The 144,179-nt window shown below is 39.7% G+C and overlaps 1 protein-coding gene across 1 annotated transcript; it reads left to right on the plus strand.

Moving 5' to 3' along the window:
- The first annotated feature begins 8,203 nt into the window (after window positions 1–8,203).
- On the plus strand, window positions 8,204–103,296 carry LOC126234489 (uncharacterized). The gene is made up of 7 exons (XM_049943183.1): window positions 8,204–8,319; window positions 15,068–15,178; window positions 15,293–15,445; window positions 78,481–78,564; window positions 78,649–78,932; window positions 101,340–101,382; window positions 102,988–103,296. Exons 1-7 carry the CDS (start codon window positions 8,268–8,270, stop codon window positions 103,014–103,016), a joined length of 756 nt encoding a protein of 251 aa, XP_049799140.1. The 5' UTR covers window positions 8,204–8,267; the 3' UTR covers window positions 103,017–103,296.
- Window positions 103,297–144,179: the final 40,883 nt, after the last annotated feature.

Below are 144,179 nucleotides of genomic sequence, written 5' to 3' on the forward strand. Positions count from 1 at the left end.
ATTAACCGAATATTCTGGAAACAACTCTTGACTTGACAAAAAAAGCATGTATCAAAAGAGGCTGCTTTTACATGGGAGCGAAAATGATTGCGGAATTGGAAAACCGGCAACTATACTCTGTTCACCATGCGAATAAACCCAAGGAACATAATAAACCTGATGTAAAAATTACGCCATGTATTCTTCCGCATTTGCTTCAATCTCATTGGATTTCATTTCACGTGAAATGGAAGCCAAGCTGTGACCAACACAGCCAAATACGATCATTAGGATACGTTTTATACGTTGTTATATGCACATAGACTGAGCGATAATGCGGGACAACAGCTTTACCAGCGCATTAAACTTGGATAGAAATGGCCAGCTAGCGGTCCAACTCACCTGCAATGAAGTGAGCAGTTGCAGTTCAGACATAAAAAGAGAGGAGCAAAGAAACAATACAGATTTTTTAAAGAGAATTAAATAATATTCGACAAAATACCAGCACTACCTCGCGTTTCTTAGGTGACCAGGCGGAAAGCATAAAATGCTCTCGTTCCCACATGACATACTATTCTAGTTACAAACAAGAGTGATGAAATTTTCTGACTTAAACATAGGGTAATTTCTGAGCGAGCCGTGTGTAATGCAAAAGCATACTGCAGGGATTTCACTGTACTGTTGAATATTGAAGCCACTCAAAGTATTAATTAGTCAGTTGTCTGGTAATCTCTTAGTTCCTTCCTTATCCGAATCTGAGAAATACATTTCAATTCTGGAAGTGTCACCTGCTACGTTGATAACGAGCCTATCAACAACAGAATCCACGAACCCAACTAGGTGCTGCATTTTCTCTTCTTCTTTTATAACGAACCGTTCTATATCCCGTCAGCGTTCGGCAGTGACTAGTGAAAAAGCTGCGTGCGTTAGTTCCAGTACATCTATCGGCTTGAAGTCTTTATACTTCTCAGGCCAAATACCGCAACTTGACTCCAGGTCAGTTCTGTTGGGATCATATTGCAATGGTACAGTAGCAAATGTAAAGTTGTAGCATTTGTATGATGTGCTCGATGGCGTGAAAATGGCTATTTTTCATGTGTCTACGATATTTATCTACCTCTGTGGTATAAAACGATGGACATAGTCCAAGCCGGCCGGTGTGGCCGTGCGGTTCTAGGCGCTTCAGTCTGGAACCGCGCGACCGCTACGGTCGCAGGTTCGAATCCTGCCTCGGGCATGGATGTGTGTGATGTCCTTAGGTTGGTTAGGTTTAAGTAGTTCTAAGTTCTATGGGACTGATGACCACAGATGTTAAGTCCCATAGTGCTCAGAGCCATTTTGACATAGTCCAAATAAAGAGGATTTGGTTTTTCACTTATGCCTTAAGAAATTAAATTGTTATGTATTCTTAATTTAAGGAACTTTTATGACAGTCTTTCATAAAACATCGATAACTAAGAATTTGTATTTGAAATGAAAACAGAAATTTCGCATCCAGTAAGTAATTAGAAACAAGAAAACATGCATTACTTATAAAAATGACGACGAGTTTTCTAATTACGTAATGTACGTCTTTCAGATAGAACAAGAAAAAAAAGGACATGAGACTAGGGAGACTTGACCCAACGATAATCCGTAACTGAGTACCTGACATTCCATTACACTACCGACTACTCTACACGCATGGTTGGTGTTGACGTATTAATTGTATTAACACAGTGGCTGGGAAAACTTCAAAGCCGATTATGTCCATACATTTATGAAAAACATAAGAACAACCTATTTCTCGGCACTTTTTTAACCGTATTCGACACACGTGTTTCACTACGGAACACAAAGCAGCCTCAGCCATTTTCATATGCGCATTTACAGCCCGACAATCAGAGCAAAATGCTGCAGTGGCTGTGACTGTACACGATTTTTTAAAGAAAAACTACGCAGATAAAGCGTGATTAAGAAAAACAATGATGGCTATTATTACATTTGAATATCTTAAAGTTTCATTTGGCGTAACCGAGTAATAATACGTCTACTACATAAGTAGGACCTACTTCCAGCCATGAGGGATTAGCCGAGCGGTCTTAGGCACTGCAGTCATGGACTGTGCGGCTGGTCCCGGTGGAGGTTCGAGTCCTCCCTCAGGCATGGGTGTTTGTTTTTGTCCTTAGGATAATTTAGGTTAAGTAGTGTATAAGCTTAGGGACTAATGACCTTAGCAGTTAAGCCCCATTAGATTTCACACACATTTGAACATTTTGAACCTACTTCCAAGAGTGTAAGAACACCAGTGTACGTGTGCTACGGCTTCTGACCAATCATCGCGTTTGTGTTTGCTTAAATCAGGTTCATTCTTAATGTTGTTGTAGTCTTCAGTCCTGAGACTGGTTTGATGCAGCTCTCCATGCTACTCTATCCTGTGCAAGCTTCTTCATCTCCCAGTACCTACTGCAACCTACATCCTTCTGAATCTGCTTAGTGTATTGATCTCTTGGTCTCCCTCTACGATTTTTACCCTCCACGCTGCCCTCCAAAGCTAAATTTGTGATCCCTTGATGCCTCAAAACATGTCCTACCAACCGATCCCTTCTTCTAGTCAAGTTGTGCCACAAACTTCTCTTCTCCCCAATCCTATTCAATACCTCCTCATTAGTTACGTGATCTACCCACCTTATCTTCAGCATTCTTCTGTAGCACCACATTTCGAAAGCTTCTATTCTCTTCTTGTCCAAACTGGTTATCGTCCATGTTTCACTTCCATACATGGCTACACTCCATACAAATACTTTCAGAAACGACTTCCTGACACTTAAATCTATACTCGATGTTAACAAATTTCTCTTCTTCTTAATGATGAAGCGGATTTCCAAAGACAATTCTGAAGTATTTATATGAACAACCAAAAGCGCTATTGGGAAATCGCTTTCCGAAATCTGGTTTTGGGAGCCCCATGTAAACGGGGTGAAAGAGTTTTTTTTATGTTATGTCCATGAACCATGGACCTCCCCCCCATGAACCATGGACCTTGCCATTGGTGGGGATGCTTGCGTGCCTCAGCGATACAGATGGACATACCGTAGGTGCAACCACAACGGAGGGGTATCTGTTGAGAGGCCAGACAAACGTGTGGTTCCTGAAGAGGGGAGCAGCCTTTTCAGTAGTTGCAGGGGCAACAGTCTGGATGATTGACTGACCTGGCCGTGTAACAATAACCAAAATCGACTTTCCGTGCTGGGACTGCGAACAGCTGAAAGCAAGGAGGAAACTACAGCCGTAATTTTTCCCGAGGGCATGCAGCTTTACTGTATGGTCAATGATGATGGTGTCCTCTTGGGTAAAATATTCCGGAGGTAAAATAGTCCCCATTTGGATCTCCGGACAGGGACTACTCAAGAGGACGTCGTTATCAGGAGAAAGAAAACTGGCATTCTACAGATCAGAGCGTGGAATGTCAGATCCCTTAATCGAGCAGGTAGGTTAGAAAATTTAAAAAGGGAAATGGATAGGTTAAAGTTAGATATAGTGGGAATTAGACAAGTTCGGTTGCAGGAGGAACAAGACTTCTGGTCAGATGAATACAGGGTTCTGAACACAAAATCAAATAGGGGTAATGCAGGAGTAGGTTTAATAATGAATAAAAAAATAAGAGAACGAGTAAGCTACTACAAACAGCATAGTGAACATATTATAGTGGCCAAGATAGACACGAAGCCCATGCCTTGTACAGTAGTACAAGTTTATATGCCAACTTGCTCTGCAGATGATGAGAAATTGATGAAATGTATGATGAGATAAAAGAAATTATTCAGGTAGTGAAGGGGGACTAAAATTTAATAGTCATGCGTGACTGGAATTCGAGAGTAGGAAAAGGGAGAGAAGGAAACATAGCAGGTGAATATAGATTGGGGGTAAGAAATGAAAGAGGAAGCCGTCTGGTAGAATTTTGCACAGAGCATAACTTAATCATAGCTAACACTTGGTTCATGAATCATAAAAGAAAGTTGTATACATGGACGAATCCCAGAGATACTAAACGGTATCAGATAGATTATATAATGGTAAGACAGAGATTTAGGAACCAGGTTTTAAGTTGTAAGACATTTCCAGGGGCAGATGTGGACTCTGACCACAATCTATTGGTTATGAACTGTAGATTAAAACTGAAGAAACTGCAAATGGGTGGGAATTTAAGGAGATGGGACCTGGATAAACTGAAAGAACCAGAGGTTGTACAGAGTTTCAGGGAGAGCATAAGAGAACAATTGACAGCAATGGGGGAAAGAAGTACAGTAGAAGAAGAATGGGTAACTCTGAGGGCTGAAGTAGTGAAGGCAGCAGAGGATCAAGTAGGTAAAAATACGAGGGATAGTAGAACTCCTTGGGTAACAGAAGAAATATTGAATTTAATTGATGAAAGGAGAAAATATAAAAATGCAGTAAATGATGCAGGCAAAAAGGAATACAAACGTCTAAAAATGAGATTGGCAGGAAGTGCAAAATGGGTAAGCAGGGATGGCTAGAGGACAAATGTAAGGATGTAGAGGCTTATCTCAGTAGGGCTAAGATTGATACTGCCTACAGGAAAATTAAAGAGACCTTTGGAGAAAAGAGAACCACTTGTATGAATATCAAGAGCTCAGATGGAAACCCAGTTCTAACCAACATTCCATTATAACTACTGACGGCCTTGGGAGAGCCAGTCCTGACAAAACTCTACCATCTAGTGAGCAAGATGTATGAGACTGGTGAAATACCCTCAGACTTCAAGAAGAATATAATAATTCCAATCCCAAAGAAAGCAGGTGTTGACAGATGTGAAAATTACCAGACTATCAGTTTAATAAGTCACAGCTGCAAAATACTAACACGAATTCTTTACAGACGAATGGAAAAACTGGTAGAAGCACCTCAGGGAAGATCAGTTTGGATTCCGTAGAAATATTGGAAAACAAGAGGCAATACTAACCTTACGACTTATCTTAGAAGAAAGATTAAGGAAAGGCAAACCTACGTTTCTAGCATTTGTAGACTTAGAGAAAGCTTTTGACAATGTTGACTGGAATACTCTCTTTCAAATTCTGAAGGTGGCAGGGGTAAAATACAGGGAGCGAAAGGATATCTACAATTTGTACAGAAACCAGATGGCAGTTATAAGAGTCGAGGGGCATGAAAGGGAAGCAGTGGTTGAGAAGGGAGTGAGACAGGGTTGTAGCCTCTCCCCAATGTTATTCAATCTGTATATTGAGCAAGCACTAAAGGAAACAAAAGAAAAGTTTGGAGTAGACATTAAAACCCATGGAGAAGAAATAAAAACTTTGAGGTTCGCCGATGACATTGTAATTCTGTCAGAGACAACAAAGGACTTGGAAGAGCAGTTGAACGGAATAGACAGTGTCTTGAAAGGAGGATATAAGATGAACATCAACAAAAGCAAAACGAGGATAGTGGAATGTAGTCGAATTAAGTCGGGTGATGTGGAGGGAATTAGATTATGGAATGAGACACTTAAAATAAAGGAGTTTTGGTATTTGGGGAGCAAAATAACTGATGATGGTCGAAGTAGAGAGGATATAAAATGCAGACTGGCAATGGCAAGGAAAGCGTTTCTGAAGAAGAGAAATTTGTTATTATAGAGTATAGATTTAAGTGTCGGGAAGTCGTTTCTGAAAGTACTTGTATGGAGTGTAGCCATGTATGGAAGTGAAACATGGACAATAAATAGTTTGGGCAGGAAGAGAATAGAAGCTTTCGAAATGTGGTGCTACAGAAGAATGCTGAAGATTAGGTGGGTAGATCACATAACTAATGAGGAGGTATTGAATAGAATTGGGGTGAAGAGGAGTTTGTGGCACAACTTGACGAGAAGAAGGGACCGGTTGGTAGGACATGTTCTGAGGCATCAAGGGATCACAAATTTAGCATTGGAGGGCAGCGTGGAGGGTAAAAATCGTAGAGGGAGACCAAGAGATGAATACACTGAGCAGATTCAGAAGGATGTAGGTTGCAGTAGGTACTGGGAGATGAAGAAACTTGCACAGGATAGGGTAGCATGGAGAGCTGCATCAAACCAGTCTCAGGACTGCAGGCCACAACAACAACAACATTTCTCATCATCGATGATAAGGCCCATGTAAATGAGGTGAAAGAGTTCTATTTATGTCATTTTCACATCACTGGTGATGAGGCCTCTAAAGACCCTACACAGTACAGACACAGTCTAATATAAGACTGTGTTACGGAACTATACAGCTTCTGCTACTGGAGGCATTTTGCGCTTTCACGAAATGGCAAACTGACAAAATCTCACAATTCCAAGCTCAGCCACCCTGTAACTCTGAACTTTGTGTGAACGACCCGCCTATTCTGTTATCACCAAGATTTGACGAAGACGTCAGATGGCGCTTCGTTATGTTGCGTTGACGCACGGCAGAGGCGGTCGTGGTTGACATATTGTGTGAATCGGACTTAAAATTAGCATATTTTTTTGATGTTCTCGTTTTGTTACTTTGCTACTTTTACTGGTTTTTTATCATTGGTTATTTAGAGATCACCACAGTCTAACATAACAGTCGCGACACTCACTGCTGTAAAAGTTGTTGCAGTTTGACAGATGGAGCGACACTAGCGCTCCAAGCGGCAGGTAAGGTGAACGTCAGACGCGTCGTAAACATAATGTTTGTTTGCATCCATTTCATACGTAATTTCAGAATTATTTGAGTTATTTTCTTGCCTCCTAGAGTTTGTGTAAGCAGAAGGCATATATATTTCTCGAAATGATTCTAAAATAAGCGCAAATATGGACAAAAACCATGAATAGAGAAGCAAGCTACAACACATTCGTGAAGAAACACTTGTGACATTGGACAGAATTGCAGCTTACCACGTTGATATCAAAAGAATATAAACACACAGATTCACATGTAAGAAGCACAGACATGCACCTCTACATGCAAAAGCGATCGACAGTTCGTTTATCGTTCTGTAGGTCTACTGTGTTTGTCATTGTCGCCTGTTGCCACAAGTACGACCTTCATCTTTATATTGGGACAAGCAACTGCCAAATAGTGGGATAAATATGCTGAAACCATTATAATGAGCTGATTACATTACATTTCACGAAAAACCAAATATTTGAATAATTTTCAAACAATCTGTCCGCGAACAGGGCGCTAACAAAATAATGTCATCACACGAAAGAAGCAAGGCAAATTAAGTGACTAACAACAGAAGTGAATGAAATACATACCAAAGAAATCAGTAGCCCAAATGAGCAAACTTCTTCAGTTTCTTGTTTGCTTTCTTGTTGTTAGAAACTAAGTCTTGATTCCAATATTTGAACCGGTAAACGAGTCTCACTTTAACAAATATCTTGATCAACAGCACCTTCGTTTCTTCACAACATCCAGGAGGAAAACTTGGGATAGCCATCAGCAAGTCCACATATAATTCACCACAGTTTTTCTTGTGAGAATGTTCATAAAAAACTGAAGCCATCTGATTTTCACAATCCCTTAGGGTAAACAAACATTTTCACTGCAAATAACCAAGCTTCCAAATTTGTCTTCATTACTTTTGAAATCGCAATAAAATCTGTCGAATCTTTGTGGCAGTTTCCTCTTCGTCAGTTGAGGTGGCTTATTTGGAATGTCAAACAGTGCGGGTGCTGCATTCCACACGAGTTTGTTATTTTCTGCGTTCATGAACTGGTTTTGTTCGAAATGTAGCGAACAAAACCTAATATTATTATACTTGTAAACTGGGTCTTTCTTCATAAGGTCTTCTCGTCTGCTATTAACTAGCCATTTGCTGCTCCTAAAACGAAACATTCATCATTTATACACATATAGTTTGCAACTGAATCCTGACGATACAATTTAGTAACATCATGCTATATCCATCTCAGGATCCTCAGGAAACCTAAAAAAAAAAAAGACAGCTGTGGTCTCTTCTTCCTGTTATTGCTGCAATTTATTGCGCTATAAACGCTCCCGATGGTAAAAACCATTGTGTAAATCAAAATAAACAATCACTATTCGCTTTCATGATCGCGCCGAACTCATATTTTAACCTACCGGCCGCTTGGGGCGCTGCTGGCGCTGTAGGCAACAAAATCGAGGCGAAGAGTCGCGACTGTTATGTTAGACTATGGTCGAAGCTGTGAAATCACTGAACTAGTCTAAATTTTCATCGCTGACATAATCGAGTATTTCGGAGGATCATTGGTCGAGCTGAAATGGCGCCATATATGACTGACTGTTGTACATTGCATTAGTCTAGTGACTTGTGTAACGATGAAGAGAACTCCACGCCGACGGAGTGCGTGTAGATCGTGTATTTCTGAAGGTTAAGTTGCATATTTATTATGCTGTAATAACTGTAATCACTTAATCGCCTTCCTGGCACCTCACTGTCGGCGAATACACAATGCATTGCAGTGCTATAGGTTTAGACTGTCGCAGAGGGTATTAAATGTGTGAGCTGCAGTTTAACTTGTTCTTACACAATAAAAGTGGATGCCTGTGTCCCACCAATACTGTAGTGTTGATGAAACGATTCTATAATCAAAATAGATGTTTTTCACGAAATTTGACAATCCAGAAGCAACGATATGTTACATAGGTCTTCTGATCATTCATTTTCTTAAAGATGCAACTTTGCTTTACCTTGTGTTCCTTATAAACTACAAAAATTCAATTACAACATCGTGAATGAAAAATAAATAACGTCTGTATCGGTTAATTTCAAGTATAGGTGTGTGAAATGTTACAGGCCATAAGTTAAGAGTAGCCGTAGAGATAATGTGGAGAAAGGAGGATTTGTCAGAAACTGTTTTATTTCAAGAATATTGATATTAGTAAATTTGGCTCAGAGTATCACTCACAAGCTTTGGACTGAAGTAGTATTTCGTAAAGCACCTTTGGAAATTTTAGCCTCCTCTTAAAATATCTCGACGCTCTGTTGTTGCCCCATCTCACAGTAAAAAGCAAAGAAATAATGGTTGCTGGTGATTTTAATGTGGATTTATTGAAAAGCTTTGTCAGTGAACAATTATTGCAACCATGAGTTATATTACAAAACCAACAGTGCATGAGCTGTCTGATCTTGACATAGCAGCATGTTATGTTAAATGCTGAAACTTGTCAAGATTTAAAATCTATTAACACTGAGTTGAGGGGGGTAACAAACCAGTCAAAAATGGATAATTTTAGGAGATTGCTGAAAGACATCAGCTGGATAGATGTCAACAATACTTCTGACTCAAATGGAAAATACATTATATATTGTATACATTAATATATTAATACATTAATACACTTACTTCCTGATTTGAAAATTACATTCCCTTTAAGCTAACTCATATCAAACAGAAGTTAAAAAATAAACTGTGGATTACACAATGAATAAAGGTATCATGTGGGACAAAAAGAAAACTATCTACTACTCAGGAACAGCTCTGATGTCAGCACTGGAATACATTACAAAGAATACTGCAAAATAATGAGGTGATCCAGAAATCCAAGCAGCTTTTATGAGAAAACGATAAGTACATCAGGCAACAAAATAAAAACTTTGTGGGATATAGTTAAGACAGAGACAGGTGTGGCCAGAAAGGAAGAGGAACAGATAGCTCTAAAAATAAACAGGTGCATGTAGTGTTGCAAACCTCTTAAATAAGCACTTTAATTATGTTAGTGATAGCTTGGGGGTTATCAGATTAAGTAAACAGTGCAATGGAATATCTAAGACCAGTCTGTACAAATAACTTAAGTAAAATGGAAATCTACATCTATACTCTGGATGACAGAGGGCAAGTTCTGTTGTACCAGTTATTAGGATTTCTTCCATTCACATATGGAATGTGGGAAGAATACTTGTTTGAATGCCTCTGTGCATGCAATACTTACTCTAATCTTATCTGCATGATCCCTATGTGAGCAATACACAGGGGGTGTGGTATATCCCTAGAGTAATCATTTAAAGCTGTTCTTGAAACTTTGTTAATAAACTTTCTCGAGATAGCTTATATCTGTCTTCAAGAGTCTTCCAATTCATTTCTTTCAGTACCTCTGTGACAGTCTACCTCTGATTAAACAAACCTGTGACCATTTGTGCTTTTCTGTGTATGTTCAATATCACCTGTTAGTGCTATGTGATACGAGTCCCACACACATGAGCAATATTCTAGTTCTAACCAACTGGTTAGGTAAGACTTGAACGAAAAAAAATGGTTCAAATGGCTGAGCACTATGGGACTTAACTTCTGAGGTCATCAGTTCCCTAGAACTTAGAACTACTTAAACATAACTAACCTAATGACATCACACACATCCATGCCCGAGGCAGGATTCGAACCTGCGACCGTAGCGAGTGACACAATAACATTCCAATTTACTTCAGAGAATGCTGTGATTCACACAATTAAACGTTTGTGACATGCCACAGAAAATGCCACTAGCCTCTAATTTGTTTTGTAGTGAATTAAGTACATTGTCACTGTATGTTTAAAGAGCCTTCTCCATATCGGAACCCTCTTAAGAAACCCAAAGTATGTCTTGGACAATATATTATTTGCTGTCAGATTCTTGAGAAAACACTTGAACACGACCTTTTCAAAAACTTGAAAAAGCTGACAAAAGTGAAATTGGTCAATAGTTTGATGGTTTCTCTTTATCCCCCTTCCTGTAAACAAACTTAACTTCAGCATATTTCAGACAGGCTGGAAATGTTCCACTGATAAGAGATTGATTACCCAAATAACCTAAGATACAACTTGGCTAACATGAACATTCTTTGACTAACTTCATTGTTATGTTATCATAACCACTAGAATACTTTGGCTGCAAAGATTTTATGACAGATGATACTTTGGGAGAAGTGAGTGTCATGATGTTGAGAAACAGCTGATATCATTAAAATTGAACAAAACTCCAGCCTTGATGGAATCCATGTCAGAATAGAAGAATAGCTGACCACACACTGGACAGGTATGAATACAGTAGAACAGTTCATAATGGGAGGGAACCTCCATGGTATACAGTCACTATAAAGAAATAGAGATTACTACATAATAGGTATGAAACAAAGCATAGGGCTATAGACAGGGAGATGCTGAATGAAACACGTTTGGCTGTCAAGAGAGCAATGCGTGATGGCTTCAGTGACTACCGTAGCAGAATATTGTCTAATAAAATTTCACAAAATTCAAAGAAATTCTGGTTGTTTGTAAAGGCTGTTAGTGACACCAAAGTTAAAAGAAATTCTGGCTGTATGTAAAGGCTGTTTGTGGCCCCAAAGTTAATGTCGAGTCCCTAGTGAATGAGACAGGGACTGAAATTGAGGGAAACAGAGCAAAAGATGAAATTCTTAAGTCCATTTTCAAATATTCATTTACAAAGGGAAACCCAGGGGAATTTCCCCAATTTCATCCTTGTACTACAGAAAAGACGAATGAAACAAATATTAGTGTCAGTGGTGCTGAGAAACAGCTGAGATCGTTAAAACTGAAATACTGAATTTGAGGTTGAGTAACCCCTCATCTAAGTATAATCTATTGTAGATCCCTTGAACAAAAAACCGTGCCCATGTCTTGGAAAAAGGCACAAGTCACACCTGCCTACAAGAAGGGTACTAAAAGTGATCCACAAAACTACCTTCCAATATTCTTGACACTGATTTGTTGTAGAATCTTAGGACATATTCGGATCTCAAATATAATGAAGTATTTTGAACAAAATGACCTCCTCGATGCCAGCATGCATGGATTCCAGAAACATCAGTCATGTGTAACCCAACTCACACTTTTCTCACGACATACTGAAAACTTTGGCTCAAGGTAGTCAGGTAGATGCAGTGTTTCTTGATTTCCAAAAAGCATTTGACTCTGTACCACACCTACACTTTTTGTCAGAAGTATGATCATATAGGGTATCAAGTGAAATTTGTAACTGGACTGAGGACTTTTCGTAATGAGGATGCAATAAGTTACCTTGGATGGAGAGTCATTGTCAGATGTAGAATTAAATTCGTGTGCTGCCCTAAGGAAGAGTGTTGGGATCTTTGCTGTTCAAGGTGTATTTAATGGCACTGCAAACAATATTAATAGTAACCTCAGACTTTTTACAGATGAAGCAGTTATCTATAATGAAGTAGTATCCGAGAGAAGCTGCATAAATATTCAAGTAGTATCTTATGACCGTAAATCCAATAAGTCACTGCTGGAATTGGCCAAATCATACAAGTACCTGGGTGTACACTTTGTAGGGGTATGAAATGGAATGGTTACATAGGTCTGATCATGAGTAAAGCAGGCAGTAGTCTTCAGTTTATTGCTAGAATACTGGGGAAGTGCAATCAGCCAACAAAAGAGTGCTTACAAATCACTTGCATGACTGATTTGACAGGGAACTAAGGATATCATCACGAAGTACCTGTTGAGTAAGCAGTCAGTCTTTATCTGATTGGGAATTAACTACAAGTTGTGTTCCTCAAGATTTCATCTCATGTCCATTGCTTTTTGTTGTGTACGTTAATGACCTCATGTATGTTTCATTGTCAAATGCTTAGGGTTTTTTTAATAGCATATGATATAAACATTGCAGTAAATACCAAGTAAAATAAAGATTTAGAAATTTTCACTGATATTAATAAAGGGTTTAAAGCTAATTCACTGTTATTGTAAAAAGCCACTATATGTAGTTGAGAACTTTTAAGAGATTTCATTCTAGCATGTGTATAGCATAAGATGATATGCAGTTAGAAGAGGTTGACAGTGTTAAATTTCTGAAGTAACAACTCGATGATAAAATCAGGTGGGAGGGACATACCACAGAACTGCTGAAGTGCCTGAACAAGTCTGCATTTGTAATGCGAAAGATGTCACACGTAGGAAATAAATATTCAAAATAACTTCATACTTTTCTTACTTTCTTTCTATTATGTCATATGGAATAATATTCTGGGGTAACTCATCAAACTGAGAAAAAGTTTTTAAAGTGCAAAAGCATGTAATAAGACTCATTTGTGGTATAAATTCGAGAACATCATGTATAAATATTTTCAAGGACCTGGATGTTCTGATCACTGCGTCTCAGTATATTCATTCCTTAATGAAATTTGTTGCAAATAATATCTCTATTTCCAATCAGTAGCTCAGTACATAGTTTCAATACTAGGAATAAGAACAATTTACATAAAGATCTAAAAATATCTTACATTGGTCCAAGAAGGCGTCCAATATTCAGAAACAAGCCTTTTCAATAAATGAACAGCAACCATTAAAAACTTGGTTTCAGGTAAAGGATGGTTTAAACAGAGCTTGAAAGACTTTTTGGTAGGCAACTCCTCCTACCCTATAGATGAATATCTTAACAGCGACTGTCAGACCAGCTTAAATAAAAATATCTGTTACATTTGGTCACCACGTCAAAATTAGGTATTTTCTGTATGATAATTTATTAAAAGTGCATAACTATGTTCCATACCGACAGTCTATTCGTTATGTAAATAATAGCAGTTCCAGTTCACTGTAATGTATTCATATATTTTGACCATCTCCTGACAGATGTTTGGGGAATTGTGTATTATATTCAAATGTTCTATGTTTTTTTATGTTATACTTTCTGACATGTTCCACACTCATGAGAATGATCAAATTTTTAGGTCTGTGTAAGGAAAACTGAATATAACCTAATGTAATCTAAATCTGCTCGAGCCACTTTCACCATTTAGACGATGTTGTGTATTAGTAGATGAACAGAAAGAATGTGCAACATCGCTATTCTGACAACACTTTATGCCCAGTGGGTTGTGAAATGAAGGGGAAAGAAACTGGTACTGTGCTATTCTTGAGCCTCTTAAATGCCACAATGTGATACTAGGAAATCTTGACTGGAGTGCTAGTAATGAAAGGTATGAAGTAGCCCACCGTGCAGCTTTTTATGTGGCTATCAACTGCTCAACACCTCAACTTTATGGTAGCTGTTTATCTTTACTCTTTCCATTAATTAAATTCAGACATAGTACTGTAAACCAGATTAAATTTATTTCTTCCACAACTCTTTGTCAGTTTCAGCCATGTAAGTGCTCCATGTCACTTAGCTTAGGGTTAATCAATATGAAAATTTTCATAACATTTGTATTTTTAGTCATTGAAAGACTTAGTCTACATATAGGCCTACTTATCACCTTCAGCTGCTTTGTCAAGTTGATTTGTTCCAACTCCTTAGTTTGAGTCATTTATAGAACTTATTCAACCTTTCTGTTTAGTCAACATACCAGTATCAGCTTCATTTATTTCATTTCATTATTTGGTCCATTTTGATTCATTACATACTTAAGTAGTATATTGAGTATAGCACAGTCAAATTTGAGAAAGAAGGAGACAGAGAGAGAAAGAGAACAAGAAAGAAATCAGGTTACAAAAAGCAGACATAAGGTGCGAATAACAAAAACAGTGCAGTTTAAATTTAGTCATTATTACATAGTCCATTAGTTTATTATTCTGTTAGTTTATTCTAATGTTACATGTATTTCAGAGGAGTACAGACACAGATTGTTTATCTTTTTTTAGATCCACAAAGGGATATTTATTTAAAGAGGAGATATTATGTGTTCGTCCTTAGTGCTGTTAGGCTACCTGATGATGTCTTCATATAGAAACATGTGCTCAGACATAGAAACATGTGCTCAGGCATGTTAAAGAATGTGTACATATGTCCTTTTGCTTTGTAATCAGAGCAGCATTTGATCTCACTCAGAAATTTGTTGCCATAAATATATGATAAACTTTTTATTTTATTCTTTTTATCTGCAAAAGGTAGATGTTGGAATTTGTACATTAAGTTGCTGCTAATTTTGTATTGGCTGTGAATGTCATATGGAGTAATCTACACTGCACTGCCCATGTTTAACTTACTTGTGTCATTTTTCTTTTCTTCATTTTATCCCATTGAGTAAAACATTTTTTAAATGTTTAACCTGAGAATAATTAATCGTAAATTCACATGTGCTAGTTCTTCAAATATCATACATTTTTCTGTGACATTATAAAGCATAATCTTAGCTAATTTATCAATTAAGTCATTTTTTGCAGGTACACTTTCTGACATATCATTTGCGTCTACAAAGTCTACGCCATTATCCACAAATGAAAGTCTGTTTAAAAAGCCAGAACTATCCAGCACGCAGGTTACTGCAGCTCTAGGTATGTAGGCCCCCTGTTATGAATATTTTATTATAACACATCATATGTAATGACTGTAATCAATGAGTCTGAATATGAATTTATTGTGTGTAAATATTCTGTATTTACTTCCAGGTGGGATGCAAATACAGCATCTAAATCATGATAAAAAATTTATGTTAGTTGATGCTGATGACACTATAGTCTATAGCTATAAAGAAGCATGTTTTGCTGAGAAGACACAGAGGAAAGAAAAAGTAACAGCGCAAGCAATAACTGGAATTAACGGTAGTTGCAAATTTTCTTTGTAGTTGGAGTAAATGAAAAAAATACTGCCAAAGATCTTGTCAGACATGAGGCATTATCTTAGACCATTAATGGTGCACAGCACTTCATTACTGTAATTCTTTATTATAATGAATGAAATAATTACTTTTCATTGTAATGTTTTGATCAGGAAAGGAAGTAAAAGAAGATTACAGCAGATCTGAATAGGGAGTTGAATAAAGCTGCACATATGTTCAGTCAGATACTGATAAGGTTTCATAAGTGGTGTAAATATTGTTAATTGCATTGAATGTTCAGAAGCATAAAATCGTGTGTTTCGCAAGACAGTAAAACATACTATTCTATGAATAAAATGTCAGTGAGTCATAGCTGAAATCAGTCAACCAATAAAGGGGATCTGAAATGGAATGGTCACATGGTCTCAGACACTAATTGGATTTTGGTTTGTTGGTAGGCTACTAGGAAAATGCAGTCAGTCTTTAAAACATTCATGTGACCCATCCTACAGTAATGCTCAAGTGTGTGGGACTCTCACCAAAGAGGACTAACAGGGGATACGGAATAAGAAGGGCAGTTCAAATGTTCACAGGTATTTTGAACCATGGAGGAACATCACAGAGATACTGAAAAACTAAACTGGCAGATGCCTGAAGCCTCACAGAGAGTGCAAAGACAAGATTAATTGCATTATGCACCAATGCAAACACACTGAATGGTACAAGATGAACCCCTAAGCCGGCCGCGGTGGTCTAGCGGTTCTAGGCGCTCAGCCCGGAACCGCGCGACTGCTACGGTCGCAGGTTCGAATCCTGCCTCGGGTATGGATGTGTGTGATGTCCTTAGGTTAGTTAGGTTTAAGTAGTTCTAAGTTCTAGGGGACTGATGACCAGAGAAGTTAAGTCCCATAGTGCTCAGAGCCATTTGAACCATTTTTTTGAACCCCTAACATGTGATACAGGTGCAATGAGAAGTACCCTTCACCATGCACTTCAGTTTACATTGTGTAGGTCTATATGTAAAAAAGCAATGCTAAAATTTATTGTTAGTAACTAGGCTGATGTTCATTCCAAAATGAAAGTGGAACTAAAGGCAGTTTGGAACCATCATTGTATGTTGCCTTGTTTTTATTGAAATATATATGATTCCATTCCAAGATTATTAAAATATCTCAGAAAGAGAACTAGTTGTACTAACATATTAATGAAAGTGCGGCCTAAGCAGATTGTTTTTTTATCAGATTTGTTTCTTATATTTGTGTCTCTATTACCTGCTATTTTTGCCACATAAGAATTTCTCAGGTTTTAGGGAATATAAATAAGACAACTAATAATAATGATTGAAGTAAAAAGTAGAATTTTAGACATGTTAAAGGCAAAGAATCATAAATAAAATAGTTAGTAAGAAACATTCTGAGAAACTTTGAGAGCACTCCCTTGAAAATGTAATTATCAGCATGCAAGACAGTCAGATAAGAATTGGGGGGGATACTTTACCCAGATATCAAAGAAAAGTTAGATTTGGAAGGAAGTGATGTGATATGCATTTGAAAAGTGAAGTTTTTGATTTTGTCCCCATCTCATCGGGCTCACATTTCATCAGTGACCTGCCTTAACACGAAATATAATGTCCTTCCAGCATATTACGTGTTGAAGTTTACTGTACACCTGTATCTGTTTAACAAATTGACTGCCATGTGGGTGCTGGCAGCCACAGAACATCATGCCTAACACCATGTGACTGGCATGGCCTGTTGCTGAAATGTCTACCGTTAAGCTTGTGGCAGTCAACATGTTAAGGATACAAGGTACTCATAAATGGTGGAAAAATCGAAATTTTTTTATGACTTTATTAAATTCTATAGTCTTTCCAAATTACATTGATATACAGGGTGAAGCGAAATTCGCGTACTCGGGCTTCACAGCGATAAAAGAATGTCCGTCACAAAATTTCATCCGGCGGGTACATCCGCCAGAAAAAGGACGTTAGAAAGAGTAGCAATCTAGCAACACTGTAACCACATGTATGGTAACTACCTGTGTCAGAACATACTAGCTCTGCTGTACAGTTGGGGCAGTGGATAGTGTTTTGAGTTAGCATGCAGGAGGTCAAGGGTTCAATCCGGGGTTGGGGTGCACTTTTTTTTTTTTCTAGTTTCATTCTGAGATTTCATACTGTAATACACACCGTTTCTTAGGTCACATGTATCCTAAATTTACATTTTGTAACACTTACCATAACAAATACTTGCTTAGACAAATAAGAAATAGACAGTTGAAACAAATGACCTGTCATAGGACAGAATAACTACTAAAACAATATCAGTTTTGAGACGCTAAAGATAATAGCTCAGTACAATAACACAACATGTTTTTTATTTAGTAAATGTAGTCCAGGAGGTACAGTATCTGGCATCTTAATCATCAACAGCAATTGCAGTGGATCCTGTGTAACACATTTGCACCTACCTGCTACAATTGTAGAAATGGAAGATTGGTCAGCTTTGAAAGTAGCCATTTCCACATCTTGGGTGTGAATTTATTTGCACCACTTCATCTACTAGATGCGAAACCTGTTTTCTTTGTACCATCCTTCAGTGGTCCCATAGATTAGTTTCAACTATTATTCTTGCTTTATTCAGGTCCGTTACATTTCATTAGGAGCTTATGTTACCAGTAGGACTAAGCAATGTGCTTTGCGAATAATGTCCATACTCGGTTACTTTTTGTATGTGTTATCACCATGGTCCCACTAATTATACCTTTCAACACTGTGTCTGGTAACTGCATGCTGTTTAGTAAGTATCTCAATGCATTGTTATTATTATTGTTATTATTATATCAATGGGATTGTGGAAACATCATGTCTATTACGGTTAGCGAAACTGTGTAATTCAAAATCTAACCTTTCACAATTAGCGGCGTCGGGATGAATCATGCAGAACAATATCTGTCAGAGGGGTAATGCGCGTTAGGTGGAACAGCGCTCAGGACTGACGGCATGTTTATACTGTAAGCAATGTCCACCAGACAGGAACTAGTAGCGAGCGGCATAACGCGCTCGTGACAGAGTCCAATGTACACGCATACACGTATCGAATTTTCTGATTGTAAACCTCTAAACCAGTGTGGCAGACATATGGTGTACACAAACGATGAATACGTGGATGTGCTTCTGGTCCTTGGTGTGTCTGATAACCAGGCTGGTGTTGCCGCTCGTGAATATGCTGCTAGATATCCTTGTCAACGCATTCCAAATAAAAAAGTGTTTTTTTGTCTAGATCTGCACCTTTGGGAGTCAGGTTTTCTTCTTCCACAGTCGCTTGACAGAGGTCGTCCACGGACTCTCCGTACTCCAGCTACTGAGGAAGGTATTCTGGAGGTCATACACCAAGAATCTCAGCGAAGTTCACATAGCGTAGCAAGGCAACTGCGTGTCTCCTGCACATCACGATCAGTGGATGCAATTCTGTGAGTGGTTCCAACAACAACAGGAAGCCAACGATGACTTCATGAACACCATAATATGGTCGGATGAAGCAGCATTCTCTCATGAGGGTGTCTTCAATATGCACAATGTCCACCATTGGTGTGAGGTTAACCCACATGTCACCCACGACCATGGGTGTCAAGTGTGCTTTGGTTTCAATGTCTGGGAAAATTGGGCGACAGGTGTTTGGGCCCCTACATGTTGCCTGACTGATTGACTGCATGAAGGGATCATGCATTCTTCTCAAACTATCTGCTTGATGCCCTGGAACATGTTCCACTACATGTTCAGCAGAGGATATGGTTCCAGCATGATGGTGCACCTCCATATTCTGGAATGAATGTGCGACAGTATTTGGGCAGATCATTTTCAGGGGAATGGCTCAGACATGCAGGTTCAGTTGTATGGCTACCCTGTTCACATGACCTAAATCCCCAGGATTTTTTTCCTGTGGAGACACCTGAAGGAGCATGTGTACTCTATTCTGCCGACGAATGTGGAAGAATTGGTAGCATATGTGCATTCTGCTCCCGTTACTGTGGACATAGCTTTGCTGTGAAGGGTCCAGAGCTGTATGATCCGATGGGTTGCGCAATGTTTGGACCAGCAGAGATGTCGCTTTGAGCATTTGTTGTTCTGAGGACAACATATTCTGTTGTGAAGGTCGTGCAGTTATTAATATGGACATTAATGTTGTCACTGGTTGCTAACATGCGACATCTGAGTGCTCACATTACATGTAGTATAAATGACTAGTAGATGATGTGTTATTGTACTGTGCTATCATCTTTAGCATTTTTTAATTGATATTGTTTTTGTAGTTATTCTGTCCTATGACAAGTCATTTGTCAATCAATGTATTCATTGTTACAAAATGCTGTAAATTTAGGATACAGGTGACCTAAGAAACTGTATATTACAGTATGAAATGTCAGAATGAAATAAGCAAATATATAAAAAAAAAGTGCCCCACCCCTCATCGAACCCTCGACCTCCTGCATGCTAACCCAGAACTCTATCCCTTGCACCAACTGTACAGCATAGTTAGCATATGCTAACAGAGGTAGTTACCATACATGTAGTTCCCGTGTTGCCAGATTGCTACTCTTTAACATCCTTTTTATGCTGGATGTACTTGCCGGATGAAATTTTGTGATAGACATTTTTTTTATCGATGGCACGTGAGGAGTTGTGCTGTGAAGCCCGAGTGCGGGAATTCCGCTTCACCCTGTATACATTATAGGGTTTCAGATGAAAAATGACCTATATATACCAAATTTTAAAGTTACGGTCATGTATGCCACCATGCCCCCTTTATTTCTGTTACAGTATTATTTTGAAAAGAACTCTGAACTTTCTGTTTCCAGTGATTATACGTATGATACATTGTATATGTTGGTAACAATGCAGGTGTCTAGTGTCTGTAAATGATTATCGTTACTAATATTTACTTTTGTTTTGCTGAAGCAGTTTGTTCACATGTTACTGAATGTTTATTACCAAAGTGCTACATATATTTATGGAAGTACATATCCTTTAGTGTGCAATAAATGCGAACTATGCCACACATTAAGAAATTCCAAGGTAACCAGTTCACAAACAAAGCAAACCACACTGTTGAAAGTAACCTATGTATCAGTTCTTCAGGGAAGAAATTCCCACATGGCACCCCTCTTGGTGATTCAAATTTGTGTTAACAATGACATTGTTCAAACAAATTTCGGGCTTGCAGCCGATCGTCGTTCAATACTTCAAACGATATTTCAACTGGGCACCTGCCAATCATCTTCAGGTGAGCCGTCGCAGACTGGCGAAAACGTCGTCCGTTTTCGCCAGTCTGCGACGGCTCATCTGAAGATGACTGGCAGGTGCCCAGTTGAAATATCGTGCGAAGTATTGAACGACGACCAGCTGCAAGCCCGAAATTTGTTTGAACAGTCAATTCGCCGGGAAAATTTTAAAATTCACAACAATGATATTGTTTGTAGTGGATTTATTGTTGTTGATGTGGGCATCTTATCTTCTTTGATAAAGGAAGTGGCGAAATGTAAGCAATGTGATGGTGTAGGCTGTCTGGAAATAACTGAACTACAAAGTAGCAGAAAGGTTTAGCGTTAAAATTAGTTGTTCTGTGTAGACCATGTAATAAATCTACCTTAAAAATGACTTCGAACATTATACATAATTCATATGACATGAATTTGAAGTTAGTGTATGCAATGTGTGCAATAGGAAAAGGAAAAAAGGCTGTTAAATGGGTTTGTGGTTTGATGGATCTTCCTCCTCCTGCCAGTAGGTTCAGCAAATATGCCAAAAATACTTTTAGGTGCCTTGATGGTTGTGTCTAAAGCATCTGTGAAATGTGCAGTAGAAGAAACTGGAAATGTTAGTGGAACCGGGGACGTCGCTGTTGCACTTGATGGGACATGGCAATGGCAAGTCAAGGACATTGTTCCTTGAATGGTGTTGTAAGTGCTACTTCTCTGGAGAATGGAAAAGTTGTTGATGTTGAGTGCGTATCTAAGTACTGCCACATGTGCCATGGTAACACTGAAGGAGATATTGAACATCAGTGTTCTACGAATTATGATGGTTTCAGTGGAGGTATGGAGTGTGATGGAGCTCTAAAAATATTTCAGAGGTTGGTGCTTGTTTATAGCATTAGATATAAGAAGTACCTAGATGATGGTGACTCTAAAGCTTTCAATAAAATTAAGGTTATGGTGATACCTGGTAACAAAACTGAAGTGTTGCGGACATGTGCAAAGAGGATGGGTGCTACATTGAGGAAGCTACGAAGAGAAATGAAAGGAAAGCTGCTGTCTGATGGAAAATATCTGTCTGGCTGAGGCAAATTGACAGAAACTGAAATCGACTTTCTTCAGAGTTATTAAAGACTGGCCGTTAGATGAACTGCACCTCTGAATGATGTTACAGCAATGATAAAAGCTGTATGGGCCACTTACTTTCATAAGTTGTCCACAGATGACCACCCTGTTCATGGGCTTTGCCCTAAAGGAGCAGATTCTAGGTGTGGTTGCCAAAAAGCAAAAGAAAGTGGTCAAATATACCATCATAAGTACTCTCTTCCTGAGCTTGTTATGAATGAAATAAAACCAATTTTTAGAGACCTGAGTGACCTTGTTTTGCTTAGTAAATGTCTTCATGGGGGCACTCAGAATACAAATGAAAGTTTCAACCATTACCCAAGAATGTTTTTGTAGTACTAAATACATTAAAATTTGGTGTATTAGATGCAGTGATATGTTTCAGTGATGGAGTGATAGGAAGGTTGGAAGTCCTGAGAAATTTAGGCATAAAATGTGGCTCGAATATGGAAGTCAATTGCTTGCGTGTGACAGACAACGGGTGCACGAAGCTGAAAGATTCGCTCTTCAAGTTACCTAAGAAGCAAGAAGTGCTAAAAGGAATGCCAAGAGGAAGCTTGAAGATGAAGAAATTCTGCAGGATGAAGACTATGCTTCAGGAATGTTCTGAGGCACAGTTTAATTTGACTCATATCTTCATTCGCAATTTCCCGCAAGTTGCATTTTTCAGAATTCAGGTTCAAACATTTCCTAAAGTTTATAAAGCATTACTGTAATTTTTTTGTGCAACTTGCAATAGTCCATACTTATGTAGAGACCTAAGCTTTATTGCAGACTTGACTATATTATAGAAAAGATAACATTTTATTAGGAAAAAATTAAAATGTAAGATGTGATGTTTTTTTATCCTTGTAATATACATAATAGGTGGAATTAAATAGGTTTAGTGCCTCAGCCATCATGTCATGCATATCTGGTAAAAATTTGGTCTCCTTCAAATGTATAACATTGGATTAAATGGTACCTCAACTTGGGAAAAAAATTGTATCAATTTCTGTGTAATTTTTTTAATAACCCTAAGCAGTTTCAAAAATATTCAAAATACTTCTAATTTGTTTAGAAAGTGTGCTGCATTACCTGATATCAGCAAAAAAATCTGTAAAACATATACATTATAAACAGTTCCTGAAAGAAATAGGTGTTGATTTTTACATAATATTGAGCCAGAAAAATTCACATATCATGCTCTCATTTAGATGCAGCACTACACTTGTCTTTGCTGTGAGTTACAAATTGTTCCACACAACTGTGAATCATCTTATACATTTGCTTATCAATTTGCTGTTTCAGTTCTTTAACCATATCACCGGGAGTGCTGTGCTCTTCACTTTTGCAATGATCCAAAACAGAAAAATTCAGAAATTTGAGGTCAAGGGATTGTGGTGGCCAATGTACACATCCTGCCCTCCCTAACCGTTTTGGACCATATTGGCAAGTTATCTGCAGCAAAATTTGCTGGTGCTCCATCATGTACCTACCACATTCTCCAAATGATGGCCAAGGATGAAGTTTAAGCCCAATTAGATGGTGAATTAATGAAAAATCTTACATTTCAAATGAATGTGTTATTTCAAGGACAATATTTTACTCTGAAGTCTTAATCAAAATCCGTATGTTTCAAGTGCATTTGTTCTTTCTAGAACAATATTTTATACTGCCCCCCCCCCCTCCCCCCCACATTAACCCTGGACCGTGCTGTAGGTGGGGAAGCTTAGTGCCTCAATGACACAGAAAGCCATAACGTATGTGCAACCACATCGGAGGAGTATCTGTTGAGAGGCCAGACAACTGTGTGGTTGCTGAAGATGGGCAGCAGTCTTTTCAGTAGCTGTAGGGGCAATAGCCTGGATGATTGATTGATCTGGCCTTGTAACATCAATCAAAATGGCCTTGTTGTGCTGGTACCGCAAATGGCTGAAATTGAGGGGAGGATACAGCTGTAATTTTTCTCGAGGGCATACAGCTCCACAGTGGTTAAATGAAGATGGAATCCTCTTGGGTAAAACATTCCGGATGTAAAATAGTCCCCCATTCTGATTTTCGGGCAGGGATTACTCAGGAGGACATTGTTATCAGGAGAAACAAAAGGCATTCTACAGATCGGAGCATGGAATGTCAGATCCCTCAGTTGGGCAGGTAGATTAGAAAATTTATAAAGGGAAATGGATGTGTTGATGTTAGATAAGATGGGAGTAAGTAAATTTCGGTGGCAGGTGCAACAGGACTTCTGGTCAGGTGAATAGAGGGTTATAAATACAAAGTCAAATAAGGCTAATGCAGGAGGGGGTTTCATAATGACTAAGAAAATAGGAATATGGATAAGCTACTATGAGCAGTATATTGAACGCATTATTGTAACCAAGATAGACATGAAGCCCACACCAACCACTTTAGTACAAATTTATATGCCAATTAGCTCAGGAGACGGTGAAGAGATTGAAGAAATGTGTGATGAGATAAAAGGAGTTAATCAGATAGCTAAGGGAGATGAAAATTTAATAGTCATGTAGGACTGGAATTCGATAGTAGGAAAAGGAAGAGAAGGAAAAGTAGTGGGTGAATATGAACTGGGGGAAAGAAATGAAAGAGGAAGCTGACTGGTAGAATTCTGCACAGAGCATAATTTAATCATAGCTAACGCTTGGTTTAAGAATCATGAAAGAAGGCTGTATACGTGGAAGAGACATGGAGACACAGGACTGTTTCAGACTGTTTATAAAGGTAAGACAGAGATGTCAGAACCAAGTTCTAAATTGTAAGACAATTTATTGGTTGTGAATTGTAGTTTACAACTGGAGAAATTGCAAGAAGGTAGGAAATTAAGGAGATAGGACCTGGATAAACTGAAATAACCAGAGGTTGTTGAGAGTTTAAGGGGGGCATTAGGAAACAGTTGACAAGAACAAGGGAAAGGAATACATTAGAAGAATGGGTAGCTCTGAGAGGTGAAGTAGTGAAGGCAGCAGAGGATCAAGTGGTTAAAAAGACGGGGGCTAACAGAAATCCTTGGGTAACACCAGAGATGTTGAATTTAACTGATGAAAGGAGAAAATATAAAAATGCAAAGTGGATGAAAGGGAACACACATGTTTAAAAAGTAAGTTTGATAGGAAGTACAAAATGGCTGAGCAAGGATGGTTGGAGGACAAATGTAGGGATTTAGAAGCATATTTTACTATGGGAAAGGTAGATATTGTATACAGGAAAATTAGAGAGGACTTTGGAGAAAAGAGAAGCAAATGCATGAATATCAAGAGCTCAGATGGAAAACTGTTCCTAAGCAATGAAGGGAAACTTTGAAGGTGGAAGGTGTGTATAGATGGTCTGTACAAGGGAGATGTATTTTAGGGCAATATTATAGAAATAGAAGAGGACATAGATGAAGATGAGAGGGGAGATACGATACTGCAAGAAGAATTTGACAGAGCTCTGAAAGATCTAAGTCGAAACAAGGTCCTGGGATAGACAATATTTCGTCAGAACTACTGGTAGCCTTGGGAGAACCAGCCATGACAAAACTGTTCCATCCAGTGTGCAAGATGTATGAGACAGGTGAAATATCCCCAGAGTTTCAGAAGAATGTAGTAATTCCAATTCCAAAGAAAGCTATTGCTGACAGGAGTGAATATTACCAAACTTCCAGTTTAATGAGTAATGGTTGCAAAATACTAATACGAATTCTTCACAGAAGAATGGGTTAACTGATAGAAGCCAACCTCAGGTAAGATCAGTTTGGATTCTGGAGAAATATAGAAACACGCAAAGTAATACTGACCCAATGGCTTATCTTAGAAGGTAGGTTAAGGAAAGGCAAACCTATGTTTATAGCATTTGTATACATAGAGAAAGCTGTTGACAGCAGCACACACTATGGAATTCTGAAGGCAGCAGAGGTAAAATACAGGGAGTGAAAGGCTATTTACAACTTGTACAGAAATCAGACAGCAGTTGCAACAGTTGATGGATATGAAAGGGAAGAAGTAGTTGAAAAGGGAGTGAGACAGGGTTGTAGCCTATTCCTGATTTTATTCGATCTCTACACTGAGCAAGCATTAATGGAAACTAAAGAAAAATTTGAAGTAGGAATTAAAGTTCAAGGGGAAGAAATAAAAACTTTGAGGTTTGCTGATTACATTGCGTCTCCAAAGGAGTACATTAGATGAACATTAATAAAAGCATAACAAGGATAATGGAATGTAGTCGAATTAAAACAGGTGATGCTGAGAGAATTAGATTAGGAAGCAAGACACTTAAAGTAGTAGATGAGTTTTGCTATTTGGGCAGCAAAATAACTGATAACGGCCTAAGTAGAGAGGATATAAAATGTAGACTAGCAATGACAAGAAAAGTATTTCTGATGAAGAGAAATTTAATATCAAATATAGATTTATGTGTCAGGAAGTCTTATCTGAAAGTATTTGTCTGGAGTGTAATAATGTATGGACGTGAAACATGGTCGACAAACAGTTTAGACAAGATGAGAATAGAAGCTTTTGAATTGTAGTGCTATAGAAGAATGTTGAAGATCAGATACATAGATCATGTAACTAATGAGGAGGTACTGAATAGAACTGGGGAGCAAAGAAATTTGTGGCACAACCTGACTAGAAGAAGGGATCAGTTGGTATGACATATCCTGAGACACCAAGGGATCACCAGTTTAGTATTGGAGGGAAGGAAGTGTGATAAAAATCATAGAGGGAGCCCTTGAGGTGACTACAGTAAGAAGATTCAGAAGGATGTAGGTTGAAGTAGTTACTCGGAGATGAAGAGGCTTGCACAGGATAAAGCAGCATGGAGAGCGGCATCAAACCAGTCTTCGGACTGAAGACCACAATAACACGAACAATATTTTATACAGTGGTGAGTTTTAATCACACGTCTCCAGTTCTCTTGCAAACAGCTTGTTTCGAGACCCATTTTTACTGGAACTTCTGTGATAGGCTTTCAACCACATCATCTATCACTATTAGTTATGATACACCCTGTAAAGTAAGTGTGCATTTACTGCTCCTGAGCAAACAGGTAATTGAGCATTTCTTATTTACAAGAAACACAGGCAGATATCCACTCACTATCAATATCATTTAATAAAACTACTGTACATAGTTTCTGTGATGGTTTTTGGCAAGCACAGTGGACAAAAAATCACTCACACCCAGGGGTCTTGACATTAATGGCTTACAACACTGTCTCTAGCCTTGATAATGACTTCAGTTTGGTGAGGAAGAGTTTCCACAAGTCCTGCAGTTGTGCAATATCCAGCTGTAGCTCATCATTGATGATAAATTGTATGATCAGTGCATTCACGGTCATGCATTATTTAAAAAGACGTAAAATCGTGACTCCTTGGACCACGCTGCACATCTCCAGTCAGCTACTGTCCAGTGTCTGTTTTATTTGGCCCACTTAAAATGTATAACTTTTTCTGCAACTGTAAGCTGTGACCATTTGCAAGGTGCCAGATTCCAGATGTCCATTTCATATACTGCGAACTATGGATGAAAGGCAACAGGCAGATAGCGTATTCCTAGATTTCCAGAAGGACATGGCACCCCGCCGCAGGCTGTCAAAGAAGAAACGAGCATATGGAATAAGCTCACAGATATGTGAGTAGCTTGAAGACTTAAGAAAGTAATAGAACCCAGTTTGTTGTCCTCAACAGTGCGTGTTCATCAGAGACAAGGCATTGTAAGCAGTGCCCCAGGGAAGTATGATAAGACTGGTGTTGTTCTCTATATACATAAATGATTTGGCAAATGTGGTGGGCAGCAATCTGCAGTTGTTTGTTGCTTATGATTCTGTGGTGTACAGTAAGGTGTTGAAATTGAGTGACTGTAGGAGAATACAAGATGAATTTGACAGATTTCTGATTGATATGATGAATGGTAGATAGCACGGAATGTTGAAAAATGTAAGTTAATGCAGATGAGCAGGAAAAGCAAGCCTGTAGTGTCCAGATACAGCATTAGTAGTGTCCTACTTGACACAATCACATCGTTTAAATATCTGGGCGTAATGTTGCAGAGCGATATGAAATGGAAGGAGCATGTGAGGAGTGTGGTAGGAAAGGCGAATGGTCGTCTTTGGTTTATTATTAGAAGTCTAGGAAAGTTTGGTTCACGTGTAAAAGAGACCACATATAGGATGCTAGTGCAACATAGTCTTGAGTACTGCTTAAGTGTTTGGTTCCATACTACACTGGATTAAAGGAAGACATAGAAGCAATTCAGAGGTGAGCTGCTAGATTTGTTGCTGGTAGGTACGAACATCACACAAGTGTAGATTCATTTTTGTGTCCAATTATGCATGAATCATGATTAGTGTAAAGAATCTCTCTTCCTACTATTGTAATGACGCATGTTTATACTGTTCTTTTCAAATTGAAATTGACTGATGAAAACAAACATCGTATGGTAGTAAATGTACTGTGAGGTGGTTCTCATTATGCCTAACTGTTTGATGAACTGTCTTCAATAGGTTCTAGTGTGCACATCACCTATAATCCTTATTATACATTTGTATGCAATGAACTCTTTCTCCCCCTATGAAGACTTATCAAAGAATATGTTGACATAACAAATTAGTGAACGAAAATAGAAAATGTTTGCCAGCTTTTTGACAGTTTCACCTGTAAAGTCTGCTATTAAGAGTAACAGAAACATTGCAGGGCGTGAATGGTTAAGATCTGTAAAATGTGAATTCCATATCAGGTTCTTATCAACAGGTGACTGTGTATTACATTTTCACTAATAATACAGTCCAAATTGAACCAGAGTGACAAACATTGTAACAGGTTTTGATGGCGTTGTCATTGGACAATTGTACTTGATGCAGAGATTGCAAGGGTGATGAAAGCCTACACTCCACAATTGTACTTGACGCATTAAAAAATCTGCATCTGATATGATACATTCTAAGACTATGAAGCAACTGATGCAAGAATCATCAACAAACGAAGTAAGATTTTCCCCGTGCAAGGAACTGATCAAAATTGGTTTTAAAATGTATTGTTTTCCTCATTGATCTGAAAGTATAATACGATGTAATGTCGGCAAACGAACCTCATTGTTGTTCGAAACAACAGGATTTGACAATGTGGAATTTGTTTGTCCACTTTCTGCCATCACACTTATGCAAACCTCATCTGCTCCACAATTCCCTGTCGCTCAGTCTCTATGCATGGATGTGCCTTCCTATATGATGGTGACTATAGTGATAGCAGAAGAGTGCATAAGAAAGACAGAAGAGCTGAGCTGAAATGAGGTGCTCTAATGCGAGAGTGGCACCCAACACTTGCATGTGTGGGTGCAGCCATTCACAGTTAGCTGGTTCACATGGCAGCACTGAGTGGATGGTGTTGCAAAGCTCACTTGTAGGATTGGCATGAAGACATCAGTTGAATTCAGCGTTGAGTATTCCAATGGGAAAAAGCTTCAAATATTATCAGTTGTTGTTGTTGTTGTTGTTGTTGTGGTCTTCAGTCCTGAGACTGGTTTGATGCAACTCTCCATGCTAATCTATCCTGTGCAAGCTCCTTCATCTCCCAGTACCTACTGCAACCTACATCCTTCTGAATCTGCTCAGTGTATTCATCTCTTGGTCTCCCTCTACGATTTTTATCCTCCACACTGCCCTCCAATGCTAAATTTGTGATCCCTTGATGCCTCAGGACATGCCCTACCAACCGATCCCTTCTTCTAGTCAAGTTGTGCCACAGACTTCTCTTCTCCCCAATCCTATTCAATACCTCCTCATTACTTACGTGATCTACCCACCTAATCTTCAATATTCTTCTGTAGCACCACATTTCGAAAGCTTCTATTCTCTTCTTGTGTGAACTATTTATTGTCCATGTTTCACTTCCATACATGGCTACACTCCATACAAATACTTTCAGAAACGACTTCCTGACACTTAAATCAATACTCAATGTTAACAAATTTCTCTTCTTCAGAAACGCTTTCCTTGCCATTGCAAGTCTACATTTTATATCCTCTCTACTTCGACCATCATCAGTTATTTTGCTCCCCAAATAGCAAAACTCCTTTACTACTTTAAGTGTCTCATTTCCTAATGTAATTCCTTCAGCATCACTCGACTTCATTCAACTACATTCCATTATCGTCGTTTTGCTTTTGTTGATGTTCATCTTATATTCTCCTTTCAAGACACTGTCCATTCCGTTCAGCTGCTCTTCCAAATCCTTTGCTGTCTCTGACAGAATTACAATGTCATCGGCGAACCTCAAAGTTTTTATTTCTTCTCCATGGATTTTAATGTCTACTCCGAACTTTTCTTTTGTTTCCTTTACTGCTTGCTCAATATACAGATTGAATAACATCGGAGAGAGGCTACAACCCTGTCTCTCTCCCTTCCCAACCACTGCTTCCCTTTCATGTCCCTCGACTCTTATAACTGCCATCTGGTTTCTGTACAAATTGTAAATACCCTTTCGCTCCCTGTATTTTACCCCTGCCACCTTTAGAATTTGAAAAAGAGTATTCAAGTCAACATTGTCAAAAGCTTTCTCTAAGTCTACAAATGCTAGAAACGTAGGTTTGCCTTTTCTTAATCTTTCTTCTAAGATAAGTTGTAAGGTCAGTATTGCCTCACGTGTTCCAATATTTCTACGGAATCCAAACCAATCTTCCCCGAGGTCAGCTTCTACAAGTTTTTACATTCGTCTGTAAATAATTCGTGTTAGTATTTTGCAGCTGTGACTTATTAAACTGATAGTCCGGTAATTTTCACATCTGTCAACACCTGCTTTCTTTGGGATTGGAATTATTATATTCTTCTTGAAGTCTGAGGGTATTTCGGCTGTCTCGTACATCTTGCTCACCAGATGGTGAAGTTTTGTCAGGACTGGCTCTCCCAAGGCCGTCAGTAGTTCTAATGGAATGTTGTCTAATCCCGGGGCCTTGTTTCGACTCAGGTCTTTCAGCGCTATATTATCAGTAATTTCTGCTATTTGATGCACTGGTTTTGCGGTCTTCAATGGGAAATGCGGGAATATGCTGTAATACAAATATCAGTAGTAGGGGAACCTTAGTGACATTATTGTATGGCCGGAAGGTTCTATATCAGTGGTAGTCAGTCTGGTTACTACCACCCAGTAGTCGGCATTCCAGTATTCATGGTGGATGGTAGTGGGTTTATAAACATTTCATAAGGTTTTTGTAAAATTTTGACATAAAGTACTTGCTAAATAATTATTATTAAATGGTTTAACTTGCTGTAACTCTGCTTTATATATTTTGTAAAAGTAATGCTGCATCCTACTTTATAGCTTACATTTAGTGTGGAACTGCTGGGCTATTAGAAAATTTTACTACTAACAGAGGTACAAAAGTGGGAGGTGGGGTAAAGAAGCTTGATTACCTCTGTTCCACATGATAATGGTTTGATTAGCCCAACTGTAGCAGATGTGATCAACAGAATATAAATATAGAAACATGGGTTTTGATTTAAAAATTAACATATTTTGGAAATGGGAATAGATACATTGTACTAGGAATGCTATTAAGATATGGAAGGTATCCAATGTGTATGTGGAATTTTAATGGGCTATTAAGACAGTGTCGTTGGCCAATTGTGATGTTTTTCCTTTCATTGAGGACACGAGATCACACTGCAAGTGAGCATCTTTTTACTGTCATGCCTGGTAGGTGTTCAGTAATTAGAATAAAACTGATATGTAGGTGCCAGTTGTAGATTATACCAGTATATAACATTATGCTGCCGACTAGGGTGCTGTTTCTGAATGTGTGGTTGGCCTTTACAGGTCTGGAGTGCTGTGTTGGCTGACTTCTGTCGATAACTGTCATGTTGTTCCTGGTAAAGTTACAGCCAGTCAAAGTGCACCACTACTACTCAACCTAGCAGCTGTAATTCTGTGTTTACTGGTGGGGTTAAGTGAGTTTACCAGAGAGATGTGAACATTTCTAGCCTCTTTTTACAGCTGGATTTGTGAGCAGCACCTACTCCCCAGGCTGATAATCAGGAAGTCTTGCATTCGTTTGAATTTATTTAACTTGCCTAGTGACAGCAGCAGCATCGCTTTTCAGTAACTGTTGATAGACAGTTCTCAAGTGTCTGGACAGCTGTTTTACTGCTGTTGCATCAACATCTAGGGGAAACTTATCTAATTTGAATGACGACATATTTTGCATCTGTGTTCAACCTAAAATGGACTGCAGTCGATAGATTAATGCTCTCACACATTGTGTAAGTGCACAGTGAATGGAAGCAGTCTGTCCCAGTCTGTATGGCTTTGATTCACATAATACAATAGCATTTTAAGTATAGACTTATGTACATGCTCTACACAGCCTTTATTTACTTTTAGGATGCAAGAGGGTAGTTCACCACTTCTTGATATTTAATTACTTGCAAACGTGCGTGAAAAGAGGTAATAAGAAGTTACTTCATTGGTCTGTTATGATGGCTCAGGCCTTCCATGTAGCAAAATAAGATGTGTCTTGAAAGCTTTAACAACTGTTTCTCAGTCATATTTGCTAGAGGCATCATAAACAAATAAATAAATAAAATGGGGAAAAAATATTTTGAGCCGAAATGAGGAATGGTCCCAAAATGTTTAGGGCAACTAGTTCACAAAGTTTAATGACTTAAGAATCTGAAGGGGAACTTTATTCTGCCCTTCATGCAGTTGATATGCAAGACCATAAATAACATTTGACATCCTTCTTCTGAGTAGGTCACCGGAACTGCAAGGGTATTCTTGCATTAGTTGCCTTGTTATCACAGAGACATGCCTGTGTACTATCAAGTGACTGCAGCAAAATTCTTTATTTAAGGAATTTCGGAACTACCAACCAATTGTCCTGTGCCTTTTTATGATAAAGGATTTCATCAGTGACCATGAGTTCTGGGGATGCTGCAGATTGCTTGCTTCCTTTGGTTCTTTCTGTAGTTCAACAAGCAGGACTTGGTCAGCCAGTATATACCGAACTTTTTGACTCAAGGTGTCAGCATTTTGATGAATCTTTCCTGGCTTGTGCCTTAATAAGTAATCATATGTGCTCAACTGAAGGATCTTCGCAGGATCCTTGAGGCTCACCAACCACAGTAAGGAAGTCACAACAGTAAATTTTCCCCCATATAAGTAACATTTAAAATAGTTCACTCTCTACAATAGAACTAATAGTGCCTTTTCTGTCATGCTATAGTTGAGTTCAGCTTGATTTAATTACCTAGATGCGTACCCAATACAGCGTTCAGATTCCCCAAGCACTTGACGAAGAACACACCCAATTGCAAAATCACTTGTTTCACAGGATAGTATAAATGGTTTCTCAAAATCATAGTTTGCCAAAAGAGGTGACTGTTGTAAAATTTCTTTTAATGTGAGCATTACTGTTCCTTACTCAGCAATCCATGTAAACATTACTCCCTTCTTTAGCAATTTGGTAAGAGGTTTAGCGATAGTGACATATTCCAGCACCAAACAAAGAGAATAATTCACCAAACCGAGAAAGGACTGAAATTCTTTGGCATTACAAGGGGAAAAAAGTCTTTTATGCCTCAGTTAACTGTGGATTGGGCTGCACCTATTGGCTGAAGTTATGTGGCCCAAATAGTTATCTTGCAGTTCTGCAAATTGGCATTTCCGCAATATCAGGCTGAGATTTTCATTTTGTATGCACAAAAATACAGCTCTTAGTCATTACACATTGTAATGCAGTCAATCCAATGAAACAAGAAGAATCCTGAGATACCAGTATCAGTATCTTTGTTAACCTATAAATGACTTTGTTTAAACACATATTCCTAAAAACCAGTTATTTCATACTTTTAAACTTTTTGGTTCATATGTTATATCTCTGTTCTTCATTGAACACAGCCTTTGTGGGAGAGTAGTTGTAAATGGTCAGTCTTGATGGAAAGTTGTTACAAGTGGAGCTGGTGTGCCTTTATAGAAATGCTGAAGGCAGATGTATTTTGTGTTACTAGTTCAGAGTGTGAAATATTGCTGAATACAAATGTTTCAAGGTACAGAACTTTATTTCATTCAATAGTCTTTGGAACCCACCTGAATATCGCAATATTTTCATTGGTTAATTTTCTTCATTCTAGAACATAATCTGTGACCAATATCTCATTGTTACAGAAGGCAATGAGACCACGAATGAGATAATCATCTAAGTAATAACTTACATCCCACAATGTTCTCAGCCTCATGTCTAAAGCACTCTCCCCTCCTGAATTATCTTTATTATCCAAGGGCCCCACTTCCTACGCTAAACCTGCATTTAATCATGTTGCTTTGGTGAAGGATCTACTTTACTTCACATGTAATGTCAACTGGAAATATCACTTTGCAACCAAATCCCAAAACCTTTCTAACAGCAAACCTGACATTGAACCCTGCCTTAACCAGTTCCGACCACAATCCCAACTTGATCCACTATCACTACCTCAAAATTGTCCCTTACAAGCCTTCCAAGAATTCCTCACATTCAGCATTGCTTTCACAACCATCCTCAGGTCCCTACAACAAGATGTTAACCTGTCCTCTGCACAAATCCAGGCTCTTCATTCCCCAAAAGCTGATGACCCCATGGTTATCCTCCCAGCAGCCAAGGGATCTACCACTGCGGTACTTGACCGACAGGATTATATAAGTGGAGGTCTACACCAGGTGTCTGACACCTCTGTATACAGCATGTGTGTCCCTTCTTAAAACCTCAGTTGCCTCACAAGGACTAACACCTCAATCCATGGAACTTCTTACCCCACCTAAACCACTGACCCCCATCTTTTACCTTCTTCCTGAGATTCAAAAACCCAATCACCCTGTCTGTCTCTTACTTACTGGCTTCAAATCACCCACAAAATGCGTATCTGCCTTAGTTGTTCAACACCTGCAACCCCCCTCCTGTATTAAAGACACCAACCATTTCTTAATTTGTCTGAAACCCATGCCCATCCCACTACCACCACACACCTTGCTTGTCATCATTGATGCCACCTCCCTTTGTACCAACATCCCCCACGTACATGGTCTGCTGCTGAACATTTCCACAGTCAGTGCCCACTTGACTCCAAACCTATGACATCCTTCCTCCTCACATTAGTCAACTTTATACATTCCAACAACTAATTTGTCTTTGAGATGCAGACATACAAACAGAGCAGGGGTACAGCCATGGGAACCAGGATGACTCCTTCCTATGCCAACCTTTTTATGGGTCGCTTGGAAGGGGCTTTTCTGGGATCCACTGGTTTGGTTTAGATACATTGATGACATCTTTGCCATATGGACTCATGATGAAGATGACCTGTTAAAATTACTGGAATTGCTAAATACATTCCCCCAATTAAATTGCACATTGTCCTATTCTGAATCCCTTGTTACTTTCCTTGATGTTGATCTCATTCTCACTGAAGGCCAGCTACTCACTTTTCTTCACACTAAGCTTACTAACAAACAATGGTACTTACATTTTGACAGTTGCCATCCTTTCCGTGCCAAACATTCCCTCACATACAGCCTTGGCATTCAAGCAAATGTATTTGTTCAGACACAGACTCTTTACAGCAATACATTATCATTCTAACCTTGGCCTTCATTGGACGTAATCACCCCTCCAGCCTAGTTCAAACGCATATTTCCCGTGCCATCACATCCAATCCTGGTATGGCTGATCCCTCCTAAAAACAACCTAGTAGTACACCACTTGTTGCTCAGTATTATCCTGAACTTGAATGTCTTAATCAGCTACTTTGACAAGGCTATGACTTCCTAAAATCATGCCTTGAAATGAGGTCTTTTCTGTCTGAGATTTTGCCCACCACACCTGGAGTAGCCTTTCATAACCCTCGCATTCTCTACAATATCCTTGTCGGACAGTATGTTCCTAATGCACTCATCTCCCTATGCTGTGGCTCCTGCCCCTGTGACTGTCCCCACTGCAAGACTTGCCCTATGGATCCTCCTATCACCACCTATACCAGGTAACTTGCAAAATATACTATCAAAGGTAGAGAAACCTGTGAAATGACATGTCATGTGCCATATGCCATACATAAACACTGTTTGGCCTTTTACACCTGCTTGACGACTACTGTCAAGTTATCAGTTAGGATGAATGGGCATAGGGAGAGGGCGTATACTGTCAGGGCGTACACTGGCAGCACACAGTATACTGTTGCAGAACCTGCAGTACAACATGACTGTCTTGACCTTGGTTCCTGTTTCACCACACGTGCCATCTGCATTCTTCCCCCAGACCCAGTTCCTCAGAAATCCAAGGGTGGGAACTGGTGCTACAACATGTCCTTGGTTCTCACCACCCACCCGGCATTAATTTACCATAATTTGTTCAATCTCAGCCTTTCTCCACAGTAACTACACCTTTCTTCACTCCATTTTAGTTTTTAACTCATGCATGATGTTTTAGCAGTAATCTCTGTCTTGCATATTACCGTACCTGCCACTATTAAGCCCCCAGGTTTTCAAATCTTGTCTGGTGGAGCCCTAAAAAATCAGTCTTTCCTTCTCATCCTGTCCAGTAAGTTTTCCCTGACCTGGGGTACTATGTGACTTTTCTGAACTCTACCCCTTTTCCTAAACCTCACCAATCCTTTTCTTTCACCCCTCTTCCTTCCCCTTCAGCCCTTCTGCCAGAAGAAGGAGCCACTGACTCCAAAAGCTTGGATATGTAATACCTTTTGTATGTGTGTTCTCCAGCTGCTGATTGGTGAGTAGATTTTTTATCTATTGAATTACATTATATTTCCAAAAACTGATTATTTTCTTTTGTAGAAGTAATAACTTATAATTTATATGTGGATGCATGATTCGATGTGGGTTACTTCAAAACAATGATCAGCATCTGGTTTGGAGATAGATCATTGAATATTAAGCACTGAAAAGGTTGCATTACAACATGTTCCTGTAGGGAATTTTAAAACAGAACAAAGTCATCTTAATCACTAGGCACATGGAAGATTTCAGTTCCCCCAGCAATACATCTTCAAAGTGTTGGAATGTTGTGGGTGCATTTGGTAATTCAGAAGGCATTCTCAGATACTTCTAGTGCTCTGATGGTACAACAAATACAGTTTTCTTATGATCTGCTGAGATGATGGTGACAACCACATTGCATTAGAGCATTGTCAAATAAGATAATTGCCTAAATGGTCCCTTGTCATTTATTCTTGGGTGGGCATAAGTATCTGGAGTGGTTAACTTGTTCAGAGCTGTAATGTCTGCACGTATCTGGTATATTTTTCATGTATGCATTGGGACATTGACAATAGACGAAGCCCAGGGACCACATGACAGTTGTGTTATCCTATCGTCCAATTGTTCTTGAATGCTTTGTTGAACCATAGATTGCAAATGATATGGTATTCTATGAGGATTTTGACTGATTGTTATAGAATCTCTGGTGGGAATCTAATGACACATCAAATTTGTAGCAGGCAAATCCTGAATTCCGCAAATTTCTATCCTTCTCAGGCAGATGCACCAAATTTTCTTGTAACTTCCTTTTCATAGGAGTTGTATTGTCTACATTATTTACACATGCTCTTCTACAACTTAACTTCCTCCTGTTCCTTCTTTTTTTCTTTGTGTTCCCATTGCACAATTTCATTTGCCAGCAGCTCTAGCACACTCACTAAAGCTGTTGTCATGGATGTCATTACATCTGTTCTGCCAAAATTATCGGTACTCACTGGCGAAAATATTTCTTCATTCAGTACAGTGGGTTGGCATATATTTATTTTCATGAGCACTTGCATCTTATATAGCAACACATTCATGGGTATGGATCCACCAGAATAACTGAATATGTGGGGAATTTACATTTGACCTTCACCCAGAGAAGCATTTCCATTCCACCATGTATAGTTCTGCAATTAGTTGACTTAAGCACCGAAGTATGCCAATCTTCTGACAATGATAAGATGGATCCTGTCCTGCTCTTCTCAGACACTTGTAGAGTACTGTCGCTGCTTTATAGGAATTCTTGGGTGCCTATTCTAACAGTACTTGATCCAAAGTCAGCTACACTGTGAACACTGTGCAGGAAATCACTCCCTAGCAGCACATCAAAATCTGGATTTTTCCTGTGACAGTAAACCTGCTTAAAATGCAAATACTTGCCTACCAATCCCCAAATTAATCTTCTGTGAACCTAGATGGTGTATTATTTCACTTACTAGTTCACTCAGATGACAGCAAGGTTGCCACAAGGCATGCCTGTTGCTAAATGGGGCAAATATTAAACTCAGCTGCACTCCAGTATCAAAAAAGTATCTACAAATTTTTTCTTATCTAATTCTCGGATCAATGTTACATTTTCCTCCTTTTTTAATCCTTGGCTTCTCACCAGAGTAATCTCAGTCAATGGCAGCTGTGGTTGGTGACTACTCTGGCTCCTGATGCGTTTCCCAAATTTCAGCCTCTATTATTTCCTCTGTGGCTGTCTTTAACCATTGGCAAGCTCCTATTCTGCTAGTTCCATAGCCTAGGGCATGCCTGTTGGATATAGCCTATTTCTCTACAATGCGTGCAGCATGGTGCTCGGCAGTCATGCACACAGTGTCCCAGTAATTGGCAATGTCTGCACCAGGTTCCAGTTGCAAAGACATGGTGCACGTAAATCACATGGCTCACAGCTGTCACAAATTGGTTTACCTACTTCCTTATTAGAGTGGGTTGTACCACTTCTTGTAAGGTGCCAGAAGATGCAAACTTGACCTTTCCTTCTGTTCTAGGATCAGTCCCTTTAACAAAGACGTCTATAGCATGAGTGTCCACCTAGTGAAGCAAGACATTAGGCATTAAGTCAACACATATGTCCGACAAGAGGCTGGAGAGAGCCCAAATTCTGTCTGCAAATGATTCAAAGTCCTTGAGTAGCTTTTTCTTAACATAAACAACTTACCCTGATAAAAACTAACACTTTTTTGTCTGTAAAATGTTCCACAAAATCACATGCAAGTGTTTCAAAAGAGAAAGTCTTCAAAGTGAATCTGCTGACTCATTGTAGTTCCTAGCATAACCAGACAATTAGAGCTGAATAATATTCAATTGAAACTCGCTCAACAATGTGCACATATGATCCACATGTCTAGTATTTTGTATAAAATGCTATATAAAATTACTCAAGAAAACATCTATGGCCAGATCAACTGGTATTGCCACAGGTGGTGAAGCCACCTGCAGTTACTGCAGGGGGATTGGTTTGCATCTTTTCACCCCCTTGGCTACAGCTGCAGCTGCAATTGCCTGGTATAAACTTTCATTCAGTTGGATTTCTACCATTAGCACAGCAATTTGCTGCCGCAACTGATCTAATTGATCCATATTTACCTGATTCATCACATGACTACTATTAATAATTCCTTCTACAGTTTAAGATCTTTGGCTACATGTGTCTTCTTCCTGGGGTCTAGTCCTAACCATTCTTTGTGTCAACTGCATTTCCAAAAATTGTCTCGACTTCCACTACAGTCCTGAGGTGCAGATTGGTGATGGGGGCTTCTCATCCAAGGAAACTGAAGACTTGCTTGAAGAGCATGAAACTTCACGGTACTTTCAGTGCGCTTTATACTGAAGAGGATGTGACAGCATAAACAGAACATGATCCACCAATGTTTCCATCCAGTGGATCATTGATAAGATCTAGATCCATGGTGTTGCAGTTGTCTCCAATTAGAACTACTGAAGCAGTGGGTCACTGTTTCTCCAGGCGCAGTAGCAATGCCATGAGCTGAGCAGCATGCAGTGTGACGTAGTGGTTAGTGTCACTGACTGGTGTGCTGTGGGTTGCCAGTTCAATCCTGATAACTAGCAATTACTTGTATTCAGTATTTATCATTTCCAGAAGGTTCTCAAAATTTCTGACGTTTCTAATGTTTGTATGGTCTGGAATATTCAATGTTTGTATAAGTAGCTGTACTTTCCACCCAGGTATTCAGTTTTGTTGTATTCTGTCCAGGCTGTATGTTGGTGTTTATAATAAACATGCTTTCAGAGCTGAATGTTGTGCTTCGCTGATGACCCTGATTTTGAATTTGAACTTGATTCTGATTAAAACATGACAATATGTCACTTTTGTTGATGAACATGTAGATACAGTTATTTAGCTTTTTGCCCAAGAACTTTTTTTAAATCTGTATTATTGTAAGCAATTATTCCATAACTACGCTTTCCCAGCTCTTCATTGAAATGTGAGACTTTTAGCAAGGCAGCTATTGAATTGCACATGAAATTATCAAACCAAGACAGCAAAATGCAGATAAAATAGTTATATCTAGCTGTTAGTCACAACGTTCACTCCAGGAAGTAGCTGGAAGGTTCACCAACACTGAATAAGCTGCTGAGGAGTGAACTGGGTTGTAACTTAAAATAAGAACTGGAAACATTTATTTCCACAGGGTGTATACACTCCGGGACAACCAGGAAAAATCCAGGAATTTTTTCATCCAGGAGAAAACCGGGAAAAAAAACCAGGGATTTTTAAGAATTATGGGAATTGTTTTAGCTTTCAGTTAAATTTTAGTAGTTTTGACTGGTAAGAACTGATCTCTAACAAAGAATTTCACTTTAGCCCATTACTGCAATGTACTATTTCAGCAATAAAACATAAATGAGGGAAAAAAAATGAAACGGAAGATGCAAAGGAAATGCGCCATTTACAGCAACAAAACACAGCACAAACACAAGTGTCTGCCAACAGCAAAATGTGTCAAAGGCTTTAGGGCGAAGACTATGCAATACTTCATAACAACAAACTGCTCACAATGGGCGTGACGTCACAACGGTTAACATTAGGTTCATTTGAGTAGTTGCCAGCGGGCTTAAGCGCATTCACAGTTGAGTCGCGTATGAGCAATACCTTCTTCCGCTTCTGACTACTTGAAGTGTGGCTGTTATCTGTATCCTAGGTAACTAGGCACGAGCTGTATCAGCAGTAGCAACAAGCAGCCAGATGTTACATGGAAACATTTTTCTGGTGCACCCAAGTTGTCAGATTCGCGCATGTGCAGAGTAGTCTGAGTTCTTGTGGGATGACGGGTAGTCTCCATGTGAACAGTTATTTTCAGGTTTTTGGCAGTCGGGTATTAATTGCCTTGTTGAACAATGAAGTTATTTTTGTCGATTTGCTAAAAAAAAATTGGCTTTAATTAACCTTTTCCGCAGAGGTTGTCAATTTATTTGAAACATTATTGGCTAGTGTCAGCTATTTGCAGTATTTCAAGTGCACGTTGTTATCTTTTGCAATGGATGGCTGTATGCCATAGGACTAAACATGAGATAATACAGTACTGGTACTTAAAGAAAATTTGCATTCCAAAAACAACACTGTAAAAGTTTAATATCAGCTTGGGGCCTACTTCTTTGTGAATCTGGACATACAAATGTGCTCTTTCGAATTATGGATTTTAATATGGCTTACAAAATTCCGATGCTCTTGGAGTATCCTCTGATGTCCTGTTTCGTTTCTGATGTAATGTAAGATCTCTTAATTCCATATATGTGTGAACATACAGGCTATCTATTTTGTCGTGGCTGCACAGGCACAGTAATGCCATTTTCTGGCACTTTCTGACAACTGCGGAAACGAGTTCTAACAGTTCACAGGAAAATATTGCAATTGGTCATTTTCAAAGCATTACCTTCAAGGTACATTTCATTTTACACAATATGAGTTAAGTGTGCGAACGAGCTTTGAATTTCTTAAATTGCAGTGCATTTGATTTTCATTTTAAGCTTAACACTTTGAGGGCCAGCCACTTAGAAGAATTAAGAGCCCAGAAGACCAGACATTTACGTCATTACTTATAATTTTACCAGCACATTTGTGTGATGTATTGAAGTGTAACACACGAAAAAAGGCAAGTATTATATGTGAAACCTTAACACTTCTTGTAGCTACGCTATGTACATTAATTTTACTATTTGTGTTCGTGCTACTTAACAGTGATGTTACTATAGGCTGACTACATCACATGTTCTGTGCTCTGAGTCACTACTTTTACATTTGACACATCTTCCGAAAGACGAAAACTGAATTTTGGAAACCGTTTTTCGCTGTCTTGTTTACATGTGAAGGTCTGAAGTGGATTTGCTAGCCAAGTGAACTACGGCACCTGGAAAACAGCTGATGCAATTTATGCTTTAGTCAGCACAATCACTATTTCTCTTCAGTTAGACAAGGTGCAAACAGCTTCAGTCTAATATTTCTATTTATCCCTCACTGTACAAAAAGCCAGTCCATCAATACTAACCAAACTTTTTAAAAACAAGAGGAAACATGACAGCCCAAGCACGTTTCAATACCGGCTGCATTTAGATGCAGCAAGAATAGATTGCGGAAATGGAAAACCGGCAACCGGAAGCATATTTCCAGAATCGATTTTGAAGTGTTTGCATGACCACGCAGGAGCTGTATTGGGAGATCAGCTTACGGAATCCGGTTTTGGGAGCCCCATGTAAACGCGATGAATATCTGCAATCATTGGCTCACGATATCATATGACATGAGCTCTATGACTGGCTTACAAAAGCGCATCGCGATCTCGATTTCAATGCTTCAGAAACTAACGTTCTGTGTTTGGTGGTTTAACTATATACTTTTGTAATATGAAAATATGCAGCATACATGTTGCTGCATGTCAAAGATCCTTTCAAAACACATTTTTTTTTCTTCTGGGGTTCGTTCCCTAAAGTGGCGGGAGGCTCTAAGGCGGTGTACAAAATCTTAACCATTCAAAGGATTGATAAGTTTTACGATCCCAAGGAAAAGTGTACTGTAGCTTAACAAGGAAAAAGCATATTTTCACCTGGGAGAAAGTGTATTTTTTTTTAACCAGGAAATCCAGGAAAAACCCAGGATTTTTTTTCCTTGTCCGCGTATACACCCTGTTCCAGAATGGAAGACATTCAGAATCTGTCACTTTGGTTATTTTGAATGGTCAGTGCAGCTTAAAAAACACTTGTAACCAGCACAACAATTAAATATGATAAGGGTGGTGACTAATAAACAAACTACCACTGTCAGTTGCAACTGCAGTTGACACAATTGAATGAAGAGTATGGAGACTTTATATACCACTGCAAAGTACTTCGTTTAAATCTAGTGGCATGCCTGGAATGATTTTTCAATCTAAAACTTGTTATTGTAGAATTCATGAAGGAAAATGGAGCGCAGGTACGAAAATTAGAATGTCGAATGGATTGCAGACCTCACATTTTAACTGGTCTTGACAAAACACTGCGCACAGTAAGATCCTGCAAGGTGAGAAATAGGTTCTTTCTGATTTGATGAGGATGCATTTAAAAAGAAAATCGCATTATAGAAGTGACACATTCTGACACACAGTGCTGCTTTCTAAGCTCAATGCCGTTAAAGAAAAATGTAGGTTTGAAGAATTCACTGTGTCCTTGAAAGAACTACAAGGATAGTTTTCTAAATGTTTTAATGGCACTGCCAGTCTTGCATCTGTTTTTGAGCTGTCTTCAAGACAATTATCCATTTCAGATGAAAGTACCCTGTGCATGTGCATATGTAACTGACTGACTTACAAAGTAATTCCCACTTTAACGACAAATCCTTTATGTTAAAACTGTTCAGGATGTCTATATTGCTTTCCTAAGATAGAATTTTCACTTCTCCATAATGAGCTTGCAAAAGTCCTATAATACGAGGGTAAGTCAATTATTATTAGCAAAGTAGTTATAAAATTTTATTGTAATCAAATAGGAAACTTACAAGAACATCATTTTTTGACATAGCCTCCTCGCATATCAACGCACTTGATCTATTGTTGTACGAGCTTCCTGATGCCTCGGTTGAGCTGCAAACCAGGAAGGCACCACTTTTTTCACTGCTTCATCTGAGGCAAATTGATGGCCTCTTAATGCTTGTTTGAATGGACCAAACAAGTGATAGTCAGAAGGGGGCAAGATCGGGACTATATGGAGGATTTATTTATTTAATTGTATGGCTAGGGCCCCCCGTCTGGCAGGCCATTCGCCGGGTGCCGGTCTTTCAATTTGATGCCACTTTGGCGACTTGCAGTCGATGAGGATGAACGGATGATGATGAGGAGGACAGCACAACACCCAGTCCCTGGGCAGAGAAAATTCCCCAACGCAGCCAGGAATCGAACCCGGGCCCAAAGGATTGACGATCTGTCACGCTGACCATTCAGCTATCAGGGGCGGACATATGGAGGATGATCCAGTACTTCAAATTTGAGTTTCTGGAGCGTTTCAACAGTGTGGGCAGCCGTATGCGGACAGGCATTGTTGTGCAACAGCACAATACCTTTTGACAGCAATCCTCGGCATTTGCTTCGAATTGCAGGCTTTAGCCTGGCAGCAAGCATCGCACTGTAACATATACCATTTATTGTTGTGCCCCTTTCCCCATAACGTTCAATTTCTGGACCTTGTGCGTCCCAAAAAACCGTAAACACCAGTTTTGCTGTGGACAGTTGGGGTCTTGAACTTTCTCTTGCATGGCGAATTTGGATGTTTCCATTCCATACTCTGCCGTTTACTCTCCGGCTCGTAATGGTGGATCCATGTTTTGTCACCAGTAATGATCCTGTCTAAGAAGTTGTTCCCTTCGTTACCATAGTGATCCAAATGTTTTTTGCAGATGTCCAAGCACGTTCGTTTATGCAACTGAGTGAGTTGTTTTGGGACCCATCTTGCACAATCTGTATGAAACCCAAGTCTGTTGTGGATGATTTCATAGGCAGAACCATGAGTAATTTGCAGATGATGTGCCACTTTGTCAATAGTTAATCATCTGTCTAAGAGAATCATTTCATGTGAATGCTCAATGGTTTCTTCATTTGTGGCGGTAAATGGTTGTCTGGCACCTTCATCGTTTGTAACAGTTGTGTGACCATTTCGGAATTATTCAATCCATTTGTAGACACTTTGTTGTGGCAAAACACTGTTCCTGTACTGTACCAAAAGTCTTCGATGAATTTCAGCCCCTGATATCCCTTCAGACCACAAAAAATGGACCACTGAACATTGCTCTTCTTTGGTGCAAATAGACAGTGGAGCAGCCATGATGAACAACACAGCAGTAATAACGAAACTAATCTAGCAGCTTGAAAATTGCAAAGATATAGCATGTGTAATCAATGTAAAACGAGAGGACTACCAAAATAAACAAAAATATAACTAAATTGCGGATAATAATTGACTTACCCTCATATTTTGATCAATGCATTTGTGCGAAAGACCTTTTGTTGAGAAATATGAAAAATAAAACAAAGTCATATGCAGTGCCACTTCATTGCATTTTAAGTGTGCTGTGTTCAGTTTCCCCCTTTCCCCCCTCCAAGTGCTGTGATGGTGGGGGAAACATGCAGTGAGGCTGAGCACTATGGCACTCTTGCCAGGGCACAGCCCATGATCTGAAATCTTGGCTGGCCCTGATTTAAGGTTTTTAAGCAGGTTATCCATCACATGTCTGAAGGTGGCTGGATCATTACATGCAAGAGTGGTTTGATAAGTTTGGTTAAAAAGTAAGAAAAAATGTTTGTTTTTTAAACAACTCACCTTAATACTTGACAAAGTTTCCTTAGAGGGATCTATATTTCATCCATTTATCCTCGATTTTTTTCATCCTATTGGCAAAATAGGTGCTATTAAACTCTGTGAAGTACTCATTGACTGCAACTATCACTTCCTCATTTTATGAAACTTTCTTACCAGCAAGCCAAAATTTCAAGTTCGGGAACAGGTAGATGTCACTTGAAGCTAAGTCTGGTGAATAGGCTGGACAAGCAACCAATTTAAAGCCAAATTCATGGACTTTCTGTGTGGGACATTTATTATCTTGGTGAAAGATACTTTTTCTGCGTTCCAACCTTAGTCTTTTTTCAATTTATGCAAGTTTCATATGATCCAACAATGAAGCATGGTAAGTTCCAGTTATGCTCCTGCCTTTTTCCAAGTAATCTATTAGAATTATTCCTGACAAATCCTAAAAAACTGTGGCCACCACTGCACTGGCTGACAAAATAGTCTTTGCCTTTTCCGTTGCATTTCACCAGCTTTTTCCCATTGTTTTTACTGCTGTTTTGATTCTGGTATGTGATGATGGATCCAGGTTTCATCAGTTGTCACAATTCGGTGCAAAATATCTTGCAGAATGCGACTAATCATTGCCAGAAATTGTGTTGAAATGCTGCGATGGATGCACTTTTGGTCGACTGTGAACAATTGTGGTAGCCACCTGGCACACAGGTTCTTCGTAGCCAATTCACTGTGCAGGATATCATGCATTCACTAAGTTGAGATGCCTGCAGTCTGAGCAGTCTCATAAATTTTTATTCAGTGGTCTTGCATTACCATGCCATGGGTTTTGTCAGTGGTTTCCTGTTTGGTGACAGCTGGAACACACTTCATCTCTGGTGCTTGTACGACCATATTTAAATTCATTAATCCAAAAGTAAATGGTCTTCAATGACTGTACAGAGTCTGCATGAACCCCATCCAATTTTGTTTTGACGTGTGTGGCAGTCCAACCCTTAAAATGAAAATATTTAATAACAGTATAAAACCTGGTTTCCTCCATTTTCAATTGCAGTTGACACACTGACCAAATATGATGGCTGTCAAAAATGAACTGTTTGCTGTACATTGTTAAAATTCTTTTGTATGATCCTTGAGATAATCATGTTTACCAACCATGAAGGAGCAACAAAAATATTCCATCCTTTCATGGAAATTTACCAGACTTGTCAAACTATCCTCTGAGTCCAAAGGTCTTAACTTTGAACCTATAAGAGGCCACCAGAAGTTATGAAGGCAGTCCCTCCAGTCAGACTTGTCAAGTTCGATTTGCCAGCCTGTCTTCACATTCATACTTTAAGAAATGCTTTGCTTCTTTCAAGCAATCTTTGGTGTCATCAATGCACAGCAATGGATAGCTTCATGATTTTATTCAGTCATTGGTAGTTGATGCAGCAGCATCCATACTTGAAAAATGCTTTGTTCCTTTCTGGCAGTCTTTGGTGGCATTAATACATGGTAATGGATAGATGTCATACTCATGATTTTATTCAGTTGACAATTAATGCCATGTTACCATCTTTTTCTTCACAAGGATCACTGGAGAGGACAAAGGACTGTCTGAAAATTATGTGATGTCATCTTGCAACATCTTCTCCACTTCATCATGGATTATCCGTCATTCAGCAGGCAACACTCTATATGAATACTGACTAATTGGTAAATGATCCACAATGTTGATATGGTGTTTTACCATGAGCTACTTGGTCTGCTGTATTTACACTAAGGATTTGAAAGTGTCCGTAAATTGGCACAAAACTGCTAACAATTGCCTACTTTGTTCCTATCAGGCTGGATACTATTGGCATTTCAATAGTAGCTTCCTCACTTGCACTGTCTGTAATTATAGTGAAGCACAGTTCTTCCTCAGTGGCATTAAGGTGTCCTTCCTAGAATGGTTTGACTGTCCCTACAAAGATCCCTTTAGGGGCAAGTTGTGGCTGCTCATCATAATTAGTGGTAATGGGATATAAGGAGGAGACACAATTCTGACAGCAATTACAATCGGGTTTCAGTGATGGCTGGGAACGAGTGGCAGTTCTCTGCTGAGGATGGATGCAGATGCCAAAGATAAGACAGTTTGTAAATACATGTACTTCTTTATTACTGTTTGTTTACAATAATTGGATTTTGAAGCTGTTAGCGATGATGTTGAGGCTAATATATGTCACGGTGTCTTCGGTTTGGTGTCAGTGGGTGATAGTGCTGAGCATGTACCTCCTCTGCGGCGCCTGCATCTAGGGAAGCCTCGTGTTTCCCATCCCATGACTTACTGGCCTGATGTTTTGTCCTTCACAGTGATTACACAACATCTTATATTGTTCACACCTCTTATATTCTTTACCAGGCCTGGTAACAACACTGAATACAAAGGACAGCAAAGAACTGTCACAGAGAATTGCAGATATAATCATTTACAAACTTGCTGATGGTGTGTATGTGTACAAAGTTACATTGACATCTGGTTTTGTCTTCACTTTTTTTTGTCAGGCACTGTATTTCTTACCTTTATCACAGACTCTTTTATACAAATGTGAGTATGTAAAAACATTTGTTTGTCCTTCGAATGTTGTATTTTGTGATAGCCAGGAATACAACTTGGAGAAATATCTCTTCAGAAAAGTTTAACCGCAAACCTATTGCCCAGGAAGCTGAAACCATTAACCTGCAACAGTTTACAGATGGCAACATCAACTCTTTCATTTCACCAACTTACTAAATTCACCTAAAAAATCACAAGGCACTTTATACGCAAAAAAAAAAATTCATCCCTAACTCCAATTTGTACTGTATTCCATGATAATACCTATTTATTTCAACTGATAAGTTCATTCAAATTTTGTGTAAGTGGAACAGATGAAGTGTACAGCCAGTTTGTGCAAGTGATAAGCACTAGTAGCAATGATTTGAATTTAGTTCACGCATGTAACATTGTTAACCATTATCATTGGGCTATATTGACTGCCATTACATTACCTTTAAGCTTTCTCTTGTTTTATGAACAACTTTCCTAATTGTTTTGTTATATTTGTTCACATTCGATTTCTTAGAGCTAAAATGCCCAAAGTCCTCTAAGCCTCCCAAGTATAAATCCATTACAGTTAGTGACTGATTTGTCGTACTGTAATGTAGCAAATTATTTCGAGTTGTCATCTTACATTGAAAGCATAGTTTGCCATGGAGCCAGGAGGAGAGTGGATTTTGGTTCTAAAGCTCGCACAGCTGACACCGGCTGTGACGACATTCACTGCTTTATTTCTTTGTTGATTGTTCTCAGTGTTGACGTACTGGCTGAAAAAATAGGAGGTGGAAGTGCAGCTGACAGGTGCACATTTGTGTTTCTCAATTATTTACTTTTATTTTTCACAACCCCCAATATACACATTTATATGGCCAGTGCACTATTTTTTAACTTCCGATAATCCTCATTAATAGGTTGCAAGCGAACATCCACATACTGCTACCATAGTTTACTATTGAACATCTATGAGCAGTAGAAACCTAACCACACAGGTCTTGAAGAATAAAAAGGTACGTATGGGAACAGACAGTGTTGATCTAACCATTACAGCTGTGGACTGACTGTCTCTGGACCAAAAATTGAGTCCTTATACATCCTCACAGTAATAGGTACTGAAACTTCATGTTGTTCGATGTTTAATATACAGAAATTACAATTAGATCTTAACTCATTAAATTAACTGAATACATCGAAAAACTGGTTCTTTTTAACAGTTTCTTTTACTACAAGGATTAAGCCGAATTATTTGTTTAAATGATGAAATTAAAATATATAGTTACATAATCAATACTTTTGACAAAACTGTCTATTACTTTCGAATTAATGAAGGGCTGGCTTTGCTAACATATTTTCGAATAGAGCCAAATAGATCCTTTAAGAATACTATTAGCTGTTCCTCCAAAAGTTTATAATTAGTACAGAATTTGTATTTGTTTATACGTCAACAATAGAATTTAAGTTACAAAACAATTACTGATTTCACCCTATAACAATAGCATTAGCTAGGATTAGTTGAAATAAATTAGAAAATGAATTACATACATAAAACTAAGCACAAAATTAGATCTTATGTTATATTCTTTAAAACTGAGGGCCAACCTTCCTCTTTTATGAAAATGCAGATTATACTCACATTTTAATGGTAATTAGTTAAGAACAAAATAAATTTAAAGAGGCAGATGGCAAAACAAGAGGGGAAGTAAACTTATCCCCCTTGCTTCGTCACATGGCTACTGGCCTGAGCAAGTCATTTTTGCTTAACGCTGCGTGCAGTATGTTACACGTACACTTTATGTATCTGAAGAAGTACTGTTAAATATTAAGTGATCTTCTTCGTACTTAGTGTACCAAATTCTATGGATAGCAGAACCATATTGCTAAAATTTGAAACCTATAACTTCAATACTTTTGGAGGTGAGGAGGAGGTTCGGGTCGGTTACGTCAAACAACACTCCCATTTTACAGTAGTTCATTTATTCACCTCTTTACACAAGCAAGGCTTACACAGAACTAACATGGTGGTTTCGCCCAAAGATAATCTTAGTTTAGTTCGAAGACGATACTTAGATCAATGTTGGTGTCAATCTCATCGCCCCCCCCCCCTCCCACCCCGCAGTACAGAGTACTCTTGTACTCTCGAGAGTCGGGGGGGAGGGGGGCTGACGATGGCGTCACGGGAGCCGGATCACAGTGTCAGCTCAACAGCGTTGTCGGGGAGCTGTGTCGGTGTAGATGTCGTGAAGGAAGGTTCGGCCACCGAACCTGGAAGTCGTTGAAGCGCGCCGGGCATTGTACTGGGCGTGCTGGTCCTGCAGCAACAGGGAGGCCGGCGGGTTGCGGGTGGAATGGAGCGATGACGACGATGTCTCCGGTGGGTGTGGCGAACACACGAAGCATGTCCAGGTCGACGTCGGACAAGAGGGGAACGCATTTCACCAGGTGGAGGGGAGTGACGGAAGTTGTGTCATGAGCACCGGATGAAGGGAAACACACGACGAACAGTGTGTCATCGCGTAGTATTATAGAGATGTCGTGGATTATGTCTGGGGGGGACAGGCACAAACACCTTGACCGAGGGCACATTCAAGAAGGGGGGGGGGGGCGTGAGAAACCTCGACAGGGCGAGTCTGACTGGAGAAGGGCCCGGCGGTGAGGGCGTGTTATAGGTAAGCTCTATGTGGGGAGCATGTGATCACTCGACTGAGTGTGTGAGATCAGAGTAGAGGGCGAGGTCGGAGAAGAGCTCGACGATTGGAGCTGGAAGTCACTCGACCGAGTGTGTAAGTCCGACGTGGAGGGAGTGGTCGGAGCGTCATGAGCCACGACAGTGAGTGGCGTGATCGTGGCCTGAATGGGGTTAGAAGCGGGCTCGACATGAGCAGGCTTAAGTCTGTTGAGAGAGACTGTAACAGCTGAATCTTTTATCTGGATGTCATAGGTGTTGGCTGAGCGCTGGAGAACTCGGTACGGGCCGGTATATGGAGGTTGGAGGGGACCACGGACAGTGTCATCTCGGAGCATGACGTACTCGCAATTGTCCAGAGATTTCGGAACATGAATCTTAGGGTGGGAATGGCTGGCGGGCGGAGGGATGTGGAGGTTGATGAAGTGACGTCTGACGTGGTCCACGAAGGAAGGTAAGTCAGATTGAGGGAGAGAAGCGGAAGGGCTCACAAGTTCGTCAGGGAGAACAATCTTCCGGCCGTATACGAACTCGACTATTGTTCCTTTGAGGTCTTCCTTATAGATCACATGAATGCCGAGTAGCACAAGGGGAAGGGCCTCCGTCCATAGAGAGTCGTGGCATCGAAAAGCCGCCTTGAAAGTGCGGTGCCAGTGCTCAACTAGCCCGTTACTTTGCGGGTGATGTGCTGTGGTATGGATGCGCCAGATGCTGCAAATGTTACAAATCTTGTTGAACAGGGCTGACTCAAATTGTATGCCCTGGTCAGTCGTGATGATAGCTGGACATCTGAAACGCAATACTCATGACTCGACGAAAGCTCGAGTGACAGTTACTGCAGTGATATTGGGGAGGCGGACAGCCTCGACCCAGCGAGTTGTTCGGTCGATAGACGAGAGAACATAACGAAAGCCGTTAGAGGGGGGGAGAGGGCTGACAATAGCAATATGAATATGCTGGAAGCGCACAGGAGGGATTGAAAAGGCGCCGGGGGAGGGGGGGTGAAGTGTGCTTGTGTAATTTGTAGCGTTGGTACGCAACACAGGAGCGTGCCCATTGCTGGCAGTCCTTGTTGACATTTCTCCACACAAAGTGCTCCGCTACGAGGTGGGCGGACGCACCAACTCCGGGGTGGGCTAAATAATGCAGTGCGTTGAAGACAGCTCAACGGAGCATGTTTGGGATGAGGGGGCGTAACGTGCCCGTACTGTTGTTGCACCAGATCTCACCAGAAATGCCAGGGAAGGTGGTTCGGACGAAGTGTAGTGAAGAGGAAGAGTCTGAAATAAGGTTTTGCATGTCCTCGTCAGCGGGTTGGAGGTTAGGCAGTTCAGAGAGGTCTAACAGCAAATGAACAGCATCGACTCGTGAAAGGAAATCAGCAACTATATTGTCAGCACCCTTTATGTGTCTGACATCAGTGGTGAACCGAGATATAAAGTCCATATATCTGAAGTGGCGAGGAGGCGGGTCAGGTGGCAGGTTTGTAATGGCCGCAGCCAGGGGTGTGTGGTCTGTTAAAATGTAGAAGGGCATCCCTCAACGTCAGTCTTAAAATGCTTGATTGCTTCATAGACCACGAGCAACTCCGATTGCTTCGTAGACGGCGAGCAACTCCCTGTCAAACGCGGAATATTTCCGCTGTGCATTGGTGAGCTTGTGTGAGAATAACTGCAGAGGCGAAATTTGGCCGTCGACTGTCTGGCTAAGGACAGCGCCGATGGCAGTATCGCTCGTGTCTGTGGTGATGAAAAGCTGCGCATTGGGAAGAGGATACGCGATGGTGCCGGCCTCGGCGAGAAGATTTTTGAGGACAGTGAAAGAGGCAGTCATAGCAGGGGTCCATGGAACGGGCCGAGATCCATAAGTCTTGGTGCCTGCCAAGGCGTCCGTCAGTGGAGCCTGAATCTCCGCAGCCCGAGGTAGATGTTGGCTATAATAATTAACCGTCCCCAAAAAGCGCCGGAGCTCTTTGAATGACGAAGGTCTGGGTAGGTTTAGTATTGTTTGTACTTTCTCAGGGGGTGGTGAAATGTCATCGCCAGAGACCCGAAGACCAAGAAAAGTGACAGCGGGTTGATGTTGCTGCAATTTGTCCTGGTTGGTCTCGATGCCTGCTGCCGCGATAGTGTCCATAACATTTGCACATGTCGAATGTTGTCCTCGATGGAGGAGCTGAACACAAGAATGTCAGCAATCTATGCAAAGCAGAATTTTAGTTCGAATAGCACTTCATTGATGAAGTATTGCCAGGTCTGGGTTGCGTTTTTCAGACCGAAGGGCATAAATCGAAACTGAAATAACCCGATTTGGGTGGTGATTCCTGTCTTCTCGATGTCTTCAGGAGCCATGGGGATTTGGTGGTAGGCCCGTTTGCAATCAATGACAGAGAACGTGGTCGCACTTGCGAGGCAACTGGTAAAATCGGCAATGTTGGGTATGGGGTAGGTGTCCATAATTTTTCGTGCGTTTAGTCGACGGTAGTCTCCGCACGTGTGCCAGGACCCGTCTTTCGTGGGTGTCATGTGAATGGGTGTAGACCAGCTGCTGGCCGAGGGTTCAACGATGCCAGAGCTTAGAAGTTCAGAAATCTGCTTTTTAAGGTCGGAGAGGCACTCGGGACAAAGTCGATGTGGTTTACTGGATATCGGGGGGGCCTGGCGTGAGGCAAAGCTTGTGACCCGGCCGTTGGTGATGTCGGAAACGTTGCTGGCGGCGCGGGAGGTGGATTGTTTACAATGCGTGGCGGGCGGGGCAGCGAGGTGTGGTCGTGGTGTTCGGAGCCACTTGGTGGATCCGACGGGAGCCGAGGCAGCGAAGTGTCCCAGGAGTCAACGTGACAAGATGGCCGCTGGCCCGAAGCAGTGGCAGCATGGTCAGGTGAGCTCCATAGAGCCCGTGTAACGTTAGTGAGTCTATTGTCCGAGGGCGCGGCCTGTGGCAGCATGGTTGTGGGCGAAATGCTTGGCGTGAGTGCACTGTTTGTGTTGTCAGTGGCGGTCGCACGGCGGCGTGCAGGAGCCGAAGTTGCATTGTTTGAGGTGCTGTCCGTGAGGCGTGGGGTAGGAGCTGTCAGTTTGGGAACACGTGACACTCGTTGCGCATGCACATTTGTGTCCGGCCGAGTGTCGAACGCTGCCGTGTTAGGAGGGTGTGGCCCTGCGGAACTGTCAGTACACGTTTTTGCAGTCTTGATAGCACAGTTGCGAGGAGTAGTGGGAGCTAAACACATGGAAGCACGATTGCTGGGATTGCAAGCAGATTTGGCACACTTACTGACCTTGCTTTGTCCTTGCTGTAGTGTCTGTAATTCCTTTGCTGCATCAGAGAGCTGGAGCTGTGTTTCATGGAGCCGGAGGGAGAGCTTGAAGTTTTTCTTGCATAGGCAAGCGACGTGTTCAAACTTGACAAGGCACTCATGCATGATTTCTTGTAATGGCATTGACAGAGACGAGCATGTACGGATGAGATGAGCCCGGACCGATGTGTCATGGGGTGGGTTGCTCGACGGAGCACAGGGGAAGTGAGTCTTGGATGGATGGTGAAACACAGTGTTTCACACTAGGTCTGGTGAAAGTTTGTGGTGTCACAAGAAGTCAATGCCTAGTATAGGTTCGTCAATTTCACACACTAATAAAGTCCACTTGGGTTTGCAGTTTGCAGAGAGTGAGACGACGTGTGAGGTTGAACCTGAGCATTATAGTTTAGTGGAATTCACAGCTTGCAGTGAAGTATGATGAGGGTGGATGTTCGACGACGCTAAGGACATGGGCAGCAGTGAAACATTGGCGCCTGTGTCCACTAGGAAAAGGTATCCCGACGAAATGTCTTTAATGTAAAGTTGTCCACAATTATCCGGTCATTCCCAGACGGAATGGAGCACTGGGGGGTGCCTGTCATGTTGTGCGCAGGAGGAGGCACCCGAACCTACCTGCGATTGGCGTTTGGGAAGTAGCAGGGTGGTCTACAGTTCGGTGCTGCCTCACCAAACCGTGTGTGGAGGTAACAGTACGGGTAGTGCGGTTGCATTTCCTGCGGAAAGTTCGTTGCCAGTGGCGGTACAGGATCAGGAGGCCTTTGAGCCAGAGCAAAGCGGATGTGAGGAGATAATTTATCTGACCAGATGGCGAGGAGAGCTGTGTCAGAGAATAGATCGGCACTGACCAGGGCACGTAGCCGTCTCCAGAGCTGGGAAGGTTTGTCGTTGCCTAGTTGCTCAATGTGGAGCACTTGCCGTATTGCTGCCTCCGTTGAGCGTGCAAGCCGACGTAGAACTGTCTCTTTGGGTAGAGTGTACCGGGTAGATGACTCCCGGGTGTCGACCAGGTCAGCAATCAAGTCCTCCTGGTCGTGCAGGTGGGTGATGAGGCACAGAAACCTGGTTGACTCGTCGAGTATGTAATGGTCGAACACTTCGTCCACAATTTTGAACCAGGTTGTTGCTCTGTCGGGATTAAACGGTGGCAGCCTCGGTAAGTGTTGTAGAATGTTCGGAAGAACAGGTTGAGTTGAGTTCGTCGGGGCACTGCCTGAATTGAGCTGTTGTTGCAGTTGTATTCCAGGAGAGTGTGCCTCTAGGGGATGTGGCAACGACAGCTGTTCAGGTGGCAGAGTGAAGGTGACACGTTGTGGTTGAGTGTGATCCGTAGCGACGTGGATGGCCGACACGGGTGAGACACCGTATTGTGTCGATTGTGGTTTTGGAAGCTCAACACGTTGCGGGTGTGCTCGAATTGACGTGTCGCGGAAGACCGACGTGGATGAGGCACCGAGATGTGCCGAGAACGGTAGCAGAAGCTCGACTGGAGCCGGCGCATGGGAGACAGGTGAGAAAAAGTTCAAAGTTTTAGTCCATGAAAAACTCGACATTTGATCAGAGCCAAGGCCACCTGTGTTGCAGGGAGGCTGCGGAGGTGCGGGCTGTCCAGAAGCACAATGTGGGAAATGATGTCGAACGTAGGATGGAATGCGCGAATGTTCACTGTTCATAGTTGGGGTTGTTTGGTGAAGGAGACCAGACAGCGAGGTCATCGGTCTCATCGGATTAGGGAAGGATGGGAAAGGAAGTCGGCCGTGCCATTTCAAAGGAACCATCCCAGCATTTGCCTGGAGCGATTTAGGGAAATCACGGAAAACCTAAATCAGGATGGCCGGACGCAGGATTGAACCGTCGTCCTCCCGAATGCTGTTCATAGTCACTCCACTCAAAACGGTGTGCAGATAAGGTGAATGTCGTGGCACAAAACACTGAGGCATAGCCATGGGACGGAGGTGGAGGTCAGGCACAGATAACAAGCTATTGTTCATGTTGCAGTCCGAGGTATCAAAGTAGGAAGGTATGTGCTGATGCTGAACCGAGGCAGGCTTGTGTGTGGTTGGATGCTGAGAGGTTGACCTGTGAACGAAGCAGTTCCGGCCACATGGCAGGTATCCGCGTGGTATGGCACAGATTGCGGCATAGCAAATTGTTGTCCTGGCGGTGGTAGGTTGTCCAACGAAGCATTTGCAGAAATTGGCATTTGTCCCGCACTGCACAGAGATCCGTAAGAGGTAACTGCACAGTCGATGAGGGAGGGCACATGTGGAGGGAACAAAGGCCTTTGATAGCCGGTGTCATGCACACTCCTAACCTCACTTATTGTTGCATGCTCTAAAACGTCCGGCGAAATCGGCGTAATCGTCGAGTCAGAGGCATCATATTGCGGTCCTGGTGGTGTACATCGCCCGCAACACGATGCATGTCGATCACAAAATCCAGCGTTAGGCGTTGGGCCGAAGTCATTGTTTGAATGTTGTGTTGTTGTAATACACGCGAAAATAACCGACGCAGAGGCCGCGGACACAGTAAAATGGAAGACGTTACAACTCGGGGCCACCAGTGAGGAGGAGGTTCGGGTCGGTTACGCCAAACAACACTCCCATTTTACAGTAGTTCATTTATTCACCTCTTTACACAAGCAAGGCTTACACAGAACTAACATGGTGGTTTCGCCCAAAGATAATCTTAGTTTAGTTCGAAGATGATACTCAGATCGATGCTGGTGTCGACCTCATTGGCGCCACAGAGGTATAAATAGGGACTGTAATGTATTAATCTGTACAAAGGGCATTCAAAAAGCTTTGCACAGTCGTCTCTTATTTTTTTTTTATTTTTGGCAGGAGGAGAATGAAATTTTTGTGAACATACTTGGAAAATTTAGCTATAAGTTAGTGTATAAAGGTATTTTCTTTTATTTACAGGTGAGCCATAATGGACCGTGAAGTAGATGTCAGGTTGTGACAACAGTCGGTGATGGAGTTCCTCTTCAAGACCGGCGATGACTGTGCCACATCGTTTCACAGGAAGTTGCTCCCTGTTTATGGGGAGGACACAGTGGATGACACTACAACTAAGAGGATGGGTTCATATAATCTAATTTTCTGAATTTTTTTTTTTTAATTTCATTGCCACTGATTTCAGATGTCATCAATAGTACATAGAAAAAGTCTATTTCATTGTGTTTTGGTTGTGTGAGTGTTTTGGAGAGACTGAGAGAGTGAATGTAGGACATACATTAAGTGAGAATGTGATATTTTATTAAACCTATATAAATGTAAGCATGAGATAGTTGTCATGCAATAGGGGAATATGTGACACATGTCCGAGGGAGCTTGTTTTTGTAAAGGGCAGCCAGAAGGGCAGTAATTTATTAGTAATTTATTATGTGTGAAGGTATCATGTTTTGTTTTCATTAAATTTTGTTTAGTTTCAGAATTATGAGATTTCTAGTCTAAATTACTTGTGGTAATCTGATTGGGTGACATTAGAAATACCGCAAGTGTAGAAGTGCTTGAGATGATCTGATTGGCTGCTTAACATACTAGCCAATAGGAATTTACCATTTCCTGTGCCATTGAGTAGGGCTCTGTGCCTCAACTCTGAGTTGAGATTGTCGCTTGGGAGCTGTCTTCCGGAAAACATCTTTGTTAAGTCACACTGATCAAATTTGTCCCAAAATGAAGAAATTCAGTGTTTGATCATTTCTCGAACTGTTAAAGAAGAGCAACAGTGGTACTGACTATTTTGCGAAAGTTTGAGCCTTGTGAGTCATTTATTTAATGAGATACTCACGTTGAACCTTTCATGTTGTATATAAATTCTGTGTGGTGTGTTTTGTGCAGATTACAAGACATTATGGCTAGGACTTCTGTACCAGAAGCATACTGAATGTGTTAACTCACAAGTAGCCATGGGTTAGTGACTTTCCAGGGTGTTTAAAATATCAGGTGGGACTAAAGAACTTCTGGCTCCTTTTGGGTGTGGACTAAAGAACTTCTGACTGCTTTTGGATGTGAATTTGTTACAGAGACAGTCAGTAACATTGCATAATTAGTGTTGGGATATTAAATAAGGACTTGATAGCTGTTTTCTGTGTTTTAAAGGCAATAAACCAGCTTATGGGAAATTTTAGACATTTTTCAAACGAGTCGTGCAAGAATCTCGAACGCCTGATAGGTTAACTAACTTTCAGATGCTGCCCATGGATTGTAGTTATATGGCCTTGCATGGTAAGTATTTATCTGACTTCTCATCAATGCTGCTTTTATCAGCTAAACCAGTATCTACCATTGCAGAATGAAGGGGTATACAACCTGAAACCTATCCAGTAGGGTGGACTGATTGTTTAAAGGATAGAGAGAGAGCAACCTGCCCTGTCGTAATCTATTATGAATGAAGTGTAACTAGTCAGTTGATTTCACTACAGTATTAGCATTAATGCACTAGAGTTATTGTCTTAAAAGAGACATTCCACCTGCTCATCTTTATGGGGGAAGTTGGATGTAAGTGCCCCTCCATCTGTAGAAGTAGGGTAGGGAATCTTTCATTTGCAGTGGCACTGTATGCGTATTCCAGAATCAGCTAACTCCATGTGAGGGTGCAGGCAGTGAAGAAAGGGCTGTCCGTGTGTGTGTGTGTGTGTGTGTGTGTGTGTGTGTGTGTGTGTGTGTGTGTTTCGTGCTTTTATCAGTACTGCCCCATCAATGGTGTCCATGCCAATCCAGTTAAGTCAGTAGGCAAGCCAAGGTGGTGATCATGCATTTGTATAATCATGGCAATATATTAAATCATACAGGATTAATTTGATTTTATATATTGGTGTTGATCACCTGCTTGCCTCTTCATGCCCCCTTACCCCACAACTGCTCTTCAGGAGTGAAGTCCCTTACAGCAGTAACTTTTGCAAGTAACTTGATATATTCTGTTGCTGATTGCATCTTTAAGATACAAAAGTGTAGAAATGATAGTTTGGAACCATTTACATCTATTTTATTGTCAGAATGGAAGAAAAACAGCATCAAGCCACTTGTTATGTAGTGTCTTAGGCTTTCACCACAGCCAACCTTCATTGTCTAGCAATTAGTGCTGCTGGCTTTGGACACTTAAAAAAAATCTTGATGGTCATCCCTTATTTCAGATTTTTCTGATGTGAGGTCAAGAATGGGACCCACTTAGCCTTGCTGGGGCTGATGAGAACTTTCTTCAATAAATAATCAACAAAATTAACATGCGAGTGGTGAAAGGGGTGTAAGGCTTGCATCAGACTGAGAGACTCATGACATTTCTTTATTTAACTGGATTGCAGACTATGTGAACAGTTTTCTTTGCTTAGCATGTCCATAATACCAAACCAAATTGGGTTTTTCAAGAGAGCTGGTGACTTTCTCTATGGTTATTGCTTTGGTCTGGACTACAGGGATAGCTGAGTACTATAATGTCTACATCTACATCTATACCTACATACATACTCTGCAAGCCACCATACGGTGTTTGGTGGAGGGTACCCTGTACCACTTCTGATAGTTTCCTTTCTTGTTCCAGCAGTAGAGAGAGTGAGGAAAAAATGACTGTCTATGTGGCTATATATGAGCATTTCTGCAGAATCAATTCTGTCTGCCAGATTGCATCTCCAAACACTATAGTAGATGGATGCTTGGTGTGATAATCTGTGGATAGGTGGGCAATTCTAGTTACTTTGAATTACTACTGTCTCAACTATGGTTGTTAGGTCAGGGAAGATGGAGACCCTTAATGTTACTTTTCTTTCAGCACCTGGATGGAGCTGTGCTCAAACCATACAGTTCTCAAGTGCATTTTGCAATACAGTTTCAAGCCTTCATCATGGCCTGCAAAATCATCTGACATTTTGCTCATTGAACAGAGTTATTACCTGTCAGTAATTCACTTGTTTTTCTTGCCTTTATTAATCTTGAATGTTTGCTTTCAGAAGAAACTGTGAAACTGAATTACTAAATGACATGTTGACGACATGTTTGACTTCATATTTTCTGCATATGTTGCAGAACCGTGACTGTGAAAGTTGATATGGCATCAGCGACAGCTTCATTTCTTTTCATTTGTACAATAGATTTGGATCCATTTGGCATAAATTTCACTGCAAGTACATGATTTCCTTTGTGACTACATTTGGTTTGGTGCTGATAGGTCTTATGACTAGGTTAATATAAGCTAGAAAAAATACAATTCTTTGTAATGTAGCACATAAAGAAGAAGAATATAGATTCATAATTAACTGTGTTAATGAAATAAGAAACAATTATATTAATTTTCATCTTCATGAAACACTGTGTTATTCATATAATTGCGAGAAAGTGAGAGAGAGAGAGAGACTCTGCTTTATATACACAAGGGCTGTTTAAAAAAGTAAGGTGACTTTTCAAATTACGCGGGCAACATACATTCGATTATCGAACTTTTTTTGTTGTTTTGGTACACATGTCCCCAACTTATGTTCACAGTTTCAAGTGTACAGCATACTTCGTTTGTTTTTGACTGATAGAAAGGTTCGATGTGTTTTAGTGTACTTGGAAATTTTCGATTATTATAAAAAAGGGACCAAAGAATTTGCATCAAATTTTGTGTGAAAAATGGAATCAAGTGCTTTGGAACACTTGAAATGTTGATGTGGCATAAACTGAGTCTGCTCTAAGTAAAAAAAAAAAATGTTTACATGTGGTACAAGCTCTTCCAAGATGGCCAAGAAGATGCCAATGGGGAACCTCCCTCCGGATGCCTCAACATGTCAGCAGTGGATTATAACATCGAAGCTGGAAAGAAAATTGTTTTGGAAAATCATCAAATTACTGTAAGAGAAGCTGCTGAGGATGATGGCATATTGGTTAGTTTGTGTCATACAATTTTTTCGAATGTTTTGCGCATGAGACATGTGTCAGCGAAGTTTGTTCCAAAACTTGTCAATTTTGATCAGAAGAACCATCGCATGAGCATCACTTAGGAGCCCTTGAATGATGTCAGTGATGATCCTGATTTCCTCAAAAGGGTCATAACTGGTTACGAAATGTGCTCATGGTTATGATGTTGAAACCAAAGACCAGTCGTCCCAGTGGAAGCATCCCGGAGAGCCAAGACCGAAAAAAGCACGCCAAGTTTGATCAAATGTCAAAGTTTTGCTCACTGTTTATTTCAATTACTGTGGCGTAGTGCATCATGAATTTTTGCCTCCAGGTCGTACATTCAATAAGGAGTATTACCTTGATGTTATGCACCGTTTGCAAGAAGCAGTATGCAAAAAGCTCCGGAATTGTGGATAAACAATTCATGGATTTTGCATCGTGACAATGCACCTGCTCATTCTTTGTTGCTTGTGAGAAATTTTTTGGTCAAAGCAACATCAAAATTATGCCTCAGCCACCATATTCATCGGATTTGGCCCCCCTGTGACTTTTTACTGTTCCCAAAGCTGAAGAGACCTATGAAAGGACGAAGATTTTCAACGATTGAGGAAATATAAGCTTCATCGCTGGAAGTACTCAAGGCTGTACCAAAAAGTGCTTATGAGAAGTACTTCGAGGATTGGAAGAAGCATTGGCACAGGTGTATTGTACCTGAGGGGGATTACTTTGAAGGGGACAACAAGAATATTGATGAATAAATAAATATTTATTTATAAAAATATAAAGTCACCGTACTTTTTGAACACACCTCGTATTAAACTAAAGTCTTAGTGACCTCTAAGTCTGTATCTTCTCAAGCCATGTAATTATCAATTTTCTTTCTTGTAATATGGGTCCACAATTAGTATGAATTTTTAAAACAATGTCATCTTGCTTTCAGCTGTTAGTGTTTTATTGTACGATTTCAGTATCAGCATTAAGCCACTTTCAAGCATTTACGAAAGATAATACAAAGTAACGACAACAATGTCGAGTGGGATTAACATCATGTACAACCAATTGTGTAGTTTGTTGACATTCATACACATACAAGATTTTGACCTATAGATTTACATTAGGTGTTGAGATAACATAATATTCACATCAAAGGACAGCAGTAGTAATTAGTATTCCATTTTATGTACTGCAATGGATTGAATGTATCGTGACAGACTGGCACTAAAAGTGTTAACTTATAGTACATTAGAGTAAAGTCTCAAGCAATTGAGCAACTTTTTATTTCTGAGGTCTCTTCGCTCATCAAGTGTGTATGGTGATTGTTCTTTGAAACACTATAAATTTCAGTTTTTTGTAGAGTGTCCATTAATCTGCCTTTCTCTACCCTGTGTAGCACCTTTAAAGAACTCTTGGTGCTGCTGCTGTTATGATTGCAGTTTCACAGTTGCAGTTTGGTTGAATTTAGTGAAACTAAACTTCTAATTGTTGTTGTTTGTAGGTCCCCTAACTCCGACTTAAGAGCATTCTGCTCAAGCTAGAGAGGGTTCTTGATTCATTTTGTAGGAAGTACCAGAAACTAGTTATATGTGGTGACTTCAATATTAATTTTGTATATGATTGTGCAACCTAGAGGATGTTGGTCGATCTCCTAGATTCATATGATCTGATGCAAACTGTGTTTCCTCCAGCTAGGGTGCAGGGGAACAGTAGCACAGTCATAGATAATATTTTTATTCATTCTTCATTACTAGATGGGCATTCTGTTAGTAAAAGTGTGAATGGCCTTTCAGACCATGATGCACAAATTTTAACGCTAAAAGGCGTTTGTACTCAAACCAATGTCATATTTAATTACAAACTATGTAGGAAAGTTAATCCAACAGCAATAGAGAGTTTTTTAAAACTTGTCAAGGAACAAGAGTGGCAGGATGTTTATAGTGTCGATAACATAGATGATAAATACAATGCTTTCCTTAACACATTTCTCATGCTCTTTGAGAGATGTTTTCCATTAGAACATTCTAAATAGGGTATTAGCAGTAATGGGCAGCCTGGGTGGCTGACTAGTGGGGTAAGGATATCATGTAGAACAAAACGGAAATTATATCAAAATGTTAGAAGAAGTCACAATCAAGCTACAGTAGCCCATTACAAACAGTATTGTAAGGTGCTTAAAAATGTTATTAGGAAGGAAAAGCGTATGTGGTATGCAAATAGAATAGCTAATTCACAGGATAAAATTAAAGCCATATGGTCAGTTGCGAAGGAAGTGTCTTGTCAGCAGCACAAGGTCGACGATATAAAGTCAGTTCGCAGTAAAAATATTTCTGTTACTGATAAATCAGATATATGCACAGTATTTAACAATAATTTTCTGAGCATTGCTGGTGAATTAAATAAAAATTTAGTTTCTACAGGAAATCATATAACTCTCTTGGCAAATGCCTTCTCAAGACTGATGTCTGAAATACTCCTCTGTGATACAGACAAGAGGGAGAGCGAGTCAATAATTAAACCGCTGAAGACTAAGGACTCTCATGGTTATGATGGGGTGTCTAGAAGAATATTAAAGTACTCTGCTGCACATGTTAGCCCTGTATTTAGCCATATTTGTAATTTTTCCTTTAGGAATGGTCAGTTTCCTGAGCGATTAAAGTACTAAGTAGTAAAGCCGCTTTATAAAAAGGGAGAAAGGGATAACATAGATAATTTTAGACCTATTTCTATGCCATCAGTGTTTGCAAAAGTTATTGAAAAGGCCGTGTACATAAGGATAATTGATCATTTTATATCATACGATTTACTATCAAATGTACAGTTTGTCTTTAGAAGTCATTTAAGAACTGAGAATGCTGTATTCTCTTTTCTCTTTTAGGTACTGGATGAGCTAAACAAAAAGTTTCGAATGCTTGGCGTATTTTTTTGATTTAACTAAGGCATTTGATTGTGTTGATCACAAAATATTGCTCCAGAAGTTGGACTACTATGGAATATGGGGAGTAGCTCACAATTGGTTCACCTCTTACTTTAGCAACAGGCAGCAAAAGGTCATTATTCACAATGTTGATAATGGCTGTGATGTGGGATCTGAGTGGGGTACTGTCAAGTGGGGAGTGCCCCAGGGATCAGTGTTGGGGCCACTACTGTTCCTTATTTATATAAATGATATGCCCTCTAGTATTATGGGTAACTCTAAAATATTTCTGCTTGCTGATGACACTAGCTTGGTAGTAACGGATGTTGTGTGCAACATTGGCTCGGTTTCAAATAGTGCAGTACATGACCTCAGTTCATGGCTTGTAGAAAATAAACTAGCGTTAAATCACAGTGAGACTCAATTCTTACAGTTTCTGACACACAATTCAACAAAACCTGACATTTTAATTTCACAGAACAGACATATGATTAGTGAAACTGAACAGTTCAAATTTCTAGGTGTTCAGATAGATAGTAAGCTGTTGTGGAAAGCCCATGTTCAGCATCTTGTTCAAAGACTTAATACTGCCGTTTTCACTATTCGAATGGTATCAGAAGTGGGTGATACTTCGACACGAAAATTAGCCTACTTTGCTTATTTTCATACGCTTATGTTGTATGGTATTATATTTTGGGGTAACTTTCCATTCTACAAGGCTATTTTCGGCTCAGAAACAGGCAGTTCAGGCAATAAGTGGTGTGAGTTCACGAACCTCTTGTCGATCTCTGTTCACGAGTCTGTGTATTTTGACATTGGCCTCTCAATATGTGTATTCCTTATTGTCATTACTTGTTACCAATATTAGTTTATTCCCAAGAATAAGCAGCTTTCAGTCGGTTAATACTTGGCAGAAATCAAACCTGCAATTGGATCGGACTTCCTTAACTCTTGTGCAAAAAGGTGTGCAGTATAGTGCTGCATCCATTTTCAATAAGCTGCCATTTGAATTCAAAAATCTTAGCAGTAATCAACGCACTTTCAAATTGAAACTGAAGAGTGTCCTCATGGGTCACTCCTTGAAAAATTAAGCTGATTCTTATTGTATTCCTGATAGCGTTTACTTAAACTTATGGACTGACTTTTTTCAGGTTCACGAACATTATTTTTATCTGTTATTACTTTTATGTTGTAATTTCTTGTACTGACACGTTCCATGACCTTGGGGTTTTGCTCCTCAATTTGGTCCTACGGAACTTGGCGTGTAAATAAAAATAAATAAACAGATGTGCAGTAAATGAAGATTTACAGTTCTCACTTATGTCCGTGTGCTCTCTGTATTCATAACACAAAAAATATACGCTACCTAACCAAAAAAGTGAAATGCCCAGAACGGAAGGAGGAAAACAAAATGAAACTTCACATGTTGAGAAAGTGTGTGATGTTATTGCAGCCATTACAAACTAAAGTCAAATTGACAAAGATCTTGGTAGTTCAAGCCTACTTATAAGTATTATATTACAGCCCCTCTGGCCTGGATGCAGGCACTGATTTGCCTTGTCTCCTGAGGCAAGCTGTCCACAACTATTGTAACTGCTCATTGGTATCCTGTATACTGGCACTGTGATGAAGATGGTGTTCGAGCTGGACCCACCCATGGTCTATTGGAGACAGATCTGGGGATCTTGCTGGCTGCAGGAATACGTCAACATCATGCAGGTTGTTCGCAGAAACATGCGCTATGTGCGAATGAGCCTAGACCTGTTGAAAAATGGTACTATGTACTGTTCAGGGAGAAGTAACACATGAGGATGCAGGATGTTTGTGATGTACTGTCAAGAGTTCACTCAATCACTTCCAACCATTATCAGAAGTCATACCAGATGAGTATTCACACCATCAGTAACGCCATAGTGTCGCTCCAAAACACTGGAAGAATGAGACCTATCTCTAGATCATCACTATACTGCTGACAATGATAGTTTGGGGTAGTGCAGATCTGTGATTTATCACTGACCTCAGCACCCCATGCTTCCCTGTCATGGCACCATCCCAAATGCAGACATTTGTGTTGTGGCCTTAATGGTAGCTAGTATCTGACCATGACAATGAGTATGCCTGCACCCATGTTCCCATGCAGTCTATTATTGGGTCACTGTCTCATCCAAATGCCACAAAAATCTGGATATTGTGTGATTCGACCAGCTGGGCAAATGGAGACCCACAGTGAGACCCCTTTCAAACTCTGTCAGGTGCTGGAAACAATGTCTCACGCAAGTATGTAGCATGTCAGTGTCCTTCACTGTGACCACTCAACACTTGATGCTTTTTACATCCCTTATATACCATACTAGGCCTGGTAATAACACTAAACATGAACTAAATTTATGCTCTCTGGTGGCTGTTGTACCTATAACAGAGAATTCAACTCTACTATTATGTCAGATTTAGATCCTGATACCACACTAAATGCAAACTGTATAGTTTTCACAACATAACTCCTCCAGATCATATAGCACATATTCATTAATTCAGTCATTCATGTTTTGTATGTCTCATCGTGAAGGGAAACTCTTAAGGATGTGGAATGAGGCAAGGTATTACTGACAAAGAAAAGCAGCAGTTAGAAATTAACTCTGTTCACTGTATTAACAGTAAACCATTGCTACTCTGCTATGCACATTTAATTTTAGACAGGCTTAATTTGACATATTAAATTTAATAAGGTTTGGTAGGGATTAATAAAGATAAGTAATAAATAAAAAAAGCTGCTCCTTCGTCACTTATATTAAATAGCCACTGTTTATCTCCTACTGATTGCTTAAGATTTATGTGTCCACACCGATATTTATCAGAGAGTAACAGTGACGAATGTCTGAAAGAGCAAAGACCTATTTCAAATGAACATTCTCATATATCACAAACCTAATATAATTCATCAGTCATTGAATAATCAAGATAATAAGATAGTTTATACAAAGTGTGACTCACGAGATGTAACAGTTCAGCTTTGTTTTCAAAAATGGTTACTGTTAGTATCATTAGCACTTCAAGTAAGTTACTATTTATTTACTCAAATGAAATTTCTGTTCAGCCCTGTGTTATGAACTTCTGTGGATACGTAGAATGCTTCTTTGCATTGAGAATAGTGAATGCCACATTTAAAAAGTGTTATATTGTTCACTGGGCTAATTCAGGGTTTCTCTGTAAACTATAGGAATGTTAAATAATAATTGAAAGGGCAATCAACTGAGTGTTAGATTCAACAAGTGCTTCACGTTTGTCAATGCTTATGTCGATTATATGTATGAATATGAAGAATTCACTGTCACAGATCATATCTGCATACCAGAATCTTGTTAGTGCAGTAGTGTATGGCCATTTATATTCTTAAGCACAACAGCTTGATGGGTGAAACTGAATATTTCACTCTGCAATGGATTCTACACTATAATAAAGACAAAGTTGTGTGTCAGGTCAAGTACTGAAGTAACTTTTGCAGGTAATATTCTTATAACTTGAATTAGTCAGGTGCTTTATTGATGTTCCTTGATGCCTCTCCTGCACTGTTATCAAAATTAAAACTAATGTAGAAGAAGTTTCCACATGTGACTTTGTTGTTGTTGTGGCCTTTAGTCCAGAGACTGGTTTGATGCAGCTCTCCATGCTACTCTATCCTGTGCAAGCTTCTTCATCTCCCAGTACCTACTGCAACCTACATCCTTCTGAATCTGCTTAGTGTATTCATCTCTTGGTCTCCCTCTGCGATTTTTACCCTCCACGCTGCCCTCCAATACTAAACTGGTGATCCCTTGATGCCTCAGAATATGCCCTACCAACCGATCCCTTCTTCTAGTCAAGTTGTGCCACAAATTTCTCTTCTCCCCAATTCTATTCAATACCTCCTCATTAGTTATATGAACTACCCGTCTAATCTTCAGCATTCTTCTGTAGCACCACATTTTAAAAGCTTCTATTCTCTTCTTGTGTAAACTATTTATTGTCCACATTTCACTTCCATACAAGGCTACACTCCATACAAACACTTTCAGAAACGACTTCCTGGCACTTAAATCAATACTCGATGTTAGAAAATTTCTCTTCTTCAGAAACGCTTCCCTTGCCATTGCCAGTCTTCATTTTATATCCTCTCTACTTCGACCGTCATCGGTTATTTTGCTCCCCAAATAGCAAAACTCCTTTACTACTTTAAGTGTATCATTTCCTAATCTAATTCCTGCAGCATCACCAGATTTAATTTGACTACATTCCATTATCCTCGTTTTGCTTTTGTTGATGTTCATCTTATACCCTCCTTTCAAGACACTGTCCATTCCGTGCAGCTGCTCTTCCAGGTCCTTTGCTGTCTCTGACAGAATTACAATGTCTTCGGCGAACCTCAAAGTTTTTATTTCTTCTCCATGAATTTTAATTCCTACTCCAAATTTTTCTTTTATTTCCTTTACTGCTTGCTCAGTATACAGATTGAATAACAGAGGGGATAGGCTACAACCCTGTCACACTCCCTTCCCAACCACTGCTTCCCTTTCATGCCCCTCGACTCTTATAACTGCCATCTGGTTTCTGTAAAAATTGTAAATAGCCTTTTGCTCCCTGTATTTTACCCCTGCCACCTTTAGAATTTGAAAGAGAGTATTCGAGTCAACATTGTCAAAAGCTTTCTCTAAGTCTACAAATGCTAGAAACGTAGGTTTGCCTTTCCTTAATCTATTTTCTAAGATAAGTCGTAGGGTCAGTATTGCCTCAAGTGTTCCAACATTTCTACGGAATCCAAACTGATCTTCCCCGAGGTCGACTTCTACCAGTTTTTCCATTCGTCTGTAACTTATGTGACTTATTAATGTGTAATGCTTGTTCAATTTTGTAGCACTGTAGCCATAAACTGTTTCCTATGAAATTAAGCTCGTAATTTTAAATACACTGATATAAAACAATGGTATGTCAAACTATATGAGTAATTTTAGCCTGAGATAGGTGAAATAGGTATATTTAGGATGGGACATTGAAGAAGGGAGACAGTATATCTAAGGAATTGTGAGATTGTGGGAACCTGACTGAAAAGAAGGGGAGAAGTCAAAATATTGGTTGATGTCTAAATATGCCAGGAGTGCATTGAGAAGGGAAAAAGAAGTCACAAGGTTGGAATTAAATCGTAGCAAACAGGCTGATGTGGGTTGGAGGCTACAAGTAGTTAGTTACAGACAATACAAGACGTGATAATTTAATAGATATTTCTGTGATGAAGCCTGGAGATACATGTTTGTAAATGGACATAACTGAGGAGATAAGTAACCAGAAGGCTGCAGTAGTTGAAGTGTACTTGGAGCATACAACACTATCAGAAAAACAAAAATAACAGATGCAAAATACCACAAAGCAAATGTGAGGGAAATAGAAAAGTACTTAGCTGAGATGTTCAATAGATGGATAAATACAGGAAAAAGTGTTAACATACTACGGGCAGAACTGAGATTGATTATACAGAATGTGAAGCAAAGCTCGCTCCACAAAGAGTCATAAAGCAATCATCAGATACAGTTCATTACACTAGAGCAGTTAGAATAATATTTTGTTCTCCAAATGCTTTACTTGGCATGGTTAAATAAAAGTAAAGGAGTCAGTCATGGCTTAACAAAAGAAGCACTGTGGAAGTATGTTGGTCAGATGCTGACTGAGTGCCTGTACACCAGGGACTATATGCTGATATTGCAAGTACTGCTGCCTGAGGCTCCATGGCCGTTACCACATATTCTGGTCCCAATGGTGAAATGAGAACTGTAATATCATTATCACAGCAGGGAGGCAGAAGTCACTGTGATGTTGGTGACCTGACTGCTGCACGACTAAGCTGTGGCTCTGTTGTGACTTACATGCTGCAAAAGAAGCCTTAACAAAACAGAGACATGCCAAGCCCATATAAACAGTACTCATTTTAGACAGGCAGTACACTGTTTGCCAGCTATAAGGGGAAGTCTATGCCAGTCTACAAGCTGAAATGGATCAAACGCCTGTCACCACCAGGTACTGTCTTCACTAGCTACAAGCCTGTTGTTCACACTAAGTTTGAATGCTGTTGACTTCTTCCAGCTGGCTGGCCACCCACTGGATATCCTTCAGTCACAGCTGTCCGCCAGCTCAAGTGGTCCAGAGTTCAAGCCCAGACCATCTAACTGCCTAATGGTTACTGCCTGTATGGGGAAACACTGTCACTGATGATTGCCCTGTGTGGGCAAATGCTGTTGCTGTCCACCATTGCATGTTCATGCATACATCACTGCTGTGAGCCACTGTCACCGTACTGGGGTCCACAATTCGATTCTGCATGTCTGGTGCATCTTGGACTGAGCTGTGCACTGTCACTTACTGATGTGCTTCCCTTCTGTGGCTGCCACCCGCTGCCTGGTCCCAGGTCTGAGAAAGTGTGGCATTGCAAGCATGCTGTCCAAGCAGCTTTGCCTACCATCCGCTGGCCATTGCTGAGCCAACCATGCTTTGCCGATCGACTCCAGGCTGTAAGTTGGGGAGCTGACCATCAATAAATAGTACCAAGACTATCATATGTGATGTGGAATAAAAAAGAGTATTTAACATTGCTGTTTCTATATTGTATGTGGTTTATGTGTGAGTATAGTTTTATGGACGACTTTCCTGGGAGACAAAGTTACAAGAGCTCTACTGAAACAGTGAATTAAGAACCCAGTGGATATACACAAAAAAAAAAAAAAAAAAGAAAACTGGAGAACATGAGGGATCAGTTGAGTAGGACCATTTGTTTTTAAAAGATGATTTGATAAGTGAATTTTTTGTGAAGAAAGAGTTCTGCAGTATTATTATATTAACTTGTTCTGTGTATCTGTCATGCAATGGTTCAGTCTAGTGATATGTATGGGAGAAAAGAGGGAAGTTCAGGGTGATAACAGCAACACAGAAGAACACATTACTGCTCAGCATATGCTCCAGTACATGCAACAGTACCATGATGGTCAACACCAGCAAGTCGTAATGATGAGTGTGTCAACTTTTGATACCTTCATGGCTCTGACTTGACTTCATCCAGCCTGAATCTGTTTTATCGAGAAATCTGCCCATACACGTGAACTTGCAATATATCAGTTACCAGTAGACTTGGTTAATCTTAAGAAGTAAGAATTACTTCTTGTAGTTCAAGTTGAATTAGTATAAGAAAAGCCTGACTGTATTGCACACATTTGTCAAACCAGCAGGTAAGTGCCAACAAAAAATTTACCTGTTTCAAAGAGTGGATAAATATTTGTTTGAAGCCTTATTAAGAGAGAGTCTCCATTCCTTCCAAACTGTGTAAGCATAGACCAAATGTGACTTGAATTCAAGTGAATAGTGTCAACAGAAATTGAGAAATTTATACCAAATAAATTAAAAAGAGACAGATCTGATCCCCGATGGTACACAAAACAGATCAGAATACTGTTGTAGAAGTAGTGAAAAAAGCATGCCAAATTTAAAAGAAAATAAAATCACCGAGATTGGCTAAGTTTTACAAAAGCTCGAAATTTACCGCTGACTTTGCTCTGATATGCGTTTAGTAATTTACACTACAAAGCTCTGTTTCAAAATCTGGTAGAAAATTCTAAAGAATTTCTGGTCATATGTCAAGTATACCAGTGGCAAGACACAATTAATACTTTCACTGCACGATAGTGATGGTAATGTCACCAAAGACAGTGTCACAAATGTGGAGGTACTAAAAATGGTTTTCTGAAATTCCTTCAACAAAGAAGACAAAGTAAATATTTCAGAATTCAAATCAAGAATTGCTGTCAACATGAGTAACTTAGAAGTAGATATCCTCTGAAATAAAACAGGGTGAAACAATTAATTAGCAAATATTATCTTCGTTTCTTGGCAATGTTCAAAGCTTCAGTAGCTGTCAATGAATTTTCTTGTATCTTCTTCACCAAAATTTGCTGCAACTTACTGTGTGGACAGAGTAGCTAATGATTTGGTAGTGCAAAAAGAAATTTCAAAAAATTCATGTTGATTACCTCTTCTCTCTTTTTTTTTTTAGAATTACATGTTTGTGGCATAAAACTGTAACAAAACAGGCTCACAAAAACTGTTGGAAAACTGAGGGTCTGATGGCTGATTCTCCACTGCTTTCATATATTTGTAACAATCACTGCTTATGCCATCTATTATTAGAAACAGAAAATTTGTGGATTACAATCAAAAAGTTGTTGATGTATATTGACTGGTCTCATCCAATTTCATATTAATTTATTCCTCTCACATTGCAGCATAATTTTACAAGGCTTTTAGTATTGAGGCACATAAAGTGTGACTGACAACAGTGCTTCTTACTAAGGTGCTTATATCTTGAAGATTATTAGTTGGAAAATGTTCCTAACAGTTGCATGAGTTTCTTCTATAAATACTAATGAAAAGATAGTTTCACTGCTTCTAAAAGGTTTTATGGAATTCCAGTATGAGAATTGCCCATGTTTTATGTTCAGTTATTGATTAGTAACAGTCCAACCAGTGCAGAGAGATAAACGAAATAATATAATCCCATAAATGTGGCAGCCTGAGACCTAAGGTCAATGTTTCATGTCATTCTAATGATCATACATTTGTATGTTTCACCTCGGTGTAATGAGGAAACTCAAATCACTTAATTACTACAATTCATCCAGCACAGAATATATAACAGTTAGGTTCCTTTCAGAGTACACTGACGTAATAGCTCCATATTTAACAATCGTATACAACTGGGAAAGGAAATAGGAGTATTGCACTGAACTATAGACTGATCTCAGTGATGTCAATTTGCAGTGGGTATTTGGAATGCACTCTGTGTACAAATGTTATGAACTACCTTGAAGAAAATTATCTATTGACACATAGTCAGCACAGATTCAGAAAATACCACTTATATGCAACAAAGTAGCTCTTTATTCTTGTGAAGTAATGAGTGCTTCAGACAGAGGATCTCAAATTGATCCCACGATTCTAGATGTCCAGAAAGCCTTTGAAACCATTCTTCAGAAGTGGCGTCTAATCAAATGGCATGCTTATGCAGTATTGTCTCATTTGTGCAACTGGATTCGTGATTTTTCTGTCAAAAAGTCACAATTTGTAGTAACTAACAGAAATTCATCGAGAAAAGCAGAAGTTACATCTACTGTTCTTCAAGTAAGTGTTATAAGCCCTCTGCTGTTCTCCATCTATATAAATTATTTAGGAGACAATTTGGGCAGTCATCAGAAGATCAAATCCGATAGCAAAATAATTTAGACAGGCTATCTGTGTGGTGTAAAAAGTGGCAGTTGACCCTAAGTAATGAAAACTTTGAGGTCATCCATACGAGTACTGAAAGGAATCCTTTAAATTTTGGTTACATGATAGATTGGACATATCTAAAGGCTGTCAATCCATCTAAATACCTAAGAATTACAGCTACGAACAACTTAAGTTGGAAAGATCACATAGATTATGTTATGGGTGAGCCTAACCAAGTACCATATTTCATTGGCAGAACATTTAGAACATGTAACAGATCCAGTAAAGAAACAGCCTACGCTACGCTTCCCAGTTCTCTGTCAGAGTATATTACTTTGCAGTATGTGATCCTTACTAGATAGGACTGATGGACATAAAAAACGTTCAGTGAAGGCCATGATATGCAAGTTGGGATGGCAATCATTGTAACAAAGGCGTTTTTTGCTACAGTGAGATCTTTTCACGAAACTTCAGTTACATTATCTTAAGCCCCAGATTTTCACCTTTTCCAGTTTCTATTGAACAGCCATCAAGGAACTTCCTTTCCATATGAAAATGTACTCTCAACATGGTTCAATGAGTTCTTCACCTCAAAACCATGTGATTTCTATAGTCACTGAATCGAAAATTTACCCTAGCATTGGCAGTCTATTATAAATAGTGAAGGAGAATATTTTATTGACAACTAAATTCTTTGTCATGTCTACTGTTGTTTTATTAAACTTATGGTAAAATGCTACCAACTTATGCACTGCTCAGAGACAGGCAGTGTGCTGTTCACCAACTGCCAGCTACGAGATGAGGTCTATGCAACGTGCTAACTGAAGTGGGTCAGCAAGTTGTCACTGCCAGACGTGGTCTTCACTAGCTACAGGCCTGCTATCTCCATTAAGTCTGAATGCTGCTGACTTTGCAACTTCCAGCTGGTGGGCCACCTCGTAACTTATCTCCAGCCACTGCTGGCATCCTACTGTGGTGGTCCATGATTATAGTCCGGGTCATCTATGCCTAATTGTCACTGCCTGTGCAGGCAAACACACGCACTGATCATTGCCCTGTGTGAGCAAACGCTGTCGCTATCCGCCAACACGTGTGCGAGTGCACATCTCCGTCGTGAGTTGTCACTGTCCACTGTAGGAACCACAGTGTGATTCTTCATGCCAGGTGCATCTTGCAATTGAGCTGTGCATCAGTGCCTACTGGCATGGCTGCCTTCACTGATTGCCACCAGCACCCAACCAGGGGCCTGAGTCAGTATGGCACTGCCGGTGTGTTGCTGTCCACAGAGCCTTGACTGCCACCCTCTGGCAGTCTCTGAGCATGCTTCACCGTCCTCCAGCCTGTACTTTGTTGTGTTGACTGCCAACAAGAAGTACCATGACTATTAAATTTTGTCATAGAATAAAAAAAGTATTTAGCATTGCTGTTTCTATCACTAGATAGTGGACAACCGCCCAAAATCCAGCCACGACACCACTGTAACCACACCTAGGGTGTTGAACTGCAGTTTGTCCTGACCTCTAGCAGACCAGCTCCAACACCTACCATAGATGTCATCGAACACTGTCCTCTAGAAATAAAAAGAAAGTTGAGAATGCAGAGGAATAAGATGAGGAAGGGAAAGAGTGGCAATACATTTCCGAAAACGTTATAATAGGAAGAGTTAAATAAAGTTAAAAGAGAAGCAAAACATGTTTTTTTTAAGTAGCTGATTGTAGGGGAAGAATTACCAAGAGAAATGGAGAAGCCATAAAAGAATACAAAGAACCCTTCCAAACTTACAAGTAGCGAACAAAGTAATGACAAGGAGTACAGAGAAAGCAAAGCAGTTTTGCAGACACTTCCTCAAGTAGGAGGAGTGCTGTAAGACATGAGTCCAAGCTGGGATCTGCCTTCACAGCCAGACAATGCCTATATCAGAGTGTGAGATTGAGTGCTGTGAAACTATGCTGGGGATTTTAGTTGAAGTACAAGGTTATCTCAAAAAATTCCAGAACTTTGTCTACAGAATTTTTCTACACTTACCTTTTACTTATTGTGCAATTTCTCCTTTGAAATACTCTCCTCCACAACTGATACACCGCTCCCAAAGCAGTTTCGACTTCTGGAAGCAATCTTAGCACGCCTCTTGCTGGATTGCGCAAAGCAGGACAAGTCTGGAGAGTACAGATTATGGGACAGCACAGTGATTTAGTTTTTTGTGCAATAGTCAAGCACCAATGGGGGTGAATGTGTGGGTGCATTGTTGTGATGCAATAGGCATGAATTGTCTCACCACATTTCAGGCCATTCCATCTCACGTTTTCTCGCAGATGTTGCAACATGTCCTGATAGTACCACTGGTTAACAGTTTCTCCCTGTGGCACAAATTGTGATAAACTAATCCTTCAAAACCAAAGAAAGCTGTCAGCATAGTATTGACATTTGACCTGATGACCTTCCTTTGGTCTTGGAGGACCTTTCCAGATGCATTGTGAAGATTGAACCTCAGTCTCAACATCATAACCATAGACCCACATCTCATTACCAGTTATGAGTCCCATTCTTGTTCTCATTTGTGTGATCCAAAAGCTCTTCACAGATTGCAAGGCAGAGGTCTTCATGGTCTTGACCCATGAACTGTGGGACGAACTTGGCAGCAGCATAATGCATTCCAAGTTGCTGCGACAGGATTTCATGACATGATCCAAATGAAATGTTACATTCTTCTGCAATCTCTTGGACAGTCAGTCTTCGATTGGCACACACAATTTCATTGACATTCCTGACATGAGGCCAGTAGAAGTCGAAGGGCGTCCTGAACAAGGGTCATCTTTAACTTCCGTCCGACCATTTTTAAACCATGTGAACCATTCTAAAGCATTCATCATCATAGGCTTCCTGCAGTATTTTGTGAGTCTCTGTAAAGGTTTTTTGGAGTTTCATGCAAAATTTAATGCAGATGCTTTACTCCTCTAACTCCGCCATCTCGAAATTCACAAACTGTGCAACACAATGTTCTACTCAATACAGCACTTAATAATAACTAACAGACATACAACAATTAAACTTCTGATAATTACACATTAGACACAGGTGCGTGTAGGGATGCCAACCGCATTTCGCTTGAACACACCATTGGCACAAAATTATGAATGTTCCGGAATTTTTTGAACAGACCTTGTATTAAACATGGCATATGAGTCTCTTCACATGTTAATGATTGTTTAAATAGTGCATGCAAGCATAGGAAGGTAAAAGCCAATGTTTCCCTTGTAAGATCCCAGCTGGAGTATGCTGCAGGAACATGGGATCGCCAGCAAAGATACAAGTCACAGCAGATATGCGTAGTTCAACAGAGTGCAGTCGGGTATATAACATAAGGCTACAAAAGAACAAAAAGTGTTGCACAAATGATTAAAAAAAAAAAAAAAGGCTGGTCACTCAAGGAGTGTATAAGGGAAGGAAATCAGTACAAAATCAGTGTGAAATTGTGACACAAACATGCAGGAAAATACTCTTATGCTGGCAGAGGAGTGGAACAATTTAGCAGGTGATATCCTCTGTTCATTCCTAGAATGTGTCACTAAATTTACCTGGTCTAACAGTGACAAATGCAAAAATTTAAGGAAAATAGGTAAAGGGAAAATTTTGTTTTAAGGCAAATTATTGTATACTGTGGATGTAATGTAATTACATGATTTGAAAATGTCATGTTCAGAGCCTTGGCAACCATCATTTATGAGCAGATAAATATATCCAGTTGACTATTTTATGCATAATGACCAGGTAATTACCTACTCTGCATATGTTCTAAGTAATGCTGTATCTTGTCAATGATCTTTTATAATTTTTTTTCTGGAGCTTTTGTTATGCTTTATTGAAAAGGCTTTCAAGTACATTTAACTATCCCAAAAATTAGGATTTTTGTATGACTGTAAAGTAATGAGGCAAGTACCTGTAAGTTGTTCCACATATACATTAACGGGAAAAAAAGTCGTAACGTCAAGAAGGAGCTGTGCAACATACACAAAAGTTGGAAGATGTATTTCTATATCTGAAAGACAATGTCTATTCAAATTTTGCATCTGTCATGTAAGAGAGGTGCTAGTACCGCCACTATGAGGATGCAAATCAGGTTTGCTATAAATACACACAGTATCAGTTGTGAGCATTAGTTGCCTTCGAGATTGGAAGAGATGAGTTGATGTTAGTTAAGAATGCCTTTAAGGTGAGAAAGACGCCATTTTCAACACTGCACTGAATTCGAATAGGGTCATGTAATAGGGCTACGTGAAGCTGGCTATTTCTTCTGTGATACTGAAGAAAGTCTTGGCAAGAATATAACCACTGTACATGATTGGTGGCAGCGGTGGTCACAAGAATATATGGTCGCAAGAAGGGCAGGCTCCAGACTGCCACATGGCACTACCGAGAGGGAAGACTATCATGTTTGGTGTATTGCTCTGGCACATTGTACTGCATCTGCATCAGCAATTTGAGCAGTAGTTGGCACTGCAGTGACTCAACGAACTATTACAAATAGGTTACTTCAAGGACAGCTCTGAGCCAGATGCCCTGAAGCTTGCATTTCACTGACCACAAATCACTGTCATTTGTGACTTCAGTGGTGTCAAATGAGAACTCATTGGAGGGCGGGATGGGGATCTGTTGTGTTTTCTGGCAGTAGCTGGTTCTTCCTTGATGCCAGTGATGGTTGTTTGTGGATTAGGAGGCCAGATGAGTGCCCACAACTGACGTGTGCATTCTAGGCACTGTGGACCTACACATGGATTTATGGTCTGGGGTGTGATTTTATGTGGCAGCAGGAGCACTCTTGTGGTTATCCCAGCCACCCCAACTGTAAATTTGTATGTTATGCTATCATTCATGAACAGCTTTTGAGGGAGTGTTTCCCGACGGGGTTACACTCGCCCATAAACTGCTGTTGTAACCCAACATGCTCTACAGAGTGTCGACAAGTTGCCTTGGTTTGCTCAATCAACAGATTTGTCTCCAATGAAGCACGTAATGGGACATCATAGGACAACAACTTCTGAATTGTCTACAAACAGCATTAACCATCCCTGTGTTGACTGACCATGTGCAACAGGCTTGAAAATCTGTCGCACAAACTGACAGGTCAAGCACCTGTACAACACAACATAAGTACATTTGTGTGCTTGCACTCAACACTCTGGTAATTACACCGGTTATTAATGTACCAGCATTCCACATTTGCGACAGCTTATCTCACACGTACATTAACCTGTGATCTTGCAATGTCAATCACTTAAACATGTTACCTAGACAAATATATTCCCAAAATTTCATTGTCATTATTTTTCAGTGTTACATTTTTTTTCACCAGTGTATTTACATTCCATAAAAAAGGACTACGAAGCTTTTCAAGAGTTATTTACTGAGAAAAACTGAAATGGATCTCATTTAGTTCCATCCCTGCTTTAGTGTCTGACTTAATGTCCTGATAAGACATATTTTTGTTCCAGGTGTGAAAGGAAGGTTTAGAGACACTGTGAAATGCAAACTAGCAACCAGCTGCATCAGTTCACTTTTCTTGTTGTTGATTATAAGTATGTTTTATATCCATTTAGTTGCTGTAGAATGTTATACTATTATGTTCGAATTATTGTGTCTAATTAACTTTATTATTCCAGTGTTTCTTTACTATGGTATCTCAAATTTTGGGAAGAACGTATCAGAAATTCGGCCTTTAACAGAATATTTTAGAAAAACGTTTGCACAGGAGAGCGCTGTTCCTGTTGATGGCACAGATAAAGTCATAGCTGAGAACCACCTTGACAATGTTATGAAATCTGCTATTAAAAGTATTCTTGTTGTCAATGAAAGACTGTATAAAGAAGTGGAATTTTGGAGGAGACAACAGTTAGCATTTAAAACAGATTTATCAAAGCTGAAGCTATTATTCAATTTAATGAAGGTAAGATAAATAAACATATTTATAACCAAACTGGAAATAACATTATGGACCAGATACATATAAGCAGATTAGGCAGTATTACATTAAAATGCCCAAACTTTTGTTGTTAAATATAGACAAAGGATATTTATACTTACCAAGTGGGAGTACATACAGGCCATCCAAAAACAGTTAAAAATCATTCTCATTTCGAGCAAGAGGGTCTTTCACCAAGGATAAGAAGCAAAAGTGTTGAAGGGAAGGAAACTATTTAGGAACTAATTATAAAGTTAACAATGATTCTGTGCCAAAACAGACAGTGAATGACAAAAGGAAATCAACAGTAATATGTTAGTAACAAATGATTTGAAGTAATGTGAGAGGTCTGAGACGGACTGGGAACAGAAGCATAGAGGAAGAAATTGGTGTTAGTGAAGGCAAAGGAAACAAGCAGAAAGTAGGGGATTAGAAGTAACTGGAGAACGAAGAAGAAAAAAATACATACCAAGATACATTCACATGTAAATAAATACCAAAATTGAGGATTGTATACAAAAAGAATATATCGATCTTCAATATAAGGAAAAGATAGATTGCTATTTACTGTAATGATGACACATTAAGTTGCAGACACGCACAATTAAAAAATACACATTAGCTTTTGGCAAAGTCTTCATCGGAAAAGGAAACACACACACACACATTCATTCACACATATGACTACCATCTCCAGCAACTTGAACCAGAATGCAGTTGTCACATAGACTGGAAGGGTTTGGCCAAAAGCTAATGTGTAAGTGTCTTTTTGTCGAGTCTGTCCACAACTTAATATCTTATCTTTACAGCAAGTAGCACTCTATCTTTTCCTTATATTGTTGATAGTCCAATCTGGAGTTTCCATTGTTTGATACATCGATCTTTTACATCCAGAGTGATTCTTTGTCAGTTACATACTATTTATAAAATATTTTCTGAATAAATTATACAAACAAGAATAGTGACAATAATTCTAAATTACATTTCAAAATAAATTAGAAATAAGTCTTTTAGTCAATTTTATATATTTACTCTGTCTATGAAAAAATATAAAAATGAATTACATTTTTAGATTTATGATTTTGATTCCTCTAGATGATGTCATCAATTTAATGTGATTATTGTATTCTACGATGTGAGAGGGAGATAGGAGCACTGATCAGTTCTACGGCAGCTGTCCTGGCCACTGTATACTCGATGGGCCAGCTACGTTTTTCATTTTCCGTTCAACAATGCCGTGGCTCTTGCATTCACTTGGCGCTCGACTTCTCCACTTTTTTTGATTCCTTTTTAAACAAGCTTTCCTCTGACTGGCGTTTTCTATAATTCCAAGCATATTTATGAGTCATGTGGGACAACATGTTTCATTGTTTTATATTTTTCAATTAAATACTGGTTTTCAATTACATTCCTGTAAATATTTTTACTATCTCACTTTGAATCCTAATAGTGCTCTGCCAGTTCTGAACAATGACACCCAAATCAATGTCCTAGCTAAATACATATCCATGCTACACCAATTTATAGCTTTACATAAAGCTAATTCATACTAGTCACATGCATGCTCCTACACTAGTATACTGGTATGATGAGGTGATATACTGTCTGAAGAGCCACATCATGAGACTCCATATAAATCTCATGACCATTGCATACGGTGCTCAGTGTAGCTGCTGTCATGCCTGTAGCTGCAGCAGTTGACTTATACATAATAGTTACATTTAGTATCAGTTTTCACGTACTTCCATATCTTTGTGAGGCAATCCACTGTCTGAAGAGCCACGTTACATGACCCCATTTAACACATTGTCTGCCGGATCTGAATCACCCAAGGTTATGTACCTGGCCTGTGAAGTATATTTCTTCAGTATCATCCCTGCTGAGCCATGTGCATAGGAATTAGATACAACCTTTAATAACAAATCAAGACTCCTTTCAACATTTTAGATGAATGACTTTTGTTTTGTGGAAGAATTTACAGATTCACAGCAGATGTAACAACATCTTTGAATTAATTAATAGGTTATGCACTTTACTTTACAAGTGTGGATAATGAAAAAACTTTTCGAGCACATGAACTTTTCATTCGGACAACCCTAAGAGTCCGTTTCATTTGATTTTTTTATTAACTTCAGCTCGACCAACAATTTTGAGAGTATCTTTGGTATCATGATGTGGGCCTGTTTCTCTTGCTGCTTGTTTCTTGCAAGATTTGTTTCCATGAACTTTGTGATCCTGGTGATCTTGGTACATCTTTCGGGTTTCCAGTGCGTATCAATGCAAGCACAACTTTTCTCAAAATTCAGTTATGTGCACATTGTCGTCAATTATTTGCTTGTAGATAGCATGCGTGCTGCCAACTGCCATATTTGTGAAGGGCTCGAATACGATCTAGTGGCACCACTTCACTCCTTTTCGTGAAGTTGAGGCATAATATGCCGTTTGATCTGAAATGTCTATGAAGGATTTTGTGGTATTATATTCCAAAATTGTGGATGGCTTTTTGGTTGCTCCTTTTCTTGAGGTGATTGCTACCATTTCTTTAACTTCTTTAGTGGCCAAAAACAAGACATCTCCCTTGTCCTTCCATTTTCTTGCAATAACATTTTTGTTACTCTGCATGTTAATATTTCACCTTCCTTGACCTTGCCTTTCACCCCAGTCATTAGATTGTACTTGTTATTCATCAGTGGATCAATGTGGTAGGTTGAATATTCATTCAAATTATGGGATAAGGCAACGCTTGTGTAATGATTGTGAACATACAGAGTTGTCTGGCATTCAACAATGGACCCATCAACTCTGTCATCACACAGGAACACACTTCATGATCTGTGGGGCAATCTCCTTTCCTGCAGACACTTTCAAATGCCAGGTATAGCTTCCCCGAACACACAGCTTGAGACCATATTTATGATGTTTCCCTGAAATATAACAGTGAAACCCTGGCCTTCCTTTAAATGGCACCATAGTTTCCTCAGTGCACACTTTCTCACCAGGACAATGCACTTTGTGAAGTTGTTTATTAGATCAACTAACAGTGTCATTTTGTACAGTTTGCCTTCTTTTGCTAGAACTGTCCACAAAATGCAACATACTCAAAAGAGCCTCGAAACTGTTGTGAGGCAAAGCCTTAATTATTTAATTTTTGTATAGTACATTCCTTGACCAATCGTTTTGGAGTGTAGGTTTTTGATCGAAATCAGTGCACAAAATGAATCCATAAAAACATAACATGTCTTATTATTTGTGTCCACTGCTGTATTTTGTACATATTTTATTGGCAGTACTGTCAATATCTTGCTGCTTGGCATAATGATTTGTCTCAGTGATAATCATTTCCAAAACTAGATCATCAAAAAACAAGTAAAAATCCATTTCATCACACCTTCCAATTATTTTCATAGTCACGTGATCAGCAGTTTGCTCATTCCAGGTTGTGGTAAAATCATTCGTATTTCTAGTTACATCATGCTAAGTAACTTCAGAGATGTCTCTGGGAGGCACATTTGCTGATTCTCCAACAGTTGGTCATTTTCTTTTTCTTGGTCCTACTGCGTCAGAATCATTGAAATCACAATCAGAACTCTCAGGAGAATATTCAGAATCATTGGCATCAGGCACTTTGCCAAACAGGCTGGCCTCAATCTCACTGAATTCACTTTCCTTGTCCAACCAACTCACAGTTGCCTCTATGTCAGACAATGCCACAAACTCACAAGAAAACAAACTCAAATCTTCACAGAAACTGTTCAAACCACACATAACTTGTAGTAACATTCCTGTGTGAGTTACCATGAGCGTAACAGAGGTTGTAAATGCAAGGAAATAGTTGACTGCAGGGCAGACTGCAAGAGTCAGTTGTCATACTATCCATCAACGAATTTCAGAACCAAAAGTGCATAGCCTCTCCATGAGGCCAGGGCAACTATATATCCATTGGAATACAGTGTAGTTGTGTATCTGAATTTGACACCTGTCTTGGAATATGGTTATGAATGTGATACATGTGGGCTGCCAGGGAAGTCACCTTGTGTATCAATTTGATTCAAATAGCAGCCAATGCGTTAAATCCTGTAACTATTGCATACAATGCTGCTGTCATGGAACGGAAAGCCATACCAGGTGCATGATACAGTAATCTAGTTTAGTTTCTGTTTCCCATGTATTTCTGTGAGGAAGTGAATTCTACTTGTTTATTTCACTGTTTTAGACTTCTGGTTAGTATGTTACTATTAAGTTTTTTTTTTTTTTAAATCTTAGTGAAAGAATCTTAATGAATATCTGTCTGAGGCAATCCACCTTCTGAAGAGCCATGTCACCTGACTCTGTTTAAATCTCGCATTAGTATGCAGCATATTGTTATGTCAGTGCTTTAAAGTTAGTGCAATAGGTTTCATGTTAGCAAAATTTCTATTAAAAAGTACTGTTGATACACTAAGTTTCAATAGAGTTCCAGCAGATCTTTTAATCTTAGGCTGTAGTGAAAAGTTCAAACAGTAGATTTTAGTGTTTGTGTATTCTCTTATTTATATTTTGTCTGCATTTCAACCTCAGTAGCGCCACAGCTGTTTAATTTTTTTCTTTTGCAGGTATCTGTTTGTACTTCCCCCAGTTGCTCCTCACTGCTTTGTTTGTATTTTTGAGATCCTATTCAGTTTTCACACACACACACACACACACACACACACACACACACACACACACACACACACACACACACACAGAGTAAGATATGAATAGGGATAAATAAGGACTGTGCTTGTGGACACAAGGATAATTGCTTGCTGTCTATAAACAGCTGGAGGCCGCATTGGCCACATTTAAGTGGCTTCTGGCTATTGCTTGAGGCAGTGGCAGCATCAGTGTCCTGGTGATGAGACCTTTGACACCCCTGGTGTCCAAGTTGTTGCTGTGTCTTCTGATGCACAACTCCTGACCACTCCATCCTCACTCAAGAGTGAGTGGCAGACAGCGGTGGGTTCACGTGTCACTGGGTAAAAGGCAAAAGAGGGAACAGAGCAAGTGGCTGTCTCCTTACACCTTAGCAACAGGTACAAGGTACTATCTGGTGCTGACAGTACTACTGAACAAGCACATGGTCTCTCTCCTTCTGGGTCAGCAACTGATTCTCTTGCTCAGTCCATACAATTGCAGAGGGCAGGTTTGCTAGTCATTGGGAGCTCCATCATTAGACGAGTAATGGAGTGTCTCAGAGAAATAGCATGCATGGCAGGAAAGAATGCCAGTGTGCACTCAGTATGTTTGCCAGGGGTCTCATCCGTGATGTAGAAGAGGTCCTGCAGGCAGCTATCAAGTACACCGGATGCAACTGACTGCAAATAGTGGGGCATCTCAGCATGAATTATGCCTGCTGCTTGGGTTCTTAGGCCGCCCTCAGTTTGCTTTCGGCAAATGGATTATTTGGTGAAGAGAACTAGCATCACACATTGGGTGCAGGTTAAGCTGACTATTTGTAGTGTAGTACCCAGAGTCGACTGTGGCCCTGTGGTTTGGAGTGGAATGGTAGATCTAAACCAGAGGCTCAGACAACTTTGCAATGGTATTGGATGCGAATTTCTTGACCTCCACTATCAGGTGCAGAATTGTAAGGTTCCACTTAATAGGTCAGTGTGCAATACATGCAAGAAGTAGCCACAATGGTAGCGGGGCATAAGTGGCCCGTACATGGGAGTTTTTTAGGTTAAAGAAAGTACTCCCCTGGGATCAGAGATGAATTGCCTCCAGAATCAAAGTTACATCAGCCACAGTGTTATCAGAGACTGTTTGTCATTGCAAATTGGATATAGAGCAGGTTAATATGGTGTTAGTAAACTGCAGGAGTTTCCACGGAAAGATCTCAGAATTAGTATCACTTGTTGAAGGTTATAATGCCCAGATTGCATTAGGACCTTAAAGTTGGTTGCAACCAGAAGTGAACAGCAATGAAATCCTAAGTTCAGATTAGAATATTGATTGGAAGGATAGGTTAGTCGTATTTGATGTATTTATTGCAGTGAAGAATTTGATGATATCTAACAAGATTATTATGGATTCCAAATGTTAATTAATATGGGTGAATATAAGCATCAAAGATCGATCAAAAATTATAATCAGATGCTTTTATAAACCGCCTGGCTCAGGAGCTGTAGTAGAGTGCTTCATAGAGAACATGCAGAATATTGTTAATAATTTTCATGATCGTGCCATTGTAATAGGGAATGACTTCAGCTTGACAGGTATAGATTGGGAGAGTCATGCTGTCAAAACCCATGCCAGAGACAGGGATTTGTGTGACATTATAATGAGTGTTTTGTTCGAAAATTACTTTGAGCAGATAGTTAGTGAAGAACAAACAGACATGAACTTATTGAATCAAAGTAGAAGAAGATATCGGTGATCATAAGGCTGTGACAGCAACTATGACTACAGGTTTTACAAGAAATGTTAAGAAAAGTAGGAGAGTTTTTTTCGCTTAGCAAGAGCAACAGGATACAAATTGCAGACTATCTGAGTAGTCAGCATCAAACATTCAGTGTTGGAGATGATGATGCAGAGCAGAAATTGAAAAATTCGAAAGCATAGTTCACTATGCTTTAGACAGTATGTTCTGAGTAAGGTCTTGGGGGATGGGTAAGACCCACCGTGGTTTAATAACTGTGTTGGAAAACTGCTACATAAACAAAGAGAGCTTCATCACAGTTTCAAGATAAGTCAAACCTAGCTGACACATAAAAGCTGAATGAAGCAAAAATGGGCATAAAGAGAGCAATGAGAGAAATGTTCAATGACTGAAAGTGAAATTCTGTCAACCAATCTGAGTAAAAACCCTAAGAGGTATTGGTTTTACGTAAAATCAGTAAGCAGTTCGATATCCTCTGTTCATTCAGTCAGTGACCATACTGGCACCAAACTGAAAGATAACAAAAAGAAGGCTGAAATATTGAATTCAGTCCTCCAAAATTGTTTCACCTTGGAAGATGGTGATGCAGTCCCTCCTTTCAGTTATTGTACAAATTCTGAAATGGCAGATATTGAGGTAACCAATCACAGAATAGAAAAGCAATTACAGTTGCCCAGTAGTGGAAAGGCATCAGGACCAGATGAGACACCTACAAGATTCTATAAAGAATATACAAAAGAACTTTCTTCCTTTCCAGCAGCAGTTTATAGTGGGCCACTGGAATGATGAAAGGCACCTAGCGCCTGGAAAAAAGTGCAGGTCATTCCCATTTTCCAGAAGGATCATAGGACGGATGCACATAATTATAGGCTTATATAGTTGATGTCAGTCTGTTGTAAAATTATTGAACATGGTTTAAGTTCAAGAATTATTACTTTTTGGAGAACAAAAATCTTTTCTATAAAAGTCAACAAGTATTCCATAAACAGAGATCTTGTGAAACTCAGCTTGCTCTGTTCCTCTATGGGATCCATAATGCTGTAGATAATGGCACTCAGGTTGGTGCCATACTCCTTGACTTCAAGAAGGCATTTGACACTGTCCCGCATTGCTGTTTAGTGTGTGTGTGTGTGGGGGGGGGGGAAGAGCTTACCAAGTATCGGACCAAATTTGTAACTGGTTTCAAGACTTACTCGCAGACAGAATGCAACACCTTGCTCTTAACAAAACAAAATTTTCAGTTGTAAATGTAATTTACAGAGTACCTCAAGGAAGTGTAATAGAACTGTTATTGTTTACAATGTATATAAATGATCTAGTAGAAAGTATCGGAAGCTGTTTAAGAGTGTTCGCAGATGATATGGTTGCCTGTAAGAAAGTAGTAATGCCAGAAGACAGTACTGATCTTCATAAGCAGAATATTTTGTTTTGGCGCTACTGCAACAGAAATTCTGTTACTGAAAAAACTTGTTGAAGATTTTAGAATATTTGCACAAACTTTGACAATTTTTTGAAATCGATTAGTCATGCATAAGCCTCTTAGAAAAATGGACACATTTGTGACCACAAATTGGGACAATAAGTAAAATTTTATTTGCTGTAATGAATGTATGAATGTGAATTATATCAGCTCTGAGGAACAAGTGGATGATATATTGTCAAAACCAATTGTAGATGATACAAATATAGTAAGGAATGTTCTGGTGGAATGTCAATAATTTAGAAGTAAAGTTGTCCATTCACCAAACTGCAGAAGCATAGGGTAGTCAAAGGCACACACAAGATAGAACGAAAACTTGCTAGCTTTCAGAAGAAATCCTTCAACCAGCTGGAGTATGGATACACATGCAGAAACAGCCCCCCCCCCCCCCCCCCCACACACACACACATATTCCCCTGCACTGTGCTTGCTAGATATACAGTGCCAGGATTTCAGTTTGACAGGTAGATTAGGGTAGGTTGGAGATTGTATCGTGTGTGGTGGATAGCAGGAGGGAGAGCTGGAAGAGGGATTGGGGATTGTTAGCTAGTGACTTGGAGGGAGTAATGGCAGCTCAGCTGCATGGGCTATGCATGTGATGCATGGATAATGGAGTTGGTGAGGTGCGGCTCATGATGAAGACAACAAGGAGCTGTGGATTGGGAGGAGTTGATAGAACAGAGGGAATGGGCTGCTGGGTAGAGGGTGTGGCAACAGTGGGTTAATGGAGACCGAGGTCAGGATTGTGGGATCGAAGGATGTGTTGCAAGGATAAGGGTTGGGAATGGGAGTGGCATAGAGATGAACCAGTCAGTTGTGTTGGTTGGGTGGGCAAAAGAGAACCACTTAGGAGGATGTCCCTCATCTACCCGAAAGTTCCATCTTCCTCTGTCCTGTCTTCTGCTTCTAGTCCACACCTCCACATCATCTTCATCATGCACCCCACTCCTGGTATCCAATATATCACATGCCTAGCCCATGTAGCTGCCACCATTTCCTCTTGCACTCTTTGCCCGCACACCTGCCGCCTCCCTCCAAGCCGCTAGCTACACATACGTAGGCCCTCCTTCCTGCCTCTCCCTCTTCCTAACCCTCTCCCTCCCCCCCCACCTGACACAACACAACCCCCACCCCATCCTAGTCACCTGCTGAGCGCAATCCCTGCATTGTGTGTCTAACTGGCACAATGTAGGGGCATGTGTGTGTGTGTGTGTGTGTGTGTGTGTGTGTGTGTGTGTGTGTGTGTGTGTGTGTGTGTGTGTGGGTGGGTGTGGGTGTGTGGGTGGGTGGGTGGGGGTGTATCAATGTGTGCGCGGATGCTCATCAAAGCATTTCTTCCTAATGCTAGCAAGTATTCATTCTCTTTTGTGTGTGCCACAGCTCAATACAATTGTATATGAACAGTTCAGAAAATATAATTAAATCTGCAGGTGATTTGAGGGTATACGGGGTGTTAAATTTAGAACACAGAACTACCATCTCAGGCATCAACAACTGCTCTGACTGAGAAGAGCATAGGGTTGAACTGAATTGGATGATAGTATAGTCCATCATTTCCTGCTGCTTCAGCTCTATCTAGAATTTATCAATCATATTAGCTAGTGAATCATGTTGAGCCAGTCTCTTGGCAACACATGATCTAATGTTTTCAATGGGTGAAAGCTCTGGACAGTGCACTGGCCAAGGCAACAGTTGACCATACTCTGTATTGAAGTAGGTCAGGATAGTGCTGCTAGCAAGTGGTTATCTTTCTGGAAGAGAGTGTCATGGTGACCTCAAAGAGAGTGTTCAGCCATCATCCTTAACATATAATAACTATATGGGCATTGTTGAAATTACATCTACATCTATACTCTGTGAAGTGAATGGCAGAATGAATGTCCCATTGTTCCATTTACAAGGGCTTTTTCCCATTACATTCATGTATGGAATGTGGAAAGAATGACTGTTTAAATGCCTCATGTGTGGTGTAATTAATGTAATATTGTCCTCATGATCCGCGTGGGAACAATGTGTAGGGGTTTGTGGCATATTCCTAGAGTCATCATTTAAAGCCTGTTCTTGAAACTTTGAAAGTAGTCTTTGTTGAGACAGTTTACAACTGTCTTCGATTGTCTGCCAGTTTAGTACTTCCAACATCTCTGTGACTCTCCTGTGAGTCAAAAAGACCTGTGATCATTTGTGCTGCTGTTCTCTGTATACATTGAATATCCCTGGTTAGCCATATTTGGTAGAGATCCCACCCACTTGAGCAATATTCCACGGTGGCTCCCAAAAATGATTTGCAGGCAATTTCCTTTGTAAACTGACTACATTGCCCTAGTATTCTACCAATAAACTGAAGTCTGCCCTCTGCTTTACCCATGACTGAGCCTATGTGATTGTTCTATTTCATGTCCCAGCAGTGTTACACCCAAGTATTTGAACAAGTTTACCAGTTCAGATCATATTGTGATCATGTTGTGAACCAAATGGCATACATCATATCAGGTACTGGGCTTGTATGGTGATGAATGCAACTTGGCAGTGTTCACACTCTTTGCTGCCTCCACACATCAGTATGTCCACCATGCTACCGAACACAGAACAGAGACTCATCTGAAAAGATGACATGTTGCCACTCCTGAGCCCAGTGTTGGCGTCAGGTGCACTACTGTCAGTACACTTCATTCTGCTGCTGTGTCAAGGGAAGTTATAGAAATGGCTGCTGTACTGACAGTCAGTGGTGCATTAGATGTCATCACACAGTCTGTATATATACTTGTCATGCTTCAAACAAGCTGATTTCAGTATTGAGAGCACATAACATGACTGTAAGCTCCTGCTCAGTCAAGTGAAGAGTATATCTGTCCACTTGGCCACTAATTACGTGGAATACTGTGATCCTAAATGGCATTGAGTATGGCCATTATGAACCCTTCGATTCCATATTTGCATGACTGCAAAGAATGCAAAGAGTAATATCACAGAACAGTATACTGCTGTCTTTATAGGCTACAATGATGCCATTTCCGAATTCTGACTTGACTTACTGGTAGACATTTCTTCTTGTTGCACCAAGTCCAATGATTTTCAAACAGTGAACATTCAAATACATTGTCTGGATGGGAAACCCACTCCATAATCTATTCTTATATACAGAATGTACTTGGCATTAATCATAATTATTTTGTCCAATTGTGCTGAAGTGCTAGTTATTTGCGTAACTAAGCATATAGTACACTTTATACCAGTTTGACATATGTTGCACACTGTCTTCCTGGTGTTGTAGATTTAATGGTCACTATTACAGGGAAAACCTCAAGCATAAGATGTGCAAAGCAATGCTTAGTGTGCATGGCTCATGAGGTGAATAGTGGGCAACCTCTGCAGCATCTTCTATAACCCAGTTATACTAAGCTTGCCTAGTCATGTGGGATTCTGCTTGGATGCACTCTATAGTTTCTAACTTTTCATAGGATCTAATGAATCTTTCAGACTGAAACTTTTAGTGGACGGGATGGACCATTGGTAAAAGCTTAGACCCAAACCAGCAAGAGTGCGTGGGTTAGAAGTTCACCCAAAGAGGTTACTTCCAAACAAAACAAAACAAAATTAAAGTGTCTGCTATGCTGACCATTATGCTGAACCATAAAATTCCCTTAATTTTAGTAAGGGTGTTGTGTCTTGAAGTGACCTTATGTGCCAAGAACTGGCACAATTCTAGAAAGAAAGATTGAACGAAGGGTTTCTTGACTTCAATTAATCTCATGTGCTTACACATATTGAGGTAGGCTTTGTTTATCTCTCAGAACAGGCATCACACACACAGACATTTTAATACACTCCTGGAAATTGAAATAAGAACACCGTGAATTCATTGTCCCAGGAAGGGGAAACTTTATTGACACATTCCTGGGGTCAGATACATCACATGATCACACTGACAGAACCACAGGCACATAGACACAGGCAACAGAGCATGCACAATGTCGGCACTAGTACAGTGTATATCCACCTTTCGCAGCAATGCAGGCTGCTATTCTCCCATGGAGACGATCGTAGAGATGCTGGATGTAGTCCTGTGGAACGGCTTGCCATGCCATTTCCACCTGGCGCCTCAGTTGGACCAGCGTTCGTGCTGGACGTGCAGACCGCATGAGACGACGCTTCATCCAGTCCCAAACATGCTCAATGGGGGACAGATCCGGAGATCTTGCTGGCCAGGGTAGTTGACTTACACCTTCTAGAGCACGTTGGGTGGCACGGGATACATGCGGACGTGCATTGTCCTGTTGGAACAGCAAGTTCCCTTGCCGGTCTAGGAATGGTAGAACGGTGGGTTCGATGACGGTTTGGATGTACCGTGCACTATTCAGTGTCCCCTCGACGATCACCAGTGGTGTACGGCCAGTGTAGGAGATCGCTCCCCACACCATGATGCCGGGTGTTGGCCCTGTGTGCCTCGGTCGTATGCAGTCCTGATTGTGGCGCTCACCTGCACGGCGCCAAACACGCATACGACCATCATTGGCACCAAGGCAGAAGCGACTCTCATCGCTGAAGACGACACGTCTCCATTCGTCCCTCCATTCACGCCTGTCGCGACACCACTGGAGGCGGGCTGCACAATGTTGGGGCGTGAGCGGAAGACGGCCTAACGGTGTGCGGGACCGTAGCCCAGCTTCATGGAGACGGTTGCGAATGGTCCTCGCCGATACCCCAGGAGCAACAGTGTCCCTAATTTGCTGGGAAGTGGCGGTGCGGTCCCCTACGGCACTGCATAGGATCCTACGGTCTTGGCGTGCATCCGTGCGTCGCTGCGGTCCGGTCCCAGGTCGACGGGCACGTGCACCTTCCGCCGACCACTGGCAACAACATCGATGTACTGTGGAGACCTCACGCCCCACGTGTTGAGCAATTCGGCGGTACGTCCACCCGGCCTCCCGCATGCCCACTATACGCCCTCGCTCAAAGTCCGTCAACTGCACATACGGTTCACGTCCACGCTGTCGCGGCATGCTACCAGTGTTAAAGACTGCGATGGAGCTCCGTATGCCACGGCAAACTGGCTGACACTGACGGCGGCGGTGCACAAATGCTGCGCAGCTAGCGCCATTCAACGGCCAACACCGCGGTTCCTGGTGTGTCCGCTGTGCCGTGCGTGTGATCATTGCTTGTACAGCCCTCTCGCAGTGTCCGGAGCAAGTATGGTGGGTCTGACACACCGGTGTCAATGTGTTCTTTTTTCCATTTCCAGGAGTGTAGTTATCAGGAGATCTTACACCTGCCTCAAGTGGTGTCAAGTATTTTACGGTAGTATACTAGGATACAGTTAATGTTGAGCACCATGTGGAAAATTTAGCTCATGTGCATGAACCAGACACTGAATGTTTGGGACCATTCGTAGGCAGTCATGCCATGTGGAGTTAGTGTGTCCATGTTTTCAAAGACACAAAATTAATTTAAAGGATGATGGCAACCATACCTGTTTCCTCTGCTGAATTCAAGGAAGTGTATAAAGTATACCATTTCTATCACTTATATTATTTGCCACAGCCCTTATGAAACTTTTCCAAAGGTCATCATGGTAATCCAGACATAACAGGAGAATCCACTGAGTGTGCAGTACAAGAATGTGCAGTACAAGAATGTGGATAATGTTAACTCTTCTGTTGCCCCTCCTCCCTCCTAGAATGGTGAAGATGAGTTCAAACATTACAAAATAAATAGTGATTGCTTCAAATGAACTGCCAAATCTAACTTCACTCACATTAGCAGTACCCAGATGACAATGACAATGAAAGAGTGGGAAAGTATGAACAACAGCAAAAGAAAGAAAACTCAGTTGAGGCTGTCAGATCTTGCAACTCCAAAAATCAGTAACTTCAGATAGTAACATTTTCAGTACAGAGAGTCAATAAGCCTCCAACATTCAGTCTAAAAGATCCTCTAAATTTGATGGGAAAAGGAAAGTTGGAACGTGAGTTATAAATGGTATCCTCACTGCAAATAAATAGAAGGGAATTGAAGCTTCTGGAACTATAAAATTTTCTACATGTTTATGTACAAGGGCTCTCCAATGCCAAAAGACTACAATTTCTACAGAAAGATCCTGCGTTTTCATAATGTGCTGTCAGATTGTATTGTTGTTGGAGATCATAGTAAATAGTATGATGATTGTAAATCAGGAAACACTCTTAATGTCACCCCAAAGCCTATAACATGAACAAAACCAAAAACTGAGAAATTGCAAGTGCATCAGAAATATTTAGCACACAGTCTGCAACAAGTAGTGCAAGAATGTGAAATCCAAGGAATGGTCACCATGCCTCATATAGGGCAGTCAAACTGCTAATAAACATATTATACACATCTATTCATCAAGTGACAGCAGATGACTGGTGTAAAATCATTTGCATAAGGATACAGGAAAAGTTGCCTAGATCAAGGGAGACTTACCTCTTATTGGTGAGGATAATACAATGACATGAAATGAGCATAGCAGCAGTTTGAGAGCGAATAGCTAATAGTAATTGTTTCAAGAAGATAGGGATAGTTTTGATAGGTGATAGTAAAGACCCAGTTAAAGGGAAAACATTATGTAAATGTTCTTTGCAGGTCTGCTCACATTATTTCCAGGATGCAGACATTTGGACCTATCAGGAATGATCATGGTAGGAGTGACTGTAAATTAGCAAATTAGTACTTATTTTGTTTTATCATCAGTTTCCTGTTACAACTCATATTTCTAAAGTCCAAAAACTTCAACGTGTTTCACAAGCTGGATCTGACTCTACAACTATTAATAAGATAAGATGAAAACCAAGGTTTAAAACATAATTTCTCCTGGGCTGTATTTTTTGTTTGTAGAGTTTAGTCTTTAATACACCATACAAGCTATAATCAAATGAGAAAGATTGCCTATGCAACAGTACTACTCTGACACAGCCCATATCCAGATAGATTTGATTGAGTTAATGTATCACCGGTTGGAACTAACATGAAGCAGTTGCATTTTATTGCAAGTGGATTTGTAGCCTTGTCAACAGACAAATGTGTAAGTACTCTAACAACAGACTACTGAAATTGCACAGACCCTACTTGATTGAGATAGTTGCCTTCAACAGCTCGATGACGAGGTCAGTTATCAGTGGTACTGTTAACTGGGAGATGATACTGACAACAACTATTGACTGTAGTGTTATTATTTTCATTCGCCCACCTCTGGGAATTGCAGTTTTTGATTCTGTCATGGGGAGAAAAAGAGCTATCAGTAAACATATACTTCAGCATCTTTTGGTAATGCAGCCAAAAAGTTATTGCTAATATTTGTATTATGGTCCAAGGCATAATTCTTTGCCTAACATTTCATCTTCCAGTGCTGGAGACATTATCAGAGGCTTTAACGACTCGGGAATCACTTACAGACTCAAGCAAGTTCAGCAATGCAATCTGTTTTTATGTATCCTTGCAGTGGTCGATCATGACATCATCAGACTGCTGACTGAGATCGTGAATCATGCCAATGTATGCTAAGGAGATTTTTGTGAGGAAGAGTTGGTGCTGTTTGTTTTACTTAGCACTAATGCACACAACTTGTCTAACTTCAATCCTTCTTCTTTTCTGTTGAAACTGTTTTTGTGCGTTTGTATCTTTATGGCCTCTCTGTACATTCTAGCAAAGTTATTATTAGATCTTGCTAAAACCACAGTGTCAGAGAACCGAATTTGATGGTTTCCTGGTCTTAATGCATGATCTACTACTGTTTATTTATGTGTCTTGCCCAGGTGTGTTCCTTGAGGTGGGTGTTAATGCTTCTTTTTGTAGTTCTTATGTACACTTGGCCCCAAGTGCAAGGGATTTTATAAACTCCTGCTGTGGTATGTGGTGAGCATGGTCCTCTGCAGCGTTAAAATATTTGCATACTTTTCTTGTTGATTTAAACACTATATCAATATAGTGTTTCTGAGTACTTTGGTGGTGTGACCCCTGACAGGTTTTACAAATGGAAGGAAAACTTTCCCATTAGTTGGCTCTTTTTCATTAGAAGCTCTACACTTATTAGGATGTAGTGCCCTATTTATCTCTTTATCAAGAGAAACATTTCTTCTGAAGCATTCTTAATTGATCGAGCTCTCCTTCCAGGTACTGTGGTTCACACATTCTTTTAGTCTGGTCTACCAGTGTTTTGATCACTCCTCTTTTCTGCTTGGGATGACAATTGGAATTTCTGTGAAGGTATCTATCTGTGTGAGTGGTCTTTCTGTAGACTTTATGCTCCAAAGTTCCATCAGATTTTCTAAGTACCTGTACATCAAAAAACGAAATTTGATCTTATGTCTCTCTCTCTCTCTCTCCCCCTCTCTCTCTCTCCATCCCTCCCTCCCTCCCTCCCTCCCTCCCACCCTCCTCTCTCTCTCTCTCTCTCTCTCTCTCTCTCTCTCTCTCTCTCTCTCCCCCCCCCCCCCCCTCTCTCTCTCTTCTCTCTTTCTTTCTTTTCTGTAATTGAACTTTATATTAGAATTAATAATGAATAATATTAATTCTAATATAAGGTTCCATCAGAGCAGTTGTGCACAGTTACTGTCATACATTTTAAAAAAGGAAAAGTAATTCAGCAGCCTGAACCTCAGAATCTGGCCATGTATGAATATATAGTAACATGAATTCTAGAAGGCTTGATGAGTCTAAATGATGTGATTTAAATGCAGTGAAGATAGCTATTCAGAAGCTGAAATTTAGACCTGCAATAAATACACATTGGATTCGTGACTAATTGCTGAAATCTGTTGGTCCATATAAAAATTGGCTACGACTGTGCTGAGTGAGTTTCCCATAGCCACACCATCAGTTTGTTCGTAGAATTCGTAATCCCACTGAAAGTAAGTTGATGTGAGACAATATTTAAAGAGATCTAACATATACTCAGCGAAAATACCTTCCCACTGTGACATCACCTCATTAAGAGGAAGTATAGTAAACAGAGATACAACATCAAAACTGACCATCATATCACTTGAGCTCAGCCTGAAGGTGGAATATCAGTGGATGCCCCAGGATAAAGTAACAACTAAACAGGCGTAGGAAAGGTGCAGACCATTTATCACAAGTCATTTGTTACCTCACAGGAGTCCAGCAATCTTTTATTGCACATGTACCAAAAACACTAAGAAAATACTAATGACAATAGCTGCTTGCAATGAATGTAATTAAGAAGTCACAACTAACGAGTGACAATAATTAGTGCCAACAACAGATTTAAAATGTTAATAGCAGCTCAAACTTCGGCAGAAAATTAGATAAAATAATTAGGGAAAGACATTTGAGCAATTACTCGAAAATTTCTTCAGTTATGCTAATTGATGATTAATTAGGTAATTTAAATGAGTAAAGTGCTCCAATTTAGGAAGGACTAACAAGCAAGTAGTACAATTAAATACAACTCAAACACACACTTAGTGCTGAGCAAAGAGCGACAGCAATGATGCTACAGTACAAGTCCACCATTTTGCCGATCAAAGGAGGTGCTTGACATTAATGAATATAATTTACAGGAAGTGTAGTAGCACAAAATTTTACAAGTCCAGTGTCTGATGAGCTGACGCCCTTTAAGTACTAATATTTTATGCAATGAGCACAGGAACAATTCTCAACGCAAATATTCAATTCCATGGTCATAATCAAGATACTGACATGGAAAAATAATAAAATACCATTTAACAAATTGAGCATTACATCAATATTAAGACTATTATGTTAAAACCAAACTTCAAACAAGGAAAACATGGAAGGGGCAGGTATGGCTGGCCAGGCCTGACTAAGAGGGTTTAGAATATAATGGGCACTTCAGGTTAAGTTAATGCCTGATCACTATGAGATAGAAATTCAACTTATGACAGATGCCTTAGAAAACCAGAAGGCCACATCTCAGAGGCTATGGTGAGATGGTAAGCGGCGCCGCCTGCGTGAACGTACACAATCCACATGGACAGTCTATTTCCAATGAACTAGTTGGTAACAGATATCACACCCTAGTGCAGTGCCTTCAAATGCTGTGAACAGCTCAGAAAGCTGAGAGCAAACAACCAGACATATAATTTATGCATAACAATCATAGAACATATGAAAATGCTCAAACCAAGATAAGAAACCCAATGTGAGCATGGCCTCAAGCCCCAACCAAACCTTATGTAATACAACAAGAATATTACAATAAAAATTACTAATGGGATTGACTGATTAATCTTACAACAAAATATAACAACAACTTAATGTAATAACCAAGAAATCACAGGGCTGGTCAAACACATTAACTTAATTTACTAAAAGGTAACAGGCAAGTCTTGAGGGCTAACACTCAAACAACTACAATAGTAATTGTATTGAGAACAATTAATATTAATTTTTTTGAAAGGAGCAAAATATCACCAGAGTTATGGAACTTAATTACCTAAATGAGCCAAGATTCACTGGGCTGTTAGCGTTTGCTGTAGGCAATTTTATAGTCATAACCCCAGTCAGGGAAGCAACAACTTCCAATGTAAATAAGACTTGATTTCAATCTCAGTAATCACTAATAAATGTGGCGCCCTAGAACATATGACACAGTTAATTTCAGGCCCAGATGATAAGATAAGCAGACACTGAACATGTCGAAATTAAAAGAAATTTTAAAATACATCAGATATGGCACTCAGATGATTTTGAACAGAGGCACAAGAAAGTAAATTTAATACTTGAGTGACAGAGAACCACAAGATCCCAAAGTTTGGACAATCAACTTCAATAACCACAGAACCTTGGAGGCAATACTTCTGATTTGATGAGAACCTTCTTTTCAATAGGAGAAATGAAAGAGGCCTTATTAGCTTAGTAATTGTCCTGAGAAAAGAAGTTGTGGGATCTCCCATAAGTTTTCTATATCTTATTTGTTCTTATAAGTCCTGAATTTTACTATGGTAGACATCATTCCTCATTACAAGTGTAGCATTGCCTTTATCTGCTGTAAGAATTAGAGTGTCTTTATCAGAATTTTAATCTCAGAGAGCTTTCCTCTCACCTTTCATGAAGTTAGTACTAGGTGGTTTGTTCCTAAGCAATATCCTGTCTGTTCCTATGCACATTTCTCCTGCTACTAGTCTAGGTAAAAAATGTATTACTGTTTTGATATTAGCAATAATGTCTTGGTATTCTAGAAGTTGCAAGCACATAGTTTCCACCTTCGGCAAACACGTCTGTTTCATCCTAAAAAGTCTAGTGCTTCTAATGAAAAAAGAACTAACTAAAGAGAAAGTTTTCCATCATTTGTAAAAATTGTCATGGATCGCATCAGCAAAGTATTCGGAAACCATGATATTGATACAGCGTTTAAACCAACAAGAAAGGTACCCTAGTATTTGAACACTGCAATGACCCTATGCCCACCACTTTCCACAGCAGAAGTGTATAAAATCTCTTGCACATGCAACAAATGTACACAGGAACTGCAAAAAGAAACAATAACACCCACCTTAAGGAAGATGAGCAATCGTCTTCTGGGTAAGATGAATAAATTAGCAGTAGCAGATCATGCATAAGGGCCAGAAAACCACCAAATTCATTTCTCTGGCATTGCAGTTTTAGCAAGATCTAATAATTACTTTGCTAAGATGTGCAGAGAGGCCACAGAAATACAAAAGCACAAAAACAGTATTAGGAAAGGATAGTTGCAACTCACCATATAGTGGAGATGCTGAGTCGCAGATAGGCACAACCAAATGACTGTTGGTAAATAAGGTTTCTGCCAACAAGACCTTCTTCAAAAATATACAGCGTACGCGCGCGCGCGCAACACAAGCACGCGCACCCGCGTGCGCGCGCCCACACACACACACACACACACACACACACACACACACACACACACACACACACACATGCAAACGCAGCTCACACACACACATGACAAGTCTTTGGCAGCTGAAGCCAGAGACTATTGTCATATGTGTGTGAGTTGCATTTGTGTGTGTGTGTGTGTGTGTGTGTGTGTGTGTGTGTGTACATTGTCTGTTGTCTATTTTGGTAAAGGTCTTGTTGGCTGGAAGCTCACTTTCCAACACTCTTTATGTTGTGCCTATGTGCAACTCCGAATCTCTGCTGTATGGTGAGTAGCAACTATTCTTTCCTAATATTGTTATATTCTGCCCTGGATTTTCCATTGTTTAAAGTACAAAAACAGTTTCAACAAAATAGAAGAAGGATTGGAGTTCGACAATTTGTGGGCCTTAGTGCTAAATAGAACCAACTCTTCTGAACAAGCTCCTTAACATACATAGACTTAACTCCACGATCCTAGCGGGCCTTAGTGCTAAATAGAACAATTGTCACCAACTCTTCTCAACAAGCTCCTTAACATACATTGACTTAACTCCACGATCCTAGGCAGTAGTCTGATGATGTCATGAACCAACTGTTGTTTGGATACATTCGAACAGTTCAGTGTGCTGAGCTGCTTTCTGAATCATTAAAGCCTCAGATGGTATATGCAGCATTTGAATCGAATTGTTAGGCAGGGAATTATGCCTTGGACCATGGCCTAATGCCCATAGTACAAATATTAGCAATGTCACAAGCACTGGCCATGAAAGCTCGCATTCTGTAACAAAAAATTATTATTTCTTCTGCTGGTATTTCTTTCACTGACCACATTGTTTATTCGTCTAGGAAGAATTTAAGATGTTCTACACACACACACACACACACACATACACACACACACACACACACACACACACACACACACACACACACACACACACACAGAGTTAGTTACTTAATGTACGAAAATAATGCTTATAATACCAGTCTGTTTTCTTTACTTGAACAGTGGTTTAAAAAAGGCAGTGGATATGTGACTAGCAGATGACATAATCAATTGGAAAGAGGGTTGCAGTTTAACCAATATGCCATTTCCAAACATATCTCTTATAAGCTCCCATAAGAATTTTCTTTATGAGTCTTTACCACCTCACAATTTGAATGACCAACTATCTGACACATAATAATTATGGATTTGCATCTTCCTGGTAGTAATTTGGTTTATGAATGACACTTACTGCATGTTGTATGTAACTTTGTAGATTAGATGATGTCAGATGGAATAAATATGTCCAATGATACATTCAAAAGTCAGTCAAAATGCAGGAAGAAAAAGTAATAATGTCCCAGATGTACTCCCATAAGATTTTGAAACAATGTGTTTGATGGGAAAGCTCCAACAAACAAGCCAATTCTGTGAAGTCAGTTCTTCAGTAGAAACTACCCATTAAAAAGAATTGCTCCCATCTAGCATGATGTCTTTCCTCGGTAAACTGTATTTGCTTGTGGTGATAGAGATACAAGACCTGTTCATTAGTATTGGTCATTTCAATATCAGCATGAAAATGTTGTGAACTGGGAAGTGTGAAGTATCAAATGCTGGGCTAAAATGTTCATATTAACATTAAATACATGCTGCTATGGCGAAAATGGAAATTACTGCCACTTTAGTTTACACATATTATTGTTTAAATGAATACATAGTTATATCAACTGTTAATTTTACAAAGGTGGTTTGAAAAGTTCTCGGAATGGAATAGAAAAAAGTATGTACATCACTGAAACTTTTTTTATTTTTCAATGTAGTCTGTAGGTTAATGCACTTGGTACAACGATGTTCAAGTGCCTTGATCCCATCTCCGAAATGAGTTTTCTCCAGGCCTGCAAAAATAGTTGTCAACTCTGGCTATCAATTCTTCGTTTGAAGTGAATCTTCGTCCACCAAGAAAAATGTTCCATTTTGCGAAGAGATGGAAGTCTGACAGAGCCATATCAGGTGAATAAGGCAGCTGTGGCAACAATTCATGCCTTAGTTCTTGTAATTTTGCCATGGCAATGGCACATGTGTGTGGCTGCGCGTCAGAAGTCACAGCACCCATCTTGCAGGTGATTTTTTCATTTCTAATTCTTCAGTTAAAATGTGATATACCCTTTCAAGTGACATCTGGCAAGCATGAGCAATTTCACGCAGTTTCAATCAGTGATCCTCCATGACCATTTTGCAATGATTTCTGGAATAGTGACACATCTCCACTGACCACTGCATGCATCATCATCTAAGCTCTCCCGAGCAAATTTAAATTCATTTGTCCACTTGGCCATAGTTGAATATGAAGGAGCAGAATCCCCCAGTGTATTCTGGAAATTGGCATGAATGTCCTTTGCTTTCGTACCTTCCTTTATGAAGTACTTATCACTGTTCGAATCTCGACTTTTTCCATCTTCACAAATCACTACGCAGGAACAACAACAGAGCCACGTCACCACCACAGCACTCTTCCAAGAGCACTGATGTGGCATGTGTTTACAGGCAACAGTCCAATGAATATCAAGTGAACAACTCATTGCACTACTGCTGACCTCTTGTGGTGATTGCGAGAACTTTTCAAATCACCCTCGTAATAATATCCCCTATTATTGGTTCTGTAAAATTTTGTTTCCCTCTTTTCAGCAGCCGAAGGATGATGTTACTGTGGCAATGGCTAAGAAGAAAGGTAAGTATTCTGTTTGCTTCTGGTTGAATAATGTCCAAATTTAACTTAAGCTGCAGATGAATTAGTTACTTCAGTAACAAATAGCTTCCTCTCTCAATTTTTCTACAACTTAAACTAACTAGTATATACAAATATACAGGCCGTTTTACAATTTCTGTTACAGGCTTTTACGGGTAGTAGAGGGGAATTAGTAGATGAAATTTTGTTTGGGAACCCCTGTCAGGAAACATACCATTTGGATGTAATATAATTTTGAAGTACGTGAATAAATGGTGTGTGTTATTCTTTGGTCGATGAAGACTGTGGCCTAAAGAATACATATTGTCTTGTAATTGTGCCTATCTGCAACTTAGCTTGTTATCTTTACGGTAAGTGGCAATCTATCATCTCCCGCATTGTTAATCGACATTCTCGTAAGCCATGAGTGCAGTCTGTCTGTGGAGCACCACAGCCAACCCTCCCGGTTGTGAATGTTCCTTGCAACTGTTGTCGTAGTTGGATCGAAATGGTAAATAAATAACTTAAAAAATACTATATGGACTGACAATGGCACCCACCTCTCGGTTTGCGTGTATGCCATGAAGTGGAGAGTTGGAAGTGACCCAGTCATCAAATTTATTTTAAATCCAAACAGTAAATTTCTAGGCATGAGTTCCTTATCAAAACTTTATCTACTAAGTCCCCTCTACAAATTCCATGAGCCTGTACTAGAAATTATGGAACGCACATACACTGATCAGCCAGAACATTATGACCATGTGCCCAACAGCCCGTCTGTCCACCTTTGGCACAGATGACAGCAGCGACCTGTCATGGCATGGAAGCAGTTGACCTTGGTAGGTAGCTGGAGGGAGTTAGCATCACATCTGCACACACAAGTCACCTAATTCCCCTAAATTCTGGGAGGGGGAGGGGGGTGATCAGCTCTGCCACCACGTTCAATCAACTCCCAGATGTGTTCGATCGGGTTCAGGTCTGACGAGTTGCAGTGGGGTGGGGTTGTATGGGGTAGGGCAGTGCATCAATTGGAACTTGCCACTGTGTTCCTCAAACCACTCACCACTCCATTACACTCCTGGACTTGCGACATGGTGCATTTATCTTATTAAAAAATACCACTGCCATAGGGAATCATGTTCGTCATGAAAGGGTGTACCTGGTCTGCAATCTGTGTACTAGACTCCATGGCCATAATTGTGCCTTGCATGCTGCACTGGACCCATGGAGGCCCCACGTGAATGTTTCGCAGAGCGTAATGGAGCTGCCACCAGCTTGTCTCTGTCCCGCTGTACAGGTGTTGAGGAGCTGTTCCCTTGGAAGATAATGGAGAGTCATGCCCTCCCATTGGCATGATGAAGAAATTATCAGAATCCATCAGACCATGCGATGCTCTGCCACTGCACTAATGTCCAGTGCCAATAGTCACATGCCCATTTCATTCATAGTTGCCAGTGTTGTGGTATTAACATTGGCACATTGTAGTCTTTTGAGTATACCTGCATAAATTCTAGAACCACTCAGCCTACTACCATCTCGAACAAACAACATTTTAAATATAAGTGTGAGAGACCCTATTTACTGCACGTCACCTGTCTGTGTGTGCAGGTTTGAAGTTTATCGTGAGACAACTGTAGACACGGCGGTCAAATGGCACCATCAAGTGTTTGCCAGTCGCACCATGGAAGCTATAGTGAAAGAACAAGGAATGTTTCTGTATCCAGTGCTGTTCTGTAACTTTGACGATGGTAGTGACAAAAGAACAATGGAATTGGAAAAAGACTTTTAATTAATGTTCGTTTTGGACATGGAGAGGATAAGACGTGTGTTCAGATTCAGAATGGGAATGGACTTGGGTTTTAAGCCAACCATTTCTTATTTGTAAATGAAATCTGTTTCTAACTTTTGGACATTCGAAGAGACTTACTTGATAGTGTTTGTTTGTGTGAAGAATGTGTTTTGTAAAAGTTTGATGTTCAAATATATAGTGTGAAATGAAGCAAAGAAACTGCGTACGTGTGCTTATTTTTTTTATAAGTAGGAAGAGTCTTGAGAAATTCCTGTTCCTAGCAGGTATACTTTGGAGAAGAAGAGAAAAGGAGGTTACAGCAGCAAGCTAACCAGCAAGGAAAGTCGACTGACCATCTCAAGTAAGTCGTATCATTAAAGAAGTGGGAGTTTACACACATACTTCTCCACTTTAAGTTGTCCAAAGCATTAGAACGTGTTGACCTGTGTGAAAGGACAGAAGAAAACTGACAGAAACGAGATAAGAAGTTATTATGTGTTGCCATAGCAACCGAGCATAACAAGACCAAAGAACCAGTTCACAGAATTGGATTCTGCCTAAAAATTCAAATGGTAAAAAATAGTAAATGCAAAAAAAAGGGAAGACGTAAGAAAGTAATAATGTTAAAGGAACGGGGAGATGACCTCGACTTATTAGTCTAAGAAGAGATACTCCGAGAACTATTCAACTAAGAAGATCCGGTGGGGGGGAGTAGACAGCTCTCACACGCATTGCAAGGACGCAGATGCGGAAAACAACATCCGATGCCTCCGGCACCAGTTGCTGTCCACCAGTGCTGACCTGCTTCCACATCCACTCACCAACACCTACATAGAAACCAACAATCGATGCTAACATAGCCTAAACTCTACACCGGCTGAGTGTGAAACAGAACTTTATTGTTTTAGTACAAACTAGTGAGAACTGTTAAGTGAACAATATTACTGTAGTTATTATACTCAGCGTTGAATTTTTTTTAATGATTACTAGGTATAAAGATAATAAGAATATGGATAACTTAGGGCAAATGGAAAAAACTCAAGAAGCAGCTATGGCTATGAGAGTCAGTAGAGAAATGGCAGACTGGTCTGAGTTAGTAAACCTAATCAAAGCTCAAAATGCTAAATTAGATGCACAGGGTGCAGATTCAGTGGCATTAAGAAAGGAACTAAATGATAAACTAGAAGCCCTTCTAATGTTCAGAATGAAACTCTAAAGAAAGAACTAGGTTCAGTAAATTCTCAATTATATTTGCTAAATGCCAAAGTAGAATCGCAAAACAAAGAATTTGGTAATTTATGTGAAAGCATGGGGGCTTTAAAGACTGAATTTGATGATTTAAATAATAAAGTAAAGGATTTGGAATTAGAATTAAAGATGAAGTATTTAACTCTTTTAACCTCCATGTAAATCAACTGTTCACTGACTTTATTCAGAAAAAGAATCCAGGGTTTGACAAAGAAATTAGAATTTGATGTTGAGGAAAAATGTGATGTGGTCAAATCTTAAATTAATGAAAAATTAGGCTCATTTGAAAATAAGTTTGATGTTGTAAAGCAAGGGTTGCACACTTTAAAAGAGTGCGTCGATAAACAAGATAGGTTAATGCCAATAATCCAATCGCAAATTACAGGCGTTAATACACAAGTAGATAATGTAAAAAGAGACTTTAAAGAGAAACTAGCGAATTCAGACATTATAAATGTAAGTAGTTTGGAGGAACAAGTGGAGGAAAATGATATATCGAAAAGTTGCCGCGAGAGTAACCTACGGGAACGTATCGCCTACTGTTTCTTCCGAACTTTCAGATACCTGAAAGGTTATAGATGACTTCTGGAAAGAATTCAAACTTACCCAGGACAATGTGGAAAAATGGACAACTTCACCGAATGTTGTGTTAACTAGTGAAGTAGTTACTGATTTGCAATGGGGAGTGAATTCAGGGTTATCGAGACAATTCCCTAAGTTTAAGTCGGACGGGGATGTACATGCAACTTATTTTTTGAAAAGATTCAATCAAGCTTTGTTAAAGAACTGGGAAGATTCTAAGAAAATTGAATTTGCTGTGGGGTACCTTTTAGGGGAAGCCTCAGAATGGAGTATTGTAAATATTGAGAACTTTTCTTCTTGGGGAGACTTCCAGAAGAAATTTAAAGAGAAATCTGGTTGCCTAGTGCACAAAAGAAGTTAATATCAGATTTGTGGGCCCCAAAATATTACAATAATACATGGGGTACTATGAGAAAATATTTCGAATGGCATTTAACACGGGCGAAGTATTTAGATAAACCGATGGAGGAGGAGGGATTGGCTAGAATTTTAATTAGACTTTTACCCATCTATGCAAGGAATGACATCTTGTGTAGTGGCTGGGTAATGGTTGGAGAATTGTTATCTTTCGTTGGTGCTCTAGATGCCATAAATAAAGACCATAATGAAACTCCACAGCAAGGGGAAAATCCGAACTACAAAAGGAATAGTGGTAATAATTTAAAAAAAAACATGAGGCTAACCTAGCTAGAGTACACCAATGCAACAGAAAAAAATGGTAATGACAATTATCAAAAGAAACATCCGCCTTCGAATTTAGGTCCAGTAACTTTTCAGGAATTTGTACCGAGTAGCAGTAGAACACAAAGTGGTAAGGTAGTATCTAGATTCGGCAACCAACCTGTGATTACTGATAATGAGGAAAACGTAGTGTGATCTGGATCCAGGGCCGGGGCCCAGGTCGTAGAGATACACTAGGAGTCCTAGTTAATGATAAGTATGTTAATTTCACGCACAAAATACTGACAAAAGAATGGTTACTGCTGGAAGAACAAAACATAATTATCAACAGTACACAACCTATAATAGCAGGGACCGTGGAGACTTCTGAAGTTAACATATTTAGAGACTCAGGGAGTGAAGTATCACTCACATCTAGCACATTCTTTAACTCATTAAAGACTAAACAATACTAACCGCTGTTACCAGTAACTGGAGTTTACATAGTCGGTATAACGGGGACGAAAATTAAGGATGTGAAACACAAAACACAAGTGAATTGCAGCATTGGAAATGTATTATTTCATCAAACGCTGTTGATAGTAGAAAATATAAATAGAGATTTTTATTTGGTTTAGATTGGTTATTAGAATTTAAAGTCATCTTAAACTTTGAGGAAAATCTTATATGTTTGGGGAGAGGGGACAGTAGATACAGTATACCATTTGTGACAGACAGCTACATTGGTAAGCAAACAACTGAGTGTCTGCAAGCAACAGCTACCATACAATTGTCAGCAGAGATCATTAGTGTAGGTCATGTATCACACCGAGCTGACATACAAGACAAAGTAAACGAGTCTATAATATTAACCAGTGAAGAAAAACAAGATTTATATAAAATTCTACTGGAATAAGAAGTAGTATTTTCCGATCGTCCAGGTAATATCAGCGACTACATATGTAAGTTTAAAATCAAAGATGGCACTTCATTTTTCTATAAGCTGTATCTGATCCCTGTGAGTTTGAAAGAAGCAGTTAGGGAGGAAATCAACAAGATGATTGATAACAATATAATAGAACGTAGTTCTAGTGTAAGTACATAAGAGAGCAAGAACTGAATGACCCAAAATTTTTACGTTTATTAAGGAAGGGAGTACAGTGGGTTTGGGATCAAGAGGCAAATGATGCATTTGAAAACATCAAAATAGCACTTGTTGAATCACGCATATTAATCATCTGGTTATAGGCGAACCATTTGAAATTTCAACAGATGCACCTGATTATGGCATTGCAGCAGAACTTATCCAAGGAGAGTGGGATCTAAATAATGTAGAACACCGAACCATAGCTTTTGCTATGCGTAGTCCGAATAAACATGAGTTAAGTTACATGGATACTGAAAAAGAACTGTTAGCAATTGTATGTAGTATCCAAAAATTTCAAACACTAATATGGGGTTCAGAGATCCACATTTATACAGACCACCAAGCTTTATCTTTTCTAACGAATTGTCGTTTATTACATAGTAGGTTAATGCACTGGATGCTTTTCCTATATATGATATTAGGATACAGTATGTAAAAGGTTCCAACAACATTGTACCAGATGCTTTGTCTAGGCCACCCACAGGCATGGAAGAATTAAAACATACAGAAGGACCTGGCGCTATTTTTGCAATTAATTTTATGTCAGTAGAATATCTGAACATCAGTATACAAGAGATGGCTAAAAGAATAACAGAGAATATCCATCATGATCCCTATTTTACAGAAATGTTTTCTATGTGTATCAGAAATTCGCTACCTCCTAATCAAATGGGAAAATGGAAAATTATGAGTCATAATTTGTTTTGGAGAGACAGTGTGACATTGCAACATTGGCATTTATGCATTCCTAAGGCAATGGAAGATGCCCTTGTGTGCTATGTTCATACAAGGTATGGACACTTTGGGATGTAAAAGTGTATAGCTCATTTGAACAAGTTGTATTATTTTAGGAAGCTAGGGTATAAAGTAGCATCTTTAATTAGAACCTGTGAAATCTGTCAGAAGATGAAAGAGAATAATACTCATGTTAAGTACAAAACATATCTGATTATTCCTAAGTCGTTACATGATCTCACAACAGCAGATTTTTTTGGACCAATTCCAAAAGAGAAGGGAGGAATGTCATACATCTTGGTTATCATAGAATGATGGTCAAAGAATGTTAAGCTATATCCCATCAAAAAACCAAATACGCAGACAGTTGTACACTGTTTACAACAATACTTTCTGGAGGTAGGTAAACGAAAATGGTTTCTCACTGATAATGGTTTACAGTTTGTGAGTAGCGGATTTAAAGAGTTTCTAGCTTGGGAAGGTATTCATCAAGTACTAATATCCAACTATAACCTGTCCTTGAATCCATGTGAAAGAGTTATGAAAGAAACTGGAAAACTATGGTGTACATACTGCCATGAAAAACATACTTTATGGGCAACGAAAATTAAAGACTGTGAACTTATTATAAATGAAGTATCATATTTGTCAACAGGGTTAACACCTTTAGAAGTAATAGGCAAACCTTTTGTAGTAGTACCTCTAATTAAATGTTTTAATTGCTTGAACAACCAAGTGTCAATTACGAATTGAACCAGGAAATCGTTTCTAAGAATTTAGTTGACAAGGCCTAACAGAGGGTGAGTAAGCATAATGAGAAAGCTGTAGAACTTCAGTACAAGGTTGATGACCTTGTTCTTATAAAACAGTATCTTCAAAGCTCTGCCATGAAGAAAGAAACACAGAAGTTTTTCCAAAAATATAAAGAACCATATCGAGTACAAACGGTACTCCATCCCAAGACATTATTTGTAGTGGATCCTACAACTGGATCAGAAAAGGGGAATTACAATGTGAAAGACGTAAAGTTGAATATCCCCCATGGATGTTAACATTCTGAATTAACGGGTGGAGTGACGATTGTTGGATCCCAAGTTGTTTTCAGTGTTTCTTCCAAAATAGTTTTCCTGCACTGAATTCCCTTCAAATCTTAAACTATTCTGTCATCTGTTTCTGAATTCTTAAACTATCCTATAAAATGATTACCTAGGAAACGGAATATGACTATAACCCAAGGACTGCCTTAAGAGAATCACGGATAAAAGGTGATCTGTAGACAAAATAAACTGAATGGGATATTATGGTTCTGGAAAAAAATAATATCAGGTCAAAATTTGAACAACAGTTATACCATAGTGTATAAATTTTCTACTTTGTACAAAATATTTTATACCTTTTATGAGATGTGATGTAGATGGGAGGGTTTGTATCAGTTTTGGAAAGGGGTGGGTATTGTGGATAACAACATCGTTTCGAAAACACATAAATCATGACTAACACAAAACACACACCACACCTTTCAAACAACCCTCGCAAACAAGTGTGCCTGATTGTCTGATTCTTCACCATTTGCCATTTCCATAGCATTGCTAAGATTTCCTTCAGGGACCTCAAGGGTGAAGGTAGGAATGTCCGTTCTGTAGGAGCCGATTTAACACCAAACCTCCTCAGACTTCTCACTCAAGTACTGACGAGGTAAGGATCCAGGGGAAGGAGGGTGGGGATGAGTTTTCTGTCTTTTGGGCTATCTTCTTTCTCCTCTTCGATCTTAGCAACAATTTCTATTTATTTCCATTCTTACTTCTCATTTGAGGACCTAATAGAGAGAGAGAGAGAAAAGAACTATGAACTATGATGATTCTGCAATGAGTGTACATAAGAAGGGGGCATGAGTAATGAAAGAGAACGTAAGCCAAAGAATGGTAGGATAGAGGGACTTGTATAGCCTAAGTAAACATATTATCTACTGAATAGTACATCCAGACATGGTATCTGTTACAGGTATAGAAGTTGATGAGTAGAGGAGGACTCTAGGGAGTTGATGAGTAATTAAGAAATGAATGCGAAGTGTAGGATAGATTTGTAGTTTTACCAGAAAATATGTAATTATAGTATACATAGGAATGTATACTGGGGGTAATGAACTGTGAGGCCTACTCAGAAAGGATAGGGGGGGGGGGGGGGGGGGTGACCTACAAAATAGGAATACTGAATAAAGGGGCATACCTACCAGAATGGAAAGAGGAAGTCCACTCCTATGGTCAACCCACAAGTAAGGTTTAGGTACTGATCCTAGCAGGAGGGGACAGTATCATGACAGAAGTCACTGTTTTATAGGATTATTCTGCTAAGTTTGAATTCTGTGAATTCTGTGTAACACTAACATTATCACGTTTTAGGTAACTTTACGAATGTCAAAAGGAACACTTTTATTTTGCCCAGAGTTCCTCCAAACTACAGTCTATAAATAATGAAACTATTGAGACTATTATGAATTAAATAAGTAGTACAAAGAATTAGAATAAAGAATAAAGTATGCAGGTATCAAGAACACCTGAAGTTTGGCTTGGAGTTAAAGAAATAGTCCTCACAATTCCTAAGTAATAATAATGCAGACTGAAATCATAAATAAATGCTTATGTTCTAATTAAAAAAATATTTATAGGTGAAGAAAAGAAAAGAAAAAAATATATGTGTATAAACCTATGTAATATATGAATACTACTATAGACATGGTGGTTGAATGGCACCAACAAGTGTTTGCTGGTTGCGCCATGGAAGCCGTGGTGAATGAACAAGGAATGTTTATGTATTCAGTGCTGTTCTGTAACTTTGATGATGGTAGTGACAAAAGAACAATGGAGTTGGAAAAAGACTTTTAATTAATGTTCGTTTTGGACATGGAGAGGATAAGACATGTGTTCAGATTCAGAATGGGAATGGACTTGGGTTTTAAGCCAACCTCTCCTTATGATGTAAATGAACTCTGTTTCTAACCTTTGGACATGCGAAGAGACTTACTTGATAGTGTTTGTTTGTGTGAAGAATGAGTTTTGTATAAGTTTGATGTTCAAATATACGTTGTGAAGTGAAGCAAAGAAACTGCGTACGTGTGCTTATTTTTATAAGTAGAAAGAGTCTTGAGAAATTCCTGTTCCTAGAAGAAGAGAAAAGGGGGTTGCAGCAGCAAGCTAACCAGCAAGGAAAGTCAGCTGACCCTCTCAAGTAAGTCGTATCGTTAAAGAAGTGGGAGTTTACACACATACTTAAACACTTTAACTTGTCCAAAGCGTTAGAACATGCTTGGGTCATCAGCTGTGGAGGCCCATGGGTTAGCACTGTTCAGTGCCCTGTGTGTTCAGACACACTTGTACTCTGCCCAGCATTAAAGTCTGATGTTAGTTCTGCCACAGTTCACCACCTGTCCTGTTTTACCAGTCTGCCCAGCCTATGGCGTCCAACATCTGTAATGAGGAGGGCCACCCAACCCCATGATGTCTGGACATACTTTCACCTTCATTTCACCATGTGTTGAAGACACAACAATCCTCAAATACCTGACAAGCCTTGCAATTTCCGAGATGAGATGCTCATGGGGTGAGCCTCTGGGCCATCATAATCTGCCCTCAGTCAAAGTTGGATTGATCGCACACCTGTCCCATTCTACACACAGACAGCACGCTCACTGATACTACACGCACCATGCATGTGTCTGACTGGCAGTCGTTCATCACCAGGTAACACTGCTATCACCTGGACTGGTGTATATCAACAACAGGTCAGTGGTCATAATGTGACTGATCGATGTATGTATGCAGTGTATCTTGAAGAAATAAGAGGCTGACTCAAAGCAAGGTGCAGAGTTTACAGATCTATAAAATTTCAGTCATACTGGCAAAGATAAAAAACCAATAACACTGCAATTTATTTTAAGCAGAAAACGTGTATTGTAACTCTTAGCAGTTCAGATGCAACTATTATGACCATACCAGTAACAGCTCATTCCAACTGAAAGGGAAACTTAAGGCAAATCAAATTACAGCTTATGCTAGCTCACAGTGGAGTTTATGTATGTGATAGTGATGCCCATTTATAAACGTAGAGATATGCACATGACTTATAATTATAGGCCCATCTTCCTTGATCCCATGATCTCAAAACTATTTTAGAGTAATTTACAGTAGAACATGGAACCATATTTCTGTAACCATTTATTGAACGAAGTGGCACAGTGGTGAAATATTGTATTTGTATTGCGATCCATCCAGATTTAGATTTTCTCTGATTTCCTTAAACTGCCTAAGGAAATGCTGAGGCAGTTACTTTGAAATGGTGTGGTCCAGTTTGAATTGTTCTTTATCTCTTATGACTTCATTGTTGATGGCATATTAAAACTATTCCTTTCTGAGAATAACATTTTACAAACAGGTCAGGTTGGCTTTTGTAAATAGTTCTCTAGACAGGAAACAGATATAATCTCACAGACTCTGTTGTGGTGGAACTAAACAAGAAAATTTTATCCTTTAGCTTCTTCTGTCATGTTGTTAGTCCACTGATGGTATCAACTTTAACATTCTACTGCTACGGTTGTAAGATTATTTTATTTAGGACATGACCAGTTTTGGGCTCTTATACGCTCATCGTCAATTGTCATACTGAAAATAGCAAGAGGTATGAGATAACTTTTACATGCAACAATACACATGAAAAACAAAAAGAAGATTTCATAATAAATTTAAATAACTACCAGTCGGACTAGATGCTGTAAAACTTTAGTCGATGCCAAAGTGACTCCAGACAGTACTACAGATGACTGCCTGCCTAGAGGAATATGCCAAGAATACCAGGAAACTTACTGTTGGTGCTGTGACTTCACAAGCCGTGGTGGACGAGTGCAAGATGCAGTTTGCTACCAGCGAGCACAGAGCATAGAGTAGTGTATGCGAAACAGGAAGCAAACTGGTACACCAGAGTGACAAGCGTACTGCCATCTGTTGATGAGAAGAAGAATGTGGGGCCACTAGCCCGGCCGTAAACAATTTGATATAATAGCAATTTTGAACAGAATGATTGCCTCCATACCAACTAACAAGGATTCTATATGGAGGGGGGCGGGGGTTTGGCGAAAGTCTTGCAAAACCAACTAATGCTTTTCTCACACGATGTTCTGAATGGCAAGGTTCAAGATAACCAGATGGATGTAGTATTTCATCACTCCCAAAAAGCATTTAATTCATTACCGCACCAACATTTATTAATGATAGTAACATTCATATGGGTATTTCTTGGTAGGGAAGACACATATGTTATTTTAGTTAGTGTCTACAGACCTAAGAATATGTACGAAGGCTGTTCAGAAAGTAGGAACCATTTTGGCATTTAAAAAAAACTAAATACAAGAAATACATTTTATTATATACATCTGAAAGAGCGACTGACATACTACTTTTCCATATAGTCACCAAATACATTGAGGCACTTATCATACTGGTGGACAAGCTTTCAGACCTTTGTCGTAAAATTCTTCCGCATGAGTCTTCAGCCAGCGAGTTACACCAGCTTGGAGTTCCGCGTCAACATCAAAGTGCTGCGGTGCAAGCCAGTTCTTCATCTTGGTGATATACTCTTTCTACGGGGTCAATCAATAAACTATTCTCCCTAACTATTTCAATAACAAGCAACAAACAATCAGTTATCTTTAATGGTAATGATAAGGGAAATTATTAATGCGTCCCAACACTCCACTTTAGATTTTGCATTTATTGCCACACCCTTCAGTGTAAACCACAGAACAAGCAAGTGTGACAATGAGAGAATATTTACTCTAGTAATATTTGCTATCTAACTTAAGAATTACTTAATAAACAAAAGGAATCTAAAATTATTCTATATAATTTTTAAGACCATAAACAATAAAGATCAATGGTTAATAAGGTCCCATAAACTTCTGAATGAAGTCAGTAGGTGACATAGGGGATAATCAGACGTACATTAAATGTTACACCATTAAGGACGACCACTCATTAAGAATTATAACCACAAATTAAAGAAGATTCATTTAAAGCACTTAACATCAATAGCAAATAATTAAGTCATGTCTCTGCAAATGTATCAAAACCAAATCTTTCAGTTCTATAACAATATTGTATTGTGGAATACGCCAGATTACCAACACAGAAGGCTAAATTTTACCGAACAGCAATTTCTCCAAACCTAGAACTATCTTAATAGTGGTCAATACTTACGTTATCCAGAACTACTCTAACTCGCCTTTCTTGGGCATAACGAGGGAGTAGATAATGAACCTCTTATTTCATTCTCCTGGAACATTGAGCGGAAATAGACACTTGGCAACTATTACCCCAACGTAGCTCGGGAAAGAGGATGGCTCCACCAGGAGGAGAAAACATTTACCCGAACTAGAAAGGGAACTCATCTAACATGAGCCACTAGGTTGGACGAAGACCAGTTGGTGATTTTTAATCATTAACCAAAGCTTACTGGCCAGTGGTCGAAAATTACAGAGGCAAAGGTAGCTTTATTTGTGCTCACAAGAATTGATAACTTCTGCAAATAAGATTCTGGTAGAACTATGGCCGTAGTATCAATACGGGACTTCGGAGCTGAGAAGAGCAATTCAGCAACAGTCTCTACCCAATAGGCCCAACATTTCAGACAGACCGAGCAACCAACATCAGTGGTGGCAAGGTGGATTACCGAATAGAAACTCTAGCACTACCTTAAATGTAGTGAAATAGTGCACTTAAATGCCACGGGGACTAAACTCCTTAACATAGAATATATACACAATAACAATGACTAAAGTTAAATATGCCTACGTACTAAAACAGATACTGGCGAACATTAACATGAAATTAATTGGCTCTATCTCTCCGCCAGACAGTACAAGGTTATTAAACATTTTACAACGTGCTTATCCAAACAGTGACCTACGCAGGCCATGGGAAAACAATGGCTTGCAGAAGGACCACAGCCAAAAAATTTTCTTTTGCTGACTAATCTTCTCCAGAGTCTTAGTCACCCCCAAGTGCCCCTCATAACAGGGTTATGAAAATACTGGAAAATGGGGTTCACCAACAGCTGAGGAAGACAAATTTTGGACTGACCGGTCTTAAGCCAATTCGCTTACATAAGATACCTTTACTTAAACTGTATCACAGAATGTGCTTACCAGAAAGGAGGGCCTCCCTAACGGGAGCCCACCTAGGGTCTTCGTGTTGTTTACTAGCAATGTCAACAAACAATGCTGGGATTTCACCAAGAACACTTCCTATAAGTAATTGATTGTGACTCTATAGCTCTTCTTGCTCATGATTAAACACACGGCAGAGAACGTTCGCGACCTGGTTATCAACTCCACATATGTGCCTGACCTGGAACCGAAATGCTGAAATTCGCACCGCCCAACGTGCGATACGTCCAGTCTTTCTAGGATGAGCCAGCACCCAACTCAAGGCCAGATTATCTGTTTCCAAACAAAGTTCTTGATGCTCCAGGTAAAATTTAAACCTCCCCAGAGCAAAGAGGACGGCCAAGGCTTCCAATTCATAGATGGAATATTTGTTCTCGGTCTCAGAAAGGCAACGCAAAGCATAGGTGACAGGACGTCTATCCCCATCAGCTTCCTGTGTGAGTATGACAGCCATGATTTGATCCAGTAATGAATCACCATGTTTGCATTAGGCCTCCAGAAATGTCAACGTTGACCCATTTCACTGTTCTTTATGATGCTCTGTAAGCATTTCGGGCACCCATTGTGCACAAAATTTGTGGTAGCCCAGCTTTTGAGTGACAATTTCAATCAACAAAGTCCGTGAAACTTGTGGAAAAGAAAGTGAAAGCTCCATTGTTGTGAAATGATGGTTTTCACGAATTGTTTCATCAACTTTAGCGACAAGATAGTCAGTCAGAATGCTTGGGCGTCCTCTCTTCTCTTCATCACGAATGTTGGTTCAGCCAGTTTTATACCGAATGCACCATTTCCGGATGGAACATTCACTCATTACATTGTTTCTGTACACTTTGCACAGTTCACAATAAATTTCTATAGGTTTTAGGTTTTTTGCCAACAAAAACTGTGCCACAGACCGCATTTCACAACTGGTGGGATCTTAGATTGCAGTGCACCTTTCAAATTCGAATATTGAAAAAAACCAGATGTGCAGAGATGTTCCTGCTGTCACAGATGGATGCCAACTGAGCTGCCAAGCACGAACGTACCAAAACATACATGATCGGCGCACGCCTAGTGGCATCAGATGGAAACGTTCCCTACTTTCTGAATAGCCCTCGTAAAATAGTGGAAAGGCAGCCATTCACCTACAGTGAACTGATGTGTGGAGCTTAGAAGCGCACTATTCATACTAGCTTTCAAATTCTTGCTCTTTTTTTCTGGTAAACGTATACGCATTCACACACACAACCCATGGCTACAGAAGTTGCATGTGAATGTGTGTACTTTTACTACAGAAAGAGCAAGAACTTGAAATACAGTGTAAATAGTGTTTGCTGTTATGTGTTTCTATGAACCACACACGAGTCTGCTATAGGTAAGTGGTTGCCTTTCCCTTATTTTATGTACTTTTATGTTTAGGAATTTCTGTTATTACTTGACAGGTGTAAAAGGAATTTCAGATGTGTCTCAGGAAAGAGTGTTGAGAGATTCTTTGTATACTTCCTCCTCCTCCTCCTCCTACTTCAGCACTACACCCCTTTATCAGCTTTGGTCTCATCAACAATGTACCTCCCTTCATCTCTGTACTCTGCTGTTCTTTTCTATCTTCAGATCTCCGTTTTGGTAATATCAGCCAACACATTGTCTAGTCATCTTGCTATCGCTCAGCCTGTAGTTCTGGTGGAATACAGTCTGTCTTTCATTATTAATGCGCACATCCTGTCATCTGCCATCCATCCCATACATCCTAACCAGTGAGTGCTGAGATTTAATAAATCTCCCTTATGAAAGCTGTTGTATCTCATGGTTGTATCTTACTCTACAGCCCCCTGTCTCTCTCACAGACCCATACATTTTCACAGGTTTTTCTTTCAGATGTCCTTAGGTTCTTTCTGTCTCTTTATTTTGCCACACACGTTTATTCCTCTAAAAACAGGTCATACAAGCTAATAATATACTCTTAACTATAAATTCACAAATTGAGCAATTTGTAAAATAAGGGGAAGTTGACAACTCACTGTAGCAGGTTGATGGGTGGAGCACAGAAACATGTTACAGAAAAGAGCATTCATATTAGCTTTTGAGCAATAGTTCTTTTTGTAGCACAAGATTGCTGATGCTGTTATTAGATAATTCTTACATACCTGTAAGTTAGCTTAATAAGCAATATTTCCTGCTTTTATATATTGCCTCATGTTGTTATGACTGGTTAAAAGAATTCAAAAATAGTGAAAGCAGCTGACACCTTCAAAACAATAGATCATCATTTTATGTGGTGTTCTAGCATTAGAATGTTGTGCTGTTTCCATTTCCAGTAAGAAAAATTTCCGCTTCTTCCACTTTTATTATTTCATACATTTCCTTTAAGATGTTTATATCTCTTGACACAGATGCAATATCATGTACATATGCTCATGTATGAAAGGGTTTCATCCTTACTGTACCTTCCTTACCTATTTTTCGTGTCGGACCTTGCAGTGCTAAGTTAAACAGAACTGCAGAGAGACCAACAATGTGTTTCTCGCCCCATTTGTAAAATTAAAGTTCTTAGTCATTTTGTTATACATCTTTAGTTTTGCCTTCATGTCTTTCATTGATAACACATCTCCTTCCTAGCTGATCACAGATGTCCATTTCTTTTAGTACTTTGCATAATGCCGGCCTGTTAACACTATCAAAAGCTTAATTAAAATCAACATCAGTAATTGGGTATCTGTGTCACATTTATAAAATTTTCCATTATTTGTCTAATAACAAACGTGTGCTCAGAAATACCCCCATTTAGCTGGAAACCCTGCTGGTGTTCTCCAAGGATATTTTTAGTGCACCTTTTCATCGTTTCATTCAGCACCCCTGAAAATATCTCGTAGGCTGTAAACAATAAAGTTAAGCCTCTATATTTTTCACCTAACTTTCCTCCTTTCTTAATTATAGGTCAGACTATTCCACTTTTCCAGCCCTCTGGGATGCTTTCCTGTATGTTATTTATTAGGGCATGCATTTGGCAACCAAATTTTGTAAGTTTTGACATTATCCCATCTCATCAGGAGTGCATCTCTTTTCCTATTTGTGTTTCATCACCTCCAACTCTTGCACTGTTGGTCTTTATGCTTCTCTTCTCTGTCTCTACGTTCACCTTCTTAACTCATCAAGCCACATTCCTAGATGTCAATCTCCACCTCTCATAAACATGTCTGTCCATATCAAGTGCACAAACCTCGAATAGTGCCTCCAGTTTGGCAGTTGTCACCCGTTTCATGTTAAAAAGTCTCTTCCTTACAGCCTTGCCATCCATGGATACTGCGTCTACAGGAGCTGATGATGTGTACTGATAACCCTATAAGAGCCTTTGCTAACAGACAATATCCTACCCAGCTCATCTGTAAACAAATCTCCTGTGCCATCTGTTCCTCTGACACTAGTGAACCTGTTGACCAGCCTCTGACCATCACTCCTCTGATTACCTAGTATCACTCTGGTCTTGAAAAACTCAACCACATCCTCCACCAGGGCTTTTACCACCTCTCATCTTGTCCTGATGTGAGGGATATCCCTCCCAAAATTCTACCCACACCCCCTAAGTAGTGCTCCACTGCCCACCCAACCTACAGAATATTCTTGTCCATCCCTATTCCAATCCTGCTTCCAATCTTGCCCCCCGAGGGTCATTCCCCTGTGGTCAGGCCAGGTGCAAGAGCTGTCCCATATGACTACCCATCACCTCCTACCTCTGTTCAGATGAGCAAGTGCGCCCAGCCCCTCATATGATGATGATGATGATGATGATGATGATGATGCAACTGCACAGCCATCAGTGCCCATACGCATTCCCAATCTGTGCACAGTCCAATCTAGCCACTTTCATGAGTGATGAGGTCAACACAAACACCCAGTCCCCAGGCAGAGAAAATCCCCAACCCACCCAGAAATCGAATCCGGGACCCTGTGATCCAGAGGTAGCAATGCTAGCCACTAGGCCACGAGCTGCGGACTATCCCCTCAGGTAAGCATTTAAGAGCCCATGTTAACTAGACATTTTTCCTTGTTATAGTCCACACTACTGCCTCTGAAAGTTGCCTGCCCTACAGTCTTAGCAACAGCAGTACCAATACATGTATTCCACTGTCAAAGGTATCAAACGTCTTCGTTTATAACTTTCATTTGTTTCCAGTAGAAGGACCCTTACCTCAAATTGATACATTTATTCTCCTCCATCATCTCAGAAAGTTTAAATCAAATAATGGAAAATCGAGGATGGAATAATATTATCCTTAAAAGTTTGTAACATTATTGCAGAATCACCCTGTAGATGCACACATTTACAGATGCTGGCATCTATAAATTTGACATTCTGTAGAGTCGCTGGATGGCATTTCTGGATGTGACTTCCAATGTAAAACTTGATCTATTAAGTTCCCTTTACAACCTCTGTAAGTGTGTAATGTGAATTGTGAAACACTCTATATGTGTGATACCCACAGTGAACATGTTACCAAAGGTCTCGCAAATTTCTTATCCAGTTTACTTAAAAAAATTCCCTCTCCTTCCCTCTTTCCTGACGAAGCAACTGTTGTTTGCGAAACCTAAAATTTAATTTTGTGTGTATGTTTGTGTGTCTATCGACCTCCCAGCACTATATATATATAACAGAGGGAAACATTCCACGTGGAAAAAATATATCTAAAAAGAAAGAAAGTGATGAGACTTACCAAAGAAAAGCGCTGGCAGGTCGATAGACACACAAACAAACACAAACATACACACAAAATTCTAGCTTTCGCAACAAACGGTTGCTTCTCAGGAAAGAGGGAAGGAGAGGGAAAGATGAAAGGAAGTGGGTGTATATGCGGATGGATATGTGTGTGTGTGTGCGAGTGTATACCCGTCCTTTTTTCCCCCTAAGGTAAGTCTTTCCGCTCCCGGGATTGGAATGACTCCTTACCCTCTCCCAAAACCCACTTCCTTTCATCTTTCCCTCTCCTTTCCTCTTTCCTGACGAAGCAACCGTTTGTTGCGAAAGCTAGAATTTTGTGTGTATGTTTGTGTGTCTATCGACCTGCCAGCGCTTTTGTTTGGTAAGTCTCATCACTTTCTTTCTTTATATATATATATATATATATATATATATATATATATATATATATATATATATATATATATATATATATATATATATATATATCGAGAGAGAGAGAGAGAGAGAGAGAGAGAGAGAGAGAGAGAGAGAGAGAGAGAGAGAGAGATTCCATGACTTACCAAACGGGAAAGCGCTGGTAGATAGGCACAATAAAAAACACAAAAACACACACACAAAATTTCGAGCTTTCGCAACCCCCGGTTGCTTCGTCAGGAAAGAGGGAAGGAGAGGGAAAGATGAAAGGATGTGGGTTTTAAGGGAGAGGGTAAGGAGTCATTCCAATCCCGGGAGCGTTTTTTGGATAAAAGGACAGGTATACACTCGCACACACACACACCTATCCATCCACACATATACAGACACAAGCAGACATATTTAAAGACAAAGACTTTGGGCAGAGATGTCAGTCGAGGCGGAAGTGCTGAGGCAAAGATGTTGTTGAATGGTAGGTGAGGTATGAGAGGCGGCAACTTGAAATTAGCGGAGATTGAGGCCTGGTGGATAACGGGAAGAGAGGATATATTGAAGGGCAAGTTCCCATCTCCGGAGTTCAGATAGGTTGGTGTTAGTGGGAAGTATCCAGATAACCCGGACGGTGTAACACTGTGCCAAGATGTGCTGGCCGTGCACCAAGGCATGTTTAGCCACAGGGTGATTCTCATTACCAACAAACACTGTCTGCCTGTGTCCATTCATGTGAATGGACAGTTTGTTGCTGGTCATTCCCACATAGAAAGCGTCACAGTGTAGGCAGGTCAGTTGGTAAATCACGTGGGTGCTTTCACACGTGGCTCTGCCTTTGATCGTGTACAACTTCCGGGTTACAGGACTGGAGTAGGTGGTGGTGGGAGGGGGCATGGGACAGGTTTTACACCGGGGGCAGTTACAAGGGTAGGAGCCAGAGGGTAGGGAAGGTGGTTTGGGGATTTCATAGGGATGAACCAAGAGGTTACGAAGGTTAGGTGGACGGCGGAAAGACAGTCTTGGTGGAGTGGGGAGGATATCATGAAGGATGGATCTCATTTCGGGGCAGGATTTGAGGAAGTCGTATCCCTGCTGGAGAGCCACATTCAGAGTCTGATCCAGTCCCGGGAAGTATCCTGTCACAAGTGGGGCACTTTTGTGGTTCTTCTGTGAGAGGTTCTGGGTTAGAGGGGATGAGGAAGTGGCTCTCGTTATTTGCTTCTGTACCAGGTCGGGAGGGTAGTTGCGCGATGCGAAAGCTGTTTTCAGGTTGTTGTTGTAATGGTTCAGAGATTCAGGACTGGAGCAGATTCGTTTGCCACGAAGGCCTAGGCTGTAGGGAAGGGACCGTTTGATATGGAATGGGTGGCAGCTGTCATAATGGAGGTACTGTTGCTTGTTGGTGGGTTTGATGTGGACGGATGTGTGAAGTTGGCCATTGGACAGATGGAGGTCAACGTCAAGGAATGTGGCATGGGATTTGGAGTAGGACCAGGTGAATCTGATGGAACCAAAGGAGTTGAGGTTGGAGAGGAAATTCTGGAGTTCTTCTTCACTGTGAGTCCAGATCATGAAGATGTCATCAATAAATCTGTACCAAACTTTGGGTTGGCAGGCCTGGGTAACCAAGAAGGCTTCCTCTAAGCGACCCATGAATAGTTTAGCGTATGAGGGGGCCATCATGGTACCCATGGCTGTTCCCTTTAATTGTTGGTATGTCTGGCCTTCAAAAGTGAAGAAGTTGTGGGTCAGGATGAAGCTGGCTAAGGTAATGAGGAAAGAGGTTTTAGGTAGGGTGGCAGGTGATTGGCATGAAAGGAAGTGCTCCATCGCAGCGAGGCCCTGGACGTGCAGAATATTTGTGTACAAGGAAGTGGCATCAATGGTTACAAGGATGGTTTCCGGGGGTAACGGTTTGGGTAAGGATTCCAGGCGTTCGAGAAAGTGGTTGGTGTCTTTGATGAAGGATGGGAGACTGCATGTAATGGGTTGAAGGTGTTGATCTACGTAGGCAGAGATACGTTCTGTGGGGGCTTGGTAACCAGCTACAATGGGGCGGCCGGGATGATTGGGTTTGTGAATTTTAGGTAGAAGGTAGGGGTGCGGGGTGTCTGTGGGGTCAGGAGGTTGATGGAGTCAGGTGAAAGGTTTTGCAGGGGGCCTAAGGTTCTGAGGATTCCTTGAAGCTCCACCTGGACATCAGGATTGAGATTACCTTGGCAAACTTTGTATGTGGTTTTGTCTGAAAGCTGACACAGTCCCTCAGCCACATACTCCCGATGATCAAGTACCACGGTCGTGGAACCCTTGTCCGCCGGAAGAATGACGATGGATCGGTCAGCCTTCAGATCACGGATAGCCTGGGCTTCAATAGTGGTGATGTTGGGAGTAGGATTAAGGTATTTTAAGAAGGACTGAGAGGCGAGGCTGGAAGTCAGAAATTCCTGGGAGGTTTGGAGAGGGTGATTTTGAGGAAGAGGAGGTGGGTCCCACTGTGACGGAGGACGGAACTGTTCCAGGCAGGGTTCAATTTGGATAGTGTGTTGGGGAGTTGGATCATTAGGAGTAGGATTAGGATCATTTTTCTTCGTGGCAAAGTGATATTTCCAGCAGAGAGTACGAGTGTAGGACAGTAAATCTTTGATGAGGGCTGTTTGGTTGAATCTGGGAGTGGGGCTGAAGGTGAGGCCTTTGGATAGGACAGAGGTTTCGGATTGGGAGAGAGGTTTGGAGGAAAGATTAACTACTGAATTAGGGTGTTGTGGTTCCAGATTGTGTTGATTGGAATTTTGAAGTTTTGGAGGGAGTGGAGCTGGAAGTGGGAGATTGAGTAGATGGTACGTCCCAGGATATGGTATTTTGGAAATTACATCTGATCCTGAATAGAGTAATTGCCACTTCTTATTCACTTTGCCAAATTTTGTCGATTTAAGGTGCGTCCATAAGAGGACTTGTTGCCCTTCAAAAAATTGTGTAGTTTCAGTTTTCTAGTGTAACTATGGCTTGTTTGATTTTGTCTTGTAGTGTCATTTCTGTAGTGGGTACCTTTGGTATGGGCCACTCCCACTCATTCGTTTGTTTTGTCCAGAACATCAGTTCATTAGGTGTGAAACCTATTGAAGAATGTGGAAGGTTATTGACTAATTGAATTAAAGGAGTTATGTATTCTACCCATCGGTTGTGTTTGTGATTGGTGTATGTCCTAATAAACTGGTTAAATTCTTTAAAGACTTGTTCTACTGGGCTTGCTTCTGGGTGAAAAAGGCTTACTAATATGTGCTTTCTGCCCTTTGTGGTCATAAATTGTTTCCACTTTTGCGCAACAAAATATGAAGATTATCAGTTAGTAGTTCCTTTGGTTTACCTATTCTTCTCAAATAGTCTCCCTCAATTCTTTTTCTGAGATTTGTGGCTGTTGCATTTTTAATGGCATGCATTTTGATATATTTGGAGAAAATATCATATAGTGCTATTATCAGCTATGTCCAGGGATACAATATGTAGAGGGTTTTTTGTAAGTATTGGTTGTAGCTCAGTATATTTCGACACATTGGACTGTTTTGACTTTTGACATGTTGCACACTTTCTTAATAGCTGTAGGACTCGCCTTCACAATTTTTCAAAATAACATGGTGTTGCAGTTTTTTCAGTACAATTGCCTACTCCATAATGTCCCCATACTTCATGTGTGTGTCTTATAAATTTGTTGATATAATCTTCAGGAATACACACACACGATTGATCAGATTTTTCATGTTTCCTATGAAACAAAATGCCCTTGTACTCCTGATACAATTTACTTACCTTTCCACTTTCATCTTGCTTTCGGTTTTGCATGTCCGTGCTCCATCTGCGATCTTGCTGTTGTGTAATTTTCACTTGCTTACAAAACTTAGGGTAATCTGACTGTTGTGCTGTACCTTGCATCAATAACGTTCTGAGTTCTGTATCCTGCCCTGTTAATTCACCAAATTCCTCCAAACCTTGTGGTAACCTAGACAAGGCATCTGCAATAACATTCTTACTTCTTTTAATACAAATGATCTTGAAATTGAATTCTTGTAAATATAGACATCACCTAGCTAATCGGCGGTGTAATATTTTACATGTTAAAAGGAATGACAGTGACTGATGGTCACAGTAAACTTTGGTATTCTTGCCACACAAAAAATATTCAAACTTCTTCAATGCCCATATTACTGCTAAACTTTCCAATTCTGACAAGGAGTGAGATCTTTCTGCTTCTGATAATGTGCGACTAGCAAAACTGATGATTCTGGGTACTTCCTTACCTTCTTCCTCTCGCATCTGGAACAAGCATGCCCCCAGCCCTTGAGATGTGTGTAGACAAAAATCGTTTTCCATGTCAGGGTGGCTAGGAATGTTCGTATTGACTAATGCCTACTTAATGTTATTAAAGTCCTCTCGACACTTATCATCCCATAACCAAAGCCCATTTTTTTCATAACAAGATGACCAATGCCTCACTGTTCATCAGTTGCTGTGGTACAAACTTATGAAAAAGGATGCTAGTCCTAAAAAGGCCTTTAGTTGTTTTTTGTTCCTCGGAGCTGGACAATTGTGTATGTCATCAAGTTTTTTGGGATCAGGTAATATAACTTGTTCTGAGACAATTTTTCCTAAAAATTTGACTTGCTCCTTACCAAAACTAGACTTTTTTAAATTGGTTGTTATCCTGTAATCTGCAAATCATTGAAGTACCTGTTCAATCAGCCTGATATGTTCTAACCAAGTGGGTGTGGCTATTAGCATGTCATGTACATAAACAGTGACTTTGTTAAGCAATTCTGGTCCTAAGACCTGGTCCAGTGCACCTATAAACACACCTGCGTTAATGTTCAGTCCAAAAGGTAGAAAACGGAATTCATAAATTCTGCCACCACAAACATATGCTGTATATTTTCGACTTTCTTCGTGGAGCCTTATTTTCCAATAGGATGCCTTGAGATCGAGTATACTGAAGTATATGTCCTAAAAATTTGACTTGGTCCTTTCCAAAAGTAGACTTTCTTAAATTGGCTGTTACTCCATAATCTGCAAATCGTTCAATGGGCTTGATATGTTCTAACCAATTGGGTGCAGCTATTAGCATATCGTCCACATAAACAGTGACTTTGCTAAGCAATTCTGGTCCCAAAACCTTGTCCAATGCAGATATGAATGCTCCTTCACTAATTTTCAGTCCAAAAGGTAGAACATGGAATTCGTAACTTCTGCCACCACAAACAAATGCTGTATATTTTTGACTTCCTTTGTGGAGCTTTATTTGCCAGTAGGAATTCTTGGGATCCAGTATACTGAAATATTTTGTACTGTAAAACTTAAGAAGCTGTTCGTCCAAGTTGTCTGGTCGTATGCATACTGGTACTATTATCTTATTGATACCTCTAGCATCAAGAACTAATCTTACAGAACCATCTGGTTTGCTTATAGGTAATATTGGACTACAATAGGGTGAAAATGAAGGTTGTACAATTCCCCATTTAATCATATGATTGATCTCTTCCCTTACTGTGTCTCGTTTTCTCCATGGAATAGGATATGGCATTACACAAAATGTTTCATGTGGATAGACTTCAAAATTATATTCATAGTGTTTGATTATGCCTGGCTCCATACTGAAAACATTGGTATACTTAAATAACAAGTTAGAAAGTTCTTGTCTTTGCATCTCATTTAGTACCTGTGATTCATTTAGTTTCTGCTCTACCATTTCATAACTAACCTCAGTGTTTGCTTCTTGTTCCATATCAGATTTGTTTCTGAAATATACAGTTGGAAGGGAATACTGTACTACTACTTTTGACTCTGGTTTGTTTTTGTTACTTTCATCAGGTTTTTTCACTAAATCGATAGAAAAAATCTGATTTTTTACATAAAGGTGGCATTTACCACTACCTGTGTCAATCTGTGTTCTGTATTTTCTAAACATGTCTATGCCAATAAGACAATTAACTATAAGTTTGTCAATTATAAGAAAGTTGCACTTCACTGTAAAATTTTCAGTTTGTACTGGAATAAGTGCCTGATGTTTAACAAATTTAGTCTTACTGCCTGTAGCAGTTTGCATCTTGCAGTTTTGGACAGGAAATGTTGGGAACTTGCCTCTCTTCTTCAGTTCACAAAAAAATGCATTTGACATTATGTTGGTAGTTGAACCTGTATCTAAAATTAACTGTGAGTCAATATTAAATATTTTCAGCATAATGATTATTTGTATTTGTTCTTCATTGACTTGATCTACTATATCTAACTCATGTTGATACTAATCATCCCTGGTGTCACCTTGTTTGTCAAACCTTATGAAATATTTTTGTAGTTTAGCTTTGCCCCACTCCCTGAGGGGTCAATAGCCTGGGGCTTAACTACGACTGTTGGTGTTTTCTGATGGTGTAGTGTGACTTAATTCATTACCTGGAGAAATTTCAGTTAATTTACTGTGTGGGTACTTCGCCAATTTGTGTGTACCATCCTTGCTGTGTATTTAGATCATGTTTTACTGACTGATTTACATAACTACGTTGTTGTTGTGCCTGATTTTCTGTTGCTCTATAGGGTGCAGCTCTTTCCTCATAGATTAAGTCGATATACTCGAGCAATGACTGAAAATATTCAGTGTCGTGCTCTGGCATTGTGACTAATTTTTCTCTAATATGCAATGGTAAACGACTTTTCAGAGTTTTTGACACATCTACCTGTGATGTTGGGTTCATCCAGTAGCACGTCTGGTTCAGGTGTTTTTCAAATTATCTACGTAGACTACCGTATTTGCCATTGAATGGTGCAGGGTTGAAAACTTCACGTCTGAGTCTTTGTTGCACTGCTTCAGACCAGTATCTGTCGAGGAAAGCTCATTCAAATTGGATATAAGTGCTGCAACGTTCCACCACTTCAGTTGCTCATAAAAGCACACCTTGCGTATATACTTCGGCAGGTCTGATTTTTTTGTGCTTCTGTCCAGGTGCATGGAAATACATGATGAAAAGGACTGATAAGTACTACTGGGGTTCATTCTTTTACATTGAGCAGTAAATGTAGGAAACTGTTGATGTCTCAGCAAACCTTTGTCTGCAAAAATAGTTGATAGACATGTGGTATTTTCGGTTGTATTTATGTTGTTTTTGTAGTTACTTGTAATTCCGGCTCGTAATTGTCCAGGTATTGAAGTTTGGGTATGTTTACATTTGGCACTCTACAACTGTCACTGGTACCTGCTGTGGGACTTGTGACAATTTGTGGATAAATACCGACAGCTTGTGGTTTGTTCACTGTAGCCTGTGTATTATTTACAAGCATATTTTGAGATCCAATAATATTTTCTTCTAAAAGATGGCGGATCCTATTTTCCGCAGCTTGTAGATGAATGTTTACCTTGTTCACTATTTCATTTTCTTTTTTCTGAATAGCCTTTTCTACTACATCTGTGTATAACTTACAATCGGTTAGTAACTTCTTCGCAATGGTATTACCATTATCTAGCATACCTGTTTCAGATGATTCACTCAGATTTTCATTGATCCTGTCTCTCTCCTTCTTAGCACATGCTGAGTCAACTTCCAGCTGTCGAAACCAACTGGTTTGTGTGGCTTCAATGTTTGTGTTTGTGTCTGTCTGTGATTCTCTTTATCTGTTGCTGTGCTAGGTCGTGATGGTCATTAAAAAAATCTACCTTCTGTTTCAAATCCATGATGTTACTGTTAACTTCATAAAGTACTTCACGCTTTACCTGTTTTTTTTTTTTTTTTTTTTTTTTTTTTCCCCATATCATTCAATTTTTCATCGATTTCAGTTTGAAAATTTTTGGCTAAGTCATTGAATTTCTGTGAGATTGTGTCTTGCAAATCCTTGAATACTTGGTTTTGTTCTTGCTTCATCATATTTGGATCTTGTGTAACAGTGATTTGTTCTGTTTTACCTGTTCATATCTTGTGTGATGGTGTTCAGATTCTGTGTCAAATTATCAATTTTGGTATTCATATCTTGTTTCATATCACTGAAATTGGTGTTCATATTGTGTTTCATATCATCTAATTTAAAAATGAAACTCCAAAAGTTACTGATGAATTAAAGAAGTGCTTAGGACACTTGACTCATACAAATGTCCTGTTAATGACTATTCCATACCGATACGACCTACCACCATGGTCATGTGTAAACAGAGAGGTAAGTGCTGCAAACGTGTTGCTCTCAAAAATATGCACACAGTATAAAAATGTAGAAGCCATTGATCTGAGTGGCATAGGCTGTAGATTTCACACTAGACATGGATTACACCTAAATGGGCTTGTTGTGGAAAAAATAAACATGTGTTGTCAAGAAATTTGAGATAAAGACATACAACATCAAAGAAAACAGATACATCATCATATCTTTTCTGTTCGCCAAAACAGCACTCATCTCGCTGTTATGCAGAAGTGGTGCACAGCACATTGCAAGAAAAGAAGCAGACTCTCTATCAATGCAGAAGACTCCGGGATCCCACACAGAATTTTTTTTTTTTATGGTCAGATCTTTAACAAGCAAGAATGAGGTCAGTGATATAATAAAAATGCACTTAGGAATCTCAAAGGTTAATGTAAATCCCGGTACTGGTAATCAAATAAATTATAGCAACAAACATCTTTCTGTTTGCCATCAAAATATTCAGTCGATAACAAAGTTTCAGATGTAGAGATCTTGCTAAATACAGTACTTAACTTTATTAATGTTCTGTGCATTACAGAACACTGGCTAAATAACAACCAAATTGCCTCTTTTTCTATACCAGGATACACACTAGAAAATTATTTCTGCAGAAACAGCTATAAAAATGGAGGTACCACAATTTTCATCAAGCATGGGTTAAAATATCAATCAATCAATAAGTTTCAACATCTCAGTGCATAAAGAGACTTCGAGCTGGCACTCATTGAAGTCACTGAGGCAAATGCAGTTGCAACATGTATTTATCACTCCCCAAATGGAAATTTTGACTCATTTCTAAATAAGCTTGAATATGGACTAAACAGGCTTCATCTAGGCAAAAAATCAATAATGCTTTGTGGGGACTTCAACATTGATTTTCTTGGAACCAACAAAAGAAAAGAACTATTGCTCAACCTCACAGATACTTTCAGCTTAAAACAGACTATAACAATCCCAACAAAAATCACAAAAACTACTGCTACTGCCTTGGATCAGGTATTTGTGGATATAAATTGTACTGTAAACTGTATAAGTACAAGCCCAAGTTCTCACAGAACTATAACGGCAAGACAGTTTAATACACACAATATCGAAACATTCAACTCCCTGTTATCAGGAGAAAGGTGGGAAGAAGTTTTTCAAATAGATGACACCAACAAAAAGTTTGAGAAATTCTCTAGCATCTGCATTGATTTCTTTGAAATTCCATTCCCTCTCAAAACACGAGAAATAAGAGGCATAACTAAAAAAGCAAAGCTATGAGCAACAAAAGGGATCAAAATATCAAGTGTAAGGAAAAGAGAATTACTCAAATACAGGAAAAACAATAACATACCCACCTCTTCTAAACAGTTACATACAGGAATACATTCAGATCTACAGAAGAGTAATACAACTAGTGGTGGGGGGCACCCACACACATCACAAATCTTTTTAAATGTTACTTTGCAGAGCCCCCCCATTAACCATGGACCTTGCCGTTGGTGGGGAGGCTTGCGTGCCCCAACGATACAGGCTGTTGAGAGGCCAGACAAACGTGTGGTTCCTGAAGAGGGGCAGCAGCCTTTTCAGTAGTTGCAGGGGCAACAGTCTGGATGATTGACTGACCTGGCCTTGTAACACTAACCAAAACGGCCTTGCTGTGCTGGTACTGCGAACGGCTGAAAGCAAGGGGAAACTACAGCCGTAATTTTTCCCGAGGGCATGCAGCTTTACTGTATGATTAAATGATGATGGCGTCCTCTTCGGTAAAATATTCCGGAGGTAAAATAGTCCCACATTCGGATCCGCGGGCGGGGACTACTCAAAAGGAAATCGTTATCAGGAGAAAGAAAACAGGCAATCTAGGAATCGGAGCGTGGAATGTCAGATCCCTTAATCGGGCAGGTAGGTTAGAAAATTTAAAAAGGGAAATGGATGGGTTAAAGTTAGATATAGTGGGAATTAGCGAAGTTGGGTGGCAGGAGGAACAAGACTTTTGGTCAGGTGAATACAGGGTTATAAATACAAAATCAAATAGGGGTAATGCAGGAGTAAGTTTAATAATGAATAAAAAAATAGGAGTGCAGGTAAGCTGCTACAAACAGCATAGTGAACGCATTATTGTGGCCAAGATAGACACGACACCCACGCCTACTACACTAGTACAAGTTTATATGCCAACTAACTCTGCAGATGATGAAGAAATTGATGAAATGTATGATGAGATAAAAGAAATTATTCAGGTAGTGAAGGGAGACGAAAATTTAATAGTCATGGGTGACTGGAATTCGACAGTAGGAATAAGAAGAGAAGGGAACATAGTAGGTGAATATGGATTGGGGCTAAGAAATGCAAGAGGAAGCTGCCGGGTAGAATTTTGCACAGAGCATAACTTCATCAAAGCTAACACTTGGTTCAAGAGTCATGAAAGAAGGTTGTATACATGGAAGAACCCTGGAGATACCAAAAGGTTTCAGATAGATTATATAATGGTAAGACAGAGATTTAGGAACCAGATTTTAAATTGTAAGACATTTCCAGGGGCAGATGTGGACTCTGACCTCAATCTATTGGTTATGAACTGCAGATTAAAACTGAAGAAACTGCAAAAAGGTGGGAACTTAAGGAGATGGGATAAACTGAATAAACTGGATAAACTGAAAGAACCAGAGGTTGTACAGAGTTTCAGGAAGAGCATAAGGGACCAATTGACAGGAATGGGGGAAAGAAGTACAGTAGAAGAAGAATGGGGAGCTTTGAGGAATGAAATAGTGAAGGCAGCAGAGGATCAAATAGGTAAAAAGACGAGGGCTAGTAGAAATCCTTGGGTAACAGAAGAGATACTGAATTTAACTGATGAAAGGAGAAAATACAAAAATGCAGTAAGTGAAGCAGGCAAAAAGGAATACAAATGTCTCAAAAGGAAGTGCAAAATGGCTAAGCAGGGATGGCTGGAGGACAAATTTAAGGATGTAGTGGCTTACCTCACTAGGGGTAAGATAGATACTGCCTGCAGGAAAATTAAAGAGACCTTTGGAGAAAAGAGAACCACTTGCATGAATATCAAGAGCTCAGATGGAAACCCAGTTCTAAGCAAAGAAGGGAAAGCAGAAAGGTGGAAGGAGTATATAGAGTGTCTATAAAGGGGCGATGTTCTTGAGGACAACATTATGGGAAAGGAAGAGGAGGTGGATGAAGATGAAATGGGAGATATGATACTGCATGAAGAGTTTTTCAGAGCACTGAAAGACCTAAGTCAAAACAAGGCCCCTGGAGTAGACAACATTCCATTAGAACTACTGACAGCCTTGGGAGAGCCAGCCCTGACAAAACTCTCCCATCTGGCGAGCAAGGTGTATGAGACATGCGAAATTCCCTCAGACTTCAAAAAGAATATAATAATTCCAATCCCAAAGAAAGCAGGTGTTGACAGATGTGAAAATTACCACACTATTAGTTTAATAAGTCACAGCTGCAAAATACTAACGCGAATTCTTTACAGACGAATGGAAAAACTGGTAGAAGCTGACCTTGGGGAACGTCAGTTTGGATTCCGTAGAAATGTTGGAACACTTGAGGCAATACTGACCCTACGACTTATCTTAGAAAAAAGATTAAGGAAAGGCAAACCTACGTTTCTAGCATTTGTAGACTTAGAGAAAGCTTTTGACAATGTTGACTGGAATACTCTCTTTCAAATTCTGAAGGTGGCAGGGGTAAAATACAGGGAACCAAAAGCTATTTACAATTTGTACAGAAAGCAGATGGCAATTATAAGAGTCGAGGGACATGAAAGGGAAGCAGTGGTTGGGAAGGGAGTGAGACAGGGTTGTAGCCTCTCCCCGATGCTATTCAATCTGTATATTGAGCAAGCAGTAAAGGAAACAAAAGAAAAGTTCGGAGTAGTTATTAAAATCCATGGAGAAGAAATAAAAATGTTGAGGTTCACCAATGACATTGCAATTCTGTCAGAGACAGCAAAGGACTTGGAAGAACAGTTGAACGGAATGGACAGTGTCTTGAAAGGAGAATATAAGATGAACATCAACAAAAGCAGAACAAGGATAATGGAATGTAGTCGAATTAAGTCGGGTGATGGTGTGGGAATTAGATTAGGAAATGAGACGCTGAAAGTAGTAAAGGAGTTTTGCTATTTGGGGAGCAAAATAACTGATGGTGGTCGAAGTAGAGAGGATATAAAATGTAGACTGGCAATGGCAAGGAAATCTTTTCTGAAGAAGAGAAATTTGTTAACATCGAGTATAGAGTTAAGTGTCAGGAAGTCGTTTCTGAAAGTATTTGTATGGAGTGTAGCCATGTATGGAAGTGAAACATGGACGATAAATAGTTTAGACAAGAAGAGAATAGAAGCTTTCGAAATGCGGTGCTACAGAAGAATGCTGAAGATTAGAGGGGTAGATCACATAACTAATGAGGAGGTATTGAATAGAATTGGGGAGAAGAGGAGTTTGTGGCACAACTTGACCAGAAGAAGGGATCGGTTGGTAGGACATGTTCTTAGGCATCAAGGGATCACCAATTTAGTACTGGAGGGCAGCGTGGAGGGTAAAAATCGTAGAGGGAGACCAAGAGATGAATACACTAAACAGATTCAGAAGGATGTAGGCTGCAGTAGGTACTGGGAGATGAAGAAGCTTGCACAGGATAGGGTAGCATGGAGAGCTGCATCAAACCAGTCTCAGGACTGAAGACCACAACAACAACAGCTTTGCAGAGATCACAATTAATTTAACTCAGTGACAAAACATATACTAGAAAGAAACAGAAAAACAATGTGCACTCATGTTCCTCTTCAATCTACTTGATGGAACAACCCCAGATGAAATCATCAGTGCTTCATCAGCTCATAGGAAAATGTCATCAGGGATTGATGGTATTCCTGACAAAATCATAAAGCAATGTATTAAAAACATTTGACTTCCTCTTGCAGATATGGTAAATTCATCTTTTCCAGACAGTTTAAATATTGCTAAAGTTGTCCCTATCCATAAGAAAGGAGACAAAACAAATATAGAAAACTATAGATCAGTTTCATTATTATCAAGGTTTAATAAAATCATAGATAAAGTGATGTATAACAGGTTAATGAAATTCTTAGAGAAAAACAAAATTCTCGCTGATTCTGAGCATGGATTCAGGAAAAATAAATCAGCAATCTATGATTTTATAGAAAATGCCCTGCAAGCAATAGACAAAAAACAAAGAGCCACTGGCATTTTTGTAGACTTAAGTAAAGCCTTTGACATACTGGGCCACAACATTCCGTTGGAGCAGCTCCAAGTATATGGCATTAGAGGCACTGCACTAAAATGGTTCACTTCGTACTTAATGAGCAGGAAACAAAAAATACAAATAAAACATGAATTAAAGGAAACCACCAGGACATGCTTCTCAGATGGATAAGTTCTAAATAAAGGACTCCCTCAGTGATCCATTCTTGGGGCAATTCTCTTTCTCCTGTATATAAACAATCTAGACCTGAACATTGAGTCAACAGCAAACACATTTTTGCAGATGACACAAGCATCCTAATTCCAGGAAATACCACAAGTCAGCTTCAAACAGCTGTTAATAAGACTACATAACAGTTAAATAGATGGTTTGAAGGGAATAAACTTATGATAAACAGAAGAAAAACAACATTCCTAAATTTCTGTTTAAAAGCTAATGCATGCTGCACCAGTGTGACAATTAACTCCAACAAAATTTCATCTTCTCTGGAAACAAAGTTTTTAGGCATATGGCTTCAAAATAATTTCAAATGGTACACACATATAAACAAAATTAATGGAACACTAAGTAAAATATGTTACAGTCTGCACTTACTCTCTGTCAAAGCAAGTTATAGCACTGTCCGAACTGCCTACTTTGCCCAATTCCACAGCCTCCTACTGTACGGAATTATATTCTGGGGAAATACACCATCTATTTCAGTCATCATCATCACTCAAAAAAGAACTGTACAAGAGATGGAACACACTCAACAGACAGATTCTTGCAAACCCATCTTTCAAAATTCATCAATTCTCCCTCTTCCCTGTATGTATATACTAGAAATCTGAAAATATATTAGAAAGAATTTAAAAGATGTAAATGAAAATTTTAATATCCATGGACGTGATACAAGACAAAAGGAAAATTTTCATGTCCAGTCAATAAGGACATCAGCCTATAAAACCTCCACAGTAAACAGAGCTATACAAATTTACAATAGTCTTCCATATAAAGTAAAAGATGTAACATAATTCTTACTCTTTTGTAAAAACCTAAGGGCATTCTTATTGGATCATTGGTTCTATTCAGTAGCAGAATTTCTAGATCATTTAAGATACAAAAGACTGGAAACAGGACAATGCAGCTACTGCAAGAACCTTTGCACTACTAGAAATGTTCTGCAGGACATCGGACTTCCTTTCTTACTTCTTCAATTGTAGCTGCAGGCGGCGGACTCTGGGAACACCGGCGCTTGTCGTAATCAAGAGAATCTTCCTTATATGTTCCTTCACTCACTTCAATAAATAAAAAATACTTGATACTGTATTTCCATATAATATTTTTCACACACACATGTGATACATAAAGCTCACAATACTTCGTATCTATAGTTTCACATCTTCATCGTCCTGCATACAAGGGAGTGTAGGAGTAAAAAACAAAATCATGTACAAATAATTGAATGAAATTCCCTTTTTTTGTCTGCACTCCACCACGCATTCACAGTTAATGTCTCTGCCAACTCTTACGTTCAATTGGTGTTACATTTCTTTTTTATTCTTTTTTTTTAATACAAAGTCGTCTCTAATTTTTTATTTTTTGCAGGAGGAGAATGAATTTTTTTGTGAACATACTTGGAACATTTAGCTATACATTGAACCTACTCAATGTAGCCTCCATCAGCTGTGACACATCTGGCCCAACGTTCTTTCCATGATGGAAATGCGCTGTGGTAAAATTCTGGGGATTGACTTTTACCATTGCTTGACACAGGAAGTAAGGTCTTTCTCACTAACAAATGGTTTACCCCACAGGTTGGCCTTCAGATGACCAAAGAGGTAAACATCAGACAGAGCCAAGTCCAGACATTAGGGAGGATGAGGAAAAATTTTCCAACACGTTTTCTTGATTTTCTCCTGCATCATAAAGGCTGTATGGGGTTTGGCATTGTCATGGTGTAGTCTGATGAGCTGACCCTAAAACTGTGGTCTGTGGGTCTTGATGGCACATCGCAGCTTGTCCAAAGACAAACAGTAACGGTCCCAGTTAACTGTGGATCCAGGATCCAAAAAGTCAATGAAAATGACACCACTGATCCCAGAAGAAGGAGGCCATCACGTTTTGGCATGCTGTTCATGAAAGTCTTGGTTTCTTCTTCCAATGGGAACCCGGATGACACCATTCCATGGATTGGGTTTTGCTCTCAGGTTCAGACAAAAACAACCATTTTTCATCCTGAGTAATGACACCATCAGATCACTGTTTCCACTCTTCAGTAAAGGTCTTCATAAGACCCTCACACACATTCTTCCTCATCGTTTTCATTTCTCTTGTCAATAATCTAGGCACCCAATGTGCACAGATTTTTCTGTACCCTAGTGACTGTACCACTGATACCATACTACCCAATGACAAATGAGTCATTTCAGAAAGCTGTCGTGTTGCCACACATCTGTCATTTTGGATGATTTGATCAATGGTCCCCTTATTCACATCACTCATTGCTGTCGATGGTCTGCCGCATTGTGGATTGTCCAGTAGAGAGAAATCACCTTCTTTATACCTCTGCAACCACTGCTGGATACTGCTGCGATCCACTGTGTCCTCCCCATAAACAGGGAGCAACTTTCTGTGAATCGATGTGGCAGAGTCATCATCGGTCTTGAAGAGGAACTCCACCACCGACCATTGTCGCAACCTGACATCTACTTCATGGTCCATTATGGCTCACCTGTAAATAAAAGAAAATACTTTTATATACCAACTTATAGCTAAATGTTCCAAATATGTTCACAAAAATTTCATTCTCCTGCAAAAAATAAAAAAATTAGAGACAACTGTGCCAAACCTTTTGAGCATTCTTTGTAAATACAAACTTCATGATGATATGGTGGTCTTTCGTCATGTACCTACACACAGGGAATAACACAATGTATAATGATTCTCAGTCAGAAACGAATAATAAATGGAAAAATAGAAAAGGATTTGCTTGTTTGCATATGACAAGGAAAGAATGTATATCAGATAGAAAGCTAGTAATGTAATGTGACATGTGTAAACAAACATTATTTCCAAATTTAATATAAAACCAAAAACTTTAAGCATTGCATAACTGAACAACATACAGTGCCTTGATTGAGCTACTTATGTCTTAAGTGTATACTGCATGAGAAGCAATTTAGGATATTTAACACCTAATAATGACTTGTTATGCCAAACTCAACCAGAACTTGGACACGGTGTCTAGTCCAAAAATGAACATTCTCATATGTGGGAATTTAAATATCAACACAATGAAATCAGATGATATTAGTATTACATACTTGAATATCCTCTGCAGCTATGGCATAATGTCACTCGTAAGCTGTACAACTGGAGTGACTAAACAATCTTCCTTGATAATAGACCATGTGACAACAAACATTGAAAGATAGCAGTGGAGGTTACTTCTTCAAAATCTGGGTCTGTCGAATCATCTCTGTCAGATATAAAAAGCAAATATTTATGTAGAAAAGTCTTCTAAATTGAATGCATACAAAACAGTCTTCAGTTCTCATTCAAGCTACAGCGTAAAAAGTGGGAGGAAATGTATGCAGAAACAAATATAAACAAAATGTTTAATAAGTTCATGACCATGTTTAAACCAAAATATGAGGAAGCATTTTGCAAAACACTGCATTACATTAGAGCTTCCAAAGAAATTATATGGGTGACCAGAGATACCAAGAAATAGTCGGAAACTCCAAGGTATCTCACATCCATCAAAAATAACCAGACTGACCCAGCTTTTTCAGCATTTTACAAAAATTGGTGGAGAATGTATAGAAAGGTATTGGCTGCTGAAAAAAAATTGCAAACAGTAAAACATTACTGAAGGCAGATAACACCAGAAAAGCAATCTGGAACATAATCAAATAGGAGACAGCAAATATTGGATCAAAACAGCCGGAAACACGGGTTAAAAACAAGGATGTTCAAATCGTCAATCCAAAGGAACTAGAAACTTTGTGAAGGAATACTTCAGCGGCATTGCTAAGAAACCACAAGACAATTGGCCAGACACACATGTTCTACACCACCAGGACCAGCCACCACACTCAATGGTGGCACAGATAATACACCAATTAAACAATAAAAATTCAGCAGTGTTGATGAGATCCCAGTCAGTGTTCTTATGAGATGTAGAAACAATATAAAAACCCCATTAACAATAATAATTAATAAATATTTTGGATCTGGCTGCTTTCTTGAATAGCTGAGACAAGGAAAAGTAATACCAGTACTAAAAACTGGTGATCCAGAAAATATAGGAAACCACAGCCCAATTTCTTTATTATCTTGCATTTCCAGAACAATAGAAACCATAATAAAAAAAGAATAATGAAGTACTTAAATAAATACAACCTTCTAAGCAATGAACAATTCAGTTCTATCTCCCCACCCTTACCCCTATCAAAGGCATTTTGACACAGTTGACCACAGAATTTTACTACACAAATTTATTTCTAATAGGCTACTAGTAAAACACTTTCCAGATCCAAATTACATTAATATAGGCACTCCCTAGGGAAGTGTTTTGGGCCCAATTCTCTTCCTTATATTATAAATGATTTCCCACAGAGTGTCAGGTGCGGAGCAAAAATACTATTTGCCGATGACAGCACCATGGAGATTACAGACAAAAATTCAACTCAGTTAGCAGAAAAATCCAGTGAAGCTCTAGGAGACATCCATAACCAGTCATTAAAGAACAGAGTAACTTTAAATGTGTAAAAGACAAGCTGTATAAACTTCTGACTAAATAAAAAACCCAATGATACTATATTGAAAGTAAACGATGTACTAGATTGTATGACTGATACGAAATTCATCTACATCTACATGGTTACTCTGCAATTCACACTTAAGTGCCTGGCAGAGGGTTCATTGAACCATTTTCATACTACTTCTCTACCATTCCACTCTTGAATGGCGCGTGGGAAAAAGGAACACCTAAATCTTTCTGTTCGAGCTCTGATTTCTCTTATTTTATTATGATGATAATTTCTCCCTATGTAGGTGGGTGTCAACAAAATATTTTCACCTTCGGAAGAGAAAGTTGGTGATTGAAATTTCATAAATAGATCTCGCCGCAAAGAAAACCCCCTTTTGTTTCAGTGACTGCCACCACAATTCGCGTATCATATTAGTGACACTCTCACTCCTATTGCGTGATAACGTGAAACGAGCTGCCCTTCTTTGCACTTTTTCGAAGTCCTCCACCAATCTTACCTGGTAAGGATCCCATACTGCGCAGCAGTATTCCAGCAGAGGGCAGACAAGTGTAATGTAGGATCTCTCTTCAGTGGGTTTGTTGCATCTTCTAGGTGTTCTAGCAACAAAGTGCAGTCTTTGTTTCACATTCCCCATAATATTATCTCTGTGATCTTTCCAGTTTAAGTTGCTCATAATTGTAATTCCTAGGTATTTAGTTGAACTGAAGCCCTTGGATCTGTTCAATTTATCGTATACCCAAAATTTATCAGATTTCTTTTAGTACCCAAGTATATGACCTCGCACTTTTCTTTGTTTAGTTTCAATTGCCACTTTTCGCACCATACAGAAATTCTCTCTAGATCATTTTGTAATTGGAATTGATCATCTGATGATTTTACTAGATGGTAAATTACAGCGTCATCTACAAACAATCTAAGGGGGCTGCTCAGATTATCACCTAGATCATTTATGTAAATCAGGAACAGCAGAGCCAATGGCCTTGCTGCAGTGGTAACAACGGTTCCCGTCAGATCACCAAAGTTAAGTGCTGTCGGGCTGCGCTACCACTTGGATGGGTGACCATCCAGTCTCCCGAGCGCTGTTGGCAAGCAGGGTGCACTCAACCCTTGTGAGGCAAACTGAGGCGCTACTTGAATGAGAAATAGCGGCTCTGGTCTCGGAAACTGACATACAGCCGAGAGAGCGGTGTGCTGACTACACTCCTCCATATCCGCATCCAGTGACGCCTGTGGGCTGAGGATGACATGGCGGCAAGTTGGTTTCTTTGGCCTTCATGACCTGTTGGGGAAGAGTTTAAGAACAGCAGAGGGCCTATGACACTACCTTGCAGAACGCCAGATATCACTTCTGTTCTTCTCGATGATTTACTGTCTATCACTATGAACTGTGACCTCTCTGAGAGGAAATCATGAATCCAGTCACCAAACTGAGATGATACTCCATATGCACGCAATTTGATTAATAGTCGCTTGTGAGGAACGATATCCAAAGCCTTCTGGAAATCTAGGAATATGGAATCAATCTGAGATTCCTTGTTGACGGCACTCATTACTTCATGGGAATAAAGAGCTAGCTGTGTTGCACAAGAATGATATTTTCTGAATACATGTTTGTTATGTATCAATAAGTCATTTTCTTCAAGGTGATTCATAATGTTCAGCCGGCCCGTAGTGGCCGAGCGGTTCTAGGCGCTACAGTCTGGAACCGCACGACCACTACGGTCGCAGGTTCGAATCCTGCCTCGGGCATGGATGTTTGTGATGTCCTTAGGTTAGTTAGGTTTAAGTAGTTCTTTGTTCTAGGGGACTGATGACCTCAGATGTTAAGTCCCATAGTGCTCAGAGCCATCCATTCATAATGTTCGAATACAGTATATGCTCCAAAACCCTAATGCAAATTGAGATCAGTGACATGGGTCTGTAATTCAATAGGTTACTCCTATTTCCTTTCTTGAATATTGCTACTTTCCAATCTTTAGGAACAGACCTTTCGTCAAGTGAGTGATTGTATATGATTGCTAAGAAAGACGCTATTGTACCTGCATACTCTGAAAGGAACCTGATTGGTATACCATCTGGACCAGAAGACTTGCCTTTCTTAAGTGATTTGAGTTGTTTTGCAACACCTAAGACATCTACTTTTATGTCACTCATGCTAACAGCTGTTTTGGTTTCAAATTCTGGAATATTTACTTTGTCATCTTACGGAAAACTGTATTTAGTAACTCTGCTGTTAGTGACACCATCATCAGTAACATTTCCATTGCTATTGCACAGGGATGGTATTGACTGTTTTTTGCCACTGGTGTACTTTACATATGACCAGAATATCTTTGGGTTTTCTACCATATTTTGAGCCTATGTTTCATTGTGGAAATTATTAAAAGCATCTCGCATTGACATCCGCACTAAATTTCGAGCTTCTGTAAAACTTAGCCAGTCTTGGGGATTTTGCGTTCTTCTGAATTTGGCATTCTTTTTTCGTTGCTTGTGCAACAGTGTTCTGATGTGTGTACCATGGTGGATCAGTCCTGTCTCTTATTACCTTTTGTGGTATGATTCTATCTATTGCTGTCAATACTGTACCTTTGAATTTGAGCTTGGAAGGAATGGAGACTCTCTCTTAGGAAGACATCAAGCGAATTTTTATCTGCTGTTTTAAATAGATATATTTTGCGTTTGTTTTTAATGGTTTTGTTTGATATGGTTTTAAGGCTTGCAACAATGACCTTGTGTTCACTAATCCTAGTATCCGTCATGATGCTCTCTAGTAGATCAGGATTATTTGTGGCTAAGAGGTCTAGTGTATTTTCACAACCATTTACAATTCGTGTGGGCTCATGAACTAAATGTTCAAAGTAATTCTCAGAGAAAGCATTTAGTACAATTTTGGAAGATGTTTTCTGTCTTCCACCAGCTTGGAACATATATTTTTACCAACATATCGAGGGTAGATTGAAGTCTCCACCAATTATAACTGTATGAGTGGGTTACTTATTTGTAATGAGATTTAAGTTTTCTTTGAACCGTTCAGCTATTATATCATCTGAGTCAGGGGGTCGGTAGAAGGAGCCAATTATTATTTTGGTTCAGCTGTTGAGTATAACCTCTACCCATATTAATTCGCAGGAACTGTCTATTTCAACTTCAATACAAGATAAACTACTACCAAGAGACACAAACACACCACCACCTACTTTATTTAATCTGTCCTTTCTGAACGTGGTTTGCACCTCTGTAAAAATTGCAGAATGTATCTCCAGCTTTAGCCAGCTTTCTGTTCCTATAACATTTCAGCTTCTGTACTTTCTATCAGCGCTTGAAGCTCTGGTACTTTTCCAACACAGATACAACAATTTACATCTACAGTACTGACTGTTGCTTGGTCGATTCTCGTCGTTTCTTTGCCCTGTACTCTTTCAGACTGGAGTCCTATTTGATCTTTCCCAAGACTGTCTATCCTAAAAAAGCGCCCAGTCCACCCCACATAGCCCCTGCTTCCCATGTAGCCACCTCCTGTGTGTAGTGGACACCAGACCTATTTAGCGGAACCCGAAACCCCATCACCCTACGGCGCAAGTCGAGGAATCTGCAGCCTACATGTTTGCAGAACCATGTGAACCTCTGATTCAGACCCTCCACTTGGCTCTGTACCAAAGATCTTCAACCGGTCTTGTCGACGATGCTGCAGATGGTGAGCTCTGCCTTCATCTCGCTAGCAAGACTGGCAGTATTCACCAACTCAGATAGCCACCAGAAACCAGAGAGACTCTCTTCTGATCCACAGTGACACACGTCATTAGTGCCGACATGAGCCATCACCTGCAGTTGGCTGTACCCTGTACCCTTCATGGCATCCGGAAGGACCCTTTCTACATCTCGAATGACTCTCCCCGGTATGTACACAGGTTACACATCGGCTTTCTTCCTGTCCTTAGCTGCCATATCCATAACGGGCTCCATCACCTGCCAAACATTGGAGCTCCCAATGACAAGCAATCCCACCGTCTGTGCTTGTCCGGACCTCTCAGGAAGACTGGCCACTGCCGCAAGAAACGAGGCCACCCTTGCTGGCTCGGAAGTACTTTCAGCAGTGGGCAGTACCTCAAACCTGTTACAGAGGTGTAAGGGTACAACTTTGTGGCCAGCATCAACTTTCGCCTTTCTCCCAGGGATTTGTGACCCCGCCACGGTTCACCAATCACCGTCTGGCAAGTGACGACCGGCAAGGATGCCCCAAACCGAGGGCGCATTGGCGTCAGAGATCCCAGGCAATGCTACAGGTTTCAGAGGCGCCAAACTGCTCACCTTGGCTGTCCCAATGTTACCATAGCCCAGGGCAACAGCCTGGAGCCTGTCAACCATGGCCAACACAGCTTCCAGTTGTTTATGGATGGTGGCCAATTCCCCCTGAATCTGTACACAACAGGCGCAGTCCCTATCCGTCCCTAACTTTTTTTTCCTCTCTTTTATCTCACAAGCTGTTCAAAACAAACAGATGACTGATGACTTTGTGAAATTACACTATACTGGTACTAAAACGGAATGCTACAATCTAAAATACTATAAAATGCCAGAAGTTTATGAATTAAACTATGCAAGTACCCAACAGCATGCAGAGAAATTAAGAATTAAGCTGTAATTCAAATAAGTGAGCTAAGAGTGCAACTTGCTGTTGGCTGCTGCTTATCCAAGGGCAGCAGGGATGAATGTAGATTGTCAGTTGAAATGGACAGAACATACGAGAATTCTGACAAAGAAGCCATCCTTAGCATGTTATGCCCTGCGAATCCCTGCACTATTGTGCATCATTTCATGCCTCGAAGTAGCCTACTTCAGTTGTATGCGTTCAGTCCTCAGTTATGGGATATATTTTGGGGAATAAGTACTGGGAACATACATACTTTTAAGGTACAGAAAAGAGCTGTACGAATAGTAACAAATAGTTGTGTCACGACACACTCAGAAGAATTATTCAAAAAGCTAGAATTTCTGACCGTTTCATGTGAATACATCTATCACAACATAAAATATATAAGAAAAAAATCTTAATTTGTTTACCACAAACAGCAGAATACATGACCATGGAACCAAATCCAGACAGTGTTTACATCTAAACAGAATAAACAAGTCAAAAGCTCAAAATAGTGCATTATTCTGTGGAATAAAATTGTACAATAGGCTACCACAAGAAATAAAAGACATGAATGATCCCCACATCTGTAGGGAAAGCCTAAAAAAATATTTACTAAGTAATAGCTACTACACTGTAAATGAATATTTAAAATAATTATAGATTATAAATTATTATTCATAATCATTGTATATGTAATAATTTATGATATAATTAGAAAAGTGTAACTAAGTATAGCTATAAATACTGTAAGGAATGTTTATTGTAATAATAAATATTGTACTAACATTTGATAACATCCATACAATGTATATTGTCCTACGGCTGAATCAATCAGTCAGTCATTGAGTCAATAAAATGTAAAAATTTTGAGCCAAATATTCATGTAACTCGTGCAAGAGGTTAACATATAACAATAATTTTTCAGAAAGAAAGTAAACATAAATTGTACTGAAGATAGTATGTAAAGTGCTGAAACATGTCTGGATAACAGAAAAACTATAAAATGGTGTCTTGGATAAGGTGGAATTTCTCTCCAGTATTTTGCAATGTTAATTTGGATTGTCATACCTAAAGCTACAATTTCATGAGGAAAACATGGTTGGTCATTTTTATAAATTATATCAATAGTTGGAAGGTTCCATGTTTGAGTCCAAGTCCGACCCACAGTTTTAATCTTTTGGAAGTTTCAGATAAGCACACTCTCCACTGCAGAGTGAGAATTAATTCTGGAGAAATATAGATTATTTGTGAAACTGTTTCTTTTCAACACTTGAATTTCTCAAAAATAGTCACACCTGCATCCTAAGAGACCTCTTACTGTGTCCTAGTTTCTTACATGAAAAACTACCTAAGATTCATGAACAAGTGAAATATTTGAAGTTATGTGTCATGTCTCGAGTTTTTTCTACAATTTTAGCAAAGAGTGGGAATATGTCATACATTTGCTGGCTTACCTTTTGTTAAATATTAGCTTCCCATTTTCTTATTTCAGTTTTGTTTCATAAAGAAG

The sequence above is a fragment of the Schistocerca nitens genome, chromosome 2 (assembly GCF_023898315.1).
Source record: "Schistocerca nitens isolate TAMUIC-IGC-003100 chromosome 2, iqSchNite1.1, whole genome shotgun sequence".
Taxonomy (NCBI): Eukaryota; Metazoa; Arthropoda; class Insecta; order Orthoptera; family Acrididae; genus Schistocerca; species Schistocerca nitens.

Bases quoted from the DNA above. Each gene is read 5' to 3' on its own strand.
- LOC126234489 (XM_049943183.1), top strand. From the start codon at position 8,268: ATGAAGAGAACTCCACGCCGACGGAGTGCGTGTAGATCGTGTATTTCT. The intron at 15,179-15,292 runs GTATGTAGGCCC...ATTTACTTCCAG, and splicing joins GCAGGTTACTGCAGCTCTAG to GTGGGATGCAAATACAGCAT. The intron at 78,565-78,648 runs GTATGTTTTATA...TTATTATTCCAG, and splicing joins TTTCTTGTTGTTGATTATAA to TGTTTCTTTACTATGGTATC.